General features: G+C 43.6%; 1 protein-coding gene across 1 annotated transcript; it reads right to left on the bottom strand.

Annotated features, from left to right (window-relative positions):
• Positions 1 to 18232: 18232 nt before the first annotated feature.
• Positions 18233 to 104971, bottom strand: LOC147900401 (uncharacterized). Its single transcript, XM_087377387.1, has 7 exons — positions 104482 to 104971; positions 103565 to 103997; positions 71783 to 71919; positions 41057 to 41132; positions 19307 to 19487; positions 18903 to 19024; positions 18233 to 18739 (listed from the first exon to the last, which is right to left on the bottom strand). Exons 2-7 carry the CDS (start codon positions 103602 to 103604, stop codon positions 18663 to 18665), a joined length of 633 nt encoding a protein of 210 aa, XP_087233513.1. The 5' UTR covers positions 103605 to 103997; positions 104482 to 104971; the 3' UTR covers positions 18233 to 18662.
• Between the last annotated feature and the right edge of the window lie 24493 nt (positions 104972 to 129464).

Raw genomic sequence — 129464 nt, 5'->3', positions numbered from 1 at the left:
GAGAGGTTAGGAGGTTCATGGGGAGACAATGGAGGGGGGAGGGGGGGTGAAGGGGTGGAGAAGGGGGGAGGGGATGAGGATGGGAGGGACGGAAAGGGGGGGAGGCGATGGAGCAAGGGAGGTAGGGAGGAGCAGATGGGGACAAGGAGGAGAGAGGGGGAAGAAGGGGGAGGTAGTGGAGGGGAGTGGGGGAGGAGGGGAGAGGGGAAGAGGGGGAAGGAGGGGAGGGGGGTTTGACCCCCCATCCCCCTTATCCTATTGCATACACAATAGGTTTTTTTTTTGGGGGGGGGGGACACTTTTTGCACAAATTAAGAAAATTTAATTTGTGCAATAGGTTGGGGGTGCACGACCTGTTGCACAAATTATCAAATTTTCTTGATTTGTGCAACAGGTTGGGGGTGCACACAACCTATTGCACAAATCAATATATTTTATAAATTATTGATTTACAGAGGCCTTGAACTAAGTGAGTTTAAAGCTTCTTCAAAGTATCATACCCATCGGAGCCAAGAATATATGCTAAAAGCACAATGAAGCACATTTTTCAACTCCCAAGTATGATGCATGTTACGAAACAAGGATTCAATAATATGCATTCCAAACCTTGCAAATGATAATCAATGGCTATGATACTTTGTAAAGGACTTGAAATTATTTTTTAATGTCTAAACAAAGTATCATAGCCATTGAAACAAGCACATAGGCTAGAAGCACATCGATGCAAATTTTCCAACACTCATGCATGATGCATGGTATGAAACAGTAAAATACTATGCAAATGATATTTGAGGCACGAATCCGTGCAAATTAGCGACTCTAGGAGCTCAGGCGCGAATATGTGGAGGACGCAAGGATTATGGAGACTTTGTATAGGCCTCAAACTAAGAAACTCTAAGGCCTCTACAAAGTATCATACCCATCAGACATATGCACATAGGATAAAAGCACATCGATGCATATTTTCTAACTTCAAGCTTACAAATTCATTCACTAATTTCTAAATTAGTTTTTGATTTTGCACATACCCCTTAGTTTATGATTCATTAATATTCTTCATTTTTGAAGAAGATTTGTTAATTTTCAAAAAAATTTATTTTTTAAAAAATTCATTAAAAATAGTATATTAATAATTTTATATGAATTTAAGTCATAAATTATTATATATATATATATATTTTTTAAAACATTGATATCTTAATAAATTTCAAATGGTGCAAGCCAAACCAAACTTCTCGGCATCGTTGTGACTTGAATAAAAGTAAATTAGTTTTTTTAAAATAAATTTAGTTTTAATTATAATTTTAAAAACTATTTATATTAATTTATATTTTATTAAAAATTAAATTAAATTATTTATTAGATATAATTAAAATTAATATCTTTTTGTTTAAATTGAAGAAAAAACTAAAAGTAAAAGTAAAAATTTATTTTTAAAAAATATCATGAACATTCATTCATTTATTTGTTTTCTTGGCCGAGGCAGAAGAGAATGAGGCTTGAGGGTAGAGATTGAGGCAAATGAGGCCGAGAGGTGATAGGATCTTAGGGACCAATCAACAAGGTCGAGGTGGGTGACGCCACGGTGATGGGGGAGGTCGAAATGGGTAAAGACCCAGGGCAGGTGAGACCCCCCAACCTATTGCATGTGCAGTTTGGGGGATTGGGGAAACCCCCCCCCCCCCCCCCCCCCCCCCCCCTCTCTCTCTCTCTCTCTCTCTCTCTCTCTCTCTCTCTCTCTCTAACACCCCCCCAAACCTATTGTGCATGCAATAGGTTGGGGGGGGGTATAATTGAATTAGTATGAACATTAAGCCCTCCCCCCCTCTCTCTCTCTCAAACAGCTCCCTCCCCAACCTATTGCATACACAATAGGTTGATGGGGGAGGGGGGGGGTATTATTGAATTAGCATGAACATTAGCCCTCCCCCCCAAACTATTGCATATGCAATAGTTTTTCTTTTGGGGCGGGGGGGGGGGGGGGGGGGGATCCCCCCTTGTCCTCCCCTCCCACCTCCTCTCTCTATCTTTCACCCCCCCCCCCCCCCCCCCCCCTCTTCTCCACCCCTTCTCCCCCTTCCACTACCTCCCAATCCACCTCCTAACCTCTCCCCCTCCACCGCTCCTCCCCCCCTCCATTGCCTCTCCTTCCACTTCTAACCTGTGGCTCCCTACCGCAATTGACAACACAAGCGAGAGAGAGAGAGAGAGAGAGAGAGAGTTGAGGATGGTGTAAATTGCACCATACCTCTGACGCATTAGGGGTAAACCCTAACCCTAAGGGGTTCACATGTATATCTTCATGTTAATGTTCATGTTAATGTTCAATACAACTTAGTGTATAAGTAGCTATATTGTGTGCACTCCTCTCTCTCCCTCTCTCACTTTCGCTATTAAGGTATTAGAGATAGAGATGATGGTGCATGAGTGCCAAGCCCTCCATTCATGAGGCATCATCCATTGAGAGAGAGGTAAGCCTTTTTTCCATCAAGGCATAAGCCCTCCTTCCGAGGCATCTTCTTCATTGCTCTGCCTTTTCTTGTAGAGCTTCTTATCCTCTCCATTTTGATTCAGAAAGGTTTCAGATATGATATCTAGAGCTCAAGATATGGATTTGAGAAGTTCATTGCCTTTTGGTGAAAGATTTTCAGGGTTTGTAAGGTTTTCTCAAAGCCTCCAAGGTGAATTTCTATAAGGTTTGGAACAACCTAGTTTATAAAACTATCCAACTAAAGTTTTGCCTCTGAGACAAGATAGCCAAGGAGTTCAAGGCCTCCCACAGTCATGCATGCCTATCTCTACTTGTGCACCTCAGCAATGACCTGGATCAGCTGAGCAACCTTCTCTTAAAGCTTCTACAACTATCGATAGGCCATTTCCAACAAGCTTCTTGCAGATTGCCATGGTTCTCGACATGGCAGAAAGTTCATTTCCAGCATCCATTTCTTTCAGAGGCAAGTCAAGGGAAGAGTGTGGAGCATCCTCTTTGTCAGAAGAGGGTGCAATCATTTGAATTTGAGAGCTTCCATTAAAAACAAACTCTAGTTCTTTGTGACCAGAGAGAGGAGTGGTAATCGTACCTACATCTTTGGATCTACCCATTCCTTTGTAGTTCGAAGTACCTGACTGTTCATGTGCTTCAAATTGTGCATCTTTCTCCTCAATCTTTTTGACATTGTGCGCATAGACATCTATTAATCCTTCCACATATAGTCCCTCAACGACAACCTATGCTCCAACCAGCCGCTCTTCAAGCTCCTTCTCTAGAGATGTAGCCCAAGGCACCTACATGATGACTTATACAGCTCCAATACATGGCTTAGCCAACTCAAAACATCAACTTGCTCTCGTCGGCTCAGCTGAACCCAAGCACAATGCCAAGGCTCCATAAGTGTAATGCCTATGACCCTCTAGCACCAAAGCGATCCATAGCCTCCTCAATGCCATGCAAGAACTCCCTCGAATGGGCTCTCCAAATGATGCCTACAAAGTGCTCCAACATAGCCTACGCTCCACAGACGAGCTACCCCAAAATGGCCAGTAAAGTTGATGCCTCCCATAAGCACAAAGGTCTTAGCTACGAAGCTCCTCCAACGAGCCCATGCCCATCAGTAGCCCAACTTCAACATCCCACAATGCATCTCCTCATCATCAGGACTGCAATGCCATAGCAAGCCAATGGCTCTACTATGCCGATGCCTTCAGCAACCAACCTCTGCAAATGACCTCTGACTCTACATCAACAAATGGCTCCATGACAAATACGCCCAAGCATGCCTTGATGGATAATAGTCACCATCATGCCTCTTGCACACCTCGATGGAAGAGATGCCAGAATCAGCATTTCTGATGGAATATTTTGAGATTTCGTCGAGGCTCATCTCTCCGACTTATTTGTCACATGGTAGGTCCAACCCTTTGCTGGCATGTCCGCAGGAAGGGAAGGCCAACAACATGCAATTCCCGAGCCACAAACTGGGACAAACTACTTTCACCAATCCAGGTTCCTCCGCTTATGCCAGACCCCCCTAGTGGGAGAACATGGATGATGAAGATCCATGGATGAGGGAACTCCATAGACAAGACCCAAGTCAAGGGGATGCTAGGAACTTCCAAGGTGGAATGCCTTACGACCCTCTAACCGCCCCGGTCCTACTAGCCTTTGTCAACTTTGGGGCACCACAATTCCCACCCTACCGCCCGCAACATGGACCAATGCTACCATGCCCTAGAACCCCCCACTTGTGGGAGTCCATTCCTTCTCATCTATATCGGTTGTGCCAATGAACGCAGGCATGGGTACTTCTATCCCGATGCCAACACCATCAACTACATGGACACCACCACCTAGGCAAGGCCTAAGGCCAGCCGTGCGACCCATTAAGCCCACAGTAATACCACCTCCACTAGCTACTCAAACGGTGTTGACTGACGAGGCTATGCCTATTTTGGTGAGCGCCTTAAGAAGGGGGGCAACACCACAGCCACCCGCCCCAGTGTTCCTTGCAGGGATGGCAAATCCCTCGAGGAGGCGTCCCATAGCCATTTCCAAGCTGATGACCAAGTTCCTCAGAGAAGGAGACCCGGTCTCTCACATGGAAAGGTTCAAGTAGATTTGTGAATCCTTTGGTGCACTAGGCAATCTTGAAATGGCCAATGCATTTGGCCTTAGTCTGCTGGACGGCAAGGCAGGTCAATGGTATAGAGCTCTCACCCCAGAGGGAAAGATCAACTAGGAGACATTGAGAAAGGCTTTTATTGTGGGATTCACTCCCAACAATCATAAATGGAGCACGATCAACCAGCTGTATGGGGTGAAACAAAATGACAAAGAATCCCTTAGGGATTACATTGCGAGGATTAAGCACCTCAATGCCCACTGTGAACCCTATGAGCGAATGAGCGACGACCGACTGTTGCCACGCTTCCTTATCGGGTTAGCAGACCCAAAGCTGCACGACCATCTCATGGTGATGAATCCCACCTCCTTTGATTTATGCAGGTAAGTGGCCATCCGTATGTGTGACAATATGATGGGCAATGTGGATTCGGACAAGGCCTCGGCCCCCTCTGAAGTAGCCCCATTAGTTAGGTCCTCGAGTGTAGGATCAAGTAAGAAGGAGGCCAATGAGCCCAAAAGCTTGGATGTGAGTGAGCTAGCCTCTAATTTGTTGGAGCAGCTAGGTCAGCAATGGCGAGCAGGAACCTCCAAAGAAGTGCCAAGCAAACCCCCACTTGTTTCCACGGCGAGACAATGTCTGGTGTGAGGTATGCAATGGCAACCACCCTTCCAATGAGTTCCCATGCCTAAGGGCAAGGCCAACACTCTACTGTGCACACTGTCATAGGTGGGAAAACCATGATACCTCCCAATGTCACTTTCCAAGGTCCCTTCCCCAACCCATGTATCAAATTATGCGACCCCCATTGGCCCTAATAGCCCCACCCAACCCCCAACTCCCGCAAGGTAGCCCTGTAGCTAGCTTTAGCCAGTACCGTGCTCAGCCAGCTCCATTGCCTCCACCCAAACTTGGCCCACAACCCCCGCTACCTTGCATCGCTCCAGTCAATCAAGTGTTGGTTGAAGAGTTGCCCAATGACTGGGAGGAAATGGACCCTAATCATGGACCTCATACCCTTACAAGGAGGGAAGTGGAGCCTTAGCTCACTACCTCTCGCTAGAGGATCAACAAGTTCCCATATTCCAGACTACCCTCGTTAATGCAAGGGCGAGAGATCTGAACTCAATTGCTCAAAGGCCCCCGCTCTAATGTTATACCTGCCAAGGTCCCCATAGAGCAAATGAATGCCCCTACCGAGGCACTTTGAACCCTTGCAATGCTGCGAAGGGAAGTGGCACACCTTGGGGGCATTCATTTCATAGCCCTAAGAGAGGCCTTAGTTGTCAAAGATACATGTGAGTGTTTTGGTGAGCGTAAACTCGTGGATTGGTTTACAAATAAGGTACGAGAATGGGTGGGTGACTCATCCTTTGTGAAGGGAAGAATTGAATAAACTAATGGATGAGTTTTTCCCTAGATATTATGAAATATTAAGGATTCATAGAGTGAGATGGTTATCTCGAGGTGCTTTTATGAAAAGGTAATTTGTTTAAAATCTACTTTTTATGTGAGCTCATGTATTTTCCTAGGTTGATTAAGTTATGACAGTTTTACTTCATGCAAGCTACCTTATAATCAATATTTTGGTTTTGTGAATTAGATTGTGTTATAGGACTCGGCGGTGACTGACGTGTTGTGGGGATGTTGAAGATATGGCGATGGAGTCTCCACTCTAAGCTACTCCTTGTGGAAGCAATGCAAGGCATGAGTCATCCGCATGTGTCACTCAAGTGGCCTCTGGATTGCTGTAATGTGTCTCCACGAGAGAAAGAGGGAAGGGGGAGAGGAGAGGGGAGAAGAGAAGGAGATGGAGGAGAAGGGAAGAGGAGAGTGAAGGGGGATGGAGTGGCAGACACAAGGGCACTACAATGGAAACAAGGGAACACCCAAAACACTCTCTTGAAAGAGAAGAGGGAGCTTGTATTCAAACTTGTGCAAACAACAATGAAGACCAAATTCAACACTTTGGCCTTTTATACAAGTCACCTTTTGAAGGGAGGGCCAACCCTTTTCCTTTTTAGCACTCTCCTCTTTTACAACCAAAGGATCTTGGGCCCGTAGGGTGCCAAGGCATATTGCTATTCGTTCCATCTCTTCCTAATGGCGCAAATAGCACTTGTGTTAACCATATAAAAGCGCTTGGACAAACCTGGCATTAGGAGGTGGTCCTAACCAGTTTCCAAATAGCGCTTGTGTTAGCCTCGCGCCTCCTAGGCTTAGGTGATTCGGGGCTCAAACTCCCTAAGCACCCTCATGCCTTAAACCATTTGTGGTTCAAACCCCATGCATGAGACTCAAAACCTAGAGTGGCAAGGCTTGACTTCCACAAGACACTCAACGACAATCTTGCACATTGCTTGGACGCCTTTATCTCAGGATATTTGGGGATCAACTCCTTGAGTTTGAGCTATACTCCTTCCATGGCTATTTTTGTTGGTGTGGCTATTTCCGTGGATGTAGACCTGAAATGTGCACATTGCTTGTAATCTTTGGTCTTGGGTGTTAGTTGGAACATACAACCTGTGCCTGGAATCCTTGGACTTTAGGTGGACTTGGGGTATTTGGGGATCAACTCCCTGAGTTTGAGCTATACTCTATCTATGTACACATTGCTTGCAATCACTGGCCTTGGGGTATTTGGGGTTCAAACTCCCTGAGTTTGTCCGTTGACATAGATCATGCGGCCTGATCACCTCTAATCATTGATTACCTTGCATTCGGGTATTGTACTCTGGGGATGTTAACATGCCCCCTTTCCTATTGCCAATCCGTCTTCAGGTCAACCGCACTAGAGGAGGTTGCTTGTGAGGACTGTCTGTATGACTGCGTACACTCCAGTTGTCGTGGAATGAGGAGAGCGAGGTGCAAGCAACACTTGTAAAAATGGGTGGCATGCATATCCTCGTATGTGCGGATGTGATGTCCGTGGAGATTACGGACGCAGAGGTAGAGGCGGAGGTCCTAGAATTGCATCAAACTAATGTTGGGATTGAAGACAATCCAGTTGTTTAGATTGTGGAGGCAATCATCGATGGTGCAACAATGGGTAGGGAGATTGTGGAGGAGTAAGAGGAGGAGGCAGTCGAAATGTACTACTACGATGACAATAGGATCTGGAACTAAAGCCGTACGTGTCATTGAATGACTGGAGGCAGAAGCAAAATCCCTCCTAAGTCATCTCCTTGGGAAAGTTGTACTTTGGCAAGTTGTACAACACATTTGGGTCCTTCTACTAGAGTTCTCTGAATGTGGCCCAAGTCCACCATCATTCCATGGGCATATAGGGTGGGTGGACTCGACAATCGATGGGTGCACTGCGATAGTAGCGCCAAAATTTCTCGAGCTTTAAGAAGGGGAGTCACCATCGTGGCTATAGACCGTGGCTATAGACCAGCATCTTCAGCAGTCATGGTGGGGACTGGAGTGATGGGGGCAAGGCTGAATCCTCCTCTCGTGTGCTTTGGATCCGCTCATCGCTAGTCGTTGAAGGACTGCATGATGAATTGTGTGAGGGGGCATACCTCAAGAATTTCATAGAGATGGAGGTGAGAGCCCTCGAGTTGGCACTTCCAGTGGTGCATTAGCGTGCTATCTGGCAACTCCTGAAAGGATTGTAAGTCCAGGCACCAGTGGACATCTTCAAGGGGGAAAGCCAGCGGGGATGGCAGAGCGCCATCATCTACAATTGGCATGGGCTTCTGCTGCGCCTGTTGGCATTGATGCATCAACCTCTTGTACAAAATTGGCTGCTTTGAGCAGTGTGTTGAATGCTGTGTCAGATCGAAGCGAAGTTATAGTTTCGTTGTTTTAGATTGATCTCCCATTTCAGATGAGGGAGGGTATGTTAGGAATTCATCCTCATTGTGAGAGTATGGGGCGATTAAGGTTTGGAGTGGGTGGCAATTATGGACACTTGGCACTATTGCATGTCGTTCTCTACGTAGTTCTTTTAGCGTAGCTTTCTAAGCGACCTCTTTTGCCCTTCCTATTCTCACAAGTTGCCTCCATGAGAGTCAGGAGTTAGTGACTGTTAGCTACAGCCAGGAGGTGACTAATGGTTGGCCATGGCTCCACTAGTTGCTGGGGAAGCTTACTGATTGGAGGAGTTGATGCTCTCGGCGAGGCGGTTCTTTTCCATGATCGATCTGACGGTGATGTAGCAGCATATATGTGAGCTTAGTGTGTGAGTTATGTGTGATGTGTGTTAGTGCCTTTGTGGCCATCTAGTGTGTGTGCGCCTTTGTGGCCATCTAAGATTGTACTGATCAAAAAGCCCAGTAGGGATGAGCTCGTGATGATGATTAAAGATTGAGTTATTGTTTGTGAGAGTTATTGAGTCATTTTTCTCTTTCATTTCATGCTCTTATCTTCATTTTGACTCTACACAGGTATATCTTTGCATACACAAAGTATTTTGAGGCATTTAGCCTTCAGTTATTGCTTGACCTAGGAACAAGAACAACCCTCAAGATTCTAGAGTATAAACTTGTCATGAATTCAAAGTTAAAAGAGTGCAATGATTGAACTCACAATTAAAAGAGTGCGATGATTAAACTTCCCTAATTTTTTCTAAAGTTGAGAAGTTAGGATTATTTCTCCAAACACCAAGGGGGTTAGTTCAAACCCTTAAGAGAGTAGTAACAAAAAAAGGGGGGGGTGGGGGTTCTAGTCCACACCCTTAAGAGAATGGTAAAAAATGGGGGTCAGCCCACACCCTTAAGAGAGCGATAAAAACAAAAAAAGAAGGGGGTACTCCACATGCTTAAGAGAACGGTAACAAGATAGGGGGTTAGTCAAACCAGATGTAGTAGTCGAAGCTTTTTGGGACAAAAAAACATCCAAGAGACACCGCAATTACGAACTGCTACATAAGACCAACAATTTTGCTAGACATCATTGAGTAGATTCCCAGTCAGCACACAAAATTAAAATCCTCTTGTACTTGCAGATAGAATATATAAGTATATTGCATCTCCAAAGTGAAGGATACCCAAATTTGTGTGTGGTGAACCACAAATCCCCTGATGGAAAATAAACACCAAGAGAAGGCACATCGGACAACAATGCAATATCCAAGCCATGAGGACATGGATATAATGACATTGCGGCAACGTTGAGCCCCCTAAACAAATGAATTCAATAGGAAATGAAGACGAAACAAATCAAAGGGATGAAACCAAAGACAAACAATGAAGGGTGCCGGCAAACAAGTGCACAACCAAGTGAGAGCTCAAGAAAAAGAGGGAGAGATCCATTCGCTTCGGACCCAACTCAAATATTACCATTGCTATAATCTATCAAGTTAAGCAAGTTTAGCCACCTTGTAAGAGAGTATTTTGATGATGGCCTTCATGGCGCTTACCCCAATGACAGACAGGTGTGATTGAATGTAAATGCAAGTGAGCGGTACCCACAAGCCTATCAAAGGGGAATTGATATAAGGGAGTGGATGAGAGATAGACAGGGTCATCCCATTGCTATTGTAACTAGTGGGCACGTTGTGTTTGAAAAATAAGCTAGATGTGCTGCCTACATGGTGCATATATTTTTTAAGTAACCAAATGAAGATTTCAATCATTCCATTGCCTTGGGAACGTCTCTCTCTCTTTCCACTCATCTCAAGCAAGTGTTTGTTTACTTGCCTTGCATTCGGCTTTGACATTTGGATAGCACTTATCATGTTTGGGGATTTTTGCAATGGCCCCAGCGATGATTTTCTTGGAATGCTTTTTGTTGCAAACAAGCTTGATAGCAACATTTATCCCATGTGGTGATACATGGTGCACCACTTGTTGGTTGCCAAAAAATTTTGGGGTATTGTTGCAAGATTAGAGACTAGACATATCTCTCAAGCACCGGCACTTGCTACCACCATGACCACTATATGTGGTTCTACTACTGTCAATTCTGGATCCATTACTTCTCTTGCCATAGTGCCTCCTATGCTAGATCAGATTCCGACGAGATTTGCAAGATGCTACACAAGCACATGCCTTGATTGCATTGTCTTACAAGAGGTTTATTATATCTAATATTCAATCTTGTAGGATCACCAAGGTTGCATGGTATACTTGGCCAATTTGTATCACATTGGGAATGAGGGTAGTGTTGCCTTTTGTGCAAGCAGCTAGACAAGATGGAAGAAAGGCAAGCATTGATGGATATCTCACAAAGCTCAAGGACTTTAGAGAGCAACTCGTCAATTTTGATGAGAGCCAAATCCACAAGTGGTTTCCATGACATTGGATGGACTACTTGATTCTTATCAAGGCTTTGCTATGACGTTGAGGTTAGTGCCCATAGATAACGCCAACCGCAACACATTCAATCAACTTGTTCATTACTTTTGTAGTTAAGCAGAGATGTCAAAATCAGGCTATTTGCATAAATGCAAATCATGCCTTTGCCATGGATCATAAAGGCAAAGGAAAAGGGGGCAAGAATTTTAGCAAGCCCAAACCTTTCTTTTCCATCTCATCTTCTTCTACCTCAATTGATGGGAAGAAGAGAAGCACTACAACTATTGCTGGAAACTCGGACATGACATCTCCAAGTATCAGAAATGCATTGCTTTAGAGAAAATGAAGCAACAAAAAATGCTCCTAATGCCCATGATCACATCCATGAGGCAACAAATATAGCACATGATGGGTGGGCACTTGCCACTACAATCCATCAAAGCATGATGTAGCCTTGTCAGTTTTAGATTCTATGTTCGCCTGGTACATTGATAGTGGTGCTAAGGGGGCATTGTCACATGTTGCCAACAATGCATCTTATTCCATGAGAGAGGTCAATTCACTTCATTGTCACGGGACACAATGACTCTTTTGGGAGTTCCAAGTATTAAAAACAACTTGATCCCTATCTCCATCATCTCTATCAATGGTGTCACAGTTCTCTTAAAGGTTATCATTGTGCCATGTATGGCGGTCGGCATGATACCTACATAGTACTTACTAGCACACTTTCTAGAGGATTGTCTCACCTTGATGCCTATGAAAAAGGGGATGTTATAGAAGCAAATGCAATCGCTGAATCTATAATTTTAGACACGCATTATCGCATGCAAGATTGGGACATTTCAATTATGGTAGTCTAGTGAAAATACATTCTCAGAACATGGTAGTGGACCTTCCATAAATGCATGTTAGGACTGCTTGTTGGACTAACAAGGGGGTGAGTATATGTCATGTGAATCTTTTTATTTTTTAGCAACCCAAGGCATTATACATCAATGCACACTTGGTAGCAGAAAGTTGCATGGTGAAAGAATCAAACATTGATGGAAATGGCCAATGCATGCTTAAGGTGAAGTTTTTCCTTACCCAACACGTTTTGATTGGATGCAATTGTGCACACCAACTATGTGCCAACTATGTGCTCAATAGACCACCCACACAAGCATTGAAGACAATCACTCCTTATGTAGCACTTACTGATGAGAAGCTTGTGAACATGCGAGCCTTTGGGTGCTTGGTATATGCACATGTTCCCTCTTAGTTGACGCACAAGTTGGAAAATAAGGTAGTCAAATGCATATTCATGGGCTATAGCTCACAAAGCAAAGGCTATAGGTTGTATCAAGCTAGCATTGGGAAGGTTATTGTCAACACAACAGAGATGAGGTTTTTGCTGAGTATGCAACTTTAACTTGGATGAACTCCAAAAGTAACTGCCAGCCATCTGTAGATGTCTCATTCGTTGCTTCCTCTCTTTCAATCAAATACAAGTTTAGAATAGCACATGTAGGGTCAAATCCCAATGCTTCTAGCAGTTCTGAGCCTCCTCAGATTGATGCTCATTCAGCCTCATTTGCAACGACTTGATGATCAGAATAGGTAGTTGTAGAGGAGGGCGTTGTCATTAGACAACAAAGTAAGCTGAACCCTTAGCCAGGGGAACCCTTGGCTATTAACACTAGGGGTGTCAGAGACAGATGCATGGCAATTTGCTTGATGTTGCTGTGATTGCCATAGCTTGCAATGAAGAGCCTCTATGCCATAAGGATGCATTTGATAGCAGGGAATGGATGGATGCCATGAGAGCTAAACTTGATTCGATTCACCAAAATGGCACATGGGAGTTGTGTGACTCACTCCTTGCAAAGTGTGCCATAGGCACTATGTGGATTTATAACTTGAAGCAGAAAGCTACTAGCAACGTAGACCACCACAAATTCTGCCTTGTTGTAGAAGGCTATGCTCAACAAGATGGTTTTTGCTCCCACTTCATGCATCAGATCATTCGGTGTGTCATAGCCATTTGTAGCCCCTATGGCTACAAATCAAGAGAGAAAGTAGGAATAAAAAGTAACAGTTAATCCTAGTTATGTAGCATTCACACACTCTGAGGCCAAGACATCTTTTGGTGCTCTTATGCCTTATTTCTTCATGGAGTTGCCACATTACTAGTCCTTGAACCTTCCTTGTCCTATATATATTGGATTCAATATTTAAGAAGGTGGAAGTGCCTGAGAACTTCAATTGACATGATCTGTAACTTCATAGATTACCATAAAACTTCATCTAAATCTATCTGCAGAACTTGTTGGGAATTACTAGGAAGAGTACATACCTTGGTTTATGGTCAATGGAAGCCACTATTTCTTCCTCCAAGAGGGTTTCTTCACGAGAGACTTAGAGAGAAAAACGTCAAGGTTTCTTCTGATGCTGCAATTTTGCTTATGTCAACTCTGTAGGCCATCTTCTGGTGGTTCTAGTGATGCCCTATAGGCCATGGTATGTGCCTTGTAGGCATAAATGTAGGCACTTGTAGTGTTAGTGCTGTTTAGGCCACATAGGACACCTAGTCCTATGTGACACCTAGGACACTTAGTCCTAGGTCTAGGTACAAGTACCTTGTACTTCTATTTTTCATTATCCTAGATTTGACGTGACAGACTCTATCGACTCTTTGCAACCTGCACTCTCTCCTTGCCTATCGATCCTACAGCGGTAATCCAGACCACTATAGCTAGTTACTTTGCTTTTGCAAGAAGAGCAAAGTTATTCCTGATCATGCATTTGCTTCATAGCAGACAGGAAGAGGGAAGGCTTCCAAGCCTATGGGCAAGCCAAAATGTGCGCATAGCAGCTGCAATTCCTCCCACGCATCTAAAAATATAGCAGATAAGGCAAAGAAGAAAAGATGCAACTATTGTCGCAAGCCTGGACATGACATTTCAAAATGCAGGTTGCGCATTGCTTCAGAGAAAAAGAAAGCAGGATTGACAGTTAATGCCTCTCATGCTATTGAATCCCATGAGCCAGAAGATGCTTCACATGCACATGCTCTTCAGGATGATTGGGCATGGGCTATCCATTGCTCATTTGATCCATCCAAAGCTAATGCATTCTTTACTGCCAATAATTCTCAATCATGGTACTTTGATAGTGGTGCTTCCAAGCATGTCACATCTTGCAGACACTTGTTCCATTCTTTAGCTGATGCACCTTGAGGGGGGACTATTACATGTGCTAATAATGCTTCATATGCTGTAAAAAGAGTTGGAGATGTGCAGCTCACATCCATTTCAAGCCCTATCACTCTGACAAATGTTCTTTTTGTGCCTGGCATTGAAGTCAACTTGATTTCAATTTCAGCAATTGCTACTTCAGGTTTCAAAGTGATTTTTGATGGCTACAGATGTCTAGTTTATGATCTTTGTGATGACAATGCCATAGTTCTCACTGCACTTTGCAAAAAGGGCTTTATCACCTTGATCATCATTCAGCTGCACTTTCTATTGAAGCATTGGCTATTTCAGATTCACAGCTTGCTAAAACTCATCTTTGGCATGAGAGAATGGGCCATCTCAATTATAGAGCTCTTGCAAAGCTACATTCACAGCAGATGGCAAATGATGTACCTCAAACTCACACAGTTTCCAAACATGTGTGCGAGGGTTGTCTTTTGGGTAAGATGCATCGATTCCCTTTTCAATTGTCCAAAACTCTCACAAAGGAAATTGCAGCTAGTACATAGTGATGTCTGTGGCCCAATGAGGACAAATGCCATTGGGGGGTATAAGTATTTCATGACTCTCATTGATGATTTCACAAGATATTGTTCGGTATATCCTTTAAAGGCCAAATCTGAAGTTTTCTTATGCTTTTAGAGATGGATAAATATAGTTGAGAATGAATCAGGATGCAAGCTTGTCACCCTCAACACAGATAGGGGGGGAGAGTGTATGTCAAAGGAGTTTGATGCATTTCTGTCTTCACGAGGCATTATTCACTCATGCACTACTCCTTACACTCCTCAGCAGAATCCTATTTCTAAAAGAAAAAACAGGTCCACAATGGAGATGGCCAGATGCATACTTAAGGCCAAGTCTTTGCCCAATAAATTTTGGCTTGATGCAGTAATCTATGCCAACTATGTGCTGAATAGATCACCTACATAGGCATTGAAGACTATTACACCTTATGAAGCATGGAAAGGCAGGAAGCCTTCACTTTCACACATGAGAGTTTTTGGGTCTCTTGCATATGTTCATGTACCATCTCAGCTGAGACATAAGCTTGATGACAAGGCAATCAAATGCATATTTATTGGTTACGACCAGGAGAGCAGAGAGTATCGGTATATCAACCAAACACTGGGAAGATTATGGTCAGTAGAGATGTAATCTTTGCTGAACATTCAGCTTCTCCTCTTGTGGACTACAAAGCAAAGCCAGATGTTGACATGTTTGATGCCTTTGAATCTTGGTTACCTCTGCCATCATCAGAAGAGGATTTTGACCAGCAACATGAGCCTCCTACAGGCCCTCCACTAAGCAATTATCAGCCACAACCTCATGCTGATTTGCAGGTTTCTCTTCCGACAAAATGATCCCACTGCTCATGATGCAGTCATTGAAGACAGAGCTGTCAATAGACAGCAAAGGCAAGCTCTCAGATGGCTTCTTGATACATTGAGGGACATCAAACAAGATCAGCCTTTTGCTGCCCGGACAAGATCAGGGAACAGACAGCATGGTCACTTTCTTGAGTTTGCACTCCTTGCTACAGCTTGCAATGAAGAGCCTCTCTGCCATAAAGATGCTTTTGACAGCAAAGAGTGGATGAATGCAATGAGAGCTGAGTTACAATCTACTGCCAAAAATGACACATGGGAATTAGTAGATCTCCCCCCCGGCAAGCATGCCATTGAAACGCCGTGGGTCTACAAATTAACAAGGAAATCTGATGGCAGCATAGATCGATACAAAGCCCGTCTTGTTGCAAAAGGGTATGCCCAACAACAAGGCATTGACTTTGAGGAGACATTTGCTCCCACATCCAGGTTTACTACCATTAGATGTATCATTGCCATTGCAACCCATCATCATTGGCAAGTGCACCAACTTGACATCAAGACTGCTTTTCTTCATGGGGATCTGCAGGAAGAAGTCTATGTCACACAACCTCCTGGCTTTGAGGTTGTTAATTCTGAAAATAAGGCATGCCGGCTTAGAAAAGCCCTTTATGGTTCGAAGTAGGCACCTAGGGCATGGTATGCCAAAATTCATGCACACTTACTATCCCTTGGTTTTCAGAATAGTCCCACAAAACCCACTCTTTATGTCCATGGGAGTGGATCTGATTTTTTAGTGCTGATTTTATATGTGGATGATATGCTCATCACAGGCCCAGATACTCAACAAATTGCAGCTTTCAAGGCTGATTTGCAGCAGATTTTTGACATGTCAGACATGGGACGGCTCCATTATTATTTGGGCATTCAATTTGCTCATGTTGAGGGGGGTATCATGATGTCTCAATCCAAGTATATTGGGCAGCTCCTTGATCGTTTTCAGTTTGAGGATTGCAAGCCAATCTCTACTCCAGTGGACCGTGGCTTCAAATTCTCAGCTCATGATGGGAGCCCACCATGTGATATCACTCTTTATCAGCAGGCTGTTGGATGCCTTCCTTATTTATGTCACACCAGACCTGATTTGCAATATGTAGTATCTCAGCTTAGCAAATTCATGCACATGCCCAATTCACAGCATTGGCAGGCAGTGGAGAGTCTTTAGATATCTCAAAGGCACTCAGGATTTAGCCCTCTTCTATGGTGATCAAGGTTCACTTACCATGCATGCTTACACGAATAGTGACTGGGCAGGATGTTCCGACACCAGTGTCACATACTGGCAATTGTTTTTTACTTGGCAATTCATGTCTCTCTTGGCTCAGCAAGAAGCAACCAACAGTTGCCACGTCTAGCTGTTAGGCTGAGTACAGGGCAGCCTTCATCGCTACAGTAGAGTGTGTTTGGCTTCAACAGTTACTTACAGATCTCAGCATTCGCCAGACATCCTCCACTATTGTCTATACTCACAACCAGAGTGCTTTGGCCATTGCGCGTAACCCAGTGTTTCATGCGTGTACTAAGCATATTGAAGTTTACTATCATTATGTTCGAGAGCGGTTGTTAGCAGGAGACAGAGAGTTGTCCTATCTTCCCACAGAGGACAACATAGCATATATGTTTACAAAGGCACTTCCTCGTCCCAAGTTCGAAGTCTTTCGACAGGGTTTACACTTGGTTCCCTTTGTTACATAATCTAACATCCCTTGTACATTCATAGGTGGCTATATCCTTTTGGATGAACATGTGCCACCATGACCAAAAAATACGAAGTATTCTGAGACGTTTCCAGAGTACTTCAACCCATCCCATGGAGGGGGGTTTGTAGGCCATCTTCTCGCGGTTCTAGTGATGCCCTATAGGCCATGGTATGTGCCTTGTAGACATAAATGTAGGCACTTGTAGTGTTAGTGCCTTTTAGGCCACATAGGACACTTAGTCCTATGTGACACCTAAGACACTTAGTCCTAGGTCTAGGTACAAGTACCTTGTACTTCTATTTTTCATTATCCTAGATTTGACGTGACAAACTCTATCGACTCTTTGCAACCTGCACTCTCTCCTTGCCTATCGATCCTACAAACTCACGAGCCAATAATTAGCTCTGCAAACAAGTTCATATTTGACAATGCAATGACCAATGCACCTAGTGTCACAAGAAATTTTCAGCCATAATACTTTAGAATATTGGGACATTTTCAAGGCATTTTTTCAAGTAAGATGATAACATAATAAAATATATATACTATTTCTTGCACTTGGGCAATACTTTTCTGGCAGGGTGTAAGAGCCCAAACCACGCTTTTTTGGGTGACGAGAATCCACCACATAGCTGTCCTTTATCTGTATCTCTGTTTGCAATCCCTGTCTCCCACTTTCACTTCCATATGCGTAACTTTCATTTATCTATATATTTGTTGCAGATGAATACATTTTTCTGAAGTCTCCTACTTTCGCCCCCAATCCCACAAATTTCCTAGGGTCAGATTACCTTATGCCAAAACTAATCTCAAGCTCTCTACACTGTCTTAAATACAAAGTAAAATTAAAAACTACTAAAATTTTACTTGGCACAACTAAGTTTAACACTTCAAGCTTGAAATTGCTAGAACACAAATTTGTGTCTAGCACTTGTTTAAATCTTTATAAAAAAAGTGTCAAATTGCAACAAATTTCAAACCTGCATTAATTCCAAACCTGAATAACAGAGCATCTTCTGTAAAGAGTAAAGCCCTCTCTAAATCTGTCTTTCAAACTGGCCATAATATTATACACTTCTATCTTTAAAGTCCCTACCCTATTATTTTACAGGGTTCACACGGCTAGGAAGCTGGGAAAAATGAAGTTTCCTGTCTTATCACACCAATGAGGACATTATTGGCATTAATCAGCACATATAAAGCCATAGGAATAACATTTCCGTACTATGTGAAAGTGCAGATTCCAGACTATATCTATCAACTTCACAAGATTTTACAGGTACAGAGCCCAGAGAGTTCCAAAGCCACCTCCTATTCACCAAATAATGGTTGATAATTTTTTCGACAGCAATTTATACCCTCTCCATAGATGCCACAACATAAATCTTGAACAGGAAGCATCACTTCCTGTGGAATTGTGCTTCAACTACTGATTCATCCCAAAGAAATCATGCAATTGCTCGCATATGTGACATCAAGAGGATGGACTGCTACCTCCAAAACCCGTTGCCTGCTTCCTGCGTAGACCAGCATCAATCTTCTTCTGTCTTTCTGCAGTCATTGAGGTCCATTACTTTTAAGTCTCTAAAACAAAAAAGCATTGAAAGCAAAAGCTTCAGTCAACTGCCTTATATACTTTCCTACATGCATTCCATCATTTTTCCAATTCCTCTATCATGTACATTCCTCAAACAATTGAGTGCAAATTTCTTACTCTTGTTTGCAATAGCTTTCCTTGTCAAAGCAAGGAACTCTTCCCACTGGATTCCCTGTAACTCCTGCTTCTCCTCCTCAGAGAGCTCAAAGTTCGGTTCTCTTCCACACATGTAGGCAGCCCTTCACGATGCACGTGTATTAGCAACTAAAAAAAGACAGCTTGAAATTTTCTTCCAGATTTTTGCTGCTCAAGCGACAACTGCTCCTTTGTCCACAAACAACCAGGCCTAGAAAAGTCAATTAAAAAAGACTGCAGACAATAACTTCAAAAACAGCTGCCAGCTTTGTCTCACACACACACACACACACACACACACACAAGCGCACACTTACGCGGACACACACACATGTTTCACCTCCTCTTTTTTTGAATGAGGAAATAGAAACTAATAGATCAGTAACCTGTCGTAGAGATGAGCTGCTTCTTCCATTGAAGAGACTGTACCCAAATGTATTTGCTTCTTCTCAACCTTGATTGCAGCCTGCCACTTCATATTTTTGAAGTACACACCACGCAACATGCAAGCCTCTTGGTTTTCAAATTGTTTCCTTCTTTGCCGTTTTCTCCTCTTCAATTCACGATCTGCTAGAGCAGAACATTATGACTCTCTCTCTCTCTCTCTCTCTCTCTCTCTCTCTCTCTCACACACACACACACACACACATGCAGATTAAAAATCATGTCCTTGTGTGTGTGTTGGAGGGCAGTGTGGAGCCGGACGGGTGCATGCAATAGAATCAACAACAACAAAGCACACAGAAAAGTATGGAGTATGGAACATCCAGGTTGCCCGCTACAGTTTTGTGATGCGGGGTCATCAGTTGCCCCCGGCAGCTCAAAATGCGGGAGCGTTTGTGCAAGGCTTGGCATCCAGTTGTTTTTAATGTTTTTACACAGTGAGGTATTCGGTGGATTTATAGACCTCCACCCGGTTGTTAGCCCCTATTCCAGAGATTCCACAGGCAGTGAGCTGGATTCTCTGGAAACAGGCTGGTTTTTTTCTGGCGAACCGTTCCGATCATAAGCATTTGGCATCTTGCTAGTTTTGTTTAGAAAGGTTTAATTGTTGGTTTGTGTCCTAATTTATGTTTGATTAAGATGTTTTAATATGCCTTCTGTTCTGAATGTATTTTTCCACGTTTGCAGAAGTCAAAGAGATCTACATGATTGGATATTGATTTCTCGACTTTTAATATGAATATGACTATTGAAATTCAGGTAATATGTCAATATCTTATCCATTTACGAGACTTACTTTCAATGCTAATATTCTCGGTGCTAATATTCTCAATGCTCTCAATCTCTATGCCCAGGGAAGGGCCCGTTCCCTCAAATTATTATTCCTTGGGAAAAGAAGCGCGCCGCCTCCCCGCCCCCACACTGTGTGGTTATATAATTATATTACATATTATGATATTAAATTGCTCGTTCATTCAAAATTGCTTATTTTCAATCTAAATTCCTACAAAATTCCTCTCTTTTGATGCATGTTCTTACACCTTTATTTAATGGTTGTAGTCCATGTCACAATATTATATAGACTTCAACAAGGATGTATTATAAGATATTGTGAGCATCGTCTTATTCATGTATTTGTTGGGCTTCAGTTCTCAAAAGGCACAAATCTTTAGACATCACCAATTCAGTAATAAATCACCACCCCTCACATTTGCAAGGAGAATCGGGTCCTAACAAACCATGTATCGCCATATTTTTACTCATTTTTTTCCCTTTTAAAATTTTGATAAAAGGTAGGATTCAAAAGTTCAATTTTGAGCTAGAAGTTACGTGCTCCACTACAGAAAGGCTGCCAACTGCAAGTCCAATTGGATTTTTACTTCCTATTGAACAAAAATCATGGGCGGTCTTTGTTTCCTGTCGATATCTTCTTTGCCATTCTTGTTACAATGGTTAACAGCCATCGCCAGGGCACACCCCAGCTCGTACCTATCTGTCCCGTAATCCCTCGTCGTTGCTCAAGGCTAGTTAAACTACGAACTACGAAGTCCATGTCATGCTAGAGGCTACAACTATGATGCTTTCATCAAATGAATACCACCCGCACAACTGCTCTAAATATGTTATCTTCAAAGCTGAAGGAGTTTTCTCTTGTTACCTCCCTGCAGCTGCATCATGATTGTCTTTGTGGCATCCTTGGCTTTGTTCTTGCTGTTGGAGCTGTGAATCTTCAAATTTTTCTTCTACTTCATGTTATTGACAGCATTCCTTCAAACACGTCCTGCTTGTACATGCTGCCTGCAGCCTTCCTACTGAAGGGGGCCTGAAGGGGGAAGAAGAGCAAGAGGGAGAGAGTGAGAGAGAGTAGACTCAAGGTGTGTGGGTGTGAAGTGATGAGCCACACCACAAACTCATGTGTTTTATTAGGATTAGGTTTACCCTATGACTGTCTTAAGACAGTCATAGGTGTCCTATCTTTAATGAAGGGTTGGCAATGTGCCTTTACCCCAACAACCTCCCACCTAAAGGCCAATGTGCCTAAAGGGGAGTAAAGAATAAAAATTACAGCAATATACAGTTACTGTATACAAGACCATAAAATAAGAATGGTCTCATCCTAATCCCATGATGTGGCGGCAATGTGCAAACCGCTCTGTAGGCAAGCTCTTAGTGAGCAAATCTGCAGGATTATCATCAGTATGCACTTTCACAAGCTCAAGTCGCTTGTCTTCCAGTACCTCCCTGATGAAATGATATTTCACTTCTATGTGCTTGGTCTTCTGATGAAAGACCGGATTCTTTGCCAACATGATAGCACTCTGACTATCACAATGCAAAACTGGCATATCTCCTGTAATGCCCAAATCTCCCACCAGCCGAGTAAGCCATATTGCTTCCTTGCAGGCCTCAGTGGCTGCAACATATTCAGCTTCAGTGGTTGACAGTGCAACGCATTTCTGCAACCGAGACACCCATGATATAGCACCTCCTGCAAATGTGAAAATATAACCGGTAGTAGACTTCCGGTTATCTGCATTCCCTGCATAGTCTGAATCTGTAAAACCATGCACCAATGCATCCTGCCTACCATAGCATATGCACAAGTCTTTGGTACCCTTGAGATACCTCAAGACACCTTTCACTGCTTCCCAGTGCCGCTTGCCTGGATTTGCCATATACCTGCTGATGACTCCCACCGCAAAAGCAATATCCGGACGAGTGGCAACCATGGCATACATCAGAGAACCAACTGCAGATGCATACGGAACCTTGGCCATCTCAGCCTTATCATCATCTGATCTGGGGCTGTCCTTACTGCTGAGTTTTAAATGTGGAGGCAACGGGGTACTAATAGACTTCCCCCCCTCCATTTTAAACCTCTGCAGTACTTTGTCAATGTACTCCTTCTGTGACAGAAACAAAAGTCCCTTGGACCTGTCACGAGTAATCCGCATGCCAAGAATATGATTTGCATCACCCAAGTCTTTCATGTCAAAAGACTTATGCAGTTGTTTCTTCAGAGCACTAATCTCCTGCTGAGATTTACTGGCAATAAGCATGTCATCCACATATAGAATGAGTAGCATCAAACTGCCATCCTTTGCCCGTTTGGTGTACAAGCAATGATAGGTCTCACACCTATGATACCCTTGGGACTGCATGAAGGCATCAAACTTCTTGTACCATTCTCTTGGCGCCTGCTTGAGTCCATACAAGCTCCTCTTGAGCTTACACACAAGCTGCTCTTTCCCTTTAACAGCATATCCCTCTGGCTGACTCACATAGATCTCATCATGGAGATCTCCGTGAAGAAAACCTGTCTTCACATCCATCTGAAATAAATCCATGTCGTCATGAGCAACAAGAGCTAACACTGCTCTCAAAGTAGTCATCTTGACTACAGGGGAAAAGATCTCATCAAAGTCAATGCCCTTCTCCTGCTTAAATCCCTTGGCAACCAATCTGGCCTTATACCTAGGTAAAGCATTTGAATCCACTTTGACTTTGTAAACCCACTTGCATGGCAAAACCTTTCTGCCTGCAGGTAACTGCACCAAGTCCCATGTATCATTCTGAAGTAGGGAGTCCATTTCTGACTGCATGGCTTTCTCCCACTTCTTTTTCTCCGTTCTTCCCATAGCTTCCTTGAAGCTGGAAGGCTCACCACAATCTGTCAGCATGATAAAATCAGCCACATTATTGGCTCCTGGAACAAACCTGGCAGGAGGCCGTTGTGCACGGGTGCTCCTCCTAACAAAATGTTCCAGATTTTCAGCCTGTATACCCTCTTAAACAGGGTTATCTGCAGCAGGCTGCTGCTGCATATAAATGGGCATTCTTTGCTGTCCAACATCATCATAAATAACCCTCCTGTATTCCACAGGTTGCACGGGTTCCTTGTGTACACTATCCTCTTTAAAGATGACATCATTGCTGCATATAATCTTCCGTTTAACGGGATCCCATAACCTGTACCCCATTTCACCTTCGTCACCATAACCCATAAAGATGCATCTGATAGACTTTGGATCCAGTTTGGTGCGTAGTTCTTTGCGTACATGAGCAAAGCACTCGCAGCCAAATACACGTAAGTGCTTATATGAAGGTGGCTTGCCAGACCACACCTCTTCTGGCACTTTCAACTCCAAAGCCTTGTTTGGCGACCTGTTAATAATGTGAACTGCTGTTTGCATGGCTTCTGCCCAAAAGCCATGGGGTAATGCAGCATAAGACAACATACAGCGAACCTTCTCCTGAATAGTTCGATTCATACGCTCACTTGCACCATTTTGAGATGCATTATGAGGAGCTGTGAGTTCCTGTTTGATGCCCTTAGCTTGGCAAAACTGCACAAAAGCATGTGATACATACTCACCCCCATTATCGGACCTGAGGCATTTCAGCCTGCGACCTGTCCGATTCTCAACCTGAGCAACAAACTTCTTGAAAGCATCTAAGGCATCTCCCTTATGCCTCAAGAAATAGACCCACACTTTGCGTGTGGCATCATCAATGAAAGTAATAAAATATTTTGCACCCCCTAGTGATAACTGTGGCATCTCACACAAATCAGTGTGCACTAGATCAAGTGGTGCTCTATTCTGGGGAGTTCTCCTCTTATGAGGAGTCACAGAATGCTTGCCAAATATACAATGATCACAAGTAGGCAAATCTGAAAAAGAAAGAGGCGGCAGATAACCCAAACGTGACAGTTCTTGCATTCCTTTAACAGACATGTGTCCCAACCGGCTATGCCACAATGAAACCTTTGGCAGCTCGGTTATGGCAACAACATGATTACCCACACTGGAAACATAAAGAGGGTACAAGGTATCACTCTTAAAACCCTCAGCCACTACAGTCTGGCCATCAGTAATCACCCATTTGGAATCCCCAAATGTGGTGTGGTAACCACTGTCATCCAATAAGCCAGTGCTAATCAGATTTTTCTTGATTTGCGGCACATGGCGGACACCATCAAGCATGAATATGCGTCCATCAGGAAATACTATCTGTATACTGCCAATCCCTGCAATCTGACATGCATAGTTGTTCCCAAGGTGAACAACTCCATGAGTACCTGTGTAGGAAGTAAACCACTCCCTATGAGGAGTAACATGAAAAGAGGCACCTGAATCCAAGAGCCAGGTGTGCATGTCGTGATCATCAATAACCAAGGCATGTGCTATTACAGCAGAAGAGCATAAAACATCATGTATGTCACTGTCACTGTCCTCTGCTGCAACATTCACTGCATCCAAGTCATCTGCCTTGGCCTTGCCTTTGCCTTTGCTTGCATTTCCTGCATCCTTTGTTTCAGCCTTCTTGGCTTTCTGATCCCGTATGAACTTGAAGCACTTAGACTTCACATGTCCCTTCTTGCCACAATAAAAGCATTCAATATCCTTTTTACCACGGGACTGACTCCGGGATTTGGACTTACTAGCAGATCTCCCCTTCTGCTGAGTTCTGCCTCTATCCTGTACCTGCAAAGCATTTGAAGATTTGCTCCCCGCATTATTCTTCCTGCTCATCTCCTCCATGAGGAGAGAGCTCTCTACATCAGCATATATAAGAGTGACATTTGAATTAGACAGGGTAGTCTTGAAAGTGTCCCAACTCTCAGGGAGGGTACACAACAAGAAAGTAGCCTTGAACTCCTCATCAAGATTCAACCCCTGTGCAATCAGCTGTGTAAAGATGGCATTGAACTCACTCAAGTGTGAGGTCATAGCTGTACCTTCCTTCATGCGAAGATCAACCAGCTTCTTCAGCCAATAAACCTTACTGGCTGAGCTCTTTTGGGCATACAATTCTTCTAGTCTTTGCCATAGACCATAAGAGGTCTTTTCAGCCTGAACATTGAACACAAGAGTGTCTGAAATAGTGAGCATGATAGCTGCCCTTGCGGACAAATCAAGCTCTTCCCAGTCATCAGCTGCCATGTCAGATGGCTTGACACCCTTCACCCTTATGGGCTTAGCAATCTTCTTTAACAGAAGTACATTCAAGCACTGTTCTACTCATAATGCATAGTTGTGTGCTCCTTCCAGTTTCTTTATGTTCAGAATTGAAGAATCACTTCCCCCTGATGCCATATCAGATAAGGAGAGTACCTGACTCCCTGGAAGTAAAAAAAAGACTGAATAAAGATTCTGATTTCTCAGAAAAAACCTGCTCTATTCAAGAGCCAGAAGCACTCTCAATGGTGCTGTTTTTTTACTGTTAGGAAAATCTGCAGCAAAACAGTAAATGACCCTGCAAATACTGTACCTTCTGACACACTGTACCTTGCTCAAAGAGGCATAAAAACAGTAATTTCAGACTGCTGCAGTTGCTCAACAAGTGCTTAACAGTGCATAATCATCTGACAAAGCACAAACACTGCTGTAAACCCTGATGAACTGACTGTACTGATCACTTCTCCCACCTCAGATGAGGTATTGCACTGAGTTAATATGCATAAACCACTTGGCAAACACCCAAAAAAAAAATGACACTTCAGCCTGTCACACAGCCTGCAACAGAAAATGGGATAAATCCCAAGCAATCACCCTTATACCAAGGGGAGAAAATGCATCTGAAGATCTCTGTCGGTAACCCAAGTGCTATCAAACAAAGTCTGGGCAAAAGCCCCTTGATCTGACACCTGAATCAAGTGGAGAACACCTCAACACTGAGGTAGCATGCAATATGAAAATCTCTCTGACAAAATCATCCACCAGTGTAATGCATATACTGCCCTGTGTAGAAATGACATACACAGATCCCAACGTACAAACACTCAATGAGGAACCTTTTGAGCACTGTCAACGATGGACAGTTAGAGACCGAGTAAACTCGATGCGCCCTGGCCAAGCGTGGCTCAACTGAGGTTCTCGGAGTGTGGCACAAGAAATGTGACCTGCAAGAAAATGTCACCTCGACACTGCGGAAATCAAGACAAATGTGTGCTCTCTGGCACCACACTGCCTCAAGGCATACAATGCATCACCTTCCGGGCAAAAGCCCTATGATCTGCTCACCTGTAAACTGAGATTCAAACCCAGTAAAAGCATATGTCCTCTTGCAAAATCAAGGCATTACCTTCCCAGAACAAAATAGCTGTGCAATCAACCACACACTGTGGTTCTCTTCACCTCAAGCACGAGATGAATGAAAGTACTTGCTGTACTGTCAAGATAACACAGTTTTGTGAACTGCGCTGTGGAGATCCGTACAGATGTACGGCTCCTGTACGGAATCCCAGATGAGGGAAAATTGTCGAAAGGTGTGGCGGCGTCGTCCGTACAGCTGTACGGCAGTCCGTACGGTCTCCCTTGTGTGGACTGCGCGACGCCCGAAGGGCTTAGCAGCTATGTAGCTGTAGCAGCTGCTGTGCAGCTGCTTGATGCAGCGCCGCCCTGCTGCTGTCAACAGCTGCTGTACAGCCCGCGACCCGCGCCGCCGCCCGTGCCCGCGCCCGAGCTGCTCCCGTGCCCACGCCACAGCCTGCGTCCGCGCCCGCGCTGCTCCCGTGCCCACGACACAGCCCGCGCCCGCGATGTCCGTCCGTACGGCCCTGTGTTACTGCGTTGTACGGAGGGGGGTGGGTAGGCTGGTCAAGGGTAGAAGGCTCTGATACCAGTTGAAGGGGGCCTGAAGGGGGAAGAAGAGCAAGAGGGAGAGAGTGAGAGAGAGTAGACTCAAGGTGTGTGGGTGTGAAGTGATGAGCCACACCACAAACTCATTTGTTTTATTAGGATTAGGTTTACCCTATGACTGTCTTAAGACAGTCATAGGTGTCCTATCTTTAATGAAGGGTTGGCAATGTGCCTTTACCCCAACACCTACCATAGAGGACTGATTTTTCTCCTTGCAATGTCCTTTCAAATTAGTCCTTGCAAACTGGTTTTCTTCTTCACAGCCTCCTTGCACCAAAATGTTAACCCTTACAGGCATCCACGTTGGCGCTGGAAGCCACATAGGAGGCAAGAAATCCAAAGCCCAAGCTCACGAAAACAACAGTTTAATGTAACTTATCCTACAAAGGAAAATACAATCTGAAAGCTAACCTAACCTAAAGAAAAAGGACTAAACTCATCTCTCTCTCTCTCTCTCTCTCTCTCTTTCAACTCACTCTCACCTCTCCACCTCTTCTTTTAGCACATAGTCTCCCACTGTAACCACACACACAAGGCATGGGCATCATCATGTGGTGCTCCCATCTTAACCACACAAGCTCTAGTCATACAAGCATGTACGGAATGGGGTAGATCAAGTCTCTAGAAAAGGGGGAATCGAGGGATGCCACCCACGTGTCTCACCACACATGAAGAACCTTCAAGAACAAGAAGAAAGGAATGCCACCCATGCAATTCAAGATTCCTCCTACTCTCACCACACCCAAGGAAGCCTCACACACTACATGGGAGCCTCAACCAAGCTCTAGTGGTCCACATGAGCCCATGGATTTGCATTCACACCATGGAAATGATTTACCTGACACCTTTTGCCGATGCATTCGGGCCATATTTGCTCAAATTTCATGTCCTCAATGTCACCTCTGCATTTGGTGGGCATCCGTTGTCTCTAGCAATTGACCCCCAAATTCTCATATGCAGAAGGCACCTTCTCCCTCGGACCCTGGCTATGTCTACTGTAGAAGTACTTTCATACTCACAGCAACTCTTCCACACAAGAACATTAAGAAGGAGACAAGCACTCATGTTGACACAAGACACGAGTGGATTCCAACTAGGCTAGAGAGAATGGGTACTCTCATCACCTAGCTCTCAATATATAGATCAAAGAGGATAACCTTTGTGCCATGTGTCATACAATGACCTAAGGGATTGCAACCAATAGGATGTGGAGGTGGATGTAATCCTCGTAACCTATGGTCCAAATCATACGATATATGCACACCAATAGGATTTGGAGGTGGATGTAATCCACCTAACCTGCTTGTCCAAACCATATGATATATGCATACCTTTGTAATACAAATGTATTGCAAAATGTGCACATAAGTCTAGCTGAAATCTAACATCGATGGCCACTGTGTTAACCCTGGAAATGAAATAAGGTAACAAAAGGTCCGCAAGTTAGGAGTGCCATGGCCATGTCTCCCACTACTCAATGAGCTTTAGACAATCTCTCCCTCATGAGGTAGCTCAAGAGAAAGCTGAACTAAGGGGATTTTTATCCTCATGTTCTCTAAAGGCCGAGCGATGGTCCTGATGGCTCGGATGGTTCCGATGGTGAGGACTGCGGCGAGTACTGCGGCCTTGTGGTGGGCATCAAAAGAACCGAGTGATGGTTATGATTGTGAGTACTGTGGTCTTGTGATGGAGCTCATGTCATGCAGCTTGCAGGACCTAATCCAGCAGAAGTCTGCGAAGCACCGCAAGGAGGCCCCGTTCCCGATGATAGTCTGCATCGATCTAATTTTGCAAATTGCTAGAGGGATACGATTTCTACACGCATACAATGTGATGCACCGAGATTTAGAACCGGCAAATGTGCTGCTCAACCACATGGTTGACGTCCCGCCTGGAGCCTGTCGGCAAGGTTATCTGATTGCCAAATTGACAGACTTTGGTCTTACAAAACTTTGCATGTCTGAAGGTTCTACGAAACAAGAGGACCTCACGTATCAAGCGGTCGTATAGTTGCTTATTGAAAAGATAGGTGAGCTTCTCCATTACGATTGCCAGCTTTGTGGCATTGTGTATATGGCCATATCATTACATTAATTGGTCTAGAATTGCACTTCTTTGTCAATGATGTCATGTTGTGTTCTTTAGTAAATCTAAGGACACATTGTATCCATATCACAACATTTTGTAGGCACAAGCAGATATGCCCTTCATCTTTTCATCTAGTAGTTTTTACACTTCAAGGTCGTTAACAGATTCTTTCGACTCATCGAAGTCATGTCAAGTAAAAAATAATCTCTTTAAGAATCCTTTTTATAATCAAAACTTGTGTTCAAGGCATATTTAAAGCGTCTATTTTTATAACTGGCAAGAAGAATTGCAAGAAATAAGGTAAACCCTATCCTCTGCATGCCATATGTGATGATTGATGTTTTTTGGTTCTAAATAATGGTTCATTTTGTGACTATTTAATTCAAAGCTAATAAAGTGTTTGCTAGAAATCAGCCTTCTGCAAAGCTCAGCAAGATGTGGATGTCACTTTGTACAAGCAATAGTCGTAGTTTGATTTAGCTTATGACCACTAGGCTTGACATTTTCTTTGCATTGAGTTGTGGCAGTCAGTACATAGCACATCCCAAGGCTTGCCATAGAAATGCAGCAACAATTCTTCCTTTGATAGAATCCAATTTAGGATTCTTTAAGGAACACAACTCTATAAGAATTTTGTGACAATAAATGACGAGTAGTGGAGATTGAACACAATGACTACAGGCTACATGTGGGTTAGCGAGAAGCAAAACACTAAGCATCTATCCTCCACTAAGGCTTGAATAAAATGTATCACCTTCCAATTGTGACAACCTACCATCATTGCTTTGGCCAAGAATCCTATGAATCATTATGAGACTAAGCATATTCAATTCATTCGTGACGAAGTGGAAAATCAACAAGTCCAAATGACCTATTGTTCTACCAAGAAGAATCCAAAAGATACGTTCACTAAACCTTTACAGAGAAAAAAGTTTCATATGTAGGCATCTCTTTGGTATACAATATATTTATGTTTCATCAGAGGGGAGATTGATAATACACGATGGAATCTCTAGGAATCCCAACCTTCTTTGCATTAGAATGGGAAAAAGGGGGTGCTACGGGGGAAGAAAAGAGGAGAAGGGGGGGGGGGGGGGTCTCATGTGCCCATGGTTTTGATAATGCCATGGTGAGGTTGAAACAATAATAGGACATAGACCATTCATACAGCTCATACCTAGAATCTAACAATGGTCTTGAAGGAGTCTAGGCTCCTCCATAGCTTGGCACAAAAATAATGTTTTGTGCATGACGTGTGTTAGAATTACCCTAACAACAGTTAGTTCACTAACTACAGTTAGTGAAGGATAAGGTTTTGTCACTTAGACCAAAACCTATCCCACTCTTCAGTTGTACTACACTCTTCTATTGCAACTATTGCTTTCAGCTCTCACTCTCCTACTCTCTTGCTCTCTTGCTCTCACACTCTGCTCTCTCTCCCTCTCTGACTCACATTTGGTATCAGAGCGGTGCTTTCTTTCCGGACCTGCTCCCAGCTCCCTGCTCTCAGCCAGCTCCTGCAAGCTTTCAGACCTTGGACCAGCTTCCTTGCAAGTGTGACGACTTGCTATACAGCTCCCACGCATGCAATCCGTACAGGCAGCACATTCCGTACACCTGCGCGTTCAGTTTTTGCACGCAGCCCAAGTTACACGTTTCGTACAAGTGCCGTACACACGCGCATACTTTGTCCGTACAAGCGTACAGCGCCGTACAACCTGTAGCCCATCTGTGCGTACAAGCATAGCCCTACTGTCCGTTCGTACATCCGCCGTACCTAACAGCTCGTCGTACATCCGCCGTACAGCTTGTCGTACATCCGACGTACAGCTCATCGTACATCCGCCGTACTGATCTGCGTCGACTGCTCCGTACATCAGTACAGAAATCCGTACAGATCCGTACATCCGTACACCCTGTACATTGTACGGATTCCGTACTGTCAGTTCCGTACAATCTGAAGAGACCGTACTTTCTGCAGATTTTTTCTTTGCAGGTGGACTCTGGAAGGTGTTTCGTGATAGGCATTTGCGTAGAGAGCCATTGTTTGGCTAATTTCTTGCAGAAAATTGGGGCTTTTGCGATTACACTGCAATTTTGCAGTGAAATTTGGGGATTTTGCAGGCAGAGAGCAATTTGTGCAACATTTGGGGCTTTTAGACCATTTGCCCCTTTCTGGTTGCAATTTCAAGCCACAAATTGGGGCTTTTGTGTTGGGAGAGCAATTTTGCAGGTTTCAATTCACACTGCCTTTCTGTAAGTGTTTTGAAGCACTTTTGGTAGGTTTTGGGAGAGATTGGATGCTCTGGCATATTTTTGACAGAGACATTACAGAGATTTGAGTTGCATTTTCAGCCATTGTTTGACTGTTTTTTTTTTTTGGGAAATGTGCACTCCATTCCCAGCAAGGGAATTCAGATTTGCATTTGCTGTATTTTCTTTCTCAGACATGGCCTAGCAAAATCAGAATGATTTCCAGTTCAATGGTCTCTCACAAGAGGATAAGCTCGATGGTACAAACTCCTCTCTCTGGAGGTTTATGGTACGCAACATTCTGATTTCCCGTGATTTGTGGGACTATGTAAATGGGGATGAGATCCGGCCAGCAAATGTGGCACCTAATACCCCTCCCCATCAAAGAGGAGGCAGAGGTCGTGCACAGGGTACAGCTGTAGGACAAGTTATTGGTGCAGCTATACCTACCACTCCAGAGCAAAAGAGATGGGATTCACATGATGCTTTAGCTTTGTCGTGTATTTCTCTTTCAGTGAAAAGATTCATCATTCCGCATATCCGGTCGTGTAAGACCTCAAAGGCAGCATGGGATATTTTGGAGAGCATGTATGCAGCTCGGAATGATGCCAGGGTGTCTTTTTTGAAAAGAGAATTGTCTCATACACATATGGAAGAGGGTGACTCCATGTCAGTGCACCTCACAAAGCTACAGGATTTACGTGAGCAATTGCTGAATATTAATGAGATCATTCCTGATTCAGAGATGATTACCACTACTCTGAATTCTCTTCCTGAGTCTTATCTCAGCTTGTTGGGATATCTCAAGGTGTATGCCTCAGGCACACCTTATGTTTCTATGTGTGAGTGCTAGAGGCCCAGTTAGGTGCCCACAAGCACAGTTAGGTGGTGGAAAAGCCACATAGGATGATTGAGTGAATCTAGGAGCAGATTGAGGAGATGATTGTGGAGCTTTGAGGTCATTAGTGATGTCAGTGACCTTGTATGAGGTGCCTACTTAAGGACCTCTTTCTTCTTCATTCTATAAGCAAGTATTCTGATTTTGTGTCAACTCTACTCTTTCCTTTCAGTGTTCCAACATGGTATCAGAGCCATTTGATCCCCCTTGAGCCCATTTCTACCACATCATCATCATCTTCTTCTTCTTCTTCTTCACCATCTCTCCCTCTTCTCCCAAAAATTTGCTTGAGCTTGTTCTCCTTCAATCCTCAACCATTTCCCACGCCCTTTCTGCTGGAGATCCCTCTTGTTAGGGCGAATTTCGGGCTGCAAGCAATTGGAGAATAACCCGCGCTGCTGGTCGCCATTGTGCGAAAATTGTCGATCCTTCTTCCTGCAAGTTCTCTGCGCCTGCTCTGTCTTTTCCTAATTCCTTCCAGGGCAAGCTTCTCCATACCTAGAGCTACCTTGTGCTGAAATCTGAGCAGCAATGGCTGCATATTGAAGGAGAAAACAGAGAAAAACCAGTCAACTTTGTTCAAGAAGGTGAAGGCGACCTGATGCATATTTTCGCCTCTTCTTCCCAGAGGATCTACTGTGGTATACCAGCTTTCTTTTGCCTCAGAAAGCCCCCTTTCTTTTGCTTTGAAGAGTGTGATATGAGCCCTCCAAGTTCAGCTCTCTAGTTTTGACAGTTTTGACATACTTTTGAAAATGATGCTACATAAAATGCTACTCTAGCATTTCTGGTCAATTGAAGTTTTCAATAACTTCACTATAAGTGTTGCTTCAGTTTTGTTTTGACTTGCTAGACCTGGTTGTGATTGGAAAGTGTTTATTTCATCCACTCTTATGAAGCATGCAAAAGTAGCATCATTGTTTGAAAACTAGTCACTACTATTTGCTACATCAAGTGCCTATACTTTGGAAGTATTTCAGTTCTTTTTGCCTTGTAAGAGAGAAGACACTACCCAATACTTGGGTTAGAGCCTCTCATGGCTTGCTTATGCCAAATATGTGAAAAGCCAAAACATAAAGCAATGTCTTGTTATGCTACAAAGGATGAAAATGCCAACCTGACTTCCTTATTGAAGATTGCCAAAACAATGGTTGCCAAAAAGGAAGCAAATACAGAGATCTACACTCTCATGGCACTTTTATTTGACTCCAAGTACAAGAAAAAGATGAAGGACAGACACCTAAGATATGCTTCTCTACACAACTATGGAGATGACAAGATAATTGTTCTCATGAAGGATATGACTTTCAGATCCACTTGTTCTATCATAGTACCATCTTATAAAACACTAGACACTGCCCATGTGGTAAGACCTTGCCTTGACATGGATATTTTGCCTCCACAAGATGAGGCATCCCATGAAGATTATGCATTTTGAATCATCTCTATGTATGCTCCAGATCTCTCTTTTATGTCAAGGTACTCAGCCTGGATAGTCCTCCAAAATGAATGAAAATAAATTATTGTGTGTTGTGTGTTGTGTGTTTTGTAAACACCTCTGGTCACCTTATGATGTAGGCCATGTGTATGTTTGTTCCATGGTACCTCCTACAGACATTGTGTGCATGTACATGTAGGGGAGATAACCATTGGAAGGTCTGTTTGTATCCCTTTCTGTTTACCTTACACCCAAGGAAACCCTTGCTAGCATGAGAACCTAGCCATAGATTTATCCTTGACCACCATGAGATGGCATGAGAAACTATGAGACTAGATGTATCCTTGACATAGCCTGAGGCATTTCCTTGAGGGGGGGTTTGTTGGGATATCTCAAGGTGTATGCCTCAGGCACACATTATGTTTCTATGTGTGAGTGCTAGAGGCACAGTTAGGTGCCCACAAGCACAGTTAGGTGGTGGAAAAGCCACATAGGATGATTGAGTGAATCTAGGAGCAGATTGAGGAGATGATTGTGGAGCTTTGAGGTCATCAGTGATGTCAGTGACCTTGTATGAGGTGCCTACTTAAGGACCTCTTTCTTCTTCATTCTATAAGCAAGTATTCTGATTTTGTGTCAACTCTACTCTTTCCTTTCAGTGTTCCAACACAGCTTTCATACCTCGTTGAATTTGTCATTGAGGGGGGGTGCAAATCCTCTCAATTTTCACGAGTTGATAGGACTTCTGTTGCAGGAAGAGCAGACCAGGAAAAACATGGCTTCACGAGCAGGTGAACATGCCATGCTTTCAAAATTCAAGCCTAAAACAAAGGGACAAACAAAGACATCAGCAAATCAGCCTTCCAGTGGTTCAGGACAGCCTTCTCAAAAGGCTAAGGGTGATGCAGGTAAGCCCAAGAAGAAGGGTATATGTCATTACTACAAAAAGCCAGGTCACTACATTGGAGAATGCAAGAAGAGGCTTGCAAAAGAAAAGAAAAACAGCTCCGGTATGGCCGTTTTAGATTCAGCTCCTCATGCATCTGACAATGAGCAAGCTACAGCCAACTTTGTGGAGCACAACTATGCCTTCTTGTCTTGCATTTCAGACTCTCAGTTGGCTGCTCTGGATATTACAGCCACTTGTAATGATGACTCTTACGCTTTTCTGACATGCAGTTATGATTCTTCCAAGGATGCATCAGGTTTCAGTGTCAATGAGACACAAAATACATGGTATTTTGATAGTGGTGCCTCAAAGCGTATCACTTCCAGGAAGTATCTTTTCACATCTCTGCATCCACCTCCCGTTGGTAAAAAGGTCACATGTGCCAACAACTCCTCCTATTCAGTTCGTGGTACAGGACAAGTTGAACTTACAGCCATTGATGGCTCAACATTCAAAATTTCTGATGTCTTGTATGTGCCTAGTATCACAAAAAATCTACTTTCAGTGTCCACTCTTAACAGAGCTGGATTTCAGGTCATTTTTGAAGATGACAAGTGTGCAGTCCATGATAGAGAGAATGACTATACCTTGAGATTGTCTGGCACTTTGTTACGTGGTCTTTTTCAGCTTGACATGTATGAGAAAAGACCAGCAGATGCTCTTGCAGTTTCCACTCCTACTGTTGCTATGCAGAATGCAGAGTTATGGCATGCCAGATATGGACACATGCATTATGGCAGCTTGACGACACTTCAAAAAACATGCTATGGTTGATGTGTTGGAATATGGAAGCAAGAACTAGAACTAGAAACTAGAAATGAAATAACAAGACTGAAAGACTAGAAATACCTTGAGAAGAGTGTAGACAAGACACAAGCTAGACTGATAGATTAGAATGATGTGACCCATTGAATATATGGGCCAAAGTACAAGACATAAAGCAAGAGTGCTTATGGGATAATTGTAGAAGTGCCACATGGCACACACTCAAGACATAAAGACTAGACTTAGACTTAGACAAATGTAGACTAGGAAATAGTACACTTAGTGTGCACTTATCTCCAACACCCTCCTTAAGTGGACACTAGGAGTAAGACAGAAAGACAAGACTAGAAGACAGACTGATAGACTGATAGACAAGATAGAAAACATGACAGACAAATGATCCTGAGACACCCCTCCTCAAGTGATATCCTCATATGGGTCCACAAGGGTAGGAACAAGATGGATCTAAAACACAATCAGATTGATAGACAAATAGACAGACAGATAAGACTAGATAGACAGGAGACTGACAATAGACAAACAGAAAGACCAAGACACTAGAACCCCTTGACCTACATCATCGGTGGTCAAGGTGGTAGACAAGACATAGAAGTAATCAGAAAGCCCACTTCTCATCATGTGAGGAAGGAACAGCAGGATCAGCTGATGGAGATGTTGTAGCAACATGGGCTGAGGTAGATGCAGGGGTTGATGTAGAGGTTTTGGAGTAGCAGTCCCTCTCCCGGTGATTATCACGGCCACAAATGGTGCATGGATGAGCCTTGAAACAGTCCTTCTCCACATGATTAGTTTTGCCACAATGGGTGCAAGGCTTTCTTACCTTAGAACTTCCTTTCTTTGCTAAAAATGCAGTGTCAGTTACCTTTCGTTGTTGAGTTCTTTCTTCCTCTTGGAGAGCATTGATGATACCCTCAAGAGAAGGATTATTATGATACTTGAAGGTAGTGACAAGAGTATCATAGGAGTCAGGTAAGCTTTTGAGAAGCACAGCAATAGCAATATCTTCGGAGATGGGAGACTTAACTGAAGCAAGCTGAACCATAAGACTGCGAAGATAATTAACATGAGAGGCTATAGTAGCTCCTTCCTGCATATGTAGATCAAAGAATGAGATCATAAGTGCAATATTAAAGTTTTTAGATCGGGCTCCAAAAAGAGTATCCAGAGTGATCCATGCTTGAGGAGCAGACTGTATGTCGGAGATGTGATGAATGTAATCATCTCCAAGGCCGAGCAATATGATAGCATAGGCTTTGTCGTTCTTGGCAGCAACAACTTGCTCAGATGGACCTTCGGGAGCATCACGGTGAACAATGTCCCAAAGGCCTTCTTTCATAAGATGGCACTTGATTTTGATCTGCCAAGTATGAAAGTTGGACCCATTGAATTTGTCGATAGATATGAGAGAATGAGAGGAGGATGCCATGTGGGAAGGTCTTACCTCTTGCTAGGATGCAAGGGCAGTGTCTATTCCCTTACAATATTGTAGAAATAAATGAGAAGAAGAGATCCCAGAAGCCAGTTCTCTCACCACTTTGTCAGGGCCATAGCATATGACAGCCCATCGAAGCAGGAGGAACCAGCAGTTTGCAGATATGAGGATTAAAAAAGACTGCTCAGCAAACTGAAAGAGACAATGTACAGTACCTTAGCAAGAACTGAATGCAGAACTGAATGCAGGTTGGGCAGAGATAAAAAAGCAGCAGCTTCAGAAAAGGTACGGGCAGCAGCTTCAGAAAGTCGTGGGCAGCTCCTTCAGCTCACGAAATCAGGGCAGAAATGGCAGGCAGATCTGCAGCAGTAGAGGCCACCTGAACTGGTACAACGGGTGCAGGTACAGCACTGGTACAATGGGTGCAGGTACGTACGGACGACGTCGAAGTACAGACGGCGTACGGTCAGCGGAGTACGGACGCCTGTACGGACGGCGCTGATCTGTCAGGAGCGACAGCAGGAGCGGGTGCAGAAGTGACAGCAAGTTTGCACAGATCTGGAGCTCAGATCTGGCAGAAATGATGCGCAGATCTGGCGCAGATCTGGAGCAGAAACACACAGATCTGTCGCGTAGATCTGGAGCGCAATGGCGGGGCAGAAAGAGGGGAAAATGTGAAGAGGGAGCGCAGATCTGCAGCGGGAGAGAGATCTGAGAAAAGGCAGACTGAGGGGAGAGAAGAGGAAGAAGAGGGATCAACCTAGCTCTGATACCATGTTGGAATATGGAAGCAAGAACTAGAACTAGAAACTAGAAATGAAATAACAAGACTGAAAGACTAGAAATACCTTGAGAAGAGTGTAGACAAGACACAAGCTAGACTGATAGATTAGAATGATGTGACCCATTGAATATATGGGCCAAAGTACAAGACATAAAGCAAGAGTGCTTATGGGATAATTGTAGAAGTGCCACATGGCACACACTCAAGACATAAAGACTAGACTTAGACTTAGACAAATGTAGACTAGGAAATAGTACACTTAGTGTGCACTTATCTCCAACATGATGCATTGCCTACTCTTGAAACACCTCCTCCACATGCCTGTGAAGGGTGCATTCTTGGTAAAATGCACAAATTTCCCTTCAAGAAGGATGGATCAGTAAAAGCTGTTCGAAAATTACAGCTTATTCATAGTGATGTCTGAGGTCCCATGACAACTCCATCATTGGGTGGTCATCTTTACTTTGTCACTTTTATAGATGACTACTCCAACTACACTTGGGTTTATGGGCTAAAACGCAAATCAGAAGTGTTTATGGTTTTCAAACACTTTGCAGCCATGGTTGAAAATGAATTAGGACTCAAGATACAGACATTACGCACAGATAGAGGAGGGGAGTATTTGTCTGCAGATTTTGATGCATTTTTGAAAGACAAGGGCATTGCACATCAGCTTACAGTGAGGCTAACACCTCAACAAAATGGCAAAGCTGAGAGGAAAAATCGTACTCCTATGGAGATGGATAGATGCATGCTAAAAAGCAAAAAACTGCCTCACAAATTTTGGCTTGAAGGTCTCATGTGTTCCAATTATGTTTTGAATCGGGCTCCCACAAAAGCTTTAAAGACCAAGACTCCCTATGAAGTTTGGCAAGGGTGAAAGCCTTCTGTGAATCATTTTCGTGTTTTTGGATGCCTTGCATATGCTCATGTGCCCGTTGAGTTTCGGCATAAGTTGTCTGATAAGGCAATCAAATGCATTTTTGTTGGGTACAGTGCAGAAAGCAAGGGCTACCGTCTCTACAATCCTGTCACACGCAAGATTATTGTCAGTATAGATGTTATATTTTCAGAAAATTCAGCTCACACTCAAGCTGAATTTGATTTGCCTACTTCTTCCGATGATGTCTTTGAGGAATTACTACCCATTGCCTTGGGTTCCCCTGCTGATATATCTGATGCAAATCAAAATTTTCAGATACCTCCACATGCTCCGATTCAGCCACGGGATATCTTACCACCTCCACAAGCAGTGGAAGAGGTTGTTCAACAAGAAATTGCAGATATACATGCAGCAAAGACAGTTCCAAATTGGCTGTTACAAACTCTCAGGGAGAGTGAAATTGATGCTCCGTTACCTGGCAGAACTCGGAGTGCAGTAAGGCATGGGGGGGGAGCTCTTTCAGTTGAATCAGCTTATGCAGGTACTCTTCTTGATGAGGAGGAGCCTGAGACATTTGAAGAAGCACAGGATAATGTGCATTGGATGAATGCCATGCACGATGAATTGCAGTCCATTCAAAAAAATCAGACATGGGAAGTTGTCGATTTGCCACCAGGTAAACATGCCATAGGTACACGGTGGGTTTTCAAAGTTAAAAGAAAGCCAAATGGGACCATTGATCGGTACAAGGCAAGGCTGGTTGCCAAAGGATATGCTCAGAAAAAGGGCATAGACTATGACGAGACTTTTGCTCCTACATCCAGAATGACAACCATCCAGTCAGTTATAGCCATGGCTGCAAATTTTGAATGGAATGTTCATCAGTTGGACATTAAAACAGCTTTCCTTAATGGAGACTTGTTGGAAGAGGTTTATGTCAAACAACCTCCAGGCTTTGAAATTCCAGGAAATGCACTTCAGGTATGCAAGTTGAATAAAGCTTTGTATGGCCTGAAACAAGCCCCACGTGCATGGTATGCCAAAATTCATGCCTTTCTGAAGGATGGGGGGGATATTTTAGTCATCATTCTTTATGTAGATGACTTACTGCTCATAGGGTCAAATGAGGATAATATTGCACATTTTAAAGCTGAATTGCAGACCACTTTTAACATGTCAGATCTGGGGCTGCCACACTTTTATTTGGGGATCCACTTCACTCAAGAACAAAGTGGCATCGTTATGTCTCAATCCAAGTATCTGCAGAAACTCTTGGACACATTCAACATGCACGATTGTAAGCCCATAGCTACTCCCATGGAGCCGGGGCTGAAGCTTACAATGCATGATGCAGGTGAATCAATTGATGTCACACTCTACAGTCAGGCTGTTGGATGCCTCATTTATCTCTGCAATACACGACCTAATATTCAGTTTGCAGTTTCTCAGGTGAGTAAATATATGCACAGCCCAAAGACTATGCATTGGCAGGCTGTAAAACACATCTTCCGTTACTTGCAAGGTACAAAGTCTTTTGGCTTGATGTTTCCCGGGGGGGGTGACTTGCAGATGCATGCCTACAGTGACTCAGATTGGGCTGGAGACTATGACACTAGGCAGTCCACAAGTGGCAATTGTTTCTTTTTGGGCAAAGCTTGTATTTCTTGGTTGAGCAAGAAACAGTCTACAGTGGCTACCTCCTCATGTGAAGCTGAGTACAGGGCAGCTTTCACAGCGACAATTGAATGTATTTGACTGCGTCGTTTATTTGCTGATCTTCATCTTTCATTGGAGGGTCCTTCTCCAATTCTCACTGATAGTCAGAGTGCTATTGCAGTGGCAAAGAATCCTGTGTTTCATGCTCGCACGAAGCACATTGAGATTCACTATCACTACGTCAAAGAGAAGTTGCATGCAGGAGAGATCAGTATGATCTATGTGTCAACACATGACAATGTTACAGACATTTTCACCAAAGCACTTCCACATGAAAAGTTTGAGGCATTTCGCAGTGCCCTAAACTTATCTCCTTTTGGTGATTGATCATTTCCTTGTACATGACATTGGCACTGCAGAGGGGTGTTAGAATTATTGCTATAATTTAGCAGTGACCAATGTAATGTAATAAGTAGGTTAGGGGCACTTTTCCCTCATTTTAGAGGTTTTTTCCCCTAACCACAGTTAGTTCACTAACTACGGTTAGTGAAGGATAAGGTTTTGTCACTTAGACAAAACCTATCCCACTCTTCAGTTGTACTACACTCTTCTATTGCAACTATTGCTTTCAGCTCTCACTCTCCTACTCTCTTGCTCTCCTGCTCTCTCACTCTGCTCTCTCTCCCTCTCCGACTCACAATGTGTTACTCTAGGACTTAATTGTTGTCTTAGGTTTAAGGTTTCCTACAATCCACATTTCTTTCTATTTCACAATACGTGCAATTCATTTCATTTTTCTCAAGAATTCTCAAATATACTTCACAATAAAGAATATTCAAGCTGGATCATGTGAAAGATAACAAAACATTTGAGATTCATTACCTTGTATTGCAGTATTCATTTCCTTAGAGGAGCTACTTCCAGAAAAGACTGAAGAACCAACTTGGGCTTCTAAAACCTGAAACAAGGGAAATTTTGATTTTTACGTTGAGAAATGTTTGTCAAACACCTTCGTCATTCATACTATCACATTCTTCCGTTTTCAACCATTCAATCAAGAAATATATATTTCATTGAACACACAATCTAATTGATCTCTAAAGACGTTGAGGAGACTCTCTCTCTCTCTCTCTCTCTCTCTCTCAAAAGCAACTCAATCTGGAGGACTTCAACAAACGCAGCAACCGGAGCGGTTTGACAATGGACAGCACCGCGGCCCAGAAGAAAGGGGCCCACCCAAAGCCCATGCCGCTCACCACATCCTCGACCTCTATGGTTACCACCACTATTTCACCACCATCATCCGCCTCATCATCTACACCACCTCTCTCCTCCCCGTCTCCTACATCATCATCACAGGTCTCTCCAGTAGCCTCACCACTGGCTCCACCAGCCACGGCTCCACAGTACTTTCCCCTCATATCACCTCTACCTCTCAATCAGCCACCCTTCATCACCTCGTCCGGCCTCGCTACTCCTACATATCACTCCCCCGCCCAGATCATGATGTCCCCACCCTCAGTACAACCTCAGCAGCCCACTTCATTCCAACCCCTCTCGAGATCCAGTTCCCACCTGGACCAGGACATCTTAAGCCCCCGCCAAATGCTTGGGACTCCCTATTGGTTGATACACAGCATCCGGGCCCGTCAGCCAAAGCTGACACATTACACCCAGGAGCAGCAGGCCTGATACACCCAGGAGCAAGTGCACCTTATACACGAGCAGGGCACCTTTATCCAGGGACTCGGACACGACATCACACAGCTTCGAAAGGAGCTCACGACCCTCAGAGCAGCGCCTAGAGGGACCCCAGTCACATAGATGGAGGCACAGATAGCTACGATACAGTTGGTTATAGCAGAGACGACTAGATGGGTGGACGTGGCGAAACGAGAGCCCGCAAAGGCAACCGTTTCAGCCGCCATACAGGAGCAGTAGTAGAGGGCTTCAAAGGCCCTCAACATCCGAATACGAGGGATCACGCAAGACAGCACCAGCACCACTACGACGCCCATGGAGGAGGCGATCACCTTTGTGACCACCACCATGGGGATCCCCGACCATGGCATAGAGGGAGCATGGCGTGTTGGGAGAGATATCAACCGAGAGCAGCCCCTAGTCATTTACTTCAAAGATTCACATGCTCGACTAGCGACACTCCGACACCGAGCCTCTCTACGAGAGCATCCCACCCTATCCATGGACGAGGATTTGACACCACTACAGATTGAGGAGCATCGAGTTCTTCTGTAGCAGCGGGAGGTTGCCCGCAAGGAGGGGAAATGAGCCGTGGTCCGAGATGGTAGGTTGTTGACCGGCACCCGTCGGGCTCCCACCCGTACCCCCTAGGGAGACGGGGCCTATGAGACTCAAGTTTCCGAGACCCTAGACTGCACCATTCGGAACTGTAATGGTACCTTATGGTCAGACCCAGGGAACTTCTTGGAGTCTTATACAAGACAAGACATAGTCTTTTACACGGAGACACACCACAGCCCAGAGCGTCCAGTACCGATAGTCAGTGGCTACACATGGGAGTCAGCCTTCACGGATGAGACGAGGGATACATAAGAAGTCCGAGGATCAGGCGGGGTCGCAATATTGTACAGGTCTTCCCTCACTGGAGCCATCTCCATGGAGAGGAAGGACGCACACTCCCGATTCATGTGGATCCGGATCCGACGCACAAACACCCGTGACCTTTTCATAGCAATATGCTACTTCCCGCCAGACACATCCCACTTCGCCAGAATCGCACGAGAAGAGGGTGAGACATCGCCATATGTACCCTTACATCAGGATATCCCAAACCTTTCAGCCCGCAGGAAAGTTCTCCTTGTTGGGGACTTCAAAGGACGAGTACGCGACAGGCACCACTCCTCGACTTCCGAGATGACTCTATCATGCTGCCTGTCACGATCTGTGACGTATTCCTTTCTCTATACCTTAGACTTATGGATGGTTTGATGAATGGACACTTGTGGAAGGGTATGCCCTTTCGACGGGACAGTTCCTATGAGGCACAACCCTTCACAAGAGACATTCTATTGAAGAGACACTCTTATTGTAATGTACCCTCTCATCAAGGGTCACACCCTTCACAAGGGGTACACACCTCTTCATGCACATACACTTTGGAGTACACACCTTTTCATGTGCGACTCTTCACTCTCTATATAAGAGAGGCCCAATTGTATGGATGACACACTACAGATACACTACAGACACTCAAGCAATACAATTATTCCTTGTTCTTTGCTATTTCAGTCTCCTTTCTGTTCCTTAGCACATTTCTAAATATAGTAAATCTAAATTTTCTTACAGTGGTATCAGAGCAAATTTCGCTCCTGCCTCTAGGAAATGCCCCCCACCTTCTATACATCTCTTTCCGCTAGAAGGATATACGTGCACATTGTGCATGGAAGAGATGGAGAGAATGAGCGTAAAAATTTTTAGCGCCAACCCTGCCTAAAGTCATCAATGGCCTCTCCATCTCCCACACATCACGAGTTGATGTGAATGGACACGACAAAAATCGTGTCTTTTCATGTGCTTGGGCTGTCCCAAAACCAAGGGATGCACCTTTTCTAGCATCGGACACACCTTTTGATGAAGAGTTTTAACTCCTCACCCAAGGGACACACCCCATCGTGGAAAAAAGGACACACCTCTTCGTGTGGGGACACCCCTTTTGAAAACAGGGTCACACCCCTTCATGAAAAGGTACACCTATTCCAAGGGTCACACCCCTTAGAATAGGCACACCTTTTGGCACCAAGCACCTTATAAAAGGGTACCTAGAGGGGCTAAAAAGGAAAACCCAGCCCCATACCTTAGGCCTTTTCTACGCAACTAATTGGCAGATTAAATCTATGCCAGGTGGATTCTTTCCATTCTATTGCTAAGGATTCTCTTTCATATTGTTATTTGACGCTCATTATCAAACTACAGCAAATGAAAGCCTTCTCCCTAAAGCATGGAAACCCCTGGTAACTCACCCGTCCCTTCAAGGACACCTCAGGCATCGTCTACCACACAATATCGTGTTCAGATTGCACAACCAGCCCATTTCAGAGCTTTGGCATCGTGGATCTTCTGTGTCACGTGCCCTCCTAGTGACTTGGACCACATCCTATACCTTCTGCGTGAGGCACCTCAGTTACATTACTTCCTCAGCAAAGTCCAGGTTGTGTTCCACGAGACACGTAGATACCCAGAACCCGATATTCCTCACAAGGTTGCTGTCCATCTTTGGAGAGATTTTTACCCCTCAGCTTCAGCATCTCCCGGGTACTCTCTTCCTCCTTTAGCTCCCAGATATCCTCCTATAGAGGTTGTACCTTCCCCAAGACAGTATTTACACTCTGAAGGCATTCCTTCTCCTGGATATCCTCCACTTCCGACAGCAGCTCCTTATCCCTTCTCAGATCTGTGGACTCTGCAACCTACCCCTGTACTCTCACGAGAAGTAACACCCATTTCGGCATCACCAATGTTACCTCAGATAGGACCTCCTTTACCAGATTTCCACGGCTGGTTCCATCCTGCTTCTCCTGCCCCCTCCAACATGAGCAACCTCAGGGAGCAACCCGAATCTTCTTCTAGGAATGGTACAAACTAGAGCGCAGTATCGTGCTTTTCTCACGGGGACCTCAGATATGTCGCAACGCTCGCATGCAACCTCTCCGGAAATAAGCGACTCAAGTCCAAAAAAGACCCCTGAAGTCAACTTACAAGGCGAAGCATTACTTCAACTTCAAATTTCTCAGCTTCAGGACAGCACCTCCGACTTGGTCCAGAAAGTCCAACAACTCCAAGATTCTCGCAGTACCACACATACAGAGGATGACGTGACGCAACCAGACGACTATGTGGACTCATTCCCACCAGAGGTAGAAAACACTGAACTCCGTGCCCTCTACCGTTTACTCCAAGCTTCCAAAACTAAAAGACTTGACATTAAACTTCCGAAAGCCTCCACTGGTCAACAAAATCGCCGAACAGTTAACCAATGGCTCGCAAAATTACGCATGGACTTTGATACTGTTGACCTCACTGAAGGCAAAAAGATTGCCTTGGCAGCCTCCCTCCTCAAGGATACAGCTTTCCTATGGTGGCAAAGACGCTTAAAGGACGGCAAAAGTGTGTTAACCTGGGAACGTTTTGAACACGTGCTCCGTAAGCAGTTCATACCTACCAATGCGGACTTCCAAGCACGTTCAAAACTCCGACAGTTGGAGCAAACAGGCTCCATGTCTTCCTACATCTCTCAGTTCACCACATTGGTGCTGGAGATTGATGGTTTAACTGAGGATGATCGCCTTCATGCTTTCATCTCAGGCCTAAATCCCTCGTTACGCATTGATGTCCTCAAAGCAAAGATCACCACCACAGTTGGCGCTATTGCTTACGCAGAGCGCATTACTGATTTCCAAAACACAGGAAAGCAGAGTGCTAATAGAACACAGAACTCTACTATGGCCAAAGGTGCTCGCCCTCAAGATAACACCAGGTTTAGAAAAAACTCGGATAATCAAGGTCAGCGACAGTCTCAAGATCCCCACAAGTCTCAGAAATCATATGCTGGATTCCAACAGAAGCACTCCTCCAAGGATCGCGCCTTTTCTTCTTCACAAAGTCATCACCGTCATCCCCAACATAAAGGTGCGGCCACTAACAAGAAGAACAACTCAAGCACAAAAGGACTTTGTACCATCTGTACAAGCGACCATAGATGGTTCGATTGTCCCAAGCGACCAAAGCAAAATTCCAATATGGAACCTAGCACTTCCCAAACAGAAGATGCTACCCCAGCACAAGCGAGAAAGGCAAAGCTATTCGAATGGCAAATACCATCCACCTGAGCCTTGCTAGCAACCCCGAACCTTCCCTGGCCACTCAAGTACTTTGTGTTCAAGGATAGATTCGTGGAACAACGGTCACAATCCTCATCGACAGTGGCTGCTCTCATAACTTCCTAGCTAGTTCTATGGTCGACAAACTTCGGTTGACAACCAGTCCTAGTCTCATGGACTATCAGATTGAACTCGCAAATGGAACTACCTTCTTGTGCAACACCAGGATCAAAAACTTGTCTTTTCGCATCCAACATTATACGGACAAGTTGAACTTCGACATCATGCCTCTTTCTCGGTACGATGTCATACTTGGACAACAGTGGCTCTACGACTATGATCCATCAATCAGTTTTCTCAGCCATACTATCCAGTTTGTCCACCAGGGAAAACTTATTGAGCTAACTGGTTCTAGGGACTCTCCTTCAACCCCAATTGCCTCTGCCCTACAAGTAAAGAAGTGGGTTTGTATACGTCAAGTAAAGACTTCACTTCTGTTGGTTACGGCAGTAGAGGAGACACCGACAAAGGATCCTCTTGAATACCTCAACCAACCTTTTTTCCAGCCCTACCTGGATATTTTTCCACAGGAATTGCCAAAGCAGTTACTACCTCGACGACCAGTGGATCACCCAATCGAACTTATTCCCGGCAGTAATCCACCGTTGAAACCTCCTTATCGGATTTCTTACACTCGAAATGAAGAAATCCAAAGACAGGTGACCGAACTACTGGACAAAGGTCACATTCAGCCCAGTCGCACCCCTTTCGGATCTCCTGTACTATTTGTGTACAAAAAGAATAAGTCAATGCGCCTCTGCATCGACTACCGAGCCCTCAACAAGCTCACTATCAAAAACAAGTATCCATTGCCTTGCATCAATGACCTCTTCGATCAACTTCTACATGCAACACAATTCTCAAAGATTGATCTTCGTTCAGGTTATCATCAAATTCGCATACGAGAAGGCGATGAGTACAAGACAGCTTTTCTAACAAAGTATGGACACTATGAATGTTTGGTCATGCCTTTTGGGTTAAACAATGCCCCGGCCACATTCATGACACTAATGAACGACATCTTCAGGCCTTTCCTCGATAAGTTTGTCATCGTTTACCTCGATCCCAAGCGAGAGGCACGATAGACCCGTTAGTGTGTCAAGGCACAAATTAGGCTTGGGGATCTTGTCTTTCCTATGAGCATTTTTTGTTGCTTTCAGATAAAAAATAAGTCAATAAATTTAGTTCTTAAAATGGTCGGAGGCATGAGATTCTAAAATTTTGCCTTTTCCTTTATCTTTTTGCTTGGCTGAAACCTGAACCACATTTTCTTTGGGAGGGACTGTTTTAGATGCCACATCACCCAGCTTGGTTGGCATAGCCTTAGGCCCTGGGCCATAAGTGGGGGGGGAGGTATTTTCTAGAGCAATGGCTGTGGGTGGGAGCTGATGCAGGACTGCTGGACACTGTGAGGCCAAGTGGCCAAACTTATGACATGTAAAACAAGCACCTGCAAATACTCCCCATTTCAAGTCAAAATATTTTTCACCCAGGGGAACATCCTCCACTTCTACCGCAATGGGAGGAGGGGTCAGGTGATATGTATCCCAAAGAATACAAAACCGATTTCGATTGCCCAAAGGACGGGGTGGGCATACAACTTGCCCCAAAGTATCATCAAAGACACTAGTTGCCCACTTGTACTGTGAGACCTCCTTTATTGGGTCATGATTTGGGTCCAAAAAGGCCGATTGAAACCATATGTTGGGTTGCCATGTCCACCCATATTTGCTCTAGAAAAAATACAGGTCGGTGATGAGTTGTATCTATCGTAGCTTGAATGCAAGAGTTATAGTGGACATTTGGAAAGTGGGTTTGTCACCAATGAAGGAAGAGGATGGAAGAGTGAAGAGTGCAGAAGTGGAGCGTGTAGTGAAGGCTGTGATGCAGGGTAATGGAGCACAGGATATGAAGTGCAGAGCTCTTGAGATGAAGCACTTAGTTAGGTCATCTGTTCAAGAAGGTGGTTCCTCCCTATCTAATATTCAGACTTTCTTGGATGTTGTTAAACAAGCTAAAGTCTCACAATCCACCGATGTAGGCACCCCCAGTGCTCGCCCCAAGTAGAAAATGGATGGGCCATGTGCTAAACTTTGGAACCTCATTTTAACCCTTGAACCTCTTCTAAACTCTGAAACCTCCTTCTAAACCTTGGAACCTCCTTCTAACCCTTATCCTCGTTTTCAGCAGATCCCTACATGAGCACAAACAACGTCTTCACAAAGTTTTTGAAGTTCTCCGCGCAAATTCTCTCTACATCAACATTGAAAAGAGTGAGTTCTTCAAGACCCAACTCGAATATTTGGGACATGTTATTTCAGCTCAAGGCATCTCTGTGGATCCCAAGAAGGTCGAGGTAATCCAAAACTACCCTACTCCTAAGAATGTTCATGATGTCCGCTCTTTTCTGGGATTGGCAAACTTCTACCATACAAAGGTCTATCAGTTTTCCGAAATCGCAGCTCCTATGTCCAAATTATTGAAAAGCACAGCAATTTTTCGGTGGCTTCGCGAAACAGAGTATAGTTTCCAACAACTCAAGCAAGCACTCACTACCACACCAGTTATGGCTATTGCTGACCCAAACCTTCCATTTGAGGTCATGACTGACGCTTCCGACATCGCTACAGGAGCAGTCTTGATGCAAGAACACAGAGTTATTGCTTTTGACAGCCATAAACATTACGATATCCAAACCCGATACCCGGTTTATGCTAAGGAGTTTCTTGCCATTGTACATGCTTATCGCTCTTGGAAACATTATCTCATGGGAGCCGACTCGGTGGTCAAGATAGACCATCACTCTTTAAAGTATATCTTTACTCAGCCAGTCATGAACACTCGACAAGCACGCTGGGTTGAGTTTCTGCCCAACTTTCACATGACCATTGAGTACATTCCAGGACTACGCCATGTAGTTGCAGATGCTCTCAGCAAGTTAACTCTAGCATCAACTATGGTAATCTCTACATTATCTGTGGATGTTCCGAATTCATTCAAAGGGAAGTATTTCAATGATAAAGACTTCGGTGCAGCAGTACAAGTTCTTTCAAAAGATCAACCTTCGACTTCCGAATAGAAGATTTTCTCATCCTATTCTTATACAGACGACCTTCTGTATTATCAAGATCGCGTCTGTGTACCACATAACAAGGATGTTCGACGTCTTTTGTTAAAAGAGCATCATCTGGTTCCTTATGCTGCCCATCCAAGCATCAACAAGACTTATAGGTTACTCAGTGCAACATACTACTGGCCTCAGATAAAAAGCGACATCATCAAAATGGTTACATCTTGCTTATCTTGTCAACAAATGAAAGCAAGCCGACGACTTCCAACAGGACTTCTTCAGCTTCTTCCAATTCCAACTGAAAGGTGGGAAAGTATTTCCATGGATTTCATTACAACACTACCACGATCCTCCAGAGGTAACACTCAAATTATGGTAATTGTTGATCGATTGTCCAAAATGGCACACTTTGTTGCTTGCAAAAGCAGTGCACAGGCTCCGGACATCGCCAAACTCTTCATACAACACATCTTCCAACACCATGGATTGCCCAAGAATATCATATCCGACAGAGATCCTAAGTTTACCAGTCACTTTTGGATTTCACTCTTCAAATCTTTGGGTACAACTCTATTGTTTAGTTCAGCCTACCACCCAGAATCAGATGGCCAGACTGAAAGAGTCAACCAAATTCTGAAAGAAATGCTTCGACATTATATTCAATCACGCCTAGCAGCTTGGGAAGAGTATCTACCACTCCTTAAGTTTGCTTATAATAACTCTTTCCATAGTGCCATCAGCATGACTCCATTCCAAGCAGCTTATGGACACACTCCGATCGTACCAACAAATTTTGTACTTCAACATCGAGTGGCCCTAGCTGATCAACTGGTTCAAGAAATGCAAGACATTCTACTCCAAGTCAGGGATCATATGCAAAAAGTGCAAGAGCGGTATCAACAATCTGCCAATAAACATAGACGTCACTTGGAATTTGACACTGATGACATGGTGCTATTATTTGTAGCCCCACATCGCTATAAGACGGTTAAGTCTGTGTTTCCTAAGTTGCGACCAAGATACTATGGACCTTTCCGGATCGTCAAGAAAAATTCACCTTTAAGTTACAAATTGGAATTACCACCATCATGGGATAAAATCCATCCGACATTTCATATTTCTTGGCTAAAGACGTACATTCCAGGCGATGAAGCAGTTCCTCCTGCAGGTGATTATGTCCCAGAAATCAAAGACGATTATGTTCTCCTTATTCCTGAGCGTATTCTGGACCATCGACAACGAGAGACTCAGCATCGACTTATCACGGAATTCCTTGTTCTTTGGCGAGATCTGGTCGACTCCGATGCTACTTGGCAATCTGATGAAGACTTACAGCAGTACCCTGACATTTTACATCAGTATTTTCAGAATTTACCGTGATATTTTCTACATTAGTTCATTATCTCCACCAGGGTCTTATTTTGAATGGGAGAGGATGTCACGATCTGTGATGTATTCCTTTCTCTATACCTTAGACTTATGGATGGTTTGATGAATGGACACTTGTGGAAGGGTATGCCCTTTCGACACGACACTTCCTATGAGGCACAACCCTTCACAAGAGACATTCTATTAAAGAGACACTCCTATTGTAATGTACCCTCTCATCAAGGGTCACATCCTTCACAAGGGATACACACCTCTTCATGCACATACACTTTGGAGTACACACCTTTTCATGTGTGACTCTTCACTCTCTATATAAGAGAGGCCCAATTGTATGGATGACACACTACAGACACTCAAGCAATACAATTATTCCTTGTTCTCTGCTATTTCAATCTCCTTTCTGTTCCTTAGCACATTTCTAAATATAGTAAATCTAGGATTTCTTACACTGCCAGACATGGACCTAGACGGAGCAGGTATGACCAGAACCTCATCGGATCGACACGGACCTGTTACATCATATGGACACGCGCTCCTTGATTTGGGCAGGATGCATGATCTCATCATCTACAACGGGCTCGACCTATGGTCCTCCTCAAGTGGTTTTACTTGCTTCCCACACGGGGGGGGGCACTAGTGTAGTAGATTACATCATGGGATCCCCTACCTTCACTTCATGTATCACCAACTTCACCGTAGCACCACTCCCTCCAAGAGCAGATCACACATACCTATTCTTCACTATTGCCACCCCACACTTAGCCACACCACATAGGAAGCACGACACCTACCACGACATACACTTTGATCACAGCCTCTCACCGGCCTACTCTGGACGCCTAAACAGACTCCTAACCTACATCGATCACATACCACTCACAGAGGACCGTGCTGCCCTAATTGACTTCGCACACTCCACGAGGCTGCCCTCCAAATCTTTCCCCACACCACACGGTCGACTAGACCACCACCTCTTGGTTCTGCACCCAGCAACAATTGGTATGATGCGGAGTGCAAGGCTTATCGCCAAAAACTCCGACTTGAAACCAGATGTCACCTCCCGAACACACCAGACATAGTACGCAAGGACCGACGTCTCATACGTCGAAAGAAGCAAGCTTTTCTTCGTCAAAATGAGAAGGACCTGCTGCACATCTTGTACAGCAACAACTCTAAGGATTTTTGGCGGAGATTCCTTGAGCGTAGGTCCCCATCACCCCTCACTGACACGAGAGTCTGGCACACGTAAGCACACCATCTATATGATGTCCCACTCCAGCCCACTCCATACCTCATACATACACCTCGTCCCACCACTTGCACGTTGTTCACCAAAGGGGGAGTCAAGGACGCGACATTGCAACTGCACAATGGCCGAGCTAAGGATCACGAGGGGCTATGCACTAAGTTTATCGCATATGGGATCGACACGTTAGCCCCGATCCTAGGAAAGCTATTCAATGACGCTATTTGTCTTGGCTTCCCCCACTGCAGATGCGTACGGAACCTCCGCCATTTGAGCCTTATCATCATCTGATCTGGGGATGTCCTTACTGCTGAGTTTTAAATGTGGAGGCATCGGGGTACTAATAGACTTCCCCCCCTCCATTTTAAATCTCTGCAGTACTTTGTCAATGTACTCCTTCTGTGACAGAAACAAAAGTCCCTTGGACCTGTCACGAGTAATCCGCATGCCAAGAATATGATTTGCATCACCCAAGTCTTTCATGTCAAAAGACTTATGCAGTTGTTTCTTCAAAGTACTAATCTCCTGCTGAGATTTACTGGCAATCAGCATGTCATCCACATATAGAATGAGTAGCATCAAACTGCCATCCTTTGCCCGTGTGGTGTGCAAGCAATGATCGGTCTCACACCTATGATACCCTTGGGACTGCATGAAGGCATCAAACTTCTTGTACCATTCTCTTGGCGCCTGCTTGAGTCCATACAAGCTCCTCTTGAGCTTACACACAAGCTGCTCTTTCCCTTTAACAGCATATCCCTCTGGCTGACTCATATAGATCTCATCATGGAGATCTCCGTGAAGAAAAGCAGTCTTCACATCCATCTGACATAAATCCATGTCCTCATGAGCAACAAGAGCTAACACTGCTCGCAAAGTAGTCATCTTGACTACAGGGGAAAAAATCTCATCAAAGTCAATGCCCTTCTCCTGCTTAAATCCCTTGGCAACCAATCTGGCCGTGTACCTCGGTAAAGCATTTGAATCCACTTTGACTTTGTAAACCCACTTGCATGGCAAAACCTTTCTGCCTGCAGGTAGCTGCACCAAGTCCCATGTATCATTTTGAAGTAGGGAGTCCATTTCTGACTGCATGGCTTTCTCCCACTTTTCTCTGTTCTTCCCATAGCTTCCTTGAAGCTGGAAGGCTCACCACAATCTGTCAGCATAATAAAATCAGCCACATTATTGGCTCCTGAAACAAACCTGGCAGGAGGCCGTTGTACACGGGTGCTCCTCCTAACAAAATGTTCCGGATTAGGCTGCTGTCCAGCCTGTTCGTCATGCATGACGGGTGGCTGTACCACCATATCTGGCTGTTCTACAGCCCCATTTGCTGGCATATTCAGTGGTGCATCATTGGCAAAATTATCTGGCTGATTTTCAGCCTGTATACCCTCTTGAACAGGGTTATCTGCAGCAGCCTGCTGCTGCAGATAAATGGGCATTCTTTGCTGTCCAACATCATCATAAATAACCCTCCTGTATTCCACAGGTTGCACGGGTTCCTTGTGTACACTATCCTCTTTAAAGACGACATCATTGCTGCGTATAATCTTCCGTTTAACGGGATCCCATAACCTGTACCCCATTTCACCTTCGTCACCATAACCCATGAAGATGCATCTGAAAGACTTTGGCTCCAGTTTGGTGCGCAGTTCTTTGCGTACATGAGCAAAGCACTCGCAGCCAAATACACGTAAGTGCTTATATGAGGGTGGCTTGCCAGACTACACCTCCTCTGGCACTTTCAAATCCAAAGCCTTGTTTGGCGACCTGTTAATAATGTGAACTGCTGTTTGCACGGCTTCTGCCCAAAAGCCATGGGGCAATGCAGCATAAGACAACATACATCGAACCTTCTCCTGAATAGTTCGATTCATTCGCTCACTTACACCATTTTGAGATGCATCATGAGGGGCTGTGAGTTCTTGTTTGATGCCCTTAGCTTCGCAAAACTGCACAAAAGCATGTGACACATACTCACCCCCATTATCGGATCTGAGGCATTTCAGCCTGCGACCTGTCCGATTCTCAACCTGAGCGACAAACTTCTTGAAAGCATCTAAGGCATCGCTTTTATGCTTCAAGAAATAGACCCACACTTTGCGTGTGAACCTTGATGAGGAGTTCAAGGCTACTTTCTTGTTGTGTACCCTTCCTGAGAGTTGGGACACTTTCAAGACCACCTTGTCTAATTCGAATGTCACTCTTATATATGCTGATGTAGAGAGCTCTCTCCTCATGGAGGAGATGAGCAGGAAAAATAATGCGGGCAGCAAGTCTTCAAATGCTTTGCAGGTACAGGAAAGAGGCAGGACTCAGCAGAAGGGGAGATCTGCTAGTAAGTCCAAATCCCGAAGTCAGTCCCGTGGTAAAAAGGATATTGAATGCTTTTATTGTGGCAAGAAGGGACATGTGAAGTCTAAGTGCTTCAAGTTTATACAGGATCAGAAAGCCAAGAAGGCTGAAGTAAAGGATGCAGGCAGTGGAAGTAAAGGCAAAGGCAAGGCCAAGGCAGATGACTTGGATGCAGTGAATGTTGCAGCAGAGGACAGTGACAGTGACATACATGATGTTTTATGCTCTTCTGCTGTAATAGCACATGCCTTGGTTATTGATGATCACGACATGCACACCTGGCTCTTGGATTCAGGTGCCTCTTTTCATGTTACTCCTCATAGGGAGTGGTTTACTTCCTACACAGGTACTCATGGAGTTGTTCACCTTGGGAACAACTATGCATGTCAGATTGCAGGGATTGGCAGTATACAGATAGTATTTCCTGATGGACGGTCATTTATGCTTGATGGTGTTCGCCATGTGCCGCAAATCAAGAAAAATCTGATTAGCACTGGCTTGTTGGATGACAGTGGTTACCACACCACATTTGGGGATTCCAAATGGGTGATTACTGATGGCCAGGGTGTAGTGGCTGAGGGTTTTAAGAGTGATACCTTGTACCCTCTTTATGTTTCCAGTGCGGGTAATCATGTTGTTGCCATAACCTAGCTGCCAAAGGTTTAATTGTGGCATAGCCGGTTGGGACACATGTCTGTTAAAGGAATGCAAGAACTGTCACGTTTGGGTTATCTGCCGTCTCTTTCTTTTTCAGATTTGCCTACTTGTGATCATTGCATATTTGGCAAGCATTCTGTGACTCCTCATAAGAGGAGAACTCCCCAGAATAGAGCATCGCTTGATCTAGTGCACACTGATTTGTGTGAGATGCCACAGTTATCACTAGGGGGTGCAAAGTATTTCATTACTTTCAAGGTTCAACCCCTGTGCAATCAGCTGTGTAAAGATGGCATTGAACTCACTCAAGTGTGAGGTCATAGCTGTACCTTCCTTCATGCGAAGATCAACCAGCTTCTTCAACCAATACACCTTACTGGCTGAACTCTTTTGGGCATACAACTCTGCTAGCCTCTGCCATACACCATAAGAGGTCTTTTCAACCTGAACATTGTACACAAGAGAATCACTGAGAGTAAGCATGATAGCAGCCCTCGCGGACAGATCTAGCTCCTCCCATTCATCATCTGACATCCCAGATGGCTTGACACCCTTCACCCTTATGGGCTTAGAAATCTTCTTAAGCAGAAGTACATTCAAACACAGTTCTGCCCATAATGCATAATCGTGTGCCCCTTCCAACTTCTTTATGTTCAGAATTGATGATTCACTTCCCCCTGATGCCATATCAAATAAGGAAAGTACCTGACTCCCTGTAAGTCAAGAGAGACTGAATAAAATTCTGATTTCTCAGAAAAAACCTGCTCTATCAAGAGCCAGGAGCACTCACAATAGTGCTGTTTTTTACTGTCAGAAAATCTGCAGCACAACAGAAAATTTCTCTCCAGTTGCTGTACCTTCTGACACACTGTACTGTGCTCAAATAGGCATAAAAAACAGTAATTTCAGAATGCTGCAGCTGCTCCACAAGTGCTTTAACAGTGCATCATCAGCTGACAAGGCACAAAACACTGCTGTCCTGATCACTTCTCCCACCTCAGATGAGGTATTGCACTGATTTAATATGCATAAACCACTTGGCATACACTGTTTTGTTCACTGAAAAAGAGGCTCCAGACACTTCAGCCTGTCACAAACCTGCAACAGAAAATGGGACAAATCCCAAGCAATCACCCTTCTTCCAAGGGGATAAAAGGCATCTGAGGGTCTCAGACAGTAACCCAAGTGCTCTCAAGCAAAATCTGGGCAAAAGCCCCTTGATCTGACACCTGAACCAAGTGAAGACACCTCAACACTGAGGTAGCATACAAAATGTAGCGCTCTCCTGGCACTTTCACCTGACAATGCAATGCATAAACAGCCCTGTGTACACAATAACAACACAGATCCCAACGTACAGACACTGAAGAGAAAATCTTTTGAGCACTGTCAACGATGGACAATTAGGGACCGAGTAAACTCGATGCGCCCTGGCCAAGCGTGGCTCAACTGAGATTTTCCAAGGTGTCGTACACAAAATGTGACCTGCAAGAAATGTCACTGAATACACTGCGGAAACAAGACTAGGCTCCCTGGCTCCACACTGCCTCAAGGCATACACTGCATAAGCTTCCAGGCAAAAGCCCTTTGATACTGTCACCCAAAAGCTGAGATTTCACTCAACAAAAGCATAAAAGTCCTCTGCAAGATCAAGGCATTACCTTCCCAAAACAAGATAACTGTGCAATCAACCACACACTGTGGTACTGGTCACCTCAAGCACGAGGGAGATGAAGGTACTTGCTGTACTTTCAAAAAACACAGTTTTGAGAACTGAAAATGATCCTGAATGAAGAGCAGAGTGCTCTTTCTCCTTTCCTCTTCCCAAAAAATGTACCTGATGTCTGTACCTGTGTACTAGTGCAGGGTACCAAAGTACCTGCTGTACCTGTGCAGGGTACATATCCAAGAAGAGAAAAAAAAATTTCGAAATGCAAATCTCTGATGAAGCTCCCTGACGCAGAAGTTCTTGACGCAGCCCTTGCCTCAGTCCGTACGGAGGTCCGTACGGTACGGTCGACTGCTATCCGTACGGTTGTACGGACGACCGTACGTCCGTACACCTGCGCGCCGCCTCTCTGCTCGCGCTGCCTGCGCCCACGCGTCCGCGCCGCCTTGCCCTGCTCGCAGCTGTAGCAGCTAGCAGCTGCTGTTGCAGCTGCTGGCGCTGTTCGGCGCTGCCTTGCCCTGCTCGCAGATCCGCTGCAGCTCGCGCTACTGCCCGCACTACCCCGCTGCAAACCCGCGCTGATACCCTGCACTGCTGATGCAGCTGCTGTTGCGCTGCCGCCCTGCTGTTGCCCGCACTGCCTCGCTGCAGCCCGCGCTGCCTTGCGCTACTGCCTTGCTAGCCACTAGGGCAAAGAGGTAGGGGGAGTGGGTAGACAGGGGTAGGGAGGAAGTGAGGCTCTGATACCAGTTGAAGGTAGAAGGTAAGTGGGAGAAGTACAAGAGGGAGAGAGTGAGAGAGAGAGAAGACTCCAAATGTGCGGGTGTGAAGTGATGAGCCACACCACAAACTCTTAAGTTTTATTAGGATTAGGTTTTTCACCCTATGACTGTCTTAAGACAGTCATAGGTGTCATATCTTTAATAAAGGGGTGGCAATGTGCCTTTACCCCAACAAGAGAGACAGTGCTTTCACTCCCACTTCCAGGACCCTCGGACCAAGGCTCTTCTCTTCGACTCCTTGGTCCGACCAACCGGTATGTATGGCAGCCCTTGGGGGGGGCCTGACATGTCAAAGATAGATTGGACACGGGTGGAGCGCTTGCAGATCCTCATGCTCTCACGGATGATCCGAAAAAAACCGTCCATACCACATCACATCATTCAGGCCGAGTTTGGTGCTTCTCCACTCCAGCTAGATGCAACCTTTCAGACCATCACATATCTACACCGGGTTAGATCATATGGGGACTATACATCAGGAAGACAGAGGTTGCCATGGTTGGCTCTCGATTCCTCCATGAGATTGGCAGCAGAGGGAGACGAGTGATGCTGGTATGCACGGACTCACTGATGGTTTGTGAGACTAGGGTTCCACATCGATAGGATACCTCCTTTTCAGTACAGTTTCGATGCCCCTCCGGTACTCCCACCCACCATCCCGATTACCAACCAGGATTCGAGAGAATCTCCTGCAGCTACACACCTTTAGGACCTAGTGGAGCCGAGGGAGCTTCCAGTGAAGCTGAGTTTCTACAGAGATTACTGTCTTCACATTTCGGAGGAGGGATTCATCACACCACCGGGGTACACAGAGCTTCATATGCCTCACTCACTACGGATCACCATCAGACACTTTCGGGTATCATCACACTGCCTCCGCATAGAGAGCGGCAAAGCAGAGGGGATTCCTAGGGAGCATCGCTTATGCATATTGTGCGATTGTCAAGAGGTACATACCTTGACGGGCGCCAGCGTCCCATCACCGGCTATGCACCAGCCAGGGCGACATGACATATGGAGGATTCCGCTCCGCTCCAGTCCTTTTCTTTTCATTGTTACATCCAGATGTATTTGATTATGTATGATCAGACTTAGGATTCAGCACGGATGATGATGCTTGTTTCAGTATCTCCACCATTATTGTGATTTGTATCAGGTTTTCTTTTAGTCTCATAGACCCATCGGTCTTCCGAAGACTCTAATAAAATGTCTTTCTTTCTTTCTTTCTCTCTCGCACGCGCGTTTGTCTCCACATAGCCTGTCTCTATGTACACGTTGCCTCTCTCTCTCTCACAGCCTACCAGCCTACCTTCCTCCTCTTCACATTCTCTCTAACCCCGAGTTGGGCTAAACCCCCAACCCAACCCGGGGGTCAGGTTGAGCCAGGGGGGTTCATCATACAGCCAACTATGGATTGGCCTACCCTCTCCTCCAAGTCCCCCTCAACCCCCTCAACTCCTTCAACATCCATCAGGACTCGGTACTCTACAGTTGCAGCCATGACACCCTCTCCATACGCACGGAATTACCAACAAGAAGGCTCAAAACGGCCCATCCTCGGGCAACAGGATCAGATTTTTTATCTGCAGCAGGCAATGAGAGAACTACGATTGGAGCTGGCAGAAGTAAAGGCCCGACTTCAGAACTTGGAAGGGCCTGGTAAGCAGGCAGTAATTGATGAGGCTGTAAAATCTTGTAAGGATTCCCCCCCTACCCCGCAGCTATGTTGGGGTTAAGGCCCTGTGCCACCTCATATACACCTTTTTTTATTGCAGGTTACAGTGTGAACACGGTTCACTCTGAACCGGTTCCACCCTAATGCCTATCCTAATATACTCTTGAGGGTTGTGGTGTGCCCTCGCTTCTGAATTCACACCCACCATTCTTGTGGTTAGTCTTACTCTCCTCCACGCGTTTACACTTCAACTGGTATCAGGGCAAATTCGGAGAGTGTAGTCTTTGTTGAGAGAGTGTCTACAGTCTTTGCCTACCTCAAAACGTAGAGCTTCGGCATGTGTTGCTTTGGAGCATAGCCTTTCCTGCCAGGCTTGTAATAGCAGCTGCAGTAGCGAAGTCTGTATAGTATTCCATCGTGCTTGGAAGAGCCTTTGCAAGCTTAGACTGTGGAGAAAGTCAGAGAGTCTCTCGTCCTATAGCTCGAAGCAAGCTTTGCGCACTCTCATGAAGCAAGCGGATTCTGGAGAAAGCAAAGAGAGTCTTTCGTCTTCGCCTATAGCTCCTGAAGCAGGCTTTGCGCACCCCCATGAAGCAAGCTTTGCGCACGCTTTGCCTCAGTTGCTCCTACCCTCTTGCTCCTTGCAAGTTACCACACTGCCGCTTCCTGTGATGCTCTGCAAGTTACCACACTGCCGCTTCCTGTGATGCTCTGCAACAGCTCAGACCGAAGAGCTCGATGATTTGAACTCCTCGTTCGTGAGGTCCGCAAAGCGGGTGAGGCCCAGCGCTTTGAAGATTTCGAAGCGTCTTTCCTTCTCCGGAGCCCTATCAGCCACGTAGTGCTTGCCATGCCTCCGTTCCAAGCGTCAAATAGCACGGAGAGCCTGCTCTCTGACTCGAGGTCTTCAGGGGAGTAAGACAAGTGATCGGCTGCCGCAAGTGCCGCTGCGCAGCAGAGCGCGCAGCAGAGCAACACACAGAGAAAGAGCGCCGAAGCCGGTCTGGTCTTCACTTTCTACGCTACAGGAGTGGATCCCCGGTCTAAAGAGAACGTCTACAGCTTTGCTCCTCTCGCTTCAAGTATGGAGCAAACCATCTCATGGCTGGCCCATTCGACGGAGGTTCGATGAACCCCGCGTTTTCTTTTGGCCCGGCATTGGTCAGCTGGAATTGGGAGCACCACTGGATATTCTGGGCAGAAACTTGAGGATTGGGTGCACATCGTGGTGCATTCTCCGAATTCGGAGAAATTGCATGCAAGAAATTTGGGGCTTTTGACGCTAGAGTGCTTGTACGCACTTGTGGGTGCCTATTTGACGAAATTTTCTTCAATAGACGCCAAAACAAAGGGCTTTTGCTCAAATTGGTGTTATTGGCCGCTGTAAACAGTTTTGGAAGGGGATTTACATGTCTATGTTGCAGTGACAAAAGACGAGATTTTGCAATCAGTTTTGGAGAGTGGACAACATTGCATTAAGTCACAGCACGTGACTTTGAGGCTCTCTGTACCTTAGGTGTATTTATTTGCTTCTACTTCAACTTATCATTATGTCGTCAAGCAACGAAGGCAACTATTGGAACATCGAGAAGTTGGAGGGGAATGCAAATTTCTCTTATTGGAAGAACCAAATATATAATGTGTTGGTCCAGAAAGATCAAAATATGCCTATCAAGTATAAAGGGATCAAGCCCGATGAAGTTAGTGACCTTCAGTGGGAAACCATGAATGAGAAGGCCAAGAGTACCATTCTTTTGACCATCTCAAAGAAGATCTACTTCAATGTAGAGAATGAAGCCACCGCTTACAGCATATGGAAAAAACTTGAGTCCCTTTTCGAGAGTCAGAGTGCAGCTAGTAAAGTGTTTTGGTTGAAGAGGCTTATGAAACTAAGCATGAAAGAGGGGACAGCCCTCTCACTTCACCTCAATGAGTTTCACTCTATATTCAGCCAACTCACAAATCAGAAAATGAATTTTGATGATGAGGTGAAGGCCATTTTTCTCTTGAGTACCCTCCCTGACAGTTGGGATACTTTTGCTACAGCCATAAGCAATTCAGCCCCTGCTTTCACAGGATTGTCATGCCAAGATGTGGAAAGCGCTCTTCTATAGGAAGAGGTGAGGTGTAAGAATAGCAGTGAAAATAAGAATGCAAGTGCATTGGCTGTGGGCAGAGGTAGGCAGCAAAATAGAGGGGAAAACCAAAATAAAGGGAAATCTCGTAGTCAGTCCCGTCCTCGGAAGGACCTTGAATGCCAATACTGCCATGAGAAGGGGCATATTAGAAGGGACTGTTTTCAGCTGAAAAACAAAGGCAAGGATAAGGAAAGAAAAGAAGAGGACAAAGATGCGAAAAGAGATGCCAAAGACACCAAGGGCAAGGCTAAACTTGAGGAGCTCAATGCAGTGATTAGCAGTAATGAAGATAATGACGATGTCATACTTGTTGCCTCCTCTGGTGATAGTTCTTTTCTTGTGGCTAATGATGGCTCATATGCACAGGATTGGCTATTAGACTCAGGTGCATCCTATCATGTTACTCCTCATGAGCAGTGGTTTGCTTCGTATGATGCAGGGAAGAAAGGATGCGTGAAACTTGGGAATGATTATGCCTGTGACGTTGTTGGTATTGGGGATGTGCATCTAAAATTCCCAAATGGTTCTGAATTTGTATTGCACAATGTGAGACATGTGCCACAGCTCAGGAAGAGCTTGATATCCACTGGGCAGCTTGATGATGCAGGGTATCTCACCCAATTTGGTCATTCTATGTGGAAGGTGCTTAAGGGAAATATGGTTGTGGCCAAGGGCTGCAAATCAGGCACCTTGTATCCACTGTATGTTGAGGGTGTTGATGCTAATGTAATCCATGTGACCGAGCAGCCACACACTTCATTGTGGCATAGCCGGTTGGGCCATATAAGCCAGAAAGGAATGAATGTATTGTCTTCTTTGGGTTACTTGCCGAGACTTAATTTTTCTGATTTTTCAGCATGTGATCATTGTATTTATGGCAAACATAAGCAATCAGCCCATAAAAAGGCTGGAAATGTTAAGCAAGAAGTCCTAACTTTAGTACATACAGATGTATGTGAAATGCCCAATCTTTCTTTGGGCGGTGCTAAGTATTTTGTCACCTTTATTGATGATGCATCAAGGAAGATATGGGTCTATCCCATTAAGCATAAGAGTGATGTGTTCAAAGTCTTCAAGACTTGGTTGGCACTTGTTGAGAATCAGACAGGAAAGAAGCTCAAATGCCTCAGGTCTGATAATGGAGGGGAATACCTCTCAAGGGAATTTACTACATTTTTTGATGAGAAGGGGATAAAGAGGGAGTTGCCCGCTCCCTACAATCCTCCACAAAATGGCGTGGCTGAAAGTGCAAACAGGACCATTCAAGAGAGGACTCTTAGCATGCTCTCACAAGCAGGATTGACCCATGGTTTTTGGGCAGAAGCTGTTAAGACAGCAGTACATCTCATCAATAGGTCGGGCCTTGGATTTGAAGGTACCTGAGGAGGTGTGGTCCGGAAAGCCACCCTCTTACAAACATCTCAGGGTGTTTGGCTGCCAGGCCTTTATGCATATCAGAAGGGAAATACGCAGCAAATTAGACCCAAAGTCACACAAGTGTATCTTTCTTGGGTATGGTGACAATGGAGAGATGGGTTACAGGTTGTGGGACCCTGAATCTCACAAGATTGTGAGGAGCAATGATGTGATTTTTCGAGAAGATAAGATGCAAAAACAGCCTATCAATACCATTGGAGTGAGAAGAGTCATTTTTGAGGAGGAAGGACCTTCAGAACAACCACAAAATGCCAATCAAAATGCTGTCCAAAATGGTCAAAATCAGCAGCCACCTCCGGCTTTTAATGCTCCATATTATCCTCCATAGGAAGAACCACAAATGCAGCCTGAGATTCAGCAAGATGTGCTTCCAGAGCAGGCTGTACAGCCCCAAAATATGCAGGAACTGCAAGTAAATCAGCCACCTAATCAAGATGGTTGGGTTAGGCGGAGCACCAGGATGTCCCGGATGCCTGATAGGTTTGTTCCAGGGGTGAATGCACTTGATGATTACATCATGGTGACAGATTGTGGTGAGCCCTCGTGCTTTAAAGAAGCCATGAAGAGGGAAGACGCAAAGAATTGGCAGAAAGCCATGGTTTCAGAAATGCAATCTCTTGAGAAGAATCAGACATGGAATCTAGTGCAGCTGCCTGCAGGCCAGAAAGTCCTACCATGCAAATGGGTTTATAGGTTGAAGATCACTCCAGGGGATGCTAAGCCCAAGTACAAAGCAAGATTAGTTGCTAAGGGGTTCAAGCAGGAAAAGGGAGTTGACTTTGATGAAATCTTTTCTCCTGTAGTCAAGATGACTACATTGAGGACTGTTTTAGCTTTGGTTGCTTGTCAGGACATGGATCTTGTCCAAATGGACGTGAAGACGGCCTTCCTTCATGGAGACCTTCACGAGGATATTTATATGCAGCAACCAGAGGGATATCAAGTCAAGGGAAAAGAAGGGCTTGTATGCAAATTGCAGAAGAGTCTCTATGGCCTCAAGCAGGCACCCAGAGAGTGGTATCACAAGTTTGATGCTTTCATGAAAGCACAAGAATTCAAACGGTCTGATCATGATCATTGTCTCTACACTAAGAAGACAAGAGATGGTAGTCTTCTTATACTCAATCTTTATGTGGATGATATGCTTATTGCTAGGAAGTCATCTATTGATATGAATGCCTTGAAGGCAAAACTGCACAAAACCTTCGATATGAAGGATCTTGGTGATGCAAATCACATTCTTGGTATGCGGATTGTGAGGAACAGGTCAAAGGGTTTACTCTATCTTTCTCAAAAAGAGTACATTGGCAAAGTTCTGGAGAGGTTCAATATGGATAAGGGGAAGGCTTTGAGCACACCATTGCCTCCATATTTGAAACTCAGCCAAAAGGACAGCCCTCAATCAAATGATGAAAGGGCTAATATGGCCAAGGTTCCTTATGCTTCTGCATGTGGCAGTCTGATGTATGCCATGGTTGCTACTAGACCAGATATTGCTTTTGCAGTGGGAGTGGTCAGTAGATATATGGCTAACCCCGGTAAGAGGCATTGGGAGGCAATTAAGGGTATATTGAGATACCTTAAGGGGTCTCAAGATGTGTGCATATGTTTTGGCAAGCAAGATGCACAAGTGCATGGATACACAGATTCAGATTATGCAGGGCATGCAGACAATCGTAAGTCCACCACGGGCTACGTGTTTACTTTCACAGATGGTGCTATTTCATGGATATCCAGGTTACAGAGATGCACAGCGTTGTCTACCACGGAGGCAGAGTATATTGCAGCCACTGAGGCTTGCAAGGAGGCCATATGGCTTTCACGTCTGGTGGGAGACTTGGGTTTTTCAGGGGATATTCCTTCTTTGCATTGTGATAGCCAGAGTGCTATTATGTTGGCAAAGAATCCGGTCTTTCATCAGAAGACCAAGCACATTGTTGTTAAGTACCACTTTATTCGTGAGGTATTGCATGACAAGTTGTTAGAACTTGTCAAAATCCATACTGATGATAACCCTGCTGATCTTTTCACACTGACCTTGCGAGCAGAGCGGTTTGCACATTGCAGGACACTGATGGGTGTTGGATAGGCCTTGTACATTTTATATGTACTTGCTGTAATTTCTTTTTGTTTTGAGGCACATTGCCTTCAGGTGGGAGGTGTTGGGGTTAAGGCCCTGTGCCACCTCATATACACCTTTTTTTATTACAGGTTATAGTGTGAACACGGTTCACTCTGAACCGGTTCCACCCTAATGCCTATCCTAATATACTCTTGAGGGTTGTAGTGTGCCCTCGCTTCTGGATTCACACCCACCATTCTTGTGGTTAGTCTTACTCTCCTCCACACGTTTACGCTTCAAGCTAGTCTCTACAGTCAAAGATCTTGTTCACACTGAAGTACAAACTGCTAGGAAGGAAGTGTTTGTGGAAGTTGACAACAGAGCAAGTAAGTCTGATATCCAAGCAGAGATTAAAGAACACGAAGCAAGATGTGATAATGCGCTGAAGATTAGAATAGGGGGGCTCCCAAAAGATTGGTACAAAGAGGAGGATACATATAGTGAGGTACAAAGAGGAGGATACATATAGTGAAATATTGACAAAGATCAAATCAAGTTTGCCCAACATCGAATGGGTGAATGATGATGAGCAGGATGATGACAACTCCAGGACAGCTTCTATTTTGCACTATAGAGGTCATGCAATCCTTACACTGAAGTCAAAAGATATGCGGATCAAGCTTCTTCGACAATCTTACAAGCTGAAAGGCACCAAAGTATGGATAGCAGAGGAACTTACACAAAATCAACTCAAGGCAACTGAATTAGCTGAAGTCAGGGCTGCCAGAAAGGATGGAAAATGGGCAGTTTACTGTGAAAGGGTAGCACTAATCAGAGATTTTAAATCAAAACAAAAAGACTCTCAGTCTTAAACTCATATATGGCTGTTTACTCTCCAGAATATCATGTAGGTACTCTAAATAATTGGGGTTGCTTTTTGCACTCCTTGGGAGCTGCCATGAAAGCAGATGTACTAGAGGGTTTCTTGCTGTCCCATAGACCTTTTGGTCTCCAGTGGACATTAAGGTCATGCAATCCTTACACTGAAGTCAAAAGATATGCGGATCAAGCTTCTTCGACAATCTTACAAGCTTAAGGGCACCAAAGTATGGATAGCAGAGGAGCTTACACAAAATCAGCTCAAGATTAAGGCAACTGAATTAGCTAAAGTCAGGGCTGCCAGAAAGGATGGAAAATGGGCAGTTTACTGTGAAGGGGTAGCACTAATCAGAGATTTTAAATCAAAACAAAAAGACTCTCAGTCTTAAACTCATATATGGCTGTTTACTCTCCAGAATATCATGTAGGTACTCTAAATAATTGGGGTTGCTTTTTGCACTCCTTGGGAGCTGCCACGTGCCCTCCCTAAAGCAGATGTACTAGAGGGTTTCTTGCTGTCCCATAGACCTTTTGGTCTCCAGTGGACGTTAATAGACTCTCTCTCTCTCTCTCTCTCTCTCTCTCTCTCTCTCTCTCTCTCTCGCTAGCTCGCTCGCGTTTGTCTCCACATAGCCTGTCTCTATGTACACGTCGCCTCTCTCTCTCTCTCTCTCTCTCTCTCTCCCCCATTGAGACAGTGCACTCATTCAAATACTTGGGTATTGAAATCCCCGCCAATAATAGATGGAACACCTGTGTGCAACGGAGACTTGATGCAGGATGGGCAAAATACTTCCAATTTGAAAATGAGTGCAACAATAGCAATACGAGAAGGTGGCAAGTACGAAATATGATCTTTGGGGCATATGTGATACAGACAGTACTCTACGGAGTAGAGGTATGGGGTGGGAGTATATCTCCATCAACGTGGAATGGGATAGAGAAAATGCAAAAGTCTTTCATTAGGAGGCACCTGGGCATCAAGGCTACTACACCATACTCTTTGTTACTCCTAGAGACAGGATGTATACCCATAGAGCTACATGCTCTGAAGAGAGTACTCAGATACATCACAAAGGTCAAGTGCATGGATAATGAAAGGCTACCAAAGAGAGCATGGAAAGAAAGTCAGAAGCTTCAAAAGACAAACAAGGGCAAGATTTTGACATCCAAATGGGCACAGGACCTAAAAAAATGGTTCAAGAAGTGGGAAGTAGAAGAGTATTTAAACTACTCTTCAGAGGAGATTGATGAAGAGGCTTTTCATTATGACCTGCTGAATGCACTACACAGGAAATGGCAAACAGCAGAAAACAAAGAAAAATTTGAGTACTATCGCACATATATCAACCCCGAATATTGGTCAATTTATACAGGAAGGGAGACAACAACGCAGAAGTACATATGTACACCTATAGCAGTGCATAAACGGAGGGCTTTAGCCTCACTCCGCACCCGATCACACCAGCTGCAAATAGAAACAGGGGGATGGAAAAAGATGCCAAGGAAGAGTAGAATATGCCAACTATGTGATCAAGGTATGGTTGAAACAGAAGAACACATGGTACTGATATGCCCTCACTATGCACACATTAGGGAAGAGTTCAATCACCTCCTTGAGGGACATAACAAACTGGCTGATTTGCTGCATAAAGGGTCACCTTCAGCTTTAGGAACATTTGTGTATAAGCTCTTCAAGCATAGGAATCCACCTGAATCCTAGAAGGTGGTTTCTCTTTCCACCCTCCCATCTTCGGGAGGAGCTTTCATGTACTTGTGATATTGTATTGCTCAGGTCCCATAGGCCGGTTTTGGTCTTCAGAGGACGATAATATATTCTTCTTCTTCTTCTTCTCTCTCTCTCAAAAGGCCTCAAAAGACAAACAAAAGCAAGACGCTATCATCTGGTTGGTGGCAAGACATTCAGAGCTGGTTCCAAAGATGGAGAGTAACATCCTACCTGGAGATGTCATCCGGGGAAATGGATGAGAAGGCATTTCATAAAGCTTTGTTGGGAATATTGCAGCAAAAATGGCAATCAGCTGAAAAAAGGGCTAAGTATGAGTACTATTGTACGCATGTCAATCCCATTTATTGGGGCACCTACTCCAAGGAGGAAGAAAATGCACAAAAATACATAACTATGCCCATACCTGCAAATGCAAGGAGAAGCATTGCACTCATCCGCACCCGATCACACACTCTGGAGATAGAGAAAGGTGCTTTGGGAGATGTCTCAAGGGAACAAAGAGTTTGCAAGCTGTGTGACCAAGAACAAGTAGAGACAGAAGCACATGTCCTCCTTACATGCACACGGTATGCCTGCATAAGGAGGGACTTTAACAATATTATAGAGGAACACGACACCCTACCAAGCTTGCTCTCACATAGCCATATAGCCACTCTGGGTAACTATATTGCCAAGGTTCTTAAATATCGTGAATGTTGTATTACTCAATGTATTTCAAAATAATTGTTCTCCCCCCCTTCCATAAAAGGAAGGAGACACTTGTATCGTGACTTTTATGGGTCCCATGGGTCGGTATTTCGGCCCCTAGAGGACGGTAATACATTCTTCTTCTTCTTCTTCTTCTTCTTCTCCTCTCTCTCCTACCCATCACATAGCGTAGCCCGTTGCCTCTTTCTCTCTGTCAGTTGTGTATCCCCTCGTAGCCTATCGCATAGCCAGTCACGAGCAATGCCAGTAGTAGGGAGCAACACCACCACAGGAGCCACCGCACGTCAATTTGGCGTAGAGGTCGTTGTCCAACCCAGTCCCAGACTGAGCTGAGCCCCTAGCTCAATCTATGGGGTGTTAGCTTGAGCAAAGGCATACACAGGCCTTCATGGAGTTCCCGAAGATGAAGGCCTTTGGCACAACCCCTATTAGCAAAACATCATAGCCTGCAACATGGCTGTCATGGCAAACATGGAAGTGTCTATAGGGTTCAGTGGTGGGGGTGGGGGTGGGGGTGGGGGTGGAGGCACTGAACCCTCCCCCCCTATGTTGGACTGCTCACTGGTGCTCATGGTGTCCTTACCGGATCTTGTCTGGACCATAAACGATGGGGCTGTCCCTAACTGAACTGAACCTCCTAACTTCTGGAAACAAACTTTCCCATCACATCGCAAGGTATAAAGACCTACGGGTGAAGACGAAAGCTGGCCCGATGCGCGATGAAGTACTACCACTAGTCCGGTAGGGCCACTAGTCCAGGGTAGGGACAAATACCCAAAAAAAATATAGGATATTGTGTTTGTCCGGCCTACTATGAGATCTGAGGGCGATACCATTGTCTCTTTCAAGAGAGGCTCGGCTTCGAACCACTCACACGGCTGATACATTTCCCCAACCAGGTTTGCATTGGGCTCTACCTGACTGAGATGCGGGGACAGAGAGACCCCCTCGTGTGGCAAGCCAAAGATCAGCTACAGTTGATGCCTCAGGACACTGAGCTAGACCGAGCACAAACACGCGTCACTGATTTTTACACATCTGAGCCAGCGCCAGATGAGATCGAGGGGGAGGAGCTCAAGGAGACGAGAGCACTATGGATCAGCAATGAGACCCGTCACCACGATATGGCTGGACGAGAGACGCGGAGACCACACAAGACACATGGGCAAATAGAGCACATATGATTGAGGTTCGACCTGTCTCAACCCTCCTCAGAGGGGACCGCCAGAGACGAGGCCTTACTGTCGATGTAGCCCATCAGATACAGAGATCCAAAAGAGTGCGCCTGCCACCACCGCAAGAGACAGCTTGACAAACACAGATATGTGAGCTCTTTGCATCACATCAGAGGGCCATCATGGAGCCGGGCTATAGGGCCTCCACATGTACTTGGAGCTCTGGTTCTGAGAACTTGATTGCTCTTTTTTTCTACTATATTTTGTACTAGTTTTTTTGCATTCTTACCACTTAGCACTCAGCAAGGGCCTTAGTGAGCCCTTTGCTTCAGCCCACTGTGGCTTGTATGGGTTACATATATCCTGTATCTTGTCTCAAAGACCCGCAAGGTCTCCTGAAGATGTTAATACACCTCTCTCTCTCTCTCTCTCTCTCTCTCTCTCTCACACACACACACACACACACACAATGCACTGAGGATCTCAATTGGGCATTATTGGGTATCTTTCCACAAGCTACGGATTGAGATAGGACGGACAGAAGTCATTCCACGAGAGAGAGAGATTTGCACCTTTTCTAATATGCAAGAGACTGAGACAAAGGAGCACTTTGCATTCAGAGGCCTTGTGTACTATGAGATCCATGGATGACACCACTATCTATTCAGGAGCAATTTTTGCCACCACTATCTATTCAGGAGCAATTTTTGCCATTTCAGATGCCTTTGTCCTCCTCAAGAACCAACGCATAGAGATCAGCTCATGTGTTCCAGTGACCAACCCAGAGGCAGCAACGAACGTGATGTAGTAGAGCCCCAGAGTGCATCCCAAAACTTGGGTGGACTCTCACATGAGGACCGTAGACATCTCCTCTCTACCATTTGACATGGGGAGACAGACCACTAGGGTGATGATATCTCTCCCAGATTACAAAGGAGGGTGGGACCCCAATAGACTCATCATGTTGAGCACCAACAACGTTCCATTACCTTCCTAGATGACACCAGGCCTCACCAAATCCAAAGCCATTGATGAATGAGCTCATCTTGTCTATCCTCAGCACATCCATGGAGTTGGTCCCACAAACAGCTCAGATAGATAGTTTATCAATTGGTAAATGGCCAAGGATCACTCCTCTTTGTCCTTTGCTTTTGGATTTCCCTCTCACATGGCGACAACGAGATGTATTAGACACTAGCCTTGGGCATGGGTGCCTAGTTTCGTGGCAATACCCCTTAGCTTTCATTGTATCTAGTTTTTTGTCTCATAGATCCTTGGTCTTTCATACATGTTAATAACTCTCTCTCTCTCTCTCTCTCTCTCTCTCCACAACAGCCCGAGTACAAAATTCTGAAGGCATCAAGTATCTACGTTGACAAAAATTTGCATCTAAGAACTGTCATAGTGATTCTAAGCATCCATTACCTTGGTTTTGACCTGACTCCAAGCTTAATGTTACATAACGTCCACCTTCTACTAGCTGCCAAAGCACAACCAGAAAATTTGAATCTAAGAACTGTCGTAGTGATTCTATGGTTTTGACCTAACTCCAAGACAAATGTCACATAACGTCTACCCTCTACTAGCTGCCAAGAATGACAAAGCACAACCAGAAAGATGTTGGAGATTAGATGTCAAACAAGGACCTGTAGATGGGAAGGGACTGAGAGATGTGCCACCAGGCTGCCCCATGGGCAGCAAAGGATCATCCTTCTTAGGATTCGTTCAAACCCCTAAGTTAGAGCTGCTCATGGGCCCAATGGAGAGGTCATGGGGCTAATGTTAAGCCCAGCAAAAAGCCCATGAATGGGGCAGATTGGATGGGGCTCAGACCAGCAAAGACACTGGAAAGAGGGCCTTTATAGGCACCCAAAGACCCTCTGGTCTGCCTGGCCAGGAAGATATGTCAGAGGCACCTGCTGGGGTCAGTTTTACCTGACCAAAGTCGGCCATATGGGTTGGCAGAAACCAAGCCTGGTCGGCCAGATTTGGGGGGGCATTGTCATTTAGGCACTCCAGTGTCCAGACCAGCTGCCTTGTTGAGGAGCAACTGGAGGTGCATAGGGTAGTCAGACGTGCTCTTCCTTCCGTAGATGCTGAAGCCAATGAGAAGAGGCACACATGTAGAAGAAGCTCCATAGCAGAAGGTGCAGCACATAGAGCCGGGAGTGGTGCCATACCTGGCTGATGTTTGCAGCACTTGGTTACACTTGAGGGCAGGTTTTGTACTTGACCTACATAAGTATACATGTGCTGTTTTGGCTGTACTTCTGGCTGTTATACTTCAGATCAGTAATGATCTCTTTATCTACTTATGTGCACATGTAAAGCAAGATGATGGTGTATAGTAATATGGTAATCCTTTCCGCACAGGTGACTAGTGGCCAAATGGTTCCTTTTGATGCAAGATCATTGCTCTAACATGATATCTGAGCTTAGTTTGTGAGCTACAGATACGTAATTAGATTCTCCGACAAGAAGGGCTTGTCTACTTTCAAAAGAGCACTCCTGCTACTCCTTCACATGTCCACCATTTTTAAGGATGGACTCGAGTTGTCATAGGCTCATGTCACAGAATACAGAAAATGCTTTGTCCTAACCGTAAAACCCTGCTTAGTCAAAGGCACCAATCACATCATGGGTTATTCACACAAAAGGAAGATCAATTCTGGAATCAGGGAAGACAACTAACCGGTTTTGTTTCAACCTCATACTCCAGTGGCTCTATTCTGCCTCTTTGAAAACCTGGACTCTCCACATGGACCATAGGCTCCAGTAGCTGATGTTGGCCATTGATTCTTGATATTTGACTTAAGACTTTATGCCTTTCTGCAAGACACCAAAGACATACTATTAAGCAGCTTCTAAATAGATCAAATTAGTTCTCGAAGAGCGAATCTGACCAAAATCAAGACAAGTCATAAACATTTATATATACCTAGATGAATCCAGGAACATTCCCAAACTCATCCTCTAAAAACACAACATAGTGCAGTTTCAATCTCATGATAGTCACTCACAAGGTCGAAAACCATAAACTCCATCACGCATAGCAGGGACTAGCTACTATGACATCCCCACTGACGTCATCAGCGCCCAACAGTGGGTGTAGACCATAGTATAAAAATATGCTCTCACACATACAAATCCACACACCCACACATACTTGAGCATCCATTTATACAAAGTCTTCGTACTGAGTTTCTGTCGGCACTCCGGAGGTGAAGGGCAGACTCAGCCATGATGAAGGCTAGCACTAAAGACAAGTCATAAACATTCTTTGTAATAAGATCAAGCTCGGGGGTTCTTTTGGATTGATATATGGTGCCATATTCATAGCAAAAACATCCTGAAATTCGTTCATGCTTCCCACATTTCATAATGATATGTCACCTTAGACAATAACAGTAAGCATGATAGAATGTTTACTAGTCTCAGAAGCTTACATCATGTGGAGAATATACACCTTGCACTGCAATTGGAATCAGACGGCTTGTTATTTTTAGGGTCAAGATGGCCTACCACCCATACAATCCGCAGAAAATCAATAAACGCCACAAGCTGAGGCGATATATTAGAGAAAAGGATTACTTGCTACAGCCAACCCTTACGCAGCAGAAAAAAGAAAGTCTTGAGGTCTCACAATGAAAACATTGAATGCCAACTCACACTGATCAGAGATAGCTGCCAGCGTTCTATCTCTGATCTTATGCCACGACAGCCCCACCAGCCATTGGGTCCATCATGTTCTCCCTTCTAGGGACCTCCAGCATCTGCTGTATCGGGCCAGACTTGACATTGGATTTGATGTGACATGATGATAATGATGATGATGATGTAGATGATGTTGATGTTAGGACTACATAGTACTGATGTTTTATGACTATGTAGCATTTAGCATCTAGTAGGGGTGATGATGCTCGCTTTAGCAGCAGACGATTTCTGTCTGCAGTCCATGTGGCAGCCATCTTGCTGCCCACATGGCAGCCTCATCCCATCCCCCTACTGATGCATTGACCCCTATACATCCTGAGATAGTAAGTCCCCGTGTGCCTTCCTCTTTTCGGGGCTTACAGGTGGGGCATTTACCCTATTTATCCAACAGAATGGCAGGGCAAGGATGTGCCAAGATAGTTGAGAAGTGCAGACAGTCAAAAGCCTTATTTGGCCATTGCGGTGATAAGCTTGAAAGCACCATTGAAGGCTCCATAAGAAAGGGAAAAAGAAAATGAACTAATCTGAATCATAAGGATACCAATGATGTGGACCTCACGGCGCAGTCTCAAAAGCAGACATGAGACCTGATGGAGGTAGCCAGCATAGACAGCCATGTCACAAGTAACAGATTCTAATAGCTGCTCCAGCTCCCCCACCATCCGTATGATCTCTCCTCGTCCCTGCATTCAGCCCCAGTCTCCCTCCCCTCCTTTCTTTCCCCTTTCTCCCTGTCAGCCTGCTCAATCCTCAAGCAGTCAGTGACAGGTCTGAGCTTCTGGCTCTTCCTTGTGCCTACCGTACTTCACCAGGCTCCCTTCCCTGGCTGCCTCTCCTTCCACCCTCACCTGGCCGAGCTCTCTCTCTCTCTCTCTCTCTCTCTCTCTCTCTATATATATATATATATATATATATATATATATTCTGCACGTCAGTAAATACAATAAACAAAATAAAAGGATAGGTAACATCTCAGCAAGAACATGGAGGAGGAGCTTGAGATACAGTTAGAGGAGCTGTTGCAGAGTCGTTTCATATGCCCTAGATCTGCCATATGCAGCCCCAATCCTCTTCGTCATGAAGAAGGACAGCACTACCAGGAGTGCGTGGATAACAGTGCACTCAAGAAACTGAGAGTGAAGAGCCAGTTATCCACACTACGTGAAGTACTATCAAAAGCACTCAACCAAACTAGTAATAGGAAAAAAATTAGGAGGGTAGTCCTCACCCTTGTTTCCAAAAAAATTAGAAAATGGGGGGTATTCCAGTTATTGAAAAAAGCAATTAACCTATATATTTTTTACTCAAGGCAATAAAAATTTTAAAAAATAAATAATTTGTCATCATTTTTTATGAAAATTTAAAAAAAGTACAATAAAAAATGAAATAAGAAAAGTGAGTTGGCAATTGAGTAAAAAAGAATATATATATATATATACATACATATATCACCAATTGCTCAAGGGGGTAAAGACCAAGAAGGAGCCCATTCACTTTCCGGAAGCACTTTCAGCCATCACTCGTTTGAAGGAAGTGTTAGAATTATAATCATATTCTAGGCAATGGCCAATGTGATGTAATAAGTGGGTTAGGGGCACTTTTCCCTCTTTGAGGTTTTTCCCCCTAACCACAGTCTAATCCCTAACTACGGTTAGTGGATAAGATAGGGTTTTGTCACTTAGACAAAACCCCTCACTTCTCTTTTGTACTCACTTCATTTCAGTCCACTATTCAGCAGACTTACGTTCAGCTCACTCTCTTGCTCACTCTTGCTCTTATTTTGTTCACATTTGGCATAAGAGCAAGACAAGCTCTTGGACTAGCTCATGCGCCTCACCTAGCTCTTTGCTCCCGGACCTGCTCCTTGCCCGCAAGCTCAAGCTGTAGCCCGCATTTCAGTAGGACCGTACAGCCCATACGACTGCACGGATTCCCGTACTCTGTCCGTACGTCGCCTAAGAGCTGCATCGTCAGTACTTTGTACATGTGCTCCTGCAGTCTGTCGTCGGCCATACCATACTTGTTCTGCCCGTCATCTGTACCTTGTATGGATTCCGTACGCTGCCCATACAACTCTGCATGCCAGCTCCGTACAAGTGCGTCGTACATCTGCTGCAAGTGTGCCCTACATCGCCGTCCGTACCATGTTGGCCGTACATTTTTGCGTCAGCACTATCTGTAAATTGTACTTTGCCGTACATTCCGTACAGCATTCGCCATACAAGTCGTACATCCGTACGTCAGCCGTACTGTCAGTTTCATACATTTGTAGGTGTCCATACACTTTCTTTACAGGGTCTTCTTTGCAGGATCAATTTGCAAATAGCCATTGTTTGGCTTATATCTTGCAGAAATTTGGGGCATTTTGTATTCGTGGGCAGACATTACAGTTAGTTTGCAGGTGTTGAAGAAATTTGGGGCCTTTGCTTTTACACTACAATTTTGCAATGAAATTTGGGGCTTTTGCAAGCAAAGTGTAATTTTGGCAACATTTGGGGCTTTCAAGCAATTTGCCCCCTTTTGGATGCAATTTCTTGCAGAAATTTGGGGCTTTTGTGTTTGGAATGCAATTTGGCAGTGAACAAGCCATTTGAGGCAGTTTTGGACTCAATGTGAGTCAATTTGCAGACTTTTGCCACTTTTTGCAGATTTTTGGGCATTTGCAGAGCATTGTGGTGCATTTCGAGCCTTTGATAGGCTATGACAGTGACAAAGTATTTGTCACGATAGGCTGTGACAGTGACAAAGTATTTGTCACAGTGGACAAATTTTCTTTGGCAGATTTTGGTTGTGCATTTTGCATCCCAGGAAGGGATATTACTTGTTCAGTTTGCTGCGTTTTTTAGTTTATCTTGCAAAAATGGCTTAGAACAACCCCAATGAGGTGTTTGGAGTCCTCACACAGGAGGATAAGTTGGATGGCACCAACTACTCCTTGTGGAGTTTTATGGTTCGCAACATCTTGGTTAGCAGACATCTTTGGGATTATGTCAATGGAGATGAAGCAAGGCCAGATTCTGTGGCTACACCTGTCACTCCTACAGCTGGAGGCAGCGATACAGGTCAAAATGCAGCACAAGTAATTGGAGCTGCTGCTCCAGTGGCTCCCACAGCAAAGCAAAAAATATGGGATTCTAGGGATGTACAAACTCTATCAGTGATTTCTCTTTCTGTCAAGAGGTTCATTATTCCTCACATTCGATCATGCAAGACCTCAAAGGCAGCTTGGGAGATATTAGAGAGTATGTTTGCAGCAAGAAATGACACTAGAGTTTCCTTCCTGAAAAGAGAGCTTTCTCATACGCATATGGATGAGGGAGATTCCATGAATACTCACCTCACAAAGCTTTAGGATTTGAGGGAGCAGTTGCTGAATACTAATGAAGTTATTCCGGATTCAGAGATGATTACCACCACTCTGAATTCTCTTCCTGAGTCCTCTCTTGGTTTCCAAATCTCGCTGAATTTGTCATTGAGAGGAGGCAGCAATCCTCTCTCTTTTCACCAGTTGGTAGGACTTCTGTTGCAGGAACAGCAAACACGAAGATATATGGCAACACGGGCTGGCGAGCATGCCAAGCTTTCTCAGTTTAAGCCCAAAGGAAAAGGGCAGCAAAAGCAACATGCCAATCAGCCTGCACATCAGCATTAAGCTGATTGAGGACAGCCCTCTTATAAGGCTAAGGGTGATGCAGATAAGTCTAAAAAGAAGAACATTTGTCACTACTGTAAGAAGCCAGGTCATTATATTGGTGAATGCAAGAAGCGCATAGCTAAAGAAAAGAAAAGGGATTCATGTATGCCTGTGTCAGATGCATCAGATCCTCATGTACATGATGGGGGAGATGTTACAGCCAACTTTGTGGAAGAGCACTATACCTTCTTCTCTTGCATTTCAGATTCTTCGGTGGGTAGTTCAGATGCTACAGCCACTATTGAGGATGATCCTTATGCTTTCTTGACTTGCAGTTATGATCCTTCAAAGGATGCATGCTCTCTCAGTGTCAATGAGACACTGAATACTTGGTACTTTGATAATGATGCTTCTAAGAACATCACTTCTAAGAAGAGCCCTTTTGCATCTCTGCATCCTCCACCTACTAAAAAGAAGGTGACTTGTGCAAATAATTCTTCTTATTCAGTGTGTGGAGTGGGGGACATCATCCTCACATCCATTGATGGCACAGATTTCAGAATTTCAAATGTTCTCTATGTGCCAGGTATAAAGAAGAATTTGCTTTCAATATCCTCTCTCAATAGAGGAGGATTTCAGGTTATATTTGATGATGCTAAGTGTGCAGTCAAAGACAAAGAGAATGACTATGCTTTGATGTTGTCTAGCACTTTGTATCGGGGTCTTTTTCAGCTTGATATATATGAGAAAATATCCGATCTTGCACTTTCAGTGAGCACTCCTATTGCTGCGATGCAGAATGCGGAGTTATGGCATGCCAAGTATGGGCACATGAGCTATGGCAGCTTAACGACACTTCAGAATCATGCTATGGTTGATGCATTGCCTCAGCAACCTCCTCCTCATCCACATGCCCCGATTCAGCCACACGCTGATTTTCTACCTCCGCAGGGTGTAGATGAAGTTGTCAGGCAAGAGATTCAAGAGATACACGCAGCCAAAACAGTCCCGAATTGGTTGCTACAGACTCTCAAGGAGAGTAGGCTTGAGGCCCCATTCCCTGGCAAGACTCGTAGTGCAGTAAGGCACGCAAAGGGGCTCTTTCACTTGAGACAGCTTATGCAAGTACTGTTCTTGATGAAGAAGAATTTGACTCTTTTGAAGAAGCAAAGGATAATGTGCATTGGATACATGCCATGCACAATGAATTGCAGTCCATTGAGAAAAATCAGACTTGGGATGTTGTGGATTTGCCACCAGGTAAGCATGCCATTGGTACCAAGTGGGTTTTTCAAGTAAAAAGGAAGCCAGATGGGTCCATTGACAGGTACAAGGCAAGGCTGGTTGCCAAAGGCTATGCACAGAAGAAGGGCATAGATTATGAGGAGACTTGTGCTCCTACATCCCTGATGACCACCATAAGGTCAGTTATTGCCATGCATGACTGCAAATTTTGTTTGGAATGTCCATCAGTTGGACATAAAAACAGCTTTCCTTAATTGGGACTTGCAAGAAGAGGTTTATGTCAAACCACCTCTTGGATTTGAGCTTTTTGGCAATGCACTTCAAGTTTGCAATCTTAACAAAGCTTTATATGGGCTGAAACAAGCCCCACATGCATGGTATGCCAAAATTGATGCATTCCTAGCAAGTAAGGGGTTACATAATAGTCCCACGAAAAGCACCCTCTACATCAAGAAGGATGGGGGGGATATTTTAGTCATCATTCTTTATGTAGATGACATACTCCTCACAGGGTCAAATGAGGCAATAATTACAGTTTTAAAAGCTGAGTTGAAAGCTGAATTTGACATGACAGATTTAGGCATGTTAAATTTTTATTTGGGGATCCAGCTTATACGAGATAAGCGTGGCATCGTTATGTCTCAATCCAAGTATGTGCAGATGCTCTTGGATAGGTTCAACATGCATGATTGCAAGCCTATAGCCACTCCCATGGAGCCGGGGCTGAAGCTTACTATGTATGATGCAGGTGAATCAGTGGATGTCACACTTTACAGCCAGGCTGTTGGATGCCTCATTTATTTGTGCAATACTAGGCCCCATATTTAGTATGCAGTATCTCAGGTGAGCAGATATATGCAAAGCCCAAAGACAGCACATTGACAGGCTGTAAGACGCATCTTCCGTTATTTACAAGGCACAAAATCATATGGCTTGATGTTTCCCCGGGGGGGTGACTTGCAGATGCATGCTTACAGTGATTCGAATTGGGATGGAGACTATGATACCAGGCAGTCCACTAGTGGTAATTGTTTATTTTTTGGCAAAGCTTGCATTTCTTGGCTAAGCAAGAAGCAATCTACAGTGGCTACTTCCTCATGTGAAGCTGAGTACAGGGCAGCTTTCATAGCAACAATTGAATATGTTTGGTTGCGACGTTTGTTCGTTGATCTTCGTCTCTTATTGGAGGGTCCTTCTCCAATTCTCACTGATAGTCAAAGTGCTATAGCAGTGGCAAAGAATCTTGTGTTTCATGCTCACACAAAGCACATTGAGGTTCATTATCATTATGTCACAGAGAAGTTGCATGCAAGGGAGATCAATATGATCTATGTGTCAACACATGACAATGTTGCAGACATCTTGACCAAAGCACTTCCACGTGAGAAGTTTCAAGCATTTCGCAGTGCCCTAAACTTCTCTCCTTTTGGTGATTGATCACTACCTTGTACACCACATTGGCAGTGCAGGGGGGTGTTAGAATTATAATCATATTCTAGGCAGTGGCCAATGTAATGTAATAAGTGGGTTAGGGGCACTTTTCCCTCTTTGAGGTTTTTCTCCCTAACCATAGTCTAATCCCTAACTACAGTTAGTAGATAAGATAGGGTTTTGTCACTTAGATAGAACCCCTCGCTTCTCTTTTGTACCCACTTCATTTCAGTCCACTATTCAACAGACTTACGTTCAGCTCACTCTCTTGCTCACTCTTGCTCTCATTTTGTTCACGGGAAGCAGTTATCACAGCCCCATGCCTTGCATTGGCTCAATGGAATCAGCCCCTTGATGTTCGAACCGACACCAGTAACTACACCATAGAAGAAGTCTTAGAGCAGAATGCTCATCCCATTGCATTTGACGGGTGCAAGCGAATTCCAGCCACGATCACATATTTGGTATATGATAAGGATCTATTAGCAATGATCCATGCCTTAAACATGGAAGCATTTTCTGTAGGGACAAGTTTTACTCTTCAGACAGATCATCAAGCAATGAAGTGGCTTCAGAATATGCCAGCTCGTTAGAATTATAGATATAATTCAGCAGTGACCAATGTAATTTAATAAGCTAGTTAGGGGCACTTTTCCCTCTTTAAGAGGTTTTTCCCCCTAACTACAGTTAGTCCACTAACTATGGTTAGTGACTACTAAGGTTTTGTCACTAGGACAAAACCTTATCTCATTCCTTCAGTTGTATCTCTCTTACTCTCATCTATTTGCAACTAAGCTTTTAGCTCTCACTCTCTCTTGCTTCTTGCTCTCATTTGCTCTCTCTCTCCCATTCTCACATTTGGTATCAGAGCAGGTTCAAGAGCTCCGTGCTCCCTGCTCCGTTCAGCTCCTGCTCTCAGCCTCTAGCTCCCACGAGCTTCCATCGCAAGGTCCGTACTGAACTGGCCGTACACTCCCGTCCGCTGCAGCGGCACAACGCGTCGTACAATCAACTCGTTCGTACGGATCTGCACTCCGCGTACAGATTCGTCGTCCGTACAACCGTACTGACACACCTACATCTTCCGTATCTCGTCGTACGGCTCTGCGTCAGCTTTCGTCCGTACACAACTCGATCTACGCCGTACGCCTGTACTTTGCCGTACATCCCGGGTACCTGCTTGTCTGTACACGCATTTCGTCGTACAGTACCGTACTGGTACGATCTTCCGTACAACAACGCAAGCAACTGTACACAGCCGTACTACAAATCCGTACATACTCACCATCCAACCATACCTGTCTGTGCCGTACTTCCGTACTACACACCTGCATCAACCATTACGTACAGCGGTATTGCAGGTATACGGATTCCGTACAGGGTTTATTATGCAAGTTCCTTCATCTACCGGTGATTCTTGGTAGGCATTCTTGCAGTTCTTCTGCAACATTTGCAGATCTGGTGGTATTTGTGCAGACATTTGCAGTCTCTTGTTGTCATTTGGGTATTTTCGGGTTCATCGTTGCTTGTGAAGCAGACATTGCAGGCAAATTCAGAGGTTTATTTCAAGCTCGAAATTTGGGGCTTTCAGTTTTGCAGTACAATTTCTTGCAGAAATTTGGGGATTTTGTGATTACACTGCAATTTCGCAGTGAAATTTGGGGCTTTTGCAATATTTACAACATTTGGGGCTTTTGGTCAATTTGCCCCTTTCTGGTTGCAATTTCAGGCCTATTTTGGGGCTTTTGTGTTGGAGAAGCAATTTTGGAGATTTCACACTGCCTTTCTTGAAGTGTTTTGCATCACTTTTGGCAGATTCTGGAGAGTTTTAAATGCTTGGACAGATTTCCGACAATGCAAGTGCAGAAATCTGAGTTGCATTTACAGCCAGTGCTTAGCTGTGTTTTTTGGGAGTTGTGCATTTCATTCCCAGTAAGGGAATTCAGTTTTGTATCTGCTAAATCTCTTTCTCAGATATGGCCCAGCAAAATCAGAATGATTTCCCGTTCGGTGGTCTTCATAGGAAGACAAGTTGGATGGTACCAACTACTCCCTATGGAGTTTTATGGTACGCAATATTCTGATTTCTCGCAATTTATGGGATTATGTGAATGGGGATGAGATCTGACTAGCAAGTATGGCACCTAATACCCCTCCCCAGCAAGGAGGTGGAAGAGGTCATGCACAGGGTGTAGTTGCAGGACAGGTTGTTGGTGCAGCTGTAGCCACCACTCCATAACAAAAGAGATGGGATTCACGGGATGCCTTAGCTTTGTCATGCATCACTCTTTCAGTGAAAAGATTTATCATTCCGCATATCCGGTCGTGTAAGACCTCGAAGGCAGTGTGGGATATCTTAGAAAGCATGTATGCAGCCTGGAATGATGCAAGCGTATCTTTCTTGAAAAGAGAGTTAAGTAATACACATATGGTGACTCCATGTCAGTCCACCTCACAAAGCTATAGGATCTCAGAGAGCAATTATTGAACATTGATGAGATTATTCCTAATTCAAAGATGATAACCCCCACTCTGTTCATACCTCGCTGAACTTATCATTGAGGGGGGGTACAAATCCTCTCACTTTTCATGAGTTGATAGGACTTCTACTTCAGGAAGAGCAAACCAAGACAAACTTGGCTTCACGTGCAGGTGAACAAGCTATGCTCTCAAAGTTCAAAGTCAAAAGGAAAGGGACAGGCAAAGACACCAGTAAATCAGCCTTCCAGTGGGTCAGGACTCAGGACAGCCTTCACAAAAGGCTAAGAATGATGCAAGTAAGCCCAAGAAGAAGGGTTTTTGTCATTACTGCAAAAAGCCAGGTCATCACATTGCAGAATGCAGGAAAAGGCTTGCAAAAGAAAAGAAAAACAGCTTTGGTATGGCTGTTTCAGATTCAGCTCCTCATGCATCTGACAATGGGGATGCTGCAGCCAACTTTGTTGGACAGGATTATGCCTTTTTATCTTGCATTTCAGATTCTAGGCTGGCTGCTCCAGATGCTCGGGATAGTACAGCCACTTGTAATGATGATACATATGCCTTTTTGACTTGCAGTTATGATCCTTCCACGGATGCATCAGCTTTCAATGTCAATGAAACACTTAATACTTGGTATTTTGACAGCGGTGCCTCCAAGCATATCACTTCTAGGAAGTGTCTCTTCACTTCCTTGCATCCACCTCCCGTTGGTAAGAAAGTCACTTGTGCCAACAACTCGTCATATTCAGTATGTGGTACAGGAGAAGTTGAGCTTACCGCCATTGATGGCTCAGTTTTCAGACTTTCAGATGTCTTGTATGTGCCTGGTATCACCAAGAATCTCCTTTCAGTGTCCACTCTTAACAGGGCTGGATTTCAGGTCATCTTTGAGGATGACAAATGTGCTGTCCGAGACAAAGAAAATGATTATGCCTTGAGATTATCTGGTACTCTGCTGCGTGGGCTTTTTCAGCTTGATCTTTTTGAGAAAAGAGCATCCCATGCTCTTGCAGTTTCTACTCCTATTATTGCCATGCAGAATGCAGAGTTATGGCATGCCAGATATGGCCACATGCATTACAACAGCTTGATGACACTTCAAAAGCACTCTATGGTTGATGCATTGCCACCTCTTGCGATACCTCCTCCACATGCCTGTGAAGGGTGCATTTTAGGCAAAATGCACAGATTCCCCTTCAAAAAGGAAGGTTCAGTTAAAGCTGTCCGAAAATTACAGCTTATACACACTGATGTCTGTGGTCCCATGAGGACTCCATCATTGGGTGGTCATCTCTACTTTGTTACTTTTATTGATGATTACTCCAATTTCACTTGGGTCTTTGGGCTGACGTGTAAATCAGAAGTGGTTCATGGTGTTTAAACACTTTTCAGCCATGGTTGAAAATGAATCTGGACTCAAGATACAAACATTGCGCACAGATAGAGGTGGGGAATACTTGTCTGCAGATTTTGATGCTTTTCTGAAAGGCAAGGGTATTGTGCATCAGCTCATAGTGAGGCTGACCCCTCAGCAAAATGGCAAAGCTGAGAGGAAAAATAGAACTCTTATGGAGATGGACAGATATATGCCGAAAAGCAAATACATGCCTCACAAATTCTGGCTTGAAGGTCTAATGTGTGCCAACTACATCTTAAATCGGTCTCCCACTAAGACTTTGAAAACAAAAACTCCCTATGAAGTCTGGAATGGGAGAAAGCCTTCAGTGGATCATTTCCGTGTCTTTGGATGCCTTGCATATGCTCATGTGCCAATTGAATTTCGGCATAAGTTGTCAGATAAGGCAAGTGCATATTTGTTGGGTACAGTGCAGAAAGCAAGGGGTACCGTCTCTACAATCTTGCTACACGCAAGATCATTGTCAGTAGAGATGTGATATTTGCAGAAAATTCAGCTCACACTCAGGCTGAATTTCATATGCCTTCTTCTTCAGAGGATGTTTTTGAGGGGTTACTACCCATTGCCTTGGGTTCCCCTGCTGATATTTCTGATGCAAATCAGAATTTACAGCCACCTCCCGATGCTCCAATTCAGCCACAGGATGTCTTGCTACCTCCACAGGCAGTGGAACAGGTGATTCAGCAAGAAATTGCAGACATACATGCAGCAAAAACAGTCCCAAACTGGCTGTTACAGACTCTCACGGAGAGTAAGATTGATGCTCCATTACCTGGCAGGACTCGCAGTTCAGTAAGGCACATGGAAGGTGCTCATTCAGTGGAATCAGCATATGCACGTACTCTTCTCAATGAGGAGGAGCCTACAACATTCGAAGAAGCAAAGGACAATGTGCATTGGATGAATGCCATACACGATGAATTGCAGTCCATTCAGAAAAATCAGACTTGGGATGTCGTAGACTTGCCACCAGATAAACATGCCATTGGTACACGATGGGTTTTCAAGGTGAAACGGAAGCCAGATGGCTCCATTGACAGATACAAGACAAGGCTGGTTGCCAAAGGCTATGCTCAGAAAAAGGGCATAGATTATGAGGAGACTTTTGCTCCTACATCCCGGATGACCACCATCCGATCTGTTATTGCAATGGCTGCACATTTTGAGTGGAATGTTCATCAGTTGGACATTAGAACAGCCTTCCTAAATGGAGACTTGTTGGAAGAGGTTTATGTCAAACAACCTCCAGGATTTGAAATTTCAGGAAATGCACTTCAGGTATGCAAGCTGAATAAAGCTTTGTATGGGCTGAAACAAGCCCCTCGTGCATGGTATGCCAAGATTCATGCCTTTTTGACCGGCAAGGGGCTGCACAATAGTCCTACTGAGAGCACCCTCTACATCAAGAAGGAGGGGGGGGGAATTTTAGTCATCATTCTTTATGTCGATGACTTACTGCTCACAGGGTCCAATGAAGATAATATTGCAGATTTCAAAGCTGATTTGCAGACCAACTTTGACATGTCAGATTTGGGGCTACTTCACTTTTATTTGGGGATCCAGTTCTCTCAAGAGAGACGTGGCACTGTTATGTCTCAGTCCAAGTATGTGCAGAAACTCTTGGACAGATTTAACATGCATGATTGTAAGCCCATAGCCACTCCCATGGAGCCGGGGCTGATGATGCAGGAGAATCAGTTGATGCCACATTTTACAGTCAGGCTGTTGGATGCCTCATTTATCTCTGCAACACTAGACCTGATATTCAGTTTGCAGTATCTCAGGTGAGCAGGTATATGCACAGCCCAAAAACTATGCATTGGCAGGCAGTTAAGCGCATCTTCCATTATTTGCAGGGCACGAAGTCTTTTGGATTGTTATTTCCCATGGGGGTTGACTTGCAGATGCATGCCTACAGTGATTTAGATTGGGCTTGTGATTATGACACTAGGCAGTCCACTAGTGGCAATTGTTTCTTTTTGGGTAAAGCTTGCATTTCCTGGCTGAGCAAGAAACAATCTATAGTGGCTACCTCATCATGTGAAGCTTAGTACAGGGCAGCTTTCACAGCAACAGTTGAATGTGTCTGGCTGCGTCGTCTATTTGCTGATCTTCATTTGTCATTGGAGGGTCCTTCTCCAATTCTCACTGATAGTCAGAGTGCCATTGCAGTGGCAAAGAATCCAATGTTTCATGCTCGCACGAAGCACATTGAGGTTCACTATCACTACGTCATAGAGAAGTTGCATGCAGGAGAGATCAGTATGATCTTTGTGTCCACACATGACAATGTGAGAGGGGAAGGTGAGTAGAAGCAATGATCGGTCTCACACCTATGATAGCCTTGGGACTGCATAAAAGCATCAAACTTCTTGTACCATTCTCTTGGTGCCTGCTTGAGTCCATACAAGCTCCTCTTGAGCTTACACACAAGCTGCTCTTTCCCTTTAACAGCATATCCCTCTGGCTGACTCATATAGATCTCATCATGTAGATCTCCGTGAAGAAAAGCAGTCTTCACATCCATCTGACATAAATCCATGTCCTCATGAGCAACAAGAGCTAACACTGCTCTCAAAGTGGTCATCTTGACTACAGGGGAAAAGATCTCATCAAAGTCAATACCTTTCTCCTGCTTAAATCCCTTGGCAACCAATCTGGCTTTATACCTCGGTAAAGCATTTGAATCCACTTTGACTTTGTAAACCCACTTGCATGGCAAAACCTTTCTGCCTGCAGGTAGCTGCACCAAGTCCCATGTATCATTTTGAAGTAGAGAATCCATTTCAGAGTGCATGGCTTTCTCCCACTTCCTTTTCTCTGTTCTTCCCATAGCTTCCTTGAAGCTGGAAGGCTCACCACAATCTGTCAGCATGATAAAATCAGCCACATTATTGGCTCCTGGAACAAACCTGGCAGGAGGCCGTTGTACACGGGTGCTCCTCCTAACAAAATGTTCCGGATTAGGCTGCTGTCCAGCCTGTTCGTCATGCATGACGGGTGGCTGTACCACCATATCTGGCTGTTCTACAGCCCCATTTGCTGGCATATTCAGTGGTGCATCATTGGCAAAATTATCTGGCTGATTTTCAGCCTGTATACCCTCTTGAACAGGGTTATCTGCAGCAGCCTGCTGCTGCATATAAAAGGGCATTCTTTGCTGTCCAACATCATCATAAATAACCCTCCTGTATTCCACAGGTTGCACGGGTTCCTTGTGTACACTATCCTCTTTAAAGATGACATCATTGCTGCGTATAATCTTCCGTTTAACGGGATCCCATAACCTGTACCCCATTTCACCTTCGTCACCATAACCCATAAAGATGCATCTGATAGACTTTGGCTCCAGTTTGGTGCGCAGTTCTTTGCGTATATGAGCAAAGCACTCGCAGCCAAATACACGTAAGTGCTTATATGAGGGTGGCTTGCCAGACCACACTTCCTCTGGCACTTTCAACTCCAAAGCCTTGTTTGGCGACCTGTTAATAATGTGAACTGCTGTTTGCACGGCTTCTGCCCAAAAGCCATGGGGCAATGCAGCATAAGACAACATACATCGAACCTTCTCCTGAATAGTTCGATTCATTCGCTCACTTACACCATTTTGAGATGCATTATGAGGGGCTGTGAGTTCCTGTTTGATGCCCCTAGCTTCGCAAAACTGCACAAAAGCATGTGACACATACTCACCCCCATTATCGGATCTGAGGCATTTCAGCCTGCAACCTGTCCGATTCTCAACCTGAGCGACAAACTTCTTGAAAGCATCTAAGGCATCGCTTTTATGCTCCAAGAAATAGACCCACACTCTGCGTGTGGCATCATCAATAAAAGTAATGAAATACTTTGAACCCCCTAGTGATAACTGTGGCATCTCACACAAATCAGTGTGCACTAGATCAAGCGATGCTCTATTCTGGGGAGTTCTCCTCTTATGAGGAGTCACAGAATGCTTGCCAAATATGCAATGATCACAAGTAGGCAAATCTGAAAAAGAAAGAGATGGCAGATAACCCAAACGTGACAGTTCTTGCATTCCTTTAACAGACATGTGTCCCAACCGGCTAGGCCACAATTAAACCTTTGGCAGCTCGGTTATGGCAACAACATGATTACCCACACTGGAAACATAAAGAGGGTACAAGGTATCACTCTTAAAACCCTCAGCCACTACAACCTGGCCATCAGTAATCACCCATTTGGAATCCCCAAATGTGGTGTGGTAACCACTGTCATCCAATAAGCCACTGCTAATCAGATTTTTCTTGATTTGCGGCACATGGCGAACACCATCAAGCATAAATGTGCGTCCATCAGGGAACACTATCTGTATACTGCCAATCCCTGCAATCTGACATGCATAGTTGTTCCCAAGGTGAACAACTCCATGAGTACCTGTGTAGGAAGTAAACCACTCCCTATGAGGAGTAACATGAAAAGAAGCACCTGAATCCAAGAGCCAGGTGTGCATGTCATGGCCATCAATAACCAAGGTATGTGCAATTACAGCAGAAGAACATAATACCTCATGTCTGTCACTGTCACTATCCTCTGCTGCAACATTCACTGCATCCAAGTCATCTACCTTGGCCTTGCCTTTGCCTTTGCTTCCACTGCCTGCATCCTTTGTTTCAGCCTTTTTGGCTTTCTGATCCCGTATGAACTTGAAGCACTTAGACTTCACATGTCCCTTCTTGCCACAATAAAAGCATTCAATATCCTTTTTACCACGGGACTGACTGCGGGATTTGGACTTACTAGCAGATCTGCCCTTCTGCTGAGTCCTGTCTCTATCCTGTACCTACAAGGCATTTGAAGACTTGCTGCTCGCATTATTCTTCCTGCTCATCTCCTCCATAAGGAGAGAGCTCTCTACATCAGCATACATAAGAGTGACATTCGAATTTGACAGGGTGGTCTTGAAAGTGTCCCAACTCTCAGGGAGGGTACACAACAAGAAAGTAGCCTTGAACTCCTCATCAAGGTTCAATCCCTGTGCAATAAGCTGTGTAAAGATGGCATTGAACTCACTCAAGTGTGAGGTCATAGATGTACCTTCCTTCATGCGAAGATCAACCAGCTTCTTCAACCAATAAACCTTACTGGCTGAACTCTTTTGGGCATATAACTCTGCTAGCCTCTGCCATAGGCCATAAGAGGTCTTTTCAGCCTGAACATTGAACACAAGAGTATTAGAAATAGTAAGCATGATAGCTGCCCTTGCGGACAAATCAAGCTCTTCCCAGTCATCATTTGTCATGTCAGATGGCTTGACACCCTTCACCCTTATGGGCTTAGAGATCTTCTTTAACAGAAGTACATTCAAACATTGTTATGCCCATAATGCATAATTGTGTGCCCCATCCAACTTCTTTATGTTCAGAATTGATGATTCACTTCCCCCTGATGCCATATCAGATAAGGAAAGTACCTGACTTCCTGTAAGTTAAAAAAAAAAGACTGAATAAAATTCTGATTTCTCAGAAAAAACGTGCTCTATCAAGAGCCAGGAGCACTCACAATAGTGCTGTTTTTACTGTCAGAAAATCTGCAGCAAAACAGAAAATTTCTCTCCAATTACTGTACCTTCTGACACACTGTACCGTGCTCAAATAGGCATAAAAACAGTAATTTCAGAATGCTGCATAAAAACAGTAATTGCAGAATGCTGCAGCTGCTCCACAAGTGCTTTAACAGTGCATCATCAGCTGACAAGGCACAAAACACTGCTGCATTGCTGTCCTGATCACTTCTCCCACCTCAGACGAGGTATTGCACTGATTTAATATGCATAAACCACTTGGCATAAACTGTTTTGTTCACTGAAAAAAAAAGACTCCATACACTTCAGCCTGTCACAAAACCTACAACAGAAAATGGGATAAATCCCAAGCAATTACCCTTCTGCCAAGGGAATAAAATGCATCTGAAGATCTTTGACAGTAACCCAAGTGCTCTCAAGCAAAATCTGGGCAAAAGCCCCTTGATCTGACACTTGTACCAAGTGAAAACAACCTCAACAATGAGGGATAAGGCATACAATGTGCAAATCTCTCTGACAAAATCAACTAACAGTGTAATGCAAATACTGCCCTGTGTAGAAATGACATACACAGATCCCAACGTACAAACACTCAATGAGGAACCTTTTGAGCACTGTCAACGATGGACAGTTAGGGACCGAGTAAACTCGATGCACCCTGGCCAAGCGTGGCTCAACTAAGGTTCTCTAAGTGTTGCACAAGAAATGTGACCTGCAAGAAAATGTCACCTCCACACTGCGGAAATCGAGACAAATGTGTGCACTCTGGCACCACACTACCTCAAGGCATACAAAGCATCAACTGCTGGGCAAAATCCCTATGATCTGCTCACCCGTAAACTGAGATTCAAACCCAGTAAAAGCATATATCCTCTGTCAGATGCATAAATCCCGATATCTGTGCACAAGTCCTCCACGCAGAAAGAAAATAACTGAGAAAGTACTTGCTGTACTTCATGCAATGCAATGCACCTCGGGTAAAACCCAAATCTCCTCGCTGTACCTGAGCAGGGTACAGATCCAAGGAGAGAGTTCGAAATGTACTCCTCTGACGCAGATCCAAACCAGAAAATGCACCTCCCTGTCGGAAAAAAAAAAAAAAAATCCGGAAGCAACTCCCTGTCACAGTCCGTACGGCGATCCGTACTGTACGGTAGAAGGCTGTCCGTACGACTGTACGGCCGACGTCTGTTCGTACGGATGTACGGACGACGTACGTCCGTACTGTTGTACGGCGAGCGAAATGGCGCCTGCGCCTACGTGATGCGCTGCCCGCTGCAGCCCGCGCTGCCCTGCGCGATGCGCTGCCGCCCTGCTGTCCCGCTGGCCCGCGATGCACGCTGGCTGCTGCCCTGCTGTCCCGCTGACCCGCGCTGCCTGCTGTGCTGCCCTGCGCTGCCTCGCTGCAGCCCTGCAGGCCACTAGGGCAAAGAGGTAGGGGAAGTGGGTAGACGGAGTGAAGAGGGAGGGGTAGGCTCTGATACCAGTTGAGAGGGGAAGGTGAGTAGGAGGAGTACAAGAGGGAGAGAGTGAGAGAGAGAGAAGACTCCAAAATGTGCGGGTGTCTAGTGATGAGCCACACCACAAACTCTTAAGTTTTATTAGGATTAGGTTTTTCCCCCTATGACTGTCTTAAGACTGTCATAGGTGTCGTAACTTTAATAAAAGGGGTGGCAATGTGCCTTTACCCCAACACAATGTTGCAGATATTTTCACCAAAGCACTTCCACGTGAAAAGTTTGAGGCATTTCGCAGTGCCCTGAACTTACATCCGTTTGGTGATTAATCATCCTTGTACATGACATTGGCACTGCAGGGGGGTGTTAGAATTATAGATATAATTCAACACTGACCAATGTAATTTAATAAGCTAGTTAGGGGCACTTTTCCCTCTTTAAGAGGTTTTCCCCCCTAACCGCAATTAGTCCACTAGCTATGGTTAGTGACTACTAAGTTTTTGTCACTAGAACAAAACCTTATCTCATTCCTTCAGTTGTATCTCTCTTACTCTCATCTATTTGCAACTAAGCTTTCAGCTCTCACTCTTTCCTGCTTCTTGCTCTCATTTGCTCTCTCTCTCCCATTCTCACACAACTGCCTAGTGGTCTCACCGGCACGCTCGATGGAGCCAAACTTTTCAGCAGTTTAGAGGAATGCTTGAGTACCAACCTGTGGCAGAAAATGTAGTGGCTGATGCTCTCAGTCAACGGGGCATGATTACCTCCATCTCCGTAGTGCAAAAATCTTCTCTTTCAGCCATGCACAGCCAGTATCACACTGACTCAGATTTTCAGGTTCATTGGTACAAGATTATGCCTGATAACCAGCCCAATGATTACGCCATACATGATGGGGCAGTTATTTTTTCGAGGACGCCTTCGTGTGCTGCCCCAGTTCTGTGCTACCATACTCCATGATATGCACGATTCCACAATAGGCAAACACCGAGGTGTTGCAGGCACTCTTGAAAAAATTGAGTACAAATTTTCCTAGCCTCAAACATCCACAAATATGTCTCGAATTGCCAGATGTGCCAAAAAGTGAAAGTATCTCATGGGAAGTTACTAGGCTTCTTCAGCTCCTTGAGATTCCAGATCAGCCATTTAAACAGATCAGCATGGACTTTGTCACAAGCCTTCCACCAACTGCTCGTTCCAGGACCATCGTGTGTCTAACCATTGTGGACAAGTTCAGCAAGTTTGTAATGCTCATTCCAGCCCATGGCATGTTGTTTCCACACCCAATTTTGTTAAGTATGATGAGAAGTGTGACAATTCAACTATCATTCAGTTTATTCATCAATTCGTTGCTCATTTTCCGTTAGCGCAGATTCAAGATGAGCAGACAATGGGAAGTGTGACCATTCAGCTATCATTCAGTTTATTCATCAATTCGTTGCTCATTTTTTGTTAGCGCGGATTCAAGATGAGCAGACAAACCCTCACCTTACCGGTGAGGTAGTTACTTGGTGGCAACATTGGGTTAGTAAGCATATTGACCCAACCACTTTTAAGACGAATTTCGTTTGGGCAACGTTTGTTACCGATCTCAAACCACCGGAAGGTGTAAGTGTTTTTGCAAGGCTTGGCCTACAAGTACCTTTTATATTCTTATAGATTGAGGGATCCGTTGGTTGCACATCCCTCCCCCATGGCCATTGGCACCCACTTCCAGAGCACTCTAGGTAGTAAGCTATGTCACATGCACCCCTGCACTTGGGTGCAATGTGACACACTGGCTACATCGACAAGTGCATAATAGTTCCCTAGTAGGAGATTTTGTCGTATGCTATGACCCCTTTGTGAGCCCTTGTCCAGGGACAGTGAGGCTCAAGCTACGTTTCTCAGCCTTAGGTCAAGTTAGACAGATCAGTCCTTGTTCACGGGTACCCACGGGAGAACAATCGGGTTTTATGGGGCCAAGGGACAAGCCAACCAGCTCCAAAATAACTGACTAAAAAGCCAGCCATTTTGGGCTGGTTGGGTCAGCTCCCCTCTAGCCTCTTGTGTGCAGCCCGACTACCTCCGGAGTTGGCCCTGATCAGCATTAGCTTTTGGCCTTCAGTTCAGCCTGTTCAAAAGATGTATATGCAGCACCACAGTTGAGGATTCAGACCAGCAAACGGAGTAAGGTTAGGTGTACAGTTTCAGCAGATATTTACAGCTTTCTCTACAGTTTTGCACAGCTCACTTCTCAGCTCTATATTTCAGTCATCTCTCAGCTCTCTTTAGAATCTATTAGTCCTAGCTTTCACTCTCACTCACACAGTAACCCTGCATCCCGGTGGACAGCACAAGCCTCTTCCTTGCCTTACAGAAGTGCCCTCCTTGCCTTACAGAAGTGCCCTACATTGCTCGGTATTACAATACATGTGCACTGTGTACTCTTTAGAAGCATGTTTCCATGCTCTCTCGAAGAGCGTTATTTGTATCTCTCACTTCCCCAAATATAAAGCAAATTCTCCCCTGATTGGGGGAGGGGGCCCTCAATGGGTACAAGGATCCAATCAATTGTCGACTCTATTCTCTCTACTCTCATCTCCTTTCTTTCTCTATGGTGCATGACGCTAATTCCTCGCTAAAGGTTTAAAGAAGGTCTTGTTGTGATTACACGATCAGATTACCGTTGCACGTTACAAGCTAAGACCTTGAGAGGTGGGTTACAAGACAACCACCACCTTTTTCATTTTCAGCGCCTAACGGATAGGTGAGTTTGTATTGTCTCAAAGATAAGCTTCTAATAGATGGTTCTTTTTTTTTTGCACGGGATGGGGGGTTTTGGAGATTCTCAATGTAAGAAATCCTAGATTTACTATATTTAGAAATGTGCTATGGAACAGAAAGGAGACTGAAATAGCAAAGAACAAGGAATATTTGTATTGCTTGAGTGTCTGTAGTGTGTCATCCATACAGTTGGGCCTCTCTTATATAGAGAGTGAAGAGTCACACATGAAAAGGTGTGTATTCCAAAGTGTATGTGCATGAAGAGGTGTGTACCCCTTGTGAAGGGTGTGACCCTTGATGAGAGGTTACATTACAATGGTAGTGTCACTTCAATAGAATGTCTCTTGTGAAGGGTTGTGCCTCATAGGAAGTGTCCCGTCGAAAGGGCATACCCTTCCACAAGTGTCCATTCATCAAACCATCCATAAGTCTAAGGTATAGAGAAAGGAATACGTCACAGATCATGACATCCCCTCCCACTCAAAATAAGACCCTGGTGGAGATAATGAGCTGGTGTAGAAAATATCACGGTAAATTCTGAAAATATTGCTGTAAAATGTCAAGGTACTGCTGTAAGTCTTCATCACATTGCCAAGTAGCGTCGGAGTTGTCTAGATCTTGCCAAAGAACAAGGAATTCCGTGATGCGTCAATGTCGAGTCTCTCGCTATCGATGGTCCAAAATACGCTCAGGAATAAGGAGAACATAATCGTCTTCGATTTCTGGGACATAATCACCTACAGGAGGAACTGCTTCATCGCCTGGAATATACGTCTTTAACCAAGAAATATGAAATGTCGAGTGGATTTTACCCCATGATGGTGGTAATTCCAATTTGTAACTTAAAGGTGAATTTTTCTTGACGATCCGGAAAGGTCCATAGTATCTTGGTCGCAACTTAGGAAACACAGACTTGACCGTCTTGTAGCGATGTGGGGCTACAAATAGCACCATGTCACCAGTTTCAAATTCCAGGTGACATCTATGTTTGTTGGCAGACCGTTGATACTGCTCTTGCGCTTTTCGCATATGATCCCTGACTTGGAGTAGAATGTCTTGCATTTCTTGAACCAGTTGATCAACTAGGGCCACTCGATGTTGAAGTACAAAATTCCTTGGTACAATCAGAGTGTGTCCATAAGCTGCTTGGAATGGAGTCATGCTGATGGCACTATGGAAAGAGTTATTATAAGCAAACTCAAGGAGTGGTAGATACTCTTCCTAAGCTGCTAGGCATGACTGAATATAATGTCAGAGCATTTCTTCCAAAACTTGGTTGACTCTTTCAGTCTGTCCATCTGATTCTAGGTGGTAGGCTGAACTGAACAGTAGAGTTGTACCCAAAGATTCGAAGAGTGAAATCCAAAAGTGACTGGTAAACTTAGGATCTCTGTCGGATACGATATTCTTGGGCAATCCATGGTGTCGGAAGATGTGTTGTATGAAGAGTTTGGCGATGTCCGGAGCCTGTGCACTTCTTTTGCAAGCAACAAAGTGTGCCATTTTTGACAATCGATCAACAATTACCATAATTTGAGTGTTACCTCTGGAGGATCGTTGTAGTGTTGTAATAAAATCCATGGAAATACTTGCCCACCTTTCAGTTGGAGCTGGAAGAGACTAAAGAAGTCCTGCTGAAAGTCGTCCGCTTGCTTTCATTTGTTGACAAGAAAAGCAAGATGTAACCATTTTGATAACGTCGCTTTTCATCTGAGGCCAATAGTATGTTGCACTGAGTAACCTGTAAGTCTTGTTGATGCCTGGATGGGCAGCATAAGGAACTACATGATGCTCTTTTAACAAAAGACGTCAAACATCCTTGTCATGTGGTACACAGACGCGATCTTGATAATACAGAAGGTCATCCGTATAAGAATAGGATGAGAAAATCTTATGTTTAGAAGTCGAATGTTGATCTTTCCAAAGAACTTGTACTGCTATGCCAAAGTCTTTATCATTGAGATACTTCCCTTTGAATGAATTCGGAACATCCACAGATAATGTAGAGATTACCATAGCTGATGCTAGAGTTAACCTGCTAAGAGCATCTGCAGCTACATTGCGTAGTCCTGGAATGTACTCAATGGTCATGTGAAAGTTGGCCAGAAACTCAACCCAGCGTGCTTGTCAAGCATTCATGACTGGCTGAGTAAAGATATACTTTAGAGAGTGATGGTATCTTGACCACCGAGTCGGCTCCCATGAGATAATGTTTCCAAGAGCGATAAGCATGTACAATGGCAAGAAACTCCTTATCATAAACCGGGTATCGGGTTTGGATATCGGAATGTTGCTCTCAAAAAGCAATAACTCTGCCTTCTTGCATCAAGACTGCTCCTGTAGCGATGTCGGAAGCGTCGGTCATGACCTCAAATGGAAGGTTTGGGTCAGCAATAGCCATAACTGGTGTGGTAGTGAGTGCTTGCTTGAGTTGTTGGAAACTATACTCTATTTCGGGAAGCCACTGAAAAACTGCTGTGCTTTTCAATAATTCGAACATAGGAGCTGCGATCTCGAAAAACTGATAGACCTTTGTATGGTAGAAGTTTGCCAATCTGAGAAAAGAGCGGACATCATGAACATTCTTAGGAGTAGGCCAGTTTCGGATTACCTCGACCTTCTTGGGATCCACAGAGATGCCTTGAGCTGAAATAACATGTCCCAAATATTCGAGTTGGGTCTTGAAGAACTCACTCTTCTCAACGTTGATGTAGAGAGAATTTGCGCGGAGAACCTCAAAAACTTGGTGAAGATGTTGTTTGTGCTCATGTAGGGATCTGCTGAAAACGAGGATGTCATCAAGGTAAACGATGACGAACTTATCGAGGAAAGGCTTTGTTCGAAAAGCTGTCTTGTACTCATCGCCTTCTCGCATGCAAATTTGATGATAACCTGAACAAAGATCAATCTTTGAGAACTGTGTTGCGTGTAAAAGTTGATCCAAGAGGTCATCAATGCGAGGCAATGGATACTTGTTTTTTATAGTGAGCTTGTTGAGGGCTCGGTAGTCGATGCAGAGGCGCATTGACTTATTCTTTTTTTCCACAAATAGTACAAGAGATCCAAAAGGGCTGCGACTGGGCCGAATGTGACCTTTGTCGAGTAGTTCCGTTACCTGTCTTTGGATTTCTTCATTTTGAGTGTAAGAAACCCGATAAGGAGGTTTCGACGGTGGAATACTACCGGGAATAAGCTCGATTGGGTGATCCACTGGTCATCGAGGTGGTAAATGCTTTGGCAATTCCTGTGGAAAAATATCCAGGTAGGACTAAAACAAAGGTTGGTTGAGGTACTCAGGATGATCCTTTGTTGGTGTCTCCTCTACGGCTCCTCTACTGCCGTAACCAACAGAAGTGAAGTCTTTACTTGAAGTTTACGAACCCACTTCTTTACTTGTAGCCTAGTTGCCAAAAACGGCTGTTTCTTGGTAGGAAACGAAAACGAAGAAACGCCGTTTCGTAAAACCTGTTTTTTACCTAGATCCCCAAAATCGCAATTTTGCCGCTTGGCTCCTTTTTTCGCTGCCTCCCGCCCATTGCACTCCTTCTATGCATCCTTGCTACTCTCTCCACCTTCTCTAAGCTCTCTCCATCCCTCCATCCTTTGCTCTTGGACTCTCCATCTCGCTTTCCTCGGACCTCCATCCTTCTCCCTCCATCCTCTTCATCCTTCTCTCCATCTTCTCCATCCTGCAAGCTGCAGCTTGGAACCTGCTCTCCATCCCTCCATCCTTCTTCTCTCCATCCTCTCTTATCTGTAACTTCTCCATCCTCCTCCTCTCCATCCTCCTTCACTTCTACCTCTGATCCTCCAGGCTCCTTCCACCTCTCTATCCTCTTTTACCTCTGAGCTCTCCATCCTCCTTCTACCTCTCCATCCTTTCTCACTTGTGACCTCTCCATCCTCCTTCTCAACTCTCCATCCTCCTCAATGCCGAGAGATGCTTATTGGGAGGAGCTGGACATATACACCATGTTGTATGAGGAGCTGTCAGCACCAGCACACCACACACGATCATACACTCAACCATCTGGAGATGGTGCTACTACTTCAGTTGCACCCGATGGTCCTGATCCTGATGTTGATGATTCTTCTTCAGACAGTGACACAAATGCCTCAAGCTCATCTGAGGAGGCAAAGGATGACGATGAATAGGAATCCATGGATGCTGCAGATGATCAGTAGTGATGTACCTTGGTCCTTGTCACTTAACTACGACTGTACAGACTACAGTGCTAGCCTACTCCTAGTCATGACACTTCAGATGCATCATGCATGCAGCCTGCAGACTGCAGCATGATGCATCTTGATTCCTAGACTATGTTATTTCTTTTTTTATGATAGTAGATACAATACTTACTACTGAGTATACTTTGGACCTTGGTGCCAGGTGGCAGCTGCTTTTTTTTATATCATCCATGGGTGCTTTTATTTCGAGTCTTGCATGACTCATGAGTCATGATCATGAAATTTGTGGATCATGAATCATGATCATCTATGGAGCCTGGACATTGGATGCTTTCAAGTTTCAAGTTTCAACTTGTGTGCTAAGTTTAAAGTACTTCAAACTTCTAAATTTCAAATTCTTGTAATGTCAAACTTGTTAGTCATGATACATGTTGATTTCAGATTATTGAAGCATCATTCAAGAATTTAAAATCATAGAGGCATGAATGATGCATTGATGCTTGAAGCTTCAAGTATAGATACTTGTATTATGTATGATTTGCACTCTATTGATAATTATATTATGTATAAAAAATAAATTTATATACATAAATTGTATCATATTGCCGTTTCTTCCGTTTCCATTTTGGCGGGGGCCGGAAACTCTGTTTCTTCCGTTTCGGCTGGCAACTATGCTTGTAGGGCAGAGGCAACTGGGGTTGAAGGAGAGCCCCTAGAACCAGTTAGCTCAATAAGTTTTCCCTGGTGGACAAATTGGATATAGTATGGCTGCGAAAACTAATTGATGGATCATAGTCATAGAGCCACTGTTGTCCGAGTATGACATCGTACCGAGAAAGAGGCATGATGTGAAAGTTCAACTTGTCCGTATAATGTTGGATGCGAAAAGACAAGTTTTTGATCCTGTGTTGCACAAGAAGATAGTTCCATTTGCAAGTTCAATCTGATAGTCCATGGGACTAGGACTGGTGGTCAACCGAAGTTTTTCGACCATAGAACTAGCTAGGAAGTTATGAGAGCAGCCATTGTCGATGAGGATAGTGACCGTTGTTCCACAAATCGATCCTTGGACACAAAGTACTTAAGTGGCCAAGGAAGGTTCGAGGTTGCTCCCTGTCTTGTGCTGGGGTAGCATCTTCTATTTGGGAAGTACTAGGTTCCATATTGGAATTTTGCTTTGGTCGCTTGGGACAATCGAACCATCTATGATCGCCCGTGTAGATGGTACAAATTCCTTTTATGCTGGAGTTGGTCTTCTTGTTAGTGGCCGCACCTTTATGTTGGTGATGACGGTCATGACTTTGTGAAGAGGAAGAGGCGCGATCCTTCGAGGAGTGCTTCTGTTGAGATCCAACATACGATTTTTGAGACTTGTGGGGATCTTGAGACTGTCGCTGACCTTGATTATCCGAGTTTTTTTTGAACTTGGGGTTATCTTGAGGGCGAGCACCCTTGGCCATAGTAGAGTTCTGTGTTCTATTAGAACTCTGCTTCCCTGTGTTTTGGAAATTGGTAATGCGCTCTACGTAAGCAATAGCGCCAGCTATGGTGGTGATGTTTGCTTCGAGGACATCAATGCGTAACGAGAAATTTAGGCCTGAGATGAAAGCATGAAGGCAATCATCATCAGTTAAACCATCGATCTCCAACACCAATGTGGTAAACTGAAAGATGCAGGAAGACAGGTAGCCCGTTTGCTCCAACTGTCAGAGTTTTGAACGTGCTTGGAAGTCCACATTGGCAGGTATGAACTGCTTATGGAGCACGTGTTCAAAACATTCCCAAGTTAACACACTTTTGTCATCCTTTAAGCGTCGTTGCCACCATAGGAAAGCTGTATCCTTGAGAAGGGAGGTTGCCAAGGCAATCTTTTTGCCTTCAGTGAGGTCAACAGTATCAAAGTACATGTGCAGTTTTGCAAGCCATTGGTCAACTATTCAGTGATTTCGTTGACTAGTGTAGGCTTCCGGAGTTGTCTTTTAGTTTTGGAAGCTGGAGTAAGCAGTAGAGGGCACGGAGTTCAGTGTTTTCTACCTCTGGTGGGAACAAGTCCACGTAGTCGTCCGATGGCGTCACGTCATCCTCTGTATGTGTCTGTATGTGTGGTACTGCGAGAATCCTGGAGTTGTTGGACTTTCTGGACCAAGTCGGAGATGATGTCCTGAAGCTGAGAAATTTGAAGTTGAAGTAGTGCTTCGCCTTGTAAGTTGACTTCACAGGTCTTTTTTGAACTTGAGTCGCTTATCTCCGGAGAGGCTGCACGCGAGCGTTGCGACATATCTGAGGTCCCGAACTTACGCTCTAGTTTGTACCATTCCTGGAAGAAGATCTGGGCTGCTCTCTGAGGTTGCTCATGTTGGAGGGGGCACACAAGGCAGGATGGAACCACCCGTGGAAATCTGGTAAAGGAGGTCCTGTTTGAGGTACACCGGTGATGCCGAAGTTGGGTGTTACTGCTCGTGAGAGTACAGGGGTAGGTTGCAGAGTCCACGGATTTGAAAAAGGGATAAGGAGCTGCTGTCGGGAGTGGAGGATATCCAAGAGAAGGAGTGGATGAAGTTTTCCTCCTTCACATTTTTGGAGTGGGACAGCAAACTCGTGAGGAATATCGGGTTCTGGGTATCTACGTGTCTCGTGAAACACTACCTGGATTGTGCTGAGGAAGTAATGTAATTGAGGTGCCTCACGCAAAAGATATAGGATGTGGTCCAAGTCACTGGAAGGGCACGTGACACAAAAGACCCACGATGCAAAAGCTCCGAAATGGGCTGGTTGTGCAATCTGAACACGATATTGTGTGATAGATGATGCCTGAGGTGTCCTTAAAGGGACTGAGGCATTACCAGGGGTTTCAATGCTTTAAGGAGGGGGCTTTCATTTGCTGCAATTTGATAATGAGCAGCAAATAACAATATGAAAGCGAATTCTTCGAAAAAGAATGGAAAGAATCCACCTAGCATAGATTAGATCTGCCACACTGTGCTGAAAAGCGTGTACCAATAGTGGGCTTCGGGCTGGAAAAAGTACAGCATCAATCGCGAGTTGAAGGAGGTGCTGATTTCAAGTTGGTAGAAGACAATAGTCAAGCTTCAAATTTCAAAATTAGGAGACCAAACAGTCCAGTTGTGGGCAGAATATGTTGCCAGCAAAACCACGAACCACCTAGGATCTCGATCTGTTGTATAGAGGCGAGATTTTCTTGTACAAGAGGGGCTGGCTGAGGAGATTTTCTGGACATCAAGGCTTCTGTTCGCAGGCTGAGATGGCGGGGTGAGGAGATAGAGTAGGCTGTGCAGAGATTGGCGTCAGGCTGTCACTCTTCAAAGGTGATGGAAAACATCCATGGCTGAGCAAAGGCTGGCGAACAGATTCAGCAGGCTGAGGGCAGGATTGGCGTGACTATGGAAGGCCGCCAAGGGTTGAGCAAAGCCTGGAAACAGAAGTGTTGGTGGGGAGCAGGCTTGGCATGGGCTAGCAAGCAGAAATCGGCAAGGGGGGAGCAGAAATCGGCGTGATAAGCTGTACGGAGCAGCAGGCGCGACTTTCAAGACGGCTCTAGCCGATTTGTGATGGCTGAAATAACTGCTAGGCCGCCTTGCTTTTCCCAAAAAATTAAGGGCTGGGTTACTTGAACGCAAGGTTAGTCTTGGGTTGGGCCTTGGGTGTAGGGCTGGTTGCCCTTTTTAAGCCCTCTAGGTTCCCTTTTGTAGGTTGGTGCTTGGTGCCAAAGGGTGTGCCTATTCTAAGGGGTGTGACCCTTGGAATAGGTGTACCTTTTCATGAAGGGCTGTAACCCTATTTTAAAGAGGGGTGTCCCTACACGAAAAGATGTATCCTTTTTTTTTCACAATGGGATGTGTCCCTTGGGTGAGGAGTCAAAAACTCTTCATCAAAAGGTGCGTCCGATGGTAAAAAAGGTGCATCCCTTGGTTTGGGGCAGCCCAAGCACATCAAAAGACACAATTTTTGTCGTGTCCATTCACATCAACTCATGATGTGAGGGAGATGGAGAGGCCACTAATGACTTTAGGTGGGGTTGGCGCTAAATTTTTTTACGCTCATTGTCTCCATCTCTTCCATGCACAACGTGCATGGATGTCCTAGCAGAAAGAGATGTATCAGATAGGCGCTAGAAGGTGGAGGGCATTTCCCGCAGGCAGGAGCGAAATTTGCTCTGATACCACTGTAAGAAATCCTAGATTTACTATATTTAGAAATGTGCTAAGGAATAGAAAGGAGACTGAAATAGCAAAGAACAAGGAATATTTGTATTGCTTGAGTGTCTATAGTGTGTCATCCATACAGTTGGGCCTCTCTTATATAGAGAGTGAAGAATCACACATGAAAAGGTGTGTACTCCAAAGTGTATGTGCATGAAGAGGTGTGTACCCCTTGTGAAGGGTGTGACCCTTGATGAGAGGGTACATTACAATGGTAGTGCCTCTTCAATAGAATGTCTCTTGTGAAGGGTTGTGCCTCATAGGAACTGTCCCGTCCAAAGGGCATACCCTTCCACAGGTGTCCATTCATCAAACCATCCGTAAGTCTAAGGTATAGAGAAAGGAATACGTCACAAATCGTGACACTCAGATAGCAGCAGTGGAAGGCTTTATTACTTACAACTTGATATGATTTGGGTGTAATGACTAGTACATGAGCTCCTGTATATGGAATGGATATTTGATTAAAAAGTTTACAAAGTCCATGAAATCAACGAGAGGATGGACCGCACACCAAAGATAAAACCAGCTCAAAGACTAAAGGCAATGGATTTCTACAAATCAGATGAGTCATAAATTTTATATAACGGCTTCATAGATAGGGGGCAAGACCTACTAACAAACCAGTTGAGACATAGCTTAAACATAAAATACACAAAGGAAAAAATGTTATGGCATCCTTGGACTTCTAGCTCAAGTGGTTTGGCCCCTTGCCTCTCTTGGGGAGGCCTTGGGGTGGACATCTGAAGTGTATTAAAAGTTATGTAAACTTGGAGGCAGCCAAGCCGGATCTTCCTCGGCGACTGCACGGCATTTCATTCCAATCCACCTCAACTTTCGCCAGTCAACTAATGACTTCCAAGCTCCAAATGACTAATTGCTTCCAAGCTCCACATGGCTCTTTCAACCACTAAAAAGTGACAATGAGCTTGACATCAAGCCTCTATAGGCATTACAAACTCATGTTGGACAGTAACGATTTGTAGCTTGTCTTGCTGGTGAATATTCGGAGGGTTAATATTACCCTAAGTCTACGTGTGTGTGTGTGTGTGTGTGTGTGTGTGTGTGTGTGTGTGTGTGAAGAGACCTGGCCATAGAGGAGATATTAGGTTGCTTGCTTAGGTGGACTGGAGCAGGTACGGAATGAGCCATAGCAGTTTGCAGCAGGCTGCATAGGAGCAGCAGAGGCCCAAGGCTAGGAAAGGGGCCTGCAAACAGGCCTATTTATAGGCAGAAGCAGTCGGCTATGGAGCAAACCAACTCGGCTGAGCAGACTTTGTTGGCTGGCGGCGCATTTGGGTGGCTGACAGATTGGTCGGCCAATTTGTAAGAGTCTGCCACAGACTGGGGGCTGAAGAGCCTAAAAAGAAAAGGGTCCCTTTGAAATCATTGCAGTAGACACTCAGCCTGCAGGTTAATTCAGGGTGGAGCAGAGGGAGTTTGAGGAGTCAAGATCATCAGTGTTTGCAGTCTAGAAGTCTTCAGCACACCTAGGTGCAGACCTAAAGCATAAGGTGGTGCAACAGAGGGAGCTTTGTTCTGCAGTACATATCAGAGAAGAACTTTGCAGGAGTGCTCAGTCTTGAGCAGCTACGGAAGCCTACACAGAGGCGGTGCAGAAGAGGAGTTTCTGTCAGAGGGTATGCCTTACCTCAGGGATTGTTTTTAGAGGTGTTGGTTGGCGAATTTTTGTACGTGTTTCTACCTTTATATCTACACTGTTTTAGCTGCACATGTGGGCTCTCTTTCAGATCTGACTGTCCTCTTCTACATTAAGTATAGCATATGTATCTGAGTTGTGTTCCATTCTCTATCTTCTCTGCTGCGGAGTTTTCTAACAGGAGAGAGAGGCATGAAGAATGTCTATTCATCGATTACAAACCCAAAAAATCAGCACAGCTGCAGCACAGCTAGCTATAAACCCAGATCTCAAGTGGGAGAATTTGAACTCTATTGAAAGGGCACCCAAGCAAAGCCAGGAGAGTAATAAACTCTATCCCAACTCTGTCTGATCGCTTCATTGGTGAAACACAATGTATGAATGCAGATAGAGCACAAATATGCAAATTTCCAAAATCTGCTTTCTCACAATGTTTAGCTGTAGTGCCAATTTTTTCTACAATACTTCCACAGGAGCTCTAAAAAACTTAATTGAAGTATTTACAAGACTACTCTATGATGCGGTCACTCCAGAAAGGCATTCTGCTTTGTCTGTAATACTTCCTGATCACTTTGATGAAGTTGCTTGTTAGTCTGCCTGCACATGTTGTATCAGGCCCCACTCAGAAAGCTGTATTCCTTTTTGTACGTTTCTGGGATAGGGGCATCTCTCTCTCTCTCTCTCTCTCTCTCTCTCTCTCTCATGCATTATCGTACCTTGTAGACCGAGATGACGGCGCTTCCGGATGCTCACCATTTCCTAAAGGACTCTCCAAATCAAAGCCACAAGATTAAAATCCTCTCGACTCTCTGTTGCATCCCATGTTCTTCAGTCCCATCAACCAGGCCTAGACTAGCGCTCCAACAAAATATCCACCTTTAACCTAGGGGAAGCTCCTGATCCAATGTAATTGATGGAAATCTGTCAATTGTCAAGCTATATATCACTGTGGCAGTCCATGGATGCCAGTACACTGAATTTTGTTCATCTGCTGATGCGAAGACCTTGTTTTACGATCTGAGTTCGGACTTTCACCAACTCGGAATTTTGATTAATCAAATGCTGACAGCTAAGCCTCTGTTTTCCATGTTATAGAATTAGCCCATCTGTTCTCTTCTCCAAAACAATTCTCGCTCTTGAGCTTCCAGCCTGATACATACAGTCACCCTGTCAGCTGAAGATGAATGCAAAAGATATTCAAATATATTCACAAAAAGTACCATGGAAAACGCTTTAACGCAGCAATCAGTATTCCAACTGTAGACTCTGGTTGCAAAGCTCATAGGAGACGCGTCACCAACAACTTTAGACGGGATGCAGATCTCAGGCTGGCACGGAACAAATTGAGCTGGAGAGCTTAATTGCCTCAATTGTGGACGTAGTTATCAGCACTAGCTTCGAAGAAAGGGAGAAAAAACGTTGCAAGGGCAGGCTTTGCAAAGACATTACCCTTCTAGCCGCATACGGTTGAAGTAATAACCCACGGTCTACAGCGATTTGCTAAATAATGGGATCCATGGAAAAGATGGGAAAGAAGACTAGACGACAGAATTCAGGAAGAAGCAAAGGTGAAAAGGGTGAGGAAAGAATGAAGGATTTGGAATCAAAACTAGGCGGCGGGTGGAAAACCGACCTTCTCAAGGGCGGCAAACGGGCAGCAAACCGTGCTTGTTGATGGGTCGGGGACGAAGCAGCCGCCGACGGCTGAAGCTTGTACGATGGAAAAAGTCACGCCCGAGGTGGGGCCGGACTCAGGGCCGCGGCGAGGAGCAGAGAACCCACGGACAGATAAGGGGTTGGGGGTGTTACAAGAGGAATAGGGAGGAGTCGGAGGTGGCAGAGGTGACGGGGTTGAAAACTGGGGGGGGGAAGCTGGGGGAAGGGGATTGAAGGGGGAGAGGGGAGGGGTGGCGAGGGGGGAGGGTGGGATAAGGGAGGAAAGGATGAGGAGTGAAGGAGATGGGGCGGCTGGGGAGGAAGATGAGAGGTTGACGGAGGGGGTTGGGAGAGGAGGAAGATGGTGAAGAAGAAGAAGGTGGAGGAGGAGGGGGAGGGGGGAAGAAGAAAAGAGATAATGAAAGGATTGTTGATGATTCCAAAACTGCTTTTGCAGTTGCGATTGTACTGAGGGAGGCTGTCGTCAACTCGGGAGCTTTTTTTTGGGGGGGTTGTACGAGAGCTTGAGCTTCTCATCTGCTATGCGTGCTCAAATTTGCCAAGCATACAGCCATATGAAATTGTGGAGAATAGCACTGGGATATGAAATTGTGGAGAATAGCACTAGAGCCAACAAGCTCGAGAGCAGTGGTGCCAATAAGCTCCCAGAATTCTTATGCCACTAAGCTCCCAGAGTTCTTATGTCAACCTGCTAGCTTCCCACGAGCTCTTCCTCCTCCTCCTCCTCCTTCTTCTTCTTCTTCTGCCTGCAACCCAAGTTTTCCTCCTCCTCACCATCTCATCATCTTCTTCTTCTTCATAGAAGTCTCCGCCCTGCTTCCTCCTCCCTTTTTTTATTATCTCTACCACCTAGTCCCCCCGTCCCCTTCACCCTCCCTCCTCAGTCCTGTCGTCTTCCAGCACCCACCTCCTTCAACTGCCCCCCTCCCCCCCCCCCCCCCCCCCCGCATTTTATCGCTCCCCACCGCGTATTCTGCAACCGACACCCCGCTCTTCTTCTTACAAGCTCGTAAAAAAGGTACCCCTGTCCCTCTCCTTCGTACAAGAAAGTGGCTCTTAGATCCAGCTAGCTGCCCACGCTCATCTCTCTCTGTCTCTCTCTCTTTCGGCTTGCGACTAGCAATCCTGCAAACCCATTTCCCTGATTCAAAAAGTAATCTACCACCTTCGCACACGCCGCTCTCTCTCTCTCTCTCTCTCTCTCTCTCTCTCATAAAGTTACTCTGCCTTGCAAAACCCACCAAGCTGATGCAGCACGTTAGCCACCCGCTCCTTCCTCGTGTTGCTTCTCCCCAGCCGGCCGTGCCTAGAAATCCCGGCAGAAATGCTTTTTCCGAGTAATATTTGTAAAACTTGTGGGCTCACGAGTCTCAACTCTCGAGCGCAGTTGACCCGCAAGAATGGGACCTCCCCAAAGTTTGTATCCTAGGTTGGCAGCTCATGCAGCTGGCAGCTCTGAGACAATTTCTTCTTGTAATCTCATCTTGCCACAGCATTGCACGGCACGAGGCAGAATCACACACCCCTCAGCCGAAAATGGTGTTTTTCAGCCTCTCTATGAACACCATTTGATTTGATCTACACTCGACATGGCCCTCAAACCTTCACATTTTTTGCTCCTTAGGCAATGACTTCATGCCGAACAAGGTTTCAAGCCGCGGAAGAGCAGGTATATTTTGAACCTCAAATGGGATCCCACCATAGTAGTTTCTCGCCCCTATACTGCACACTTGTCCACCTGTGTGTGAATGTTATACCTTACTCAAATTGATGGAAATTCTCAATGCACTCAATTTCCCTTTACTCAAGTTCAACCATATGCAACTACACCACCTCCTTTTTGTCATATTCAAATACCAAAAGCTGCAATGCCCTTCAAGGCTTGTTTTGACTTTTCTGTAGCATAGCTAGGGTTTTGGAACCAATATGCTACTTGTTCGAGTCCCAACCAAGGCTACCAAGCATAGCACTAAGCATTGTGCAAAATCCCTTCATTGTCAAATTAGCACGATTTGTTGAAAGGTTATATTAATTCTTCTCCCTGCTAGCAACACTAGCTACTTCTACTAGAGATGCATTGTGCTAATGTTGCTAAGGCACCATAATGCTTCCATAGCGTTGTTAGCAAGAATGTGAGAAGGTCCTCTTAAATTCGCACCCATGAGATGTTAGGTCATGGCTTGCTTCTACGATCCTTGGCATTCAATTCTTGCTTAGCCTTCTTTTGCAATATCTTGCTTGCCTTGATCATCTCCTTTATGCTCTTAGGGTCTCATGTTTTAGACAGCCTAGATGTCTAAGTATCCACTTTACATAAAAACATGGTGACAATTATAAACTACATAGCTTGGTTGCATTCACAAAGTAATTCATTCGCTTGTTTTAAGACAATGACGCACAAAAAGAAGATAGTGAGATGTATTTTGTAATTTTCTTCTCATATGTGACATTGATCCATAAGCTATGCAAAGTGGAAATTTTTTATTGCTTTACAATACAAAGTAAAGATGTAAGTAACACTCTATTTAAACCATCCATTTCATTGGGGTAATATTATATGATTAAAAACAAATGATAAGGTTGCTCAAAGAATTCTACTTTTTTCCCTAACAAATGATCAACTACCATGAGTGTTAGTTATATTCTCTGGTTCCCCCTCTATGATAAAGGTCAAGTGATAACGTTGTTCAAAGAATGCAGCTTTTTCCCTATGAGAGGCCTAGTTACCATGAGTGTCGATTATTTCTCTAGTTCAAACCCCCTAATTAGTAGCTCTCACCCAATTTCTCCATTAGTTTTCTCATCTATACTTCACATCTACCTATTGTAAAGGCCCTTAATATCAACAACTTATTCCATGCATATAACTTAAGCTAAGGAGAAAAGGTATTTAATTTTCAATCAATAAATTCAATGGATTTCTTGGGTGAAAAGGTGGAGTACCCCAGCTAAGCTAAGGTCAAAGAAATAGCCTCAAGTTTTCATGGTAAGGGAGGACTCGAACTCAAAATCTCCATTAACCACTCTCAAGGTCCTACCACAAGGCTACATGAAAATATTGTACAAGAAATAGAGTATAAGGGGGGCCCTCGGCCCTCTTCTCATAAATAGAGGGACTTTCTCATTACCCTCCCCTTTCCTTTCCACCTTGCCCCACCTACCTTTTCCATTAAAAATTTTTCTAATTTTGAATTCTTTTTAATTGGGTTCGGGGGACCTACTTTCTATTGAGATATCTTATTTTTTCCACAAAATCCTTGACCACATAGTTGGGTCTCTAGCATTCAAAATTTTGTTGCTCCCCATAGAGATGTCTATAACAAGCTAGACTTAATGAACTAACATGCTAAATTTGAACCCCAAAAAAGGATGTGGAGAGAGAGAGAGAGAGAGAGAGAGAGAGAGCATTATGTGTGTTTGTGCATGTGTATCCATGCATGCGTGAAGATAAGATAACGATCTTAACTTCACGTGAGGCCCAGGTTAAAAGGCAGAAAGGTCCAGGTCTAAGGCCAAGAAAGGACAAAAATTGCGAAGTGTTGGGGTGGACCAAAGGCCCTTGCTTGGGAGAACTCAAGGTGTTTTCTAGCTCTCATCCTTTTTGAAAACACCAATAGGCTAGCTTAAGAAGACAATCCAATGAAGAAAGATGAGAGAAAGACAAAGTGAAAGTCTATAGTTGTCTTGACATACCTCTCAAACTCCTTCACAAACTAATGAATGGATAAAAGCTATTTTGTAAAGTAGGGGCCGTGTTCCTACTATATACTTTCCTACTTCATATATAGTACTGAGCCTCTTTCTTTTTGGGCTCTAATGCAAATAGGGGCAATATGGTAATGCCTTACGAAGGTTTTTTGAAATTTTTGTACAATATGGGAGCCTTATTCTCCCTATGAGGCCTTTTGGATTAGGTATGTGGAAATGAATGCAATAAAAAACGTATCAATTCCTCTTCATATATAAGGAACAATTTCAATTCAAATAAAAAGTAGGAGAAAAGAAGGTGATTTTATAGTTGTTGTGTAGAAAAAATATAACCTTTCTTTCTTATGGAGAAAGGCTGAGAAAATGTATGGTACAAAAAAACCTACTTTTCAAATATAAAAATAACAAATAACAAAATCTATGTTCTGTATGCAATGTGACTTATCATGGAAATAACTTTCAAATTTAATGCTTGGAGTATGAGAGATTATTCATATGGAGTATCACTGGTGTTTTATCATATTCACCCCACGTCTTGAAATCACCATTATCTTATTAGCATGGACTTTTGGGCAATGGCATGTGCTCGTTTTTCAAAATCATGTGACACTCAAGAGGTTTCTAATATGTGTCTTCTTGCCTTGAATTCATGGGGATTCTATAGGCTTTTGTATTTTTTATTTTGAATCTATAATTTCGTTTTATCTCCCTTCTTGGATCTCTTCCTTAAAGACTTGCAATACAATGGTTGCTCTCTCTCTCCCTCTCTCCCTCTCTCTCTCTCTCTCAAAAACTAAAGGCAGGGCTAATGGGCATTCATATAGATATGCACTCATGTATAGATTAAGCATTTGGCATTGAGCTAAATTCGTCAAAATAGTAAGAAATTTTTTAAAAACAAATTTTTTGTATTATTCTTTCATAGAGAGCCTTTGAATTCTTTAACATTTTAATCACAATACCTTGGAAGAAGATTTTGTTCATCATGAGCTATAATGTATTTAAATATTAATAATATAGGATTTGAACTAGCACTCCAAAAGATGAAAAAGGCGATTTCATGTGTCTACTTTTGAAGGTCTAGCTTTTGTAAGTACATTTCCACAAGTTGGATTGATAAGAGACTTTTCAATTAGAAAATATTTCTTTATATTTACAACGTTGCCCTTTAGAACCTATATTTCAATGTACGTTCATAGGAATAAAATTTTGCCATACATTCATGTAATAGGACCTTTTAACCAACCATGCAATCCTCATTCAAAGTTGAACTTGATGCATCATCCACCAATGACATTTTATTAATAGAGAATCCTAGTAATAACAATAAAAAACTTTGCATAGACATATCTATCATATATGATCTCTCCTAGGGTGGGTCTAATATCTACAAACATCTAACAAAAACAAAACAACAAGCGTTGTTAAAGTTCATCGAAAATGTAGGCATCGACAACATAACCCATTGGTTACGATTGTCAAGAGCAAAGCACCAAGTCTAATGTGTCGCATCCTATAGTAGGGAAATGGTTATTTAATCACATCATGCATAGATCTTGTTTCAAAGCAACAAAATAAGCATCAATCAAGACCCTATGTACCTATTATAGTATGTATGAGCAGCAATGATTCAAAAAGCAACTTTGTTAACCCTATACATCAAGAAAATTGATATGTGACTCAAGCTAACCGCATATGTCCATCAATCACGTACCCACATTTGTAAGAGTAGAGATTCATGATAATTTAACATAGTTGAAATCTACTTCAATAATCAAGTACATATATTTAAGGTATTTTCCTTTATCTGCTGCTAACCGTCAACATTATGCACTAAAATTTATATATATTTCCCTCTACATTGACGTATTAAGCACACAAGCGTCAATTAAACAATGCATTTGTACAACTAGCTGGATGCATGTTAATAACCCCACAAGGACACTCCTCCAACCCAAGTTCCATATAGAAGGCTATAAATATTATGTAATTGCTCTGGAAGGCTATAGATATTATGTAATTGCTCTAGAAAATTATGGATGAGCAATAATATATTTTAATAAAACAAATTTATTCCACCCATGAGTGAGCTACAAGGCTAATGGAATTGAGTCAAACCATATGAGCCCGCTTTGCCTGAACCTATATTTGTATCTCAAAGTTGTTTGTTGATATAAATCTAGTTTGTGTCACCTTCAAGAATGAGATATCACACCCATAAATCCAAAAGATCTCCCTTATGTTTCATAAGCAAACATAAGCATTGTCTATGGCCTATGGATTGGACCCAAAATAAATAAATCGAAAGGTGTGTACAAAATGGTAATGTTTCTCACCCTATGATGCAGGGGATGAGATTTGTGTATTTATGTATACAATGAATGCAAAAAAATAACAAAAACAATTTCTCATCATATATAGAGAATAATTTTACAAAATTATCAGTTCAAATGGGTTCCCTAAAAAGTTGATTTGAAAGTTGTGAAGAGAAAAGAGAACCTTTCCTTTTGGTAGGGAAAGGTTGTGTAAATGTATGATTATCAACATTATTTATATAAAGTATCATTGAGATTAATAAGTTTCACTCGATGTCTTGAATGTAGACCTCACATCTTGCATCTTTTCCTTGCATGCTTGCAATGCAATGCTCTCTCTCAAAAACTAAAGGGAATACATTGAAGTGTTGGTTCTTAAATGTGACCTCTTGAAATGTTAAATAAAGGTTTTTAAACAAAAAAGTTATCCCATCACTCTAAACTCGTGAAAAGTAATTACAAAAGCTCGACTTTCAAAAGTAGGTACATAAAAGGGACTTTTTCACTTTTTTGGAGATCTTATAGTGCTCATATTTGAACTCATTATTGTAGATTATGATAACAAAATTCTTCCAATATATTGTGATTAATAATATAAATAGTTCAAAAGGATCTCTATGTAAGAACAATTTTAAAAAATAGCTTGTTAGAAAATTATCTTTTTATTTTAGGGGTGTTTAGCCTCAATGTCAAACACTTCATTCATATCATAAGTAGTTATATATATGGGAACACAAATGTCTCCTCCAATGGCGCATGTGAGAGAGAAGGAGAGAGAGAGAGAGAGAGAGAGAGAGAGAGAGAGAGAGAGACTTCACAAGCGAAGCTCCTAGCTATTCAATGTGAGGCCCACTTATCTAGTGATGTGAGTAGCATGGAGGAATCACCTTACGTTACTAGGTTGAATTAGGTTAAGTAAGATATTCAATCGGGTCTTTCTTATATGTTTGATCCTCATACTAGAAAAGGTGATAAGAGTTGAGTAGCATGGAAGAATCACTTAAGGTTACAAGGTTCAATTAGGCCAAGTAAGATATTCAATTGGGTCTTTCTTGTATGTTTGATCCACATTCTAGGAAAGGTGGTGCCCATGTTAGAAAATAATAGATCCACTATGGTAAGAAGTTAACTCGGGATAGATTCAAGTCTTGAAGGGATAGCTATATATTAAATTGCAAGAATTTTTAAAAAATACAAAGATTCCTATATGTAATGGATTTCATAATGTAATCATTAAACCAATATTATGACTATGGCAAATCAAGCAATACAGGTGTCCCTACGCCTCAACCTTCATTGAAGTAATTATCATCTTGCAATTCTCCATCTAAAATTGCTTCAATACACTAAGAAAATATTTGTGCTACAAGATAAACATATTGCCTTCCTCTTGCTAGATTTCCATGTCAAGAAACTAATGAAGAAGATTGAGATCAATCATATCAAATTTTGCTTTCAATGGATTATTCAGGTTTTCAATCTTTTGCTCATGATCCCCTATTTACGATCATATCATTAACATACATGATCACTATCAACTTAATATCCCCCTCTCAATGGAGATATAGGTTGGCATCTTATGAACTCTAGATCATACTAATTTTGGCAAATTAATTGTTACCACACTCATGGGTGTTGTTTCAGCACATACAACACCTTTTGGAATTTGCAGAATTATGTTTCCCTAGATCCTAAATTTGGGCTACTCCATGTAAATCTCTTTCTTGAGATCTCCTCTCAAGAACACTCAATTCACATTATCTAGAAGATGGACAGCTGCAAATCGGCTACTAATGTAGTCACCATCCACAACATCTCCATTGGAGTTATGCAAGGAAACATCATCATAGTTAAGATCCTAGGTGCATGCAAACCTTTTGGCCATCATTTTAGCCTCATACTTGTCAAGCTTGTTCTTGATCGTGTATACCTAGTTGGTCCGTATGACTTTCGTCTTGGCTGGTTTGGGAACCAAATCCTAAGAGCAACTTCCCTCAATTGAATCCATCCCCATTTTCATTGCGGATTGCCAACTTGGATTTCCCTTTGCCTCTTCAAAAGACACTTCCTCTTTTATCACTTTGATATGATCCATCAAACTGTGGTTCACTATAGGCATATTTTGAAGTTTCCTGGACATTTATATCCCCTCAATTCTACTCATAAGATGTTGGCATTTTCGGAGTCTTCCAATGCCTTGACACACCAAAGTGTCTCCCCACAAAACTACTCTTTAAGATGTTGGCATTTTTGGAGTCCTCCAATTCTTCACACACCAAGGCATCTCCTCCTCTCTATTGTTGGAATTTCACTCCTTCCAAGGTCTTAATTTGACTCTATCTCTTGATCTTGGTACTAGAGTTGGATTTTTCTCTCCCTTATCATGTGATGCCGGGGCTACACCACTATGAAGAAGTTGGTCTCATGGTTGTATAGTTAGTAGGCCTTAGATTCTTTACTATAGTTAAGGAAGATGCATTTTGGGTTCCTTGGATCTAGCTTGGTCTACATGTCATTTTATACTTGGAACCAAACATCAAACCTGAGTACCCAAAGATGCTTGATCATGGATTCTTTCTACAATATGCCTCTAGAGGGATCGTCACCTTGATTACTTTTGTTGCACTTCGTAGTTCAAGACTTTGCTTGACTGTACCTAGAATGACTGTTGAAGATTCTTCGCCCTATCAACCCCATCTATACTCTCACTCGGTTCTTACTTTTTACCACTCTATTTTTTTGGTATGCCTTGGCCATGGTATGTTACCAGTTGACCGTATTTTGATCAGTCTTAGCTTCTATCTAATTCTATCCTTGCCATCCAATTCTTGAAACTTGTTGAAGGCTTGAGACTTCTTTAATTATGTCTATCCATGTCATCTAGTTATAATCATTAATGAACATGAGGAAGGGTTCTTGAGGGAATTTGCACATACATGTCTGCTTTGGATCACATTCAAGAATGAGACACATCAAACCCATAAATCCAACAAATCTCCCTTGTGTTCCATAAACCATCAATTTATAATAAGCAACCAAAATCCAAAAACAAGACTCCTATTGCATGCATAACTTCCTTCACAATAGTACATTTATTAATATAAGCATCAACTATGGCTTATGAATTGGGCCTAAAAAATATATTTGAAAAGTTGCATCAAAATGGCAACCTCTCTCCCTAAGGTGCCTTGGAGGAGATTTTTGTATTTATGTATGCAATGGATGCAAAAAACAAAAATTCAATTTCTCATCATATTTAAAGAATAATTTCCCAATTTTATCATTTCAAATAAGTGCCCTAAAAAGTTGATTCAAAAGTGTGAAGAGAAAAGATCTTCTTGTGGAGAAAGGTTCTACAATTCATATAAAAGAAGTATCACCATTATTCAAATGAAATATGAAAGAAGTATCACCATTATTCATATGAAATATCATTGCATGTAGTCTCTTTTGCTCCATGTCTTGAAATAGACCTTATATTATTAGCATTCCTTCTAGGAAACGGTATAGCAATCAAATTTTGCTATGATGTGGCACTCAAGGGATTCCTAAATCTGACTTCCTTGTCTTGGATTGATGGGGCTTTTTAGGCTTTTGCTATTTTAAATATGAATCTATTTTTAATAGCTAGATGCCTCACATCTTGTATCTTTTCCTTGCATGCTTGCCATAACATGCTCTCTCTCTCTCTCTCTCTCTCTCTCTCTCTCTCACACACACACACACACACACACACACACATGCACGCACGCACGCGCGCACACACACACACACACACACACAGAATGAATTAAGTATTTGATGTCGAGGCTAAATTGCCTCAAAGTAGGAAGATAATTTTCACACAACTTATTTTCAAAATTGTTCTTTCATAGCGATCGTCACAATATATTGGGTTTATTATGAGCTACAATAATGTATTCAAATAATAAAACTGTCAAATTTGAAGTAGTCTTCCAAAAAGGTGAAAAAGTCACTTTCATGTATCTACGTTTGAAGGTCTAGCTTTTGTAATTACAGTTTAAGAGGTCAGATTCATGGGAGAATTTTTTGTTTGATAACCTTTCATTACATTTCAAAAAGTCACGTCTCAGAACAAATGCTTTAATATATGTCTATAGGAACAAAATTTTGCTATATATTGATACAATAAGATCTTTTAACCAATGATGCAACCCTCATTCAAACTTGAAGTTGATATATCATCCTCCAAGAATTTCATTAATAGGGTCTCTCTCTCTCTCTCTCTCTCTCTCTCTCTCTCTCTTATTGTGTGTGTGTGTGTGTATAATTAAATTATGCATGTATGTGGGGTTGTTTGATGTTGTGTATATATATATATTGCATGAGCATGCATAAATCCTCCTCATACACACACACAAACATATGTACTTAGTTGTGTACATACATACATAGATACATGATATGATCATGATATATACAAGCACTAACATACATACTTGCATACGCACATGCATATATATGGAAACATGCGTTCATATGTGTGTGCACTTTTGTGCATGCATGCATGCACGTGTGTGTGTGTGTTTGTGATTGAAATCTAAACCATATACAACATTGAATGAAGCTACACAATACTACATAAAGCTATACAAGGCATCGCTATACTTAGCTAGTTAATGCATTGTTTCACATACATAAAGCTTGACACCTATAATCATTATCATATGCTACTAATTTAATGTATTCAGTTGTATTCCCTTGAGTCAAAATCCACATTTGAAATCCATCATAATGCATAGTTCTATTCAGAATAAATTCCTATACTTGCATTTCCTTACATATTGCATTATCTACTAGTATATTGAGAAATACTTTATAATTTCAAACACATGACAATATAAGATTAGGATAGTATAAGAGGAAATTCAACATCTGAAAATCAAGATCGTATGTAAAGAAGTTATCAAGAGAATTTCATTGTTGGTGCACCAAGTCATCTTCTTAAATTGAGTTGGTCATGCATTGGTATGTCAAATATGTTAAGGATGGTGTAAATTACACCATCTAGATAAGTCATTAGTGGTAAACCCTAATCCTAACCCTAACCCTAACCCTAAGGGGTTCTCATGTATATTTTCACGTTTATGTTCAATACAACATAGTGGACAGGTAGCTATATCATGTGGACTCCTCTCTCTCTCTCTCTCTCTCTCTCTCTCTCTCTCTCTCTCTCTCTCTCTCTCTCTTTCTCTCTCTCTCTCTCTCTCTCTCTCTCTCTCACTTCCCACTTCATCATGGTATCACAGCCAATGGTGCTCCCACTCCCTTCATGAGTCTCAAGCCCTCCTTCCGCGAGGCATCCTCTATCTCCACTCTTTGTGAGATCTTTGTGAGAGACTTTCCATTGAGAGAGCAAAAGCCCTTGTTGTAGTCAAGGCAACAAGCCCTCCCTTCAAGGAACCTTTGCTATCACTCTAGCTCTTCACATAGAATTCATCCTCAGTTTCGTTTTGCTTCCAAAAGCTCCTCATTCCGAGCAATGGACAGAGTTACGTTGATTTTAGTGCTCATCTTTCTTTGAGAGATTTCATGAGTTTAGAGTTCTAGAGATTTCTGTAAGGTTTCCTCAGGTTTTCTTAGAGCCTCCAATCTCCTTAAAGCAGTTTTGGTCCAAAGCCTTCTTATTTGACATTCAAAGGAGCTATTATTATGCTTCAGTAACACTCATCTGCAAGCAACTAAGGCAGTTGCAAGCAAAGAAGCAAGGCGAGCTTATAGAAAGTAGCGAGCTCAACTATCTTGAGTGAGCTCCTTCATCGCTGCTCTAAGGTTTTGTTGTAAAATGTTCTCCTAGGTTCTGAGATTTGTACCCAGCCTCTGCTTTTTATGTTGCTCCTCGAGGCATCTTTGATACCTTGTATAGTGTCTTAGCTCAATCTACAACTAGAGAGGCACTTCAATGAACTACATGACTCCTTCAATGCCATGGCTCTACAACATATGACTACATACGTCCACCTCCTTCAATGGCCATCTACATGTAGACCAATGCCGATCCATCAACCTCCAATAGAGCCATTATGCCTCATCAATGACCTCAGTTTTGCCCATACATAGACCCACTACAACACAACGCATCCAGTACAAAGCTCCATCAACGAATGGCTACCATACTCTCATAGCCGGCTCGCAGCAACTCTAGAAGCACCATCTCAAGTAGCTCACAGGGCTCTAATGCATCAAACAAACAACAACAACTAGCCCACCAAGCTCTAGCTTGCCCCCACAAGCTCCATTGAATGGTGACTCACATGTAGCCTGAGTCTCAGATTATGAAGATGGAAGCGTGTCCTTCTTTCCATTATTTCTGAGAGACTTTGGCAACTTTTGAGACTACTAAGAGAGTTCCTATGGCTCGACTATGTCTTTGGATCATCACCGTCATAGGAAGCACACCCATCCATAGCAAGACCACACCAAAGAAACTCTAGTAAGCCCATGCTCAATGATCGAGACTCCCCAGTGAGCCGACACGATCCAGCATAAGCATCTACGACTGATGCAGTACAATAGCTCTTTCATGAGCTCGGATAGGAACGCACAGTAGCTTCATCAATGATGGGCATCGACTCTTAAACAGCTCCCGATGGCTCCTCATGACAATGCCACACGGGCTCTCTCTCACACAAGCCAACTTTGCACCATCCAACACAAGGTCCATGCAAGACAATGACAACGCCATAGTTCCTAGAAGCCCAGCAACATGACTCAACGAGTGGACTTCTACGGCTCTGGTAATCATCCATAGCATCTCACGACGGGTAGCTCCTCATGAGGTAGTCATCAATAGAGCGAGCAAGACAAAGCGAGGAAGCCAAAAAAAGCAAGCAAGAATTTGTTGAAGTATTAGGAAAATCAAGAAGACAAAAAAAGAATCTAAGTGTCCCATTAAATAATTACTTGAAGTAGAAAGTATTCAAAAGGGGGGTTATGTGTCACATTAAGAAAAATTGAGTAGTCCAAAGTTAAGGACTATTTTCATTGACATACTACATATTTCTAGCACCATTGTTGGGGATTTCGAGGTATGATTTCATATTGCACAAGCTCTCTACCATTAATCACCCATTGCACAATGCTTCTAGCTTAACTAGGAGTGTTGTTAGATGCCAAAGTTGATTGCCCTAATGAAATTGTCTAGATGTTGTTGCATCCCAAAGATTTTGACGATTCATGCTTGGCCACAGAGGTGACACATGTCACCCTATCTTCACCACATAAGTTGACTTCCTTCTGCCATGTGGTAGATCTTAGCCGACACATCAGCAATAGCCTCACCATGACATGTGGCATCTTATCAGCCACGTGGCACCCTATCCTCTACCACATCGTCTGCAAGCCTTATCCTACCACGCGGAAGTCGATTGCCATGCAACCTACACATCATATGACATAAGGGACTGCCAAGTCAACAACCTTTTATCCTACCACATCAGTAGGACACATGGCATGGCCACATCACCATGGTTAGTTGGCCACTAGTTATCATGTTGGGTTGAGTTAACGAGGTGAGGGGTAAACACAATGCCAAGTGGCACAACCTTATCCATGTGCTACATTAGTAGCCCAATGCCCGGTCACCTGCCACCTCACTTGTTCTGTCATCATGATGTGGCAATGCCCAGTTAGCATGCCATGCCATCACAATGCCTTCTAAGCACTTAGTTCCACACAGGCACAACTTTGCACACACCATGTGACCCACAATGCCACATGACCCTACATGCCACCTCATCATTTTGATCACCCTCTTGGGATCAAAGTCTTTCGAGAGCCATAACTTTTGATCTAAGTGGAATTCGATGGTGATCCAAAAACAAAAAATGATCGCTAGATCATGTTCTACATGGTGAGAACTTTAGATCTATAGTTTGACTTTTTCACAAGTCAGAAACATTAAATCCTCATCATCAAAACCACCTCTTGATCCATTGTAGCATACCCACAGCACATAAAGTGAATCGAGATGAAATTCATTTGCTGTATTTTAAACTTTGACGTGTAGTCTAGTTGTAGAAGACTAGCACAACCATAGAGGAGATTCAACTCCACCAAGCCAAGTAAGCCATTGCTAATTAGTTCCTAGTGGCATCAGTCCCATTGGATCTATCATCTGTATACACATTTGCACATCTAACAGTACACTTGGCAATGTGGCATTTCTTAACATAAGGGATATGTGACACTTGACAGAGTAATCATCCTCGGATTTAGGATTGTTGCACACATCTTGCACACACATGCCACCCATGTAAAGTCACACATTGTTGAACTATTTTCTGGCATTGGTTCCTTCACACATACATTAGCCTTGTATAGCCTCTTGGCTATGCCCGACACTCAGTTGTCATCACTTTACTATAGCCTTGATCTTTGGCACACATCTATTCTTCTATCACATGGACTTCGTTCAGATTTATAGGTTTAGTGTAAGCCCCTAGCAGCTCAAGCATAAGCCCCATAGTTGGCATCTCAAGCATAAGCCCCACAGTGGCAGCTCAAGCATAAGTCCCATAGTGGTAGCTCTCACACATCGTTCCCATGGGTAGACACTCTCATTTGGTACATGGGTAAGCCTCTTGAAGAGAGCACTAGACCGCCTCCAGCATGGAGTTATTCACATCACACAGTTGATGATATAGCAGTCATGACTCTAGATGAGATCCATGAGTGGAAAGAGAACCTTCTTTGACCATTCATTGCCATAGTGTATGTACAAGTCTATGACTATGACTTGAGCCTCATTGGTCTTGAGATTGGATGTAGATGTTTCAACTACTAACATGGATCAGCCCACAATTTTTTATCATACACATTCCTTGGTAAGCCATTAGCACGAGGCACATTCGATGGTAAGCCCTTAGCATGAGGCACATTTGACAGTAACCCCTCAGCATGAGGCACATTTGATGGTAATTCGTCAGCATGAGGCACTCCCATCTACATCAGCACAGTCTGATTCTAGTGATGTACAACCATCACATCCATGCATGGATCTGACTCCAGCTATTGTCACATCAGATGCATATATACATCAGGAGTTCACCAATGATCATGCAGATTTACAATAGGTAAGTCCTTAGTATGAGGCACTCACATCTCTAGCAGCATGCAGAGATACATGCCACATTGCATTCAGCTCTTCGGGTGATTTCATTCCAACATGCATCACTAATGCCTTCACCTCTGACACATATGATACCTTGGACACAGTTTCATCAGGAGTATAGATCCATAGATCAATTTACATGACATCTCAGCATTGGCTCAATCATGCCGCATTGCACCACCCTTGGATCCACCACCTCTTCCGATCAGCAGATCATTCCTTAACATGAGGATGTTTATGCATTAGTACAGTCCTACCCTAGTGCAGTGGACATCATCAAGCTTAGCCATAATGCAACTTGGGGAACTCAATGTTTGAGCAGGCACTTATGGCTATAGAATACAGTCCTTACTTGATGCAGATTAGTGGTTGGATCTAGGACGATAGATCTATCCCTCCATCAGCATTCTCTGCACCTCATTTGCCTCAGGGACATCTTATGCTTTTCTTAGTGATATTCCAAGTTTCCAGGACTTTACACTATCAACTCGACCTTAAGCCTATGATCTAATGTTACATCACATGCCGATTAATTTTTAGCTATGCACACATCAGACGACCTTCAGCTCATGACACTTGAGCATATAGGTTTGATAGGTTGGCATAACTTGTTAGTTTTATGGGCCTCTTCATCAGTAGAGTAGTGCATCATACCTGCACCTTTGGTCCTATATTTTCAACCCCTAGATCACTCTATCCACACCAACGATGCAGTCTTCTTCGACCCCACATCATTTGATTGAGATCATAGTTCTACTGTAGCATACTCCACCATTGCTATCCGTTCTTTTTAGGTTGGTGACACTCTTGTAGGTCACAACCTACTAGATCCTTTCTTCACAACTACATCAACTAGCCTCAGATCCAGATAACTCTTCTACAGAGCAGCTGCACCATCCACGGTGACTGAAGATATGTTCAGCACATAGCCATACATGCCATTATTCACGCAATCATCTTTCAATCGACCAGTCTTTGATCTAGGTGGATTTTACTTTTTACATATTTCCTTCCTCTTCCCTTCATCCTATCTTCTGTGTTTTATTCCCAAAGTCAAAGGATCATCCACAACTTAAGAGGGAGAGATGCACATTTATGTATAGGATCATAGGTTGTACTCATTGTACATGCCTCCGCTACGTAGTCACTATGCTCACATATGCACATACTATAATTCTTTTCAGTTTCCTTTTCGGTTTTGGATGCTATCATATGCACAAACAAAACACAAAAAGACCTTGACATGCACCCTCTAATTACCTGGTGCAATTTAAGAGGGGGTGTTAAGGATGGTGTAAATTGCACCATCTAGAGAGGGCATTAGGGGCAAACCCTTAACCCTAACCCTAACGCTAAGGAGTTCTCATGTATATATTCACATTTACGTTCAATATAACATAGTGTACATGTAGCTATATCGTGTGAACCTCTCTCTCTCTTTCTCTCTCTCTCTCTCTCTCTCTCTCTCTCTCTCTCTCTCTCTCACTCCCCACTTCATTAGAATATGCTTTCTCTCATTGATTGCATAACATTTTTGCTACTAAATCAAGGAGAACGATTAATTAGCCACATCCAAAACAAAATGAATGCTATAATAATACCTATTAAGTGAGGTGGAATGGATTAGAACTTGCACTTATATCTATTTATATATATATATATATATATATCCTTGTTCAAAATCTAGTCTATTGAAACACTTAATTCTATAGATTATGTATGTACACTTATGAGTAGAAAATAATTATAAAAGGTGTAGAGCTAGTGTAAGTCGTGGACAAAAAAATTGCCCTACCTTTACTGAACATCATTTCTATTATTCTAAAAATTCATTGTCATATATTATTTTCAGAGTACTAATCACATGAACACTGGCGATCCTGTGCATTTCAAGACTCCATCAAATTTGGTACTCGTGATGTTTTTGAAGATCAAGAGCATGTATGGAAGAATTTGTTTCAAAGGAAAAACATTTGAAATACTTTCGTGTTTTATATTCAAACATAATTTTATACATGTCTCACATTTTTCAAAACTAATGCAGAACCATTTGCAAAAGAAAACTTTATGTTACCTACTCCCACTATGTCACATGCATAGTTATTTCCAAGATGCACACAACGTGTCTTTCCACTATCATAAGTGGAGAACCATTCCCTATGGGGAGTAATATGGAATGAAGCACAAAAACCCAATCCTGGGATATGCATCATTTGAAGTGGTAAGCAACTTTGTAAGTAGACTAGACATGAAGTCTTGAAGAGAATGTCATTGTCACTATCATCAGTTGACTGAACTTCCCCCTAAGTCTCTTTTTAGAGATACATCCTTTAAGATATTAGCAACAACCTTCTTAGCTTTTCTGTCGTTGACTTTGATTTCCTAGTTGAGGGCCCCACATCTATCATCAATCTTATCATGTGGCAGTACATAATACATTGTACACTTGCATGTATCAACACAATATGCTTTCATAAATGACATAGTATTTTGCTTTTTTACCCTCTCGAGTTAGAAGATCAAGGGAAAATGTTGTGCTTCTTGTTGTGCTTATAGAAAGGACATGACATCCTATATATTGCAATGACCCAATTAGTAGCAAACACATACTATATACCTAGTTTTCTAGGAGGTGGGGGAGTGTCTCCCATACTCGGCTCTCCTTTCGTTGCCTTGTGGTGACAACTGGTAGTACGTGATGGCCACGGATGGATAGATTCTAACATTGTATCAGAGTAGGGCAGAGCCTGTGGACTGTGGTATGAAACACGTGTATAGTGCACTATGGTTTACTTGTGTGTGGAGTGTGTGGAGACTGCAACTTCATCATGATGTGGTAGCTATATTGGAAGCGCCTACATGTGGGGAGTGGCGACCCTGCATGCTCTAGATAGTTGTGACTGTTGTATGTAGAGCTTGTTCAAATGTGACTATCATACTTGTGTTCCATGCTTTCCATTCCATTTACCTCTCAATATGTATGAGGGAGTTGACTTATCAAGTTTCCATTTTATTCTCTAGGGAGTTTAGTCATATTCCTCTTAATCCCTTTAAGATGTGATCAAATAAATTATGTATACAGCTTCTGGTATTTATTGAGTGCAACTCAATAAACACTTGTGTTCCATGCTTTCCATTCCATTTACCTCTCAATATGTATGAGGGAATTGACTTATCAAGTTTCCATTTTATTCTTTAGGGAGTTTAGTCACATTCCTCTTGATCCCTTCAAGATGTGATCAAATAAATTATGTATAGGGCTTCAAGTATTTATTGAGTGCAACTCACAATTCCTCTACATTGAACATTACATGCCTCTTTGGATTGATACAATCTATTCTTATCGAAATTTTGTTGTTCCCAGAGAAGTATTTGATGTTTCAACATCCTTGACCCTTGAGTGCTTCACCTCTTCCCTAGTTGATATTGGTGTTCCATATTTATGTAGATATTGAACGTAAATGAATTCTCCACTCATGTTTCTTGCACTTCATGAAGAGATGTTAGCTTTAAGGTCAATATGTAAGCCTAGGGTGCCAATTCAATATGTATTACATTACTAGCCTCATCCAAAATCCAGGGTACTAGGGCACAAGGTCCATTATGATATAGAATATGTATGCATTTTCAAAAAAAAATCAAATATGCAAGGGTAAAATATGAAAATCTCATGTCCCACCTCCTACAAAATATAAGGTATATACCTTGAAAAGTATGCAAGGTTTCAAGCTTTGTACATATTTATCATAATATGTAAGGCCCAAGGGGGGGGGTGAAAACAAAAAATACACTAAGATATGAAAACCCATTTCCTTTCAAATTAATGTATCTTTTTCATGTGTTACCTAAATTTCAAGGCGTAAAGCTGTATTTGAAGCTCTTTTAGTGTAGAACACAACCATGCTAATTTGACTAATATTTACTCATGCCATATTGTTAAATTCATCTCATACTCAAGATTTTGAGGGGTATTCTTACTAAAGGGAGTTGGCGCCCTAGGTATGTAAGGTACCTTCTCTAATTTCTGAGGTAGTCGCATTTTCCCCATGGTGGAGAGTATCTCTCTCATGACTTTCAGCATTTCTATGATACACCCACATGGGATCAAGAGGGAGCTTGCATCTCCTCATACTCTAGAGCAAAATCCAATTGCAGATAGATGAACTGCACCATGCAAGAAAGGTTGTAATGTATGCTTTCCAATGCAAGTCTTTCTGGTGTTTTTGGGCTGAGGCAATGAAGACTACCATGCATGTGATCAATAGATCACCTATTAAGAGTTTGGATGGTGGTATCCCTAAAGAGGCTTGGAGTGGCAAGCAACCGTCGTACTCTCATTTGCGTATATTTGGGTGTGAGGCATATGCACATGTGCCAAAAGAGCTTCGAAAGAAGCTAGATCCTAAGTCTAGGAAATGCATCTTTTGGTTGTTCTCCCTTAAAGGCACATTGGCCTTTAAGTGGGAGGTAATGGGGGTTAAAGGCCATTGTGCCTTAACCCTAATTATGTACAATACTCAAAGGCATACATATATGGATGACATAGAAGATTAGGGTGTTCTGCACCCACCAAAACTTGTGCGGCTCTCTTCTGGCTCTCTCTCTCTCTTTCTCTCACCCTCTTCAATTCCGCTTCCATTGAGAGCACTCTCAATATTTTCCCCATACTATATAAGGGGAAGTATGCACAAGAAACTCCAATGTTGAAAAAATTTTAACTCCTCAGAGTTGACATATGGGCTGATGTAGCTCACTTGCACCATACTGTCTATAAGATAGGGTTGTTATTTAATTTTCGTTAATTGATGAGAAAAATTTTCTGTCAATAGATTGAAATTTCCGTCGACAATAGAAAAAGAAAATCCATCGATGGAAATTTTTCATTGATGAAAGTTTAAGATGATGAAATCTTTTTCCTTCTAATGGAGTGAAATTTGGAGTGAAATTTGCATTCATTCATGTTTGAAATTTTCCTTTGTGTGGATGAAAAGTTTGTTTCAATGACAAAAATTTGTATCCGTTTAACTTTATCACAACAAAGTGGATTCCATAATCTAGATTTACATCATTTTTAAAAATGACAATGATTTTCATCTTCGAAAAATATCTTTAGATCAAAATAAAATAAACGACTATATTGTACTACTCACGATCATCTAAAATTTGACCATTCAGATATTTGATTTTCTTTCTACATCTACTGAAATATTTTCTTTCAACAACCCTCTTCTTTGGCTATAAACTACATATATTTATTTAACCCCAAATATATGCTCTAATTCAATGATTAGGATGAACTTCAATGATTGGGATAAAGATTTTGTAGAAGAAAAAGCACGTTTTTGTAATTCTAAGTAAATAATGTATCTACTTTACATAGACATGCATGAATTATTAGTAATTTTAGACAATATTTGATTGTAGCATTGATCTTTTTTTTTTCAATTTGTCATTTGACGTGAAAAGTGGAAACTTTTTCATCTTTAAATGAGCAATATGTACATTTTTTAAAGGAAATTTGAAACTATGCTTATTTTGTAAGAGTTATAAAAATAGTTCTCACACATGCTCCAAAAAGGAAAAGTGATCGTCTTTTTGAGCTCTACATGCCTGCCAGATCAAAATCATTGTATGCAATTAGACACTACCAATATTGAAAGAAATCAATTGGTAAGACCTTTGTAACAAATGGAAAAGTGACGCATGAATGCAAAAAGCAAGCCAAAAGCACAAATGCATGAGATGACCATAGCACAAAACATGGCATCCACACACAAAGCATTAAGGTACATGAAAGAACAAAGCATCATACATCAAGTGAAGAAGACAACGACATCGTCATCAAGCCATGAGCCAGAAGGTGACATCAATGGAATGTATTGAGAAACAAAAAACCTTGCCAACCTTGCCTATATTTTGTAAATCAAAACCTGACCACCTAAGAGTAGCCATGTAGGCACCCAAGGGAGGATTTGTTCTTGTAACTCACATCTGACCACCTTGTAGTAGCCAAAGGATCAAGGCACCAAGGGGAGGTGTTGAGAGTTGTGGTGCCATGAGCACATGTAGAGCAAAGGTATGAGCAAAGGGCAAGCTGCCACATGGCATGGAGGAGATATCCCACATGTGAGCAAAGGTATGGATGTAAGTACTCTCACCTATAAAAGGGAGGTTCATTTAAAGTAATATCAATCAAGCACTTTGCACTATCTCAAGATTCTCTTTATGAGTCCAAGCTAATCTATCTTGGAACCTAATTGACTTGAGGTACATGTCATGAGAACTCTCTTCATCATGTTTGCACTTAGGTTGCATCCTCCTTAGATTAGTGTTATATTAGGATGTTGTCTCATGACTAAGAGAGCTCAATCCCTCTCTTTTAACATTTGGGAGTCATGAATCACATGATGTATCATGGTGAGTGGTTCATTCACAAGGATGATATGCCTAGTGATGAGGAGTTTGTTTCTACAAGAGAAGATACTATGTATAAGATTACTCATATTGGTGATATTCCCTTTGAGGGATAAATATGGTGTGTAGAATACATTGGGAAATGTTTTTTATGTGCCCACGATCACCAAAATCTTGCTTCCATTAGTCAAATGGTTGACGAAGGCTACCAAGTGCGCTTTAATAAGTTTGGATGCTTTGTAGAGGAGTTTCATAATAGCAAAGTGGCCAAGATTGTTGCCAAAGGGAAAAAGAGAGGAAGATTGTTCACATTTGATGTAGAAAAGCCCTATTTACAACAAGGTATGAATGTGAATAATTCCCCCAAACAAGATCAAGAGGCCCTATTTACAACAAGGTATGAATGTTAATAATTCCCCCAAACAAGATCAAGAGGCTAAACTTTGGCACAAAAGACTTGGGAACATTAATTATAGACCCTTGACGGAGATGTAAACCAAAGAATTAGTGAGAGGGTTACCCATATTTAGCCATTCAGATATTAGCGATGTATGCCATGCATGTCAATTTGCCAAACAAACAAGATTTCCATTTCCAAAGAGGGAGAGAATGAGTAAGTGCCATTTGGAAATAGTTCATTCAGATATTTGCGGATCATGCAACACTTGGGGGAGCAAGATATTATATCACTTTTATAAATGACTATATCGGATGACATGGTCTATTTCTTGAAAGCCAAAAGTGATGCCTTTCAAGTGTCTTTCCATTTTTAAATGAATGATTAGAGAAGAATCTTGGGTTAATGTTATATCAATTGCTTTCATACAGACGATGGTGAAGAAATATATGTCCTAGGACTTTGATGAGTTTCTATATGGTCAAGGCATTAAGAGATGGGTCACTTGTAGATACACTCACCAACAAAACTCTGTCGTAGAAAGAAAGAATAGGGTGATTGGTGACATGCTTAGAGCCTTGATGGATGAGATGAACATGCCATTAGACTTTTGGGCTGAAGCAGTGCATACGACTATGTATATTATGAATAGAACACCCACGGATGCCATACATGGGTTGACACCTTTCAAAAAGCTTTATGAGTACAAGCCAAGCTTTGCGTATTTGAAGGTGTTTGGTTGCATTTGTTATGTGCATGTGCCAAATGAGATAAGGAAGAAGTTGGAGCCAAGGGTTGTGGAATGTTTTTTTTTGGGAAACCCGACTGAGAGAAACGGATATAAATGCTATGATCTCGTCACTAGACATGTATATGAAAGTTAGGATTTGAAATTTAGTGAGCTTGAGGCATGGCATCAGTTGTTGTAGAGAATGAGCATATGCCAGAGGGGGAAAAGATGAAATTACAACAAACTGGACCCTTAAGCAAAGTGATGTCAGAACATGAGAAAAGTGTTAATAGTGTGAGCCCTTGGGGTGGTATATTGAGGGGGAGAAAGCATGTGGACAAAGGCAAGCAATCCATTGTGGAAAAAGGGATGTGAACAAAGGCAAAAAGTTGAAGGGAATGGGCATTTAAGATGGGCTTACAAGTTCTCATCACCCAAAAATGACAACAACTCAACAATGTTCTCGAGAACCTCTTTGTGATGAAAACATGACCCCAGCATGCCCGATTTGGTGATTGCCAATTTGCGAGCGAGTTGGTTCATCAGGTTTGGTTGCTTCATGTGAAAATAGATCGTTTGACTCGTTGAATTGTGGTACTAACTCGTGGCATGAATGTGAATGAGGTCGCAAGGACATTCAGGTTCTCTAGTACTGACAACAAGGCTACCTCGTCGGTTTAGGTGATCTCTCTCCACCGATGGAGAATAGCACGTGTAGTGGGATGTTCAGCAGACTCCACAAGATGCTGGTGTTGGCATTCTGGGACATGGTGGGGCCCTGTTTGAGCCAAAGCACCCCACAAGAGAATGTGTAGGTGCACTGTCCATTGCCAACCGACATCTAAGTGTAGATGTTGCGATGCGTCCCTTTCCACGAGGTTGGTACGTGTTAAGAGAGCCATCTTCATTGATAGCAGTAGGCCACGTCTTGTGTGTGGTTTGAGATCTTTTCTTCACTCTGCCAGCTTCAATGGCAACTGGTGGGCCAGTGCCGTAGGTTTCGATTGTCTAAGTTTTTTGATCAATCCAGTTGCAATGGAAGCAGTTAATGTGAAGTATACAAAGTTTCATGGGAAGGCTCGTGATGATCCAAATGCCCACATTTGCTAGTTCAATAAAATTTATGCTCTCAATGTGCCTGGTGTGGTGGATCTAGTGCATAAGGAAGCAGTATTTGAGTCCATGTTGGAGGCCAAAATGTCACGATGGTTGGTGGAGTATGCCTCAGACCACTTCCAACATTATGATGAAATCAAGGTCGCCTTCCTGAGGCTATTGCATAAGGAGAAAATGATTCCCCAGATGCTGGATGGACTGCGGATCTTGAGGCAAGGTGATCAAGATGTGGAGGACTATGCGGCTCAGTACCGCCAACTTTTGCAACGGGTTCCAGTGATTCAACGACCAACGATTGAGGTGTTGAATGAGTGTTTTATCGATGGCCTAGATAAGGATGTGCAGACTGTAGTGACAACATAGGACAAAGTCACTTTACCCTTGAACTACCTGATCAGTTAGGCAATCTAGATGAGTGAAGCACTGTAGAGTGGGATGGTGAAATATTGATGATCAACCAAGAGTAAGAGCAAATCCAAAAAGCAGTCTTCAAGAAAAAAATGCAAGGATAGTGGTGAAGAGGCGAATGAGGACAGTTCGATAGAAAGTTCATCGGAAGAGAGCAGTGATGAATCATATGCAGAGGAGGAAAAGAAGCCCAAAAAGACCTTCAAAGGAGGTAAAGCAGGTTCTGTAGCATCCGGAAGTCACTCATCAGTGGGACGTCCGAATGCGGGTCTTTGGTGTGTGCACTATAGGAATCTAGGGTACTCCACAATGGAGTGTGCTTTGAATAAAAAATGGTGTGCAATTTGTCAGATTAATACGCACACAATGGAATAGTCACCCATTACAACGAATGTGGCCTGCATGCACAAGGCCAACCTCAATGGCCAACACCACTAGCTATGGAGCTCGGAGCTGCATATGTGCAACAAGTTGGGACTGCAGAAGTTCAGGAACAACCTCCATCCAGATGCGGTAGTGGAGGTAGTTGTGGTCGTGGACGATGCGACAGAGGACAAGGTGGTCCGAAGACGTGCTTCTTCTTCCTAGGTGAAGGTCACTGGTGGAATGAATGCCCTGAGGCCCAAGAATGGGATTGTAAAAAATAGGAACGTCATAAGATGGCGGGCAAGATGCACATCATATCTATGGTACAAATCATGGAAGATGACCCAGCCAT

This window comes from Dipteris shenzhenensis, chromosome 7 (genome assembly GCF_047967505.1).
Source record: "Dipteris shenzhenensis isolate YYH24624 ecotype China chromosome 7, Dip_SZ_1.0, whole genome shotgun sequence".
Taxonomy (NCBI): domain Eukaryota; kingdom Viridiplantae; phylum Streptophyta; class Polypodiopsida; order Gleicheniales; family Dipteridaceae; genus Dipteris; species Dipteris shenzhenensis.
Note: the sequence above shows the minus strand (reverse complement) of the source record. Positions and strands in the feature narration are given on the sequence as shown.

Coding starts and splice junctions, on each gene's coding strand:
- LOC147900401 (XM_087377387.1), bottom strand. CDS start 103,604: ATGGTGAGCATCCGGAAGCGCCGTCATCTCGGTCTACAAG. Junction 19,488..41,056: donor AATGAATACTGCAATACAAG/GTAATGAATCTC, acceptor CTGCTCTAGCAG/ATCGTGAATTGAAGAGGAGA. Junction 19,025..19,306: donor GCAGCTCATCTCTACGACAG/GTTACTGATCTA, acceptor TGCATCGTGAAG/GGCTGCCTACATGTGTGGAA.